Genomic DNA, 110,053 nt, shown 5'->3' with positions numbered 1-110,053 from the left:
AACTCATAGGGCCTAGCTGTGTAACATTTTTTGTATTTGTTTTTATTAAAAACCAGCACATTTATTATCAAATAGTACAACTTGGGGAGGAATTATCTTCCTAATAATCTACAGATTAAAAGGCAGTTGTCTGTACATTAAAAGAACATTCTTGTTGCACATGAGACTGTGTCAGTGTCTTGATTCTGAAGTTCCAGCCTCCAGAATCGTGAGAAAGAAAAGTTCCATGTAAGAAAAGTGTTGTCTACTGGCTGCCGTCATTATAAAGATGTATTTTCACATGCATTGCTGAGAAGGTACTAGTAGACATACTTTTTGGGTCGAGGTGAATATTATGTTCCCCAACAAGTTTTACTGAATGGTGTTAGCATCCTTAAGAATTTCTAAGGCATTCTTAGTTCAGTTAATATTTGTTGACTCATTGTGTTATCTTTCTGGTTAGAAGCACAGTACAAAGTCTCTGCTATCAAGCTAAATTTCTAAGAAAGAGATAAGTGTAAGTAAATTCTTGGACAAACTGATTCTAAGTATGTATCAATATTTACTGTTCATTTTGGAATAGTGTAGATTCTGTGTAAGTTTGACATAGCATGACTTAAATGGCTTGCATATTTCCAAACAGCCAGGATACTGATGTGTTCCAGGATCCAATACCTTATCCAACCACAAACCTGTTGCTATTTCTTTACTTATGACCTTAAATTAACTTTTAGTAAAGATACATCAAGACAGTTCTCAGGAAAACACACTAAAAACATAGGGATTGGAGAGATAGTTCAGCAGTTAAGAGCTCTTTTTCTTCTTGGAGAGGACCTGCTTTCAGTTCTCAGCACCCACGTAGTTGTTCACAACCATTGTAACTCGTGTTCCAGGGGATCCAATGCCCTCTTCTGACTTCGGCAGGCACCAGGAACATATGTGGTACACATACACACATCACACAAAAACATAAAGAATTAAATAAATAGATCTATAAAAAATAATATGTGGGGCCAGATGGTGGTGGCACATGCCTTTAATCCCATCACACAGGAGAGGCAGAGGCAGGTGGATCTCTGTGAATTTGAGTCCAGTCTGGTCTACAGGAGCTAGTTCCAGGACAGGTTCCAAAGATACAGAGAAACCCTGTCTCGAAAAAAAATATGAGGGACGAAAATGCAAAGCAATTGATTGAAGACGAGTACCTATTAGAAAATGTATGATCTGAAATTGTTTCAAGTAAGAAAAATGAGACCTTTCCTGTACTTGGTTTGCTCAAATGCAGAGAGTCAGACAAAACTGCAGATGTGTTTCTGAACCATAATGTGTCACACTCACAAAGAATCCCAGGCTTTGCTCAGTTCTGTTTCCTGTCAAGTGTTTCTTTCTTGTTTTTTTTGTGTCAATTCCTTGTTCTTCCCATTCTGGAAGGTGAGTGTGTTTGGAGAACACACAATTCTGAGCTTCTCTCTTAAAAGGACAAAAGAGTGGCCCATAGTTATGTGATCTACAGGACTGTTTTCTGTCTTGTCTGACACAGAAAGATGACAGGAGACAGAGAACAGAGCTCCCATCTCATGTTGGAACCCTACTGTCTCCTTACTGGTGCGACAGCAGTTCTACAGCGACCAAATCTGAAGAGATGCTGAATTATAAAGGATAAACAGTGAACTGGTTTAACTTGGAAGTTACACACACAAGCCCAGAGAGGAGACAGCTCGGAAATGTTTCTGAATAGTTCCAAAATCCACTCCCATTTTCTTGTTTTGGGTCAGTCTCACATATACTCCTTCTGGAAAGACATTGAGGAATAAGTTAGCATTATTGTATGTCTACAACCATGAACAAAAGGAAAATGAGAAAGTAGCCTGGAAATTTAATCAACCTTAATCAGGCAATACTTGGCTCATAGTTCTTTTTATAATTGTCAACAGCTATAGTTGGGCATTATATACATCCACCAAATCCACCTCTCTGTATATACATATTTTAACATGATATATAATTTTCTATGTGGGACTATTTTGCATCCTAATGATAATGGTTTTTCAAAGATTAAAAAAAGATACATATTGTTTGATTCATCAATACATTCACTAACACAGTTATTGTTCAATGATGCTCACCAATTGGTGAGTAGTAGGTATTAGGTCATGCAGTCTAGTGAAATGCATAGGTAAAATCAAGGGCACGATGAGTGCATGTAGTTCAGTGAGACATGTGTGATGAATGAATAATAAACTGATGGTGAATGAACTGATAAAGATGAGTAGAAAGGTGGCCAATGGAAATGACAAGAAACGATCATGTATAACACATGTAGATAAATGTCTACCATAAATTTGCTAAAATAGCAATCCTAAATGAATGCAAACTATGAAGAGGCATTTCCCGTTGGACTGGGCAGAGGGGCAGAGCATTTGCGAAGGTGCTTAGAGAGAACAGGAGATTGTGAACAGAGGGTCCTAGGTGACAAGACAGAGTGTGTTATTGTTAATAGTCTCTTGTCTCCAGGTACAGGCACTGACTCAAACTCTGAAACAACTGAGGGTGATAGGGCAGGATGGAACTATGCTGAGACAAGGGAGAGCAGCCTTTTGCTTGGAGTGTAGAAGTCCCCTCTCCAAACAAAGCACACAAACCCAAGGTTGGGGAGAAGACAAGGTTGATGGTGGGAACAGATGGATGGGGAAGATATGGGGTAGTGCGACAAAAATACCACTCTTAGGTCACTATGGGGGCCTTGGTGATGGTGATCTTACAGGCATTATGTCAAGTACTCTATTAATGTCTTTAAGTACATTTAAAATTGTGAGAGTGTGCAGATGAAAAACAGACTGGAGAGGGAATCTGGGGTAGACAGATTTAACTTGCTTATTAGCACATTTTCCTGGAGTCAAAATGGGTGTGGTTGCCTTCAAGAGGCCACACTTCTGCTTTGTCAAAGCTCAGAATAGCTGCGATTCACTAATTCACTGGGTCCTGGGACAGTGATGAGCCCACAGGACATGATGGGAAGGACAGTGATGAGCCCACAGGACATGATGGGAAGGACAGTGATGAGCCCACAGGACATGATGGGAAGGACAGTGATGAGTCCAGAGGACATGATGGGAAGGACAGTGATGAATCCACAGGACATGATGGGAAGGACAGTGATGAGTCCACAGGACATGATGGGAAGGATAGTGATGAGTCCAAAGGACATGATGGGAAGGACAGTGATGAGTCCACAGGACATGATGGGAAGGACAGTGATGAGTCCAGAGGACAAGATGGGAAGGACAGTGATGAGCCCACAGGACGTGATGTGAAAAGGAGAGTGACAATAGGCATCCCGGGAAAGGAGAACCAACTCAAGATCAGGAAAGACCCTTTCTTGGATTTCTTCGAATCTTGAATTGAAGCAGGACTCTACTAATTTCTCCTTCTAACCTACATCTAGACCTTTCAAGCAAAGGAAGAAGGAAGTTTCCAGAGTGTGGCTGGCAGTTGCTGCATCTGGTTCTGGTTCCCCTGTGCTATTAATGATCATCAAAGTCAGCTTCTGAACTGTGCTTGAAAGCCACAAGGACATCTGACTTCATGACAGCATCCTGAGTGAGCAACTGTCAAAGTCATTCATGGTGTGTTGAAACTTCTCCACTTCTTCCTCTGCTGTAGGTTACTTTCCGAGTAGTGTCCAGGCATTCTCAGGGCACCTCTGTTGTTGAGAAGCACAGGGGTCTGGACGTAGGTTAGAAGGAGAACATTAAGAAGAGTTCTAAAGTTGTAGCAATGAATCAGTGGGTATGAACGGCTGCTTACAGCCGTTTCAGAGGCTCCTAAATTAGTTTTTAAAAAGTATAAATAAAAAAATACCATAAGTATTATAATATGTTCAATTATTACAATTGATCAAATATTATTAAATAGTCCCTCAAAACCTAAGGTTAAGATTACTACTATCATTATACTTTTTAAATATGGTGAAATGTTATAGCATCAATATTTCTATGACTGGGAATATTATTAGCAATCAAGACAGTTCATTAAATACTACTTAAAAACAAGACAGGCCTTGCAAAGTCACTTTCTCTCATCTTCATGGCTTCCCCAGCTTGTTGCTGTTCTCTGTCTAACACTTCGACATGTAAGGATCCAGAACATGGACTTGGACATTACTTGGAGCTGGTGGGTGTTGGTGATCACACCCCACAGGCTCCCAGCACTGGTTCTAGTCATGATTTTTCTGAGTTTCTCAAAGTTACTGAAATAGAAAGTACGGCTGCATTGACATGGTCACAGTGTGTATGCATTCCATCCTGCGTGGTGGAGGACACTGAAAGAGGAAGAAGGGCTGGGGACAGTCAGAACTTCACCAACAGGAACCAAGATTCAGACCGAGAGAACCCAGCATTAAAAGCTCTTCGGATCCTGAGGGCCCAACTTGGGAGGACTGGGAGACACACGCACAGGTAGGCAATCCTGAAGAGACTCGGCCTGTGCAGTACTCTCTTTCTGGGACTTTGATAAGGGGAACTGCTAATGCTCAAAAAAGCACTGGAGACACTGGGGCACTGCGAACTAAATGGGAGAAGGGAAGGGGCATCTGGCTTACCTCTGTCCCTGTTCTTTCTAGCTGCATGATCTTGGTGGTCACCAACCTATGGCCATGTGACTATTGGGAGCAGAACTCTTGCACCTGCAAAGGCTCTCAGGCCATTCACTAACTGGGCAGCCTAAGGGCTGAGAACAGCATAGGGAAAAGAGAGCCAAGCTGATGTTTTCCTCTTGGCTTAGCTGCTACTCATTAATCTATTGATATTTAAATTATCATCTGCCACCCCACAGGCCCTCAGTCAGCACCCTGCTGGACACTCAGGCCATGACCTGGCAGGGCTTCTGGTTCCACAGACAGGCTCTGCCACTTCCACATAGAATTGAATTAAGTATCTCTATCATTCTGTTAACCAATGAGACTCAGAAGTCAGAGACTGGGGTGAAAACCAGCTAGCACACAGAGACTGAGTAGCAGCTAGCTGACCTTTCTTTTTGGTTAGAAATATTGCAAGAGACCACTCTCTTCCCTACTGGCAGAACCAAGTTCACACCATTTCCTTCCTGTGTGTCTTCTCTATCCAAGTTGCTGGCTTCTCTATGGCCAATTCCAGCCGACTAGTCATTGACTGCTCACAGATTCAAGGCATAACTTTATTGGGCAGAATTGGGAGTGTCAGAGTGTGATCAAAGTATTGTACAACGTCAACCTGAGCTCAAAAAAACAATTCCACAGACAACTTGGTCCTTCCAACTGACAAGGACGTGGGTCTGAACTTGAACCTCAGGGCACGTCTTCAGGACTTCTCATACTGCTACATTCAGCTGCTTCTCCATGCTGAAGAGACTCAGACACAGGCTACCACTGGCAGAGGGAGAAACAGGGAGAGCCAGAGAGAGCTAGGGTACAGCACCCAACTTTGTATAGGCAACTGATTAACAATAAGTACTTTAAATATTATTTAACATTGATTTTATGCCACTGAACAAAGCGTGGATTACTTCCACATGTACATCTAACTTTGGACTCTGGATTTTCTTTCTGATTATGATTTTATTAATTAGCAGAAAGGATTATTTTCAAGGATTAAAAACACTACACGATCACTTCTACTAAAATATGACAAAATATAAAAGGCTAATTCTAAACGTGGTACTATTAGACTCACAAAACCAACAAATGGGATTAAGTATTTTGAGTGGTATGTAGCAAGAATTGGAAAACTTTATGAAGGCTGAATTTTAATATCTCATGACCAGAGAGAAACCTGAGGATGAAAGTCAGCAGATAAAGAAAATTCACTTAAACTAGGCAGAACTGAGGGAAGAGCTGGAGCTCCATTTTACAAATGTTGTGTGAATTTTAGGTGTGGACCCAGGAACTCCTGAGGATTCATGCTGTCTCTCCGTATGATGTGTTTATTATCAAAATCTTGTGGGTGGGCCTAACATCATGGGGAAAGACCTTAGGAATTGATGTGTTTTGTCTTTTATTTCTTGGAACCACCAGTTTTGTCTGGCAGAAGACAGGCCAAGAATACAGGAAGGTTCACAGTCTCGAGGTGGCAGCAGACCCTGGGAGCATAGATTGTTTTGTTTGTTTGTTTGTTTGGATTTTATTGTATTCACAGTAAAGTATTTAGTTTTTAATTGAAAATGTATAAAATATAGTCTAATCCTCCCCTCCCATTTAACTTTATACCTTCTCTCCCTCTCTCTATCTATGTATCTATCTATCTATCTATCTATCTATCTCTATCTCTCAAGCAAATAGACAAATACAAACAAACAACTAAAACAAAACCAATCAAACAAACAAACAAATCAACAATGACAACAAAATAGTACAATGAACAAAATTCTTTTTAAGAGCAAAGTGCATTTTCTCTTCCAGCCCTGGAAGCTCCATCATGATCCCACAAGTAGTGACCAATGAGACTGTCACAGTGATTTCACCAAATGGAGTTAACTTTCCCCAAACAGACAAACCCCAGCCAACCCACCAGATGCAAGACAACCTGAAGAAATATCTAAAGGCAGAGATCAAAGTGATTGTGGTAAATCCAACTCAGAACACTTGGAGTGGGTGGAGGGCAGAGCAGGAAACACCGTGTCTGAGGACTAGAAATAGATTCGGGGAATGGAAAGCCTTCATTTTGACAAAGTGATCACAGAGTAGTCTGTAGACCAGTAGAAAACCCTTGGCAAGATGTATATATCTCTAAGACTTTCCACAAATGAACAAGTATTTCCCCTTATTGCAAATATGAGTTATTGAGATTTTGTTGTTTAATTTATTTTTTTATTTTTAGAGAGTACTTGGTAGTATTTTATTTATTAAAATATTATAGATACATCCTTGGATAATCACTGAGTATGAAATACTTTTCTCCCCTTTAGGGAGAGGAGGCAGCATAAAAAGACCTCTGGATTTCCTCTATGTGCTCATCCCAGATTTACTAAAGGCACTCTTCAAGGGTAAAGGGAGAGTATGAGAAAGAACATATATTTGTGCTGTGAGGAAAGATAAGGCTGTTTCTCAGTGTTGTCTGTTTTAACACTATCTGCATGGGCCTCTGAGTTACCCAGTTTTAGAACTTAAAGAAACCGTTGTCCTTGCCTTGGGCATACCATCATCTGGATTCCTTTGAAGTACATACAACAAAAGTTTTAAGATTGCTTGACCAAATTTAAAAGAACCGTGAGTCTGTGAGGTGAAGGAGATCAGGAAGACAAAAGTGTCCTTCTCCTACAGAGGCTAGGGATCCCTAGAAGGGACACCTGGGCGGAAGCGGCTGTGGAGCTGGGCAGAGAGGCTAGCTCAGTGTGGTGTTCTGTGGGTTCTGGGAGATGTGGCACCCAGAGGTTTCCCTTAGAATGTGCTCAGAGTGGAAGGAATTTCAGATTACTCTTCTTCCCACAAGAAGGAGCAGGAGACTTGTTAACTAAGGGCTTACAACTTAGCACCAGCCAGGAGATGCTGGGAAATTTCTTGAACATGAAAGGGGTTCATGAACAAAAGTAGTTGAAGATGGCCTGAGGCTGTGGCAGGGCCACATCTCCTCCAGAAGGAACTTTCCTCACCTCTCAGCTATTACAGTGTCTGTGTGCTTACAGTGACAGTACAGAAGGTGACAATTCATGAGCACCATGGGAGGAGTGGAGAGGTCCCACTTGTCATTGCTGGTTTTAATCTTCCATCTCTTTTCTTTCAACAGGCGATCCAGATCATGTGTGGTGTGATGGTGCTGAGTCTGGGCATCATCTTGGCATCTGCTCCACACACCGCACACTTTACCGCAGTGATTTCTGTCCTGTTAAATTCTGCCTACCCATTTGTAGGAGCTGCGTGTGTAAGTAGAGTTCTGTGGGCACAAGAACAGAGGATGCAGGCAGCAAGGCTTCCACTCTTAGGCTCTGGCTTGTTGAAGGCACTAAGGGTGATAGACTGGAAATTTCTCAGAAGCTGCTCCATGTCTGGGGTCAGGAGGACATGAAGGTCCTTCTCTCAGAGCACAGCTCCACTCTAGATAGGTAGAGGAGTCTGTGCACAGGTGAGGTTTCCTGTCACTGTGACTTCCTGTCTGCCTACTACAGCTCAGTAACAATCCTTCCTTTCCTCATTTTATTTTCTGATGCCTCCACAGCTCCACCTTTTCCTCATTTTGTTCCAATGATTTCTGCTTTAGCCATCTCACGCCAAGACACTGTCTGATTTCACCAGTTTTTCACGAGTGTCCTTTGTCCCTGGTTTCATTCAAAGACCCTGCATTCCGCCAGCTGTTTTGCCTCCAGAGCCTCCACCTGACTTCCTCATTTGGATTGTCCCAGACCTTTCTTGTCCTTGGTAACTTTGATGGTTTCTCAATAAGGCTTGTCAGGATTTTTTTTATGAAAAATCCTAAGTTTCAATTTGTCAAATATTTTCTTAATCTTTCACTGAGCACCAAATGGTTCATGTGACAGCAGTGTCTTGCCAGACTCTCAGGGTCCTTGAAGGTCCGTACTATTTACATCACTTCATGGCTGACTTAACCCCTTACCAGGGGCTGATGTGGTGATTTCTAGGCCAGGGCTGTGTCTTTATTTTTCTCTTCTTTCCATAATGTGTTCTTTACATATCACTAAGCATCCCTTGCATTAGAAGAGACTCTTAGTGCTTTTCTCGGCAGTCAACTGCATGCATGGGATGCACAGGCCCTAGGAGCACAGAGATGAAGACTCGGCATTTATTTATGTGAATAGGCTACTTAACTTTCGAGAACAGAAATTACAAAATCTCTACCTTTCTTAAATTTCTAAAACATGTTTGCTTCTTGAATTTCTTTGATTTATTGGATGAGAGAAAGTAATTTTGATTTTATGAACCATGGTAAGCGCTTCTCACCATCCAACTTTATGCTTTCTTTGTTCTCATCTACCTTAGTCTGTAGGACCAGCCACTGAGAGTGCTATATCTTGTCTTCTGTGTTTGTTAATATTATCCCTTATTTAAAGAACTAAAAGTAGTGCAATTTTCTCTCAAAGTATTACAAAAATCTGAGAGAGCCGGGCAGTGGTGGCACACGCCTTTAATCCCAGCACTTGGGAGGCAGAGGCAGGCAGATCTCAGTGAGTTTGAGACCAGCCTGGTCTACATGAGCTAGTTCCAGGACAGGCTCCAAAACTACAGAGAAACCCTGTCTCGAAAAACAAAACAAAAAAAAATCTGAGAAAAAGAAATTCATTTAGTACACCAGCATCACCTAGACACCAGGATGATGGTATGATGTCAGGCATGAGCATGACAAGAAATGGAAAGTATGGGCCAACATCCTAACAGAAGGTAGCTGAAAACTCCTCCCCGAGATTCTGGCAGACTGAAAATTGCACGTTAAAAAGCTACTTTAATATGTTCAAGTGAGAGTCGCTGAGAGAAGATTGCATGGTTTAAATAAGAAAACCAGAGTGGCACAGCAAACGCAAGAGGGGACAAACCCCATGGCTATTGTCCAGTCTCTCCCTGGAGACCAATGCTTCAGGATCTAAAAATCATCGAATTCCAAAATGTCCCTTTCCAATCAACGAAATATGTTTTTACCCCCTCTTAAGTCTTTATTTAGTTTATGGAATGCAATTCTATTCTTATCTACCTTTCTTGTGTTTTCTAAATAGTATGTGAGCAAAGAGACTGCTCTGAGATCATAAGTGTAACCTTGGTCATTTGGTCCTTGAGGCTTTTCCCATGGAGGTTTGTCATGAACCCCAGAGAGTGACACTGTCATCACTTCGTACATAGAAATTGACCTGACAGCATTTTTCTCTTGTCTGAGCAGTTTATCATCTCTGGAATTCTGTCAGTCATCGGGGAGACAAAGTCAACGAAGTTTTTGGTGAGTACAAGAGCCTTAACCCTGACCTGATGAGGACGAACCTGGGGAGCACCCTTCAGGGCCCTGCTTTTCACACTGAAGTTACAAATAAAATCTTGCTCTATTTGTGGGCTGATTCTGGGTTCTCCATATCCCTGTATAGAGCACATTCTTTCTATCACTGTGACCAAAATTACAGTGTGTCTTATGTCTGAGACCACCGCCAACGAAGGTATGTAAAACTATGTTCTTATGATCCCATTGAGTAGGCAACAGGCTACAATGATTAATCTTGATCATCAACTTGACCTGACAGGAAGCAGCTTGGAGATTAAAATGCATATCTGAGGTTGTTCTTTTCCAAAATGTGATAGGGTCATCACTTAGGATAAAGACTCAGGTGGAATAGACGGGAGAAGGTAAAATGTGCTTAGCACAGATGTCATCTCATTCTGGTTCCATGACCTCCAGGACCACCGTGCTGTGAGCTGCTCTGTTCTGCCATGCCAGCCCACTCTCTGGGGCCGAGGCACTGAATCCGTGAAATACATTTTGTTGCTTAAGTGGTTTATGTGGAGTATTTTGTCATAACAATGAAAAGTCTAACAAAAAAACTTTTAATTTTTTTTCTTCGGTAGTTAAGTTATAATCCTTATTTTTAAAAGTTGTATTTGTTGTGGGTATACTATATAATCTCACCACTTCAAATGCATGAACAACCTCAGACAAAATGTTCACATGAGAATCATCTTTTATCTAGATCTCCATAAAGGCAATGCTTTTGCTGGGCTTGAGTAAACATTTTTGAACCGAGAAGCAGAATAGTTGAATCATGAAATTTCAATAGTTATTTGTTTTGGCTAAGAATTCAGCTTTACCTACTTTTATCTTATTCCTGAGGAATACTGAAGTCACTGGGAGAAGAAAGATGGACTATAGGAAGAAACTTTTGAGATATGTGAAGATTCACTTAGCCATCAGTCAACTCACGTTCGTCAAGGAGTTGACTTGGGAAGTCATGGGACAGAATGCATGTGATGCAATCAACAGCTTAGGGACTTATTTGTCAAGATCTGACTAAACCAATCTCTCCAATACACAGAGTATTGATTACTTTTCTGTTGCCATGGACAAATTTCAGGGGTAGAAGCAACCGAGGACATAGGTAGTCTCTAGACAAAATAAGAATGAAAGATACTTACCTATGCTCAAGAATGATCTTGTCATCCTATGTTTGGAGCCCAAAGAAGATGGCCAACTAGAATAAACCTAGTCTGTTCTAGAACACACGACCAGCATTCTGATTGCAGCTGTTGTTAGAGGATTCCAAGAATTAGACTTTAGTCACTGCTTGTGTGAAGTAGCACCCAAAATGCCAAATTCTGAATGGTTTATATTATTGGCCTAAAATATGTGTGCTGATATTAAGTCACACTCCAGTGTAAGACATCCAGGTACACCCTGGAAATTCTTATCTATAATTATACCCTTTAGATAGATCTTAGCTCAATTTTCACTTTCTCTATGTTGAGGAAGAAAAGAAGTCATTATTCAGAAAAGTTTATTTATTTTGCTGACACTATAAATGTAGAGATGAATCCAAAGTGAGCTTTGGAACTGAGTACTCAAGAACAATGAAAGTAAAGGAACTCTGGCACCATGGCCTCAGTTTACCAACATCTAGTTTCATCCTGCTTCTCTCTGCCCCACTGTTTCTACAAGTGACAACATCCTTTGTCACATGTCTAGATTTCTGCCTACAGCCATCCCAACGTGGCCCCAGTTACAGCCAATCCTAAGCCTTTTCAGACTGCAAAGTCTACCTGACACTGAGAAAGGGCCCCGACAATCACCTTTCCTAGAGGTTCTGAGATCTCACAGCATCATCTGCCTGGGGATCAGGTCTTTAATATGTGGGTCTCAGGCCACATCAAATCCAAACTATAGTGCTGACAATGTTGAGGGACAGGGAACACACCTGGTATCCGCACCTCCTTCTTTGCTCCCACTGTCTTGAGAATTTTCCAGTTCTGCATTATGGGGTTCCATTAAAAGTCATGGGTGATGGGTGATTTTGCCAGGGAAATATTTTATTTCTTTTCATTGTAATCCTATTCATCCACACAATTACCACTTACATTTTGTGTTTTATGTATTGGCGGGGGCACTACACATGATAGAGGCTGGTTAAAGTGGTTTGATCAAATATCAGCTAAGAAATGGAGCCTAGGAAAACTAAGGAAGGAAAACTAGGGCCTCTCCTCTTTCTAGTGAAAACAACTATGAGTTAGGGAGATGGAAAACAAATTATTAATCCTTCAGGGCTAAGGAAGACAAATTAAGAGAACAGGTGCAACTTTGTGGGAAAGAGGTATAAACGAATCCTGTTGCTCATTTCAGGTAGAGGGCAGCCTGATTACGAACATCCTGAGTATTTTATTTGCTTTCATGGGCATCGTTATCATCTCTGTCAGCCTGGCTGGTTTGCATCCTGCCTCAGAGCAGTGTGAGCAGAGCAAACTTCTTAGACCAACCAAGCAGTATCACTACCACCATCCCCTTGACAGCAATGACTGCTCTAGCATCAAGAATGTTCTGACTGTGAGTATTCCTCAAGGCTCATTTAGCTTTTGGAAAAGAGTGGTCTTCCCCTAGTTTTTGAAATCCTCTCACCCTATCTGGTTTGAGACCTTAGGGGAAAGGTCAGGGCTGAATAAAATAAATGTATAAATAAACAAAGAGATGGTTGAATATATTTTCTGGGACAGAGTCAAGATAGTGGAGGCATGCTCTAACACATCTTGACCTGTGTATGAACAATGAAAAAGTTTACAGCATGGCATTTTTTCCTATCAAGCAGCCTTCATGAACCTTAGGACAAAAGTCATGGGCTGTGTGTTATTAACCTAGGCCATTCTTCGAATTGGTTTGTGATGTTACAGACTGTAGAAACTGGACTGTTTCTCTGCCTTTTATCATCACGCAAAAGGCCAAGGAAACACACCCCGAGGAAGAAGGTTCTATCGATGCTGACTTTTACAAAGGTGTTGCACTGTCAGAACCTCACTAACCCTCACAAGTCTCTGTGGACGAATTATGACACACGTGTAAGAAGTGAGCAGACAGAAGGCAGAGAAGCAGAGACTTACCCAACCTAGGAGAGCCAAGAGCAGGAGCCCCTGACTCTGTCCTGGCTCTCACTACTCCCCTCTACCCCCTCGCTGAGTGAACAGTGTAATAGGGATCCTGCCCAAGACAGACAAGAAGCAGTGGCATGAAACAGCTTTGGTTTAGTTTGGCTTCCATCCACCTCCCCTCAGGGAATGAAGGGTTCAGGCCTTGATCTAAGCCTGGGTTTGGAGGGATCCCTTTCCCTTCTTCATGGTGTCCTCTCTTCACTCTCTGACGATGGAGATGGTTTCCTCTCTATAGTCACTTCCCACCAAGGCTTCTGCTGGTCCAGTCACCCCAACTTCTCCTCTCCTGAATTTAGGGAGTCCTTTCACTGATGCTGATCTTCAGTGTGTTGGAGCTTGGCCTGGCTATGCTGGCTGCCATGCTGTGGTGGAAAGAGGGCCACTCCAACTTCTCTCGGGTGAGTATGCTAGAGGCCTCTGGGAATCTTGTCTTTGTTCCTCTAGGATGTGCTGCCCTATGCTGCCGTGAATGACACAGGAAAACCAGTCACCATGACGTTAACGTCAGGGCGTTTGGACAGTAAGATAGGGCAGTAAATGAAGGGGTAGAAGGTGATTGAGTAGCTGACGAGGATTATCTGGTCATGAAAACAGGTGACCCTAACACATCATCTGCTTCTTTCCTTCCCGTTTGCAAACAAAGGAACTGAGGCTCTGAGAAGTTAAATGTATTTCCTGAAATTATGCTGAGTTTGCCTGTGTTCAGGATGCTGGAGCCTGGCTACCTCCCTTCTAAGTAGGGCTACTTTCTCCTACAAAGACAAGTCTCATTACAAGCCTTGACTTGGTAAAGACCAATGACACACTTGAATGGATTCAGTCAGCATCTTAGGCTCTACTTCCTTCCTTCTGATCTTAAATTTTTTCTTGCATCAAAGATGTTAAGCCAATGATGTTTAATAATTGCATATACCTCTTCTCAGCCAGCTCTGAATGCATGTCTTTAGTAATGGAGCCAATAGCTGTGCTCTGACCAAATCCTTAGTTAGAACGTTAAAATGAAGATTAGATAATATACATCAAATATGTGCATAACTTAATAATGTGCTATTCTCATCTTGGAACAGCTATAAGTTCTATGTATCTATAAAATTGTTTTATATGTAAATGTATCTATGTATCTAACTTCCTATGTGCATATGTATATAAATCTTGTGTGTGTATATCATATATATTCATTTGTAGTCTGAAACTGAATGTTTTCTTTATTCTAGAATGTGATTTTCCTGTCTCGTAATGCAAATAATGAATCCAGTATGGAATCAAAGAAAAGATTAGTTTCTTAAGAATAAAAACAACGTTGGAAACACACAGCAGAGAGTTGATCTTCAAGATAATGCAGAAAATCAAACCATCACAGGGCAGCAATGCTTAAGCTTCCTATATATAGTTGCTTAAAAATTGATTATCAATAATGTGTTGAATAGGTGTGTTCAGTGACACGCTTGATTTTCATGGCTTTGGCTTCAGCCAAAGCTCAGACCTACAAAAAGTGGCGAAAGAGCCCCAGATATTTCTTGGAAAATTAACAGAATGTTTCAGGAGATCTGGCGTAGCAAAGGGGCAACATTTTCTTGTTCCCTTCAATTAACTACAATAGCTACCATATGATCTTTGCGTTGAAAATTCCTGTGCTGGCATGGGTCTTTCATCATAAAAATTTTATTCATTAGTACGTAGAATCAAGTGACCTGCAATGAAGTCTCAAGAACTGTACATGTTATTTCTTTCTAAATAAAACATTTTTCTGATTTTGTGATCTATTTGTAAGGGTTTTTTTTCTTTTAGCACAGATTAAGACCCCTGTGATACATAAACACATTATTTTGATATTCCTTTGTTACCTTTCAATAAAAAAAAAAGGCATGGGAAAGGCAACTAGAAATAAACCTCTGGTGTGTGTGTGTGTGTGTGTGTGTGTGTGTGTGTATGTGTGTGTGTGTGAGTGTGTGTGTGAGTGTGTGTGTGTGTGTGTATTTAACTGAATGTGAATGAATATTCAAGTTCAGCAATTTATTTTGGGGTGACAGATAAATACTTATTTCTAGGATTACCGAGGCAAGTAAGAGACATTTCTTCACTTCTTATAGGAGACTTGACAGATGCCTGAGAGGTTAAGTGTATTGATTTGTCATGTAGAAGACCTGAGTTCCACTCCCAACACCCACGTGTCAGCTCAGAAGCATATGTAGCTTAAGGTTCAGGAGATTTGACACCCTCTTCTGATATTTGTGGGCACTAGACATGCATATGGTACACAAACATACATCCATGTAAAATATGCATGCAATATAAAAACTTATTAAAAAAGAAGTTTGTAGTAAAATACAAAAAGTGAAGAATGAGAATAAAATGAGGATCATATTGTATAAGCCATTAAGGTCTATTTGAGTCCACACTAAAGATTACTTAATCTTACTTTCTCCCTAAAAGCATTTGTAGAAGAAGACTGCCTTTCTTTGAGACATGTCCCCCAGCCCTGGCCTCTCGCAGTCATGTGACTCATCTTGCTTCAAGAAAGGAAGGAAGGATGACCACCTAGAAATCAAAGTTGGTGTTTTCCGCATTGCATCATTACATAGCTCAGTTGTCACTGTTAGCATCAAAATTTCCAAACCTCTTCTGAACAAGGAAAAATCATTACCAACTCTGCAGAAACTAAGAGGACATAAGGTCACATAGTGAACACAGTTGTGCAAACAGTTTATACAAATAAATGAAATGAGAACAAATGGTAGTAAGATAAAAATAATGAAAGCAACCTAAGAAAAATTACCATCAAAGAAATTAAAATATGAATGCTCATTTAAGAAGTGAAGGATTAGGTAAGAGTTACCAGAGAAGCTCAGGCCCAGAGTGCTTCACAGGTGAATTAATTTCGATATTTAAGGAGAAATAAACCAATCATTTGCAAATGAATTTTTAAAAGAGAGTATAGGGTATTTCCATATTATTCTGTGGCTTTAGTATTCGGATACCAAAGGCAGAAACATTAGATGAAATGATAGATATGGAAGAATTCACTTCTAGTGCTTACATCCATTCTGTGGTCCCACTCTTGTCACAGTGTCAATCACAACCTGGGCACAGATCACACCATGTGGGACCTCCTCTCTGCCTTCTCACAGCCAGCTCACACTGGCATTGACCACATTCCTGTGGCATCAGTAAGCTTTGAGCATCACAGTCTATGTTTTGAAATTACTACTTCTTTTATAGCACTGTCAATAATTTATTAAGTTAGTGTTGGTTTAACTAACTTTTCTTGTTCATAGTCTCATGTTTAAGCCAAGCTGTAAAGATTTAATTTATACAAATTAAAATTTAAACATTTTCCTTCAAGTATTGTGCTTTGCCTTTTCTGTAAAATTAAATTTTATTCTGCTGTCATATTGTCTATACTTGTGTCTAATTTATGTATTTAAAAAGTTTACACATTAGTAAATATCTGTATATATATATATATAATACATCTATAAAATATCTGTAAAATATATACTCATTTCCTGGGGGTTTCTTTTAAAACTATGAGACTTCAACTCAGGTACACAAATGAATGCAATACTAGGAATCTGAGAAATCATATAAAAATCCCTCCAGTACAAGGAAAAAAACAGTAGCTTCTTTTTTCTTTCTTTCTTTCTTTCTTTTTAAAATTCTTCTTAGAAATGTGCCAAAAAAATTATTTTTTGAGCAGAGAACATATATAACTAAAGTGTTTGACTATATTTTGTGTGTGTGTGTGTGTGTGTGTGTAGATGTGTGTGTAGGTGTGTGTACGTGCACACACACACATGGAGCCCATTTGGAATTTTACCAAGGTCCCTAAAAATGACTGAACAAGTCAAGCTTGACAAGCACTTGAATGTATGAGGTGTGCATTCACTAGAAGTCTGCAACACCTCACTTACTAAGCTAAGCTGTTATTTCAGATGACGCTAAGAATGCAGTAAAATCAATGCAAACCTTTTTTTTTGTTTTTTTTGTTTTTTTGTTTTTCGAGACAGGGTTTCTCTGTGGTTTTGGAGCCTCTCCTGGAACTAGCTCTTGTAGACCAGGCTGGTCTCGAACTCACAGAGATCCGCCTGCCTCTGCCTCCCGAGTGCTGGGATTAAAGGCGTGCGCCACCACCGCCCGGCTTAATGCAAACCTTAATATAGACTGACGCCTAGTGTCAAAAGGGCAGAAGTGTCCATATCTAAGAAAACACAAAGTGCAAAGAGAAATAGGCTTGGGGACAACTACCATGCTTTACAGACTGGGCAGTGAAGTCATACTGCTGGGTTTGCCATCTGAAAACAAATTGGTTCTGATGGACCTCACAGACAGATACGGAGAAAAACACACTTACCTTATCAGTTGCTACATGCAGTACCAGGAGATAAATAATCTGGAAGAAAATACAAAAGAAATCACACTGTACAAAAGAAGCCGCAATTTAACCCACCCACCACGGAATGAGACCTAACTGTCATGCTCTAAGGTCTGTCTGTCCTCTGCACAAGTCAAACAGGAAAGACAAAGAGGTGTGGTTGAAACAATCACCCCACATCTTTCACATTATTAGTATGCTCTTTCCGTAACTATTCCAAGGATATGATTACTGACATCAGCTCACGAGTTTCCCAAGGAAACACACATATAATAGCTTCTACTGGCCCTCTAACCACGATATACCTCACTCCACAAGTCGGGGAACAAATGTAGAGATCCTACCAACTCCTTAGACTATATATTCCAATTATGCATAGCAGCTGAGGAAATAACCACCGGGTTCATTTACAGACACACTCACGACTCTAGAAACAAAGCCAGGTTGTGGATGATCAGCATTGTCTTGCTTAGATCTCCTTCAGGAACATTTACTGTTACTTCTGCAAACAATGGTTGTCTAATTCTTTAACTGGTGTGGGAGGTCCTTCTGTCTATGTTTTGCTTTTATTGGTTAATTAATAAAGAACTGCTTTGAGCCTATGGCAGGGAAGAACAGAACTAGGCAGAGAAAGCTAGGCTGTATGCTGGGAGAAAGAAGGGTGGAGTCAGAGAAATGCCATGGAGCCTCCGCCAGAGTCAGACATACTGAAACTTTGCCAGTAAACCACTGTCAATTGGCAATACACAGATTAATGGAGATGGGTTAAATTAATATGTAAGAGTTAGCTAATAAGAAGCTTGAGCTAATGAACCAAGCAGTGATTTATTAATACAGTTTCTGTGTGATTATTTCCGGGCTAAGCTAGCTGGGCAAGTGGGAACCAACAAGCAGGCTCCCTTCTCCAATATTAAAACAGGGGTAGAGGGCACAGTAGAACTCCAGTCAGGCTGGGAATGTATCTGCCACTAATGGTGAAAAGGCAGATCCTCAGGCAGAATAGATGCATCAGAATCTGAGAGTTCAATGTCCTAAGTGAGTCACATCATTTCATCAGGACCCTCTCAAGTATTTTTGCACCAATTTATGGGATATCACCCTTTTTCAATCAGTTTCTTCACTATGACTGCAGACACCTTTCAAGGCTGAGACACAGCCAACCATATGATAAGGGCTTATTAGGTCAGTATAGGACAAATCAGTGATGTAGAGAACCAAAATTACCTGCAACCATAGTTCGGTCAGGAAGTGCTGTGGGATAATGCTTTTGTACACTATAAAAGTGTGTTACTCTTATTGGTTTAATAAAGCATTGATTGGCCAGTAGCCAGGCAGGAAGTATAGGCAGGGCGACCAGACCAGGAGAATTTTGGGAAGAGGAAAGGCAGAAAGAGTCAGACACAGAAGAAACAAGATGAGAAGGCCTCACTGAAAAAGGTTGACAAACCACGTGACTAGCATAGACAAGAATTATGGGTTAATTTAAGTTGTAAGAGCTAGTTAATGAGGCTAAAGAGTTTATTGGTGTTATAAGCCTCTTTGTGGTTCTTTGGGACTGAATGACTGTGGGACCAGATAGTATAGAAACAAGAAAGCAGTCTTTCCCCAGTCTCATGCTCACTTCCCTCCCACCCCCAGGACCTGGGTTTACCCCTTCAGAAAGATCGGCAGCTTCTTCTGCTGCTTCGAGGTCAAGACCCAATCACTGGTTGGGCTAGTTGGAAATCCTTCTCACACCTTGGGAAGTTCACAGTCAGTAGTATTTGTCTGTGTAGTCCTTGCATGTCCAGCTTCTACTTTTGTTACCAGAATAAAGCATTTGTGCATGCAAACTACTTTCAAATCTCTTTTACCATCAATGCTAATATCAAGTCACAAGGAAATCAAGGTTTCTGAGATTAGGTAAAATCATATCTAATTTCTGCCTGTGTTAACTAAGGTGTGCTGTAGTACTCCTTAGTGTCTAATTCCCTTGCTCTTCCAATAAATCAGCTCAAATTAATCATGAGTGATTATATGTGTGACCTTGGCAATATGAACAGTGTAATGATGCTAAAGCAATGATCCTCAACCTAATAAAACTGCGTGATTTCCTCTCAGATTAAAAAGAAAAATGCTAATTGCCAACTCACAGCAAGACTCTAGGTCTGGTGTTTCCCACTCTTTCCTTTCCTTGCGTTTTATGTACACCGACCTTCCCATAGCCCAGGCACACTCAGTCTTCCCAACTGGGCTCCTTCTCAGAAACAAAAGAAGAAGCTAAGATGCGGTATGGTTTCTTCTTACCTTTGCATGATTTTAGAAAGCAATGGGTACTGTCCTTTCTGCTACAGACTCAAAAAGTCTGAGTTACAGTCTGAGGAGAAAGACTGTGGACATATCCAGACACTGTATGTTGTCTAGGACTGCCCTGTTGTTGTTAACTCGAGCTAGAGTTATCTGGTAAGAGAAACCTCAACTGAGAAAATGTCCCTATTAGTTTGGACCGTGGGCAAGCCTGTGGAGCATGCTCTTGATCAACAGGTGATGTAGAAGGGCCTATCTCACCGTGGGCAGTGCCACCCTTGGACAGGTAGGCCTGGATAGAATAAGAAAGCAGGTTGAGCAAGTCATGGGGAACAAGCCTGCAAGCTGCCTTCCTCCATGGCCTCTGCTTCAGTTTCTGTTTTATTTTCCCACCTTGACTTAACTTGAGGATGGACCGCAATTGCACGTTAAAATAAACGCTTTGCTCCTCGAGATGCTTCCGGTAATGATAGCACAGCAACAGAAACATAAGCAGGACACTATCGATCCACCCTTCTGTCCTCATTTCTCTTTCCCCAAGCCTCCCCATTCCCAGTCTCTAATTGTTTCACCCCATTTCATATCTTTGGGTCCTTTTTGAAACATAATTATTTTACTTATTCTTTGGGAATTTCACATCATGCACCCTAATCCCACAAATTTCCCAGCACTCAGGAGGCAGAGGCAGGCGGATCTCTGTGAGTTCGAGACCAGCCTGGTCTACAAGAGCCAGTTCAAGGACAGGCTCCAAAACCACAGAGAAACCCTGTCTCGAAAAACCAAAAACCAAAACCAAAACCAAAAAAAAAAAAAAAACAAAAAACAAAAACAGACCCTGGGCAGAAATAGGGCCTTTGATGGTAACAGGAGCCATGGACCTCAACACAGTCCCTGGCTGTGATCCATCCACAGACTCAGGCATGGCCCTTGGCGGCAGCCCAGTACTAAAAGTTACCATGGCCCTGTGTGGCAAGCAGGCATGCTCCATCAATCCATTCCGCTATTGCATGAATTCTAATTGTTCTCAATAAGAATCTGGAGTCAGATATTGGTGGGTGGCAATTGGGAGATCAGAGAAGCAGTGTAGCCAGCCACTAGAGAGACTTTTTACCTCTACTGAGTCCTCAGACCAAAAGGACGATCCTGTCCACAGTCTTTCTCTTCAGACTGCATCTCCAGACTGCACTTAGCTCCTGTCTCCTCTCACCTTATATTCCTCTATCTGCCTAGTCATGCCTCTTCCTGTCTCCACCTACTTACTGCTGGGATTAAAGGCATGTGACTCCCATGTACTGGGAATACAGGTGTGAACCAACACCAATTGGCTTTGTTTCTCTTTGAGACTGGATCAGTCTTGTGTAGCCCAGGGTGGCCTTGAACTCACAGAGATCCCTCTGCCTCTATCTCCTGAGTCCCGGATTAAAGATGTGTGTCACTACTACTACCTCTAGTGGTTTAGCTCAACACTCTGATCTTCAGGAAAGCTTTATTTGTTAAAGCACAAACAAATATCAGTACAGTCCTCACTGCCTTTGCCTCTTCAGATCTGCCTCTCCCCGCAGGACAAGAACCATTCTGTTTCTCTTTCTCTCCAATACAGTACCAAGTATGTGCTCACCATGATGGCTCTCCACCACCCAGTCTTAATGGTGCCAAGCAGACCCATGGTTTCTTCTCCCCACCTAGGGCAAAGGCCCTGGGCAGGCATGTGTGTGTCCCTCTCCAACTATCTGGTCCTAATGGTGCTGAGCTGGCCCGTGGTTTCTTTTTCTCATTGGGTCTCTTAGTATTTTTGTTTTTTTTTTCTGCATATGAGAAAACACACAATACTGTGTTCTTGTGTCTTTCTTATTTTATTGACTTGATGCTTCCATATTCCATACATTTTATTTCTGCAAATGAAAGTATTCCACTGTTTATCCTGACCAAATATTACTTGATTATATATATATATCTTTAATTCCTTAACTATTCACTAGTTGATGAGCTTTTGGGCTGAGTTAAGGTTATTAGCATTGAAGAAACTAGGCAGAAATTAGTGTGTTACAAATAGAGAACTATGATTGCAACCTCACAGACACACACACACACACACACACACACACACACACACACACACATCTCAGCACATCACATCTGTCCGAATACATAAATTAGAACACAAGAATAGACAATATGATAGCAGAATAAAATTTAATTTTACAGAAAAGGCAAAACACAATACTTGAAGGAAAATGTTTAAATTTTAATTTGTATAAAAATTTTTACAGCTTGTCTTAAACATGAGACTATTTATAAACAAGAAAAGTTAGTTAAACCAACACTAACTTAATAAATTATTGACAGTGCTATAAAAGAAGTAGTAATTTCAAAACATAGACTGTGATGCTCAAAGCTTACTGATGCCACAGGAATGTGGTCAATGCCAGTGTGAGCTGGCTGTGAGAAGGCAGAGAGGAGGTCCCACATGGTGTGATCTGTGCCCAGGTTGTGATTGACACTGTGACAAGAGTGGGACCACAGAATGGATGTAAGCACTAGAAGTGAATTCTTCCATATCTATCATTTCATCTAATGTTTCTGCCTTTGGTATCCGAATACTAAAGCCACAGAATAATATGGAAATACCCTATACTCTCTTTTAAAAATTCATTTGCAAATGATTGGTTTATTTCTCCTTAAATATCGAAATTAATTCACCTGTGAAGCACTCTGGGCCTGAGCTTCTCTGGTGACTCTTACCCAATCCTTCACTTCTTAAATGAGCATTCATATTTTAATTTCTTTGATGGTAATTTTTCTTAGGTTGCTTTCATTATTTTTATCTTACTACCATTTGTTCTCATTTCATTTATTTGTATAAACTGTTTGCACAACTGTGTTCACTATGTGACCTTAAGTCCTCTTAGTTTCTGCAGAGTTGGTAATGATTTTTCCTTATTCAGAAGAGGTTTGGAAATTTTGATGCTAACAGTGACAATCGAGCTATGTAATGATGCAATTCGGAAAACACCAACTTTGATTTCTAGGTGGTCATCCTTCCTTCCTTTCCCGAAGCAAGATGAGTCACATGACTGGCAGGAGGCAAGGGCAGGGGAACATGTCTCAAAGAAAGGCAGTCTTCTTCTACAAACGCTTTTAGGCAGAAAATAAGATTAAGTAATCTGTAGTGTGGACTCGAATAGACCTTGAAGGCTTAGACAATATGATCCTCATTTTATTCTCATTCTCCTTTTCCATATTTTATCACAAATTTCCTTTTAATTAGTTTTTATATTGCATGCATATTTTATGTTGATGTGTGTTTGTGTACCACATGCGTGTCTAGTGCCCACAAATGTCAGAAGAGGATGTCAAATCACCTGAACCTTAAGCTACATATGTTTCTGAGCTGACATGTGGGTGTTGGGAGTGGAACTCAGATCTTCTACATGACTAATCAATACACTTAACTTCTCAGACATCGGTCGAGCCTCCTATAAGAAGTGAAGAAATGTCTCTTACTTGCCTTGGTAATCCTAGAAATAAGTATGTTATCTGTCACGTCAAAATAAATCACTTAACTTTGAATGTTCTTTCACATTCAGTTAAATACACACACACATGCACACACACGCCCATACACACACAAAACACACACACAACACACACACACTAGAGATTTATTTCTAGTTGCCTATCCCATGTCGGTTTTTGATTGACAGACAGCAAAGGAATATAAAAATAATGTGTTTTTGTCACAGGGGTCTTGATCTGTGCTTAAAGACAAAACAACAAAAGGCCTTAAAAAATAGTCATAAAAGCAGAAAAATACTTTATTTAGAAAGAAATAACATGTACAGTTCTTGAGACTTCATTGCAGGTCACTTGACTCTACGTACTAATGAATAAAATGTTTATGATGAAAGACCCATGCCAGCACAGGAATTCTGAACACAAGGATCAAATGGTACCTATTTTTGTTAATTAAAGGGGCAAGAAAATGTTGCCCCTTTGCTCCACCAGATCTCCTAAAACATTCTGTTAATTTTCCAAGAAATATCTGAAGCTCTTAGGCCACTATTTGTAGGTCTGTGCTTTGGCTGAAGGCAAAGCCATGAAAATCAAGCATGTCACTGAACACACCTATTCAACACATTACTAATATCCAGTTTTTAAGCAAATATATTTTAGGAAGCATAAGCATTGCTGGCCTCTGATAGTTTGATTTTCTGCATTATCTTGCTGCTGTATATTTGCAAATTTGTTTTTATTCTCAAGAAACTAATTATTTCTCATATACAGGGTTACAAAGTGACTTTGATTCCATGCTGGATTCATTATTTGCATTACGAGACAGGAAAATCACATTCTAGAATAGAGAAAATATTCAGTTTCAGAACACAAATGATTATATATACACACACACATATATATATACACACACACAAGCATTTATATATACATATACAAATTTATATATACATATACACAAGCATATATACATATGCACATAGGAAGGTAGATACATAGACACACACACACACACACACACATATTTATATGACAGAATTTCATTCATACAAAGAACTTATAGATGTTCCAGGATGAGAATAGCACATTATTAAGTTATGCACATATTTGATGTATATTATCTAATCTTCATTTTAACATTCTAACTAAGGATTTGGTCAGAGCACAGCTATTGGCTCCATTACTGAAGACATGCATTCAGAGCTGGCTGAGAAGGGGTATATGCAATTATTAAACATCATTGACTTAACATCTTTGATGCAAGAAAAAATTTAAGATCAGAAGGAAGGAAGTAGAGCCTAAGATGCTGACTGAATTCATTCAAGTGTGTCATTGGTCTTTACCAAGTCAAGGCTTGTAATGAGACTTGTCTTTGTAGGAGAAAGTAGCCCTACTTAGAAGGGAGGTAGCCAGGCTCCAGCATCCTGAACACAGGCAAACTCAGCATAATTTCAGGAAATACATTTAACTTCTCAGAGCCTCAGTTCCTTTGTTTGCAAACGGGAAGGAAAGAAGCAGATGATGTGTTAGGGTCACCTGTTTTCATGACCAGATAATCCTCGTCAGCTACTCAATCACCTTCTACCCCTTCATTTACTGCCCTATCCTACTGTCCAAACACCCTGACGTTAACGTCATGGTGACTGGTTTTCCTGTGTCATTCACGGCAGCATAGGGCAGCACATCCTAGAGGAACAAAGACAAGATTCCCAGAGGCCTCTAGCATACTCACCCGAGAGAAGTCGGAGTGGCCCTCTTTCCACCACAGCATGGCAGCCAGCATAGCCAGGCCAAGCTCCAACACACTGAAGATCAGCATCAGTGAAAGGACTCCCTAAATTCAGGAGAGGAGAAGTTGGGGTGACTGGACCAGCAGAAGCCTTGGTGGGAAGTGACTATAGAGAGGAAACCATCTCCACCGTCAGAGAGTGAAGAGAGGACACCATGAAGAAGGGAAAGGGATCCCTCCAAACCCAGGCTTAGATCAAGGCCTGAGCCCTTCATTCCCTGAGGGGAAGTGGATGGAAGCCAAACTAAACCAAAGCTGTTTCAAGCTTCTTGCCTGTCTTGGGCAGGGTCCCTACTACACTGTTCACTCAGCGAGGGGGCAGAGGGGAGTAGTGAGAGCCAGGACAGAGTCAGGAGCTCCTGCTCTTGGCTCTCCTAGGTTGGGTAAGTCTCTGCTTCTCTGCCTTCTGTCTGCTCACTTCTTACACATGTGTCATAATTCCCCCACAGAGACTTGTGAGGGTTAGTGAGGTTCTGACAGTGCAACACCTTTGTAAAAGTCAGCATCGATAGAACCTTCTTCCTCGGGGTGTGTTTCCTTGGCCTTTTGCGTGATGGTAAAAGGCAGAGAAACAGTCCAGTTTCTACAGTCTGTAATGTCACAAACCAATTCAAAGAAGGGCCTAGGTTAATAACACATAGCCCATGACTTCTGTCTGAGGTGTTCTTAATGAAGACTGCTTGACTGTAAGGAAGATGAATGCCATTCTGTAAACTTTTCCTTTGTCCACACACAGGTATGTGTTGGGAGCATGCCTCCGTTATCTAGACACTGTTCCAGCAAATATATTCAACCCATTCTCTGTATTACAATGTAAAACTGTCCCATCATGCCCTCGTACTTTGTGGTCCATGCAGATTCCTCTTCAATGCTTCAGGTTTCTAAGTCAGGCTTAGTTGTTCCAGATATTAATTTACTCCCATTGTTCTGCATCTTATTTGCATATACCTTTTCTTCTCATGGTTTCTTAATTAGGGAAGATACACTGAACCCAGCTCAATAAGGGTCAGAGACTCTCTGGTCATTTTCCAGTTTTTTCTATCTTATTTTTATTGTCATAAGGAAATGAAGATTTTTCAGTATCTTCATTGTTATCTTACTCTATTTTCTCTCTATGCGATGAGGGTCAAATGTATGTCCTTGGATGTTCGAACTACAGGCATGTTATTCCTGTTATTATACTGCGTTACTTTCTTCCAGCGAAATGGAGTTCCCTCACATCTCTGTCGTCACTCTTCTCCTTTTCTCTGAATTTCTTATATTCTAGAAATCTAGTAATCTCGTCTCTTTAAACTGTACTGAAAGCAGCAGGCGTGACCCTGGTTACTGTGATCATAGGTTGGAGTAGAGGCCCTGGCATATAACCCTGCACTTCCCACACTCCATCTCTCAGTTCTTGGCTGAAGTTTGCTCAGCCCTCTTCACCCCTGTATCACACACACGTACCAGGTTTCCTCGTTTGTGTCTCCATACCACCTGAGCCTTGCAGGTATATTTTGCTATCTAAATTCACCAATCTGCGGGTCAAGGCTCTTGGTCTCTCATAATTTATGCTTTTAAATTTGAAACTTTTTTTCAATTCTTAAGAAACTCTAATAACAATATTTACAGTTTCATCACCTATATTATTTGGTAATTTTCCTTTGATTCCTTGCTTTTACCATGTAACTCTTATTCTAGATTTTGAATTCCATGCTTATTACTTTGGTTATTTATAGGTTTATTTTATTCCCTAAGATGTCAAACCAGACAGGTTGAAAGGATTTCAAAAACTAGGGGAAGACCACTCTTTTCCAAGAGCTACGTGAGCCTTGAGGAATACTCACAGTCAGAACATTCTTGGTGCTAGAGCAGTCGTTGTTGTTGAGGGGACGGCGGTAGAAATAATGCTCGGTTGGTCTAAGAAGTTTGCTCTGCTCACACTGCTCTGAGGCAGGGTGCAAACCAGCCAGGCTGACAGAGATGATAACGATGCCCATGAAAGCAAATAAAATACTCAGGATGTTCGTAATCAGGCTGCCCTCTACCTGAAATGAGCAACAGGCTTCATTCATACCTCTTTCCCACAAAGTTGAGCCAATTCTCTTTATTAGTCTTTCTTAGCAGCTGAAAGATTAATGATTTGTTTCTCCATCTCCCTAACTTATAGTTGTGATCACTAGAAAGAGGAGAGGCCGTAGTTTTTTTTTTTCCTTATTTATCTTAGGCTCCATTTCCTAGATGATATTTGATCAGATCACTTTAAACAACCTCTATCATTTGTATTGGCACTACAGAATGTCTAGAAAATTACAAACCAAAATGTAACTGGTAATTGTCTGGATGAATAGGATTACAATGAAAAGAAATAAAATAATCCCCCTGGCAAAATCACCCATCACCCATGACTTTTGATGGAACACCATAATGCAAAACTGGAAAATTCTCAAGACATTGGGAGCAAAGGAGGAGGTGCAGATACCAGGTGTGTTCCCTGTCCCTCAACATTGTCAGCACTGTAGTTTGGATTTGATATGGCCTGAGACCCACATATTAAAGACCTGATCCCCAGGCAGATGATGCTGTGAGATCTCAGAACCTCTAGGAAAGGTGATTGTCGGGGCCCTTTCTCAGTGTCAGGTAGACTTTGCAGTCTGAAAAGGCTTAGGATTGGCTGCAACTGGGGCCACGTTGGGATGGCTGTAGGCAGAAATCTAGACATGTGACAAAGGATGTTGTCACTTGTAGAAACAGTGGGGCAGAGAGAAGCAGGATGAAACTAGATGTTGGTAAACTGAGGCCATGGTGCCAGAGTTCCTTTACTTTCATTGTTCTTGAGTACTCAGTTCCAAAGCTCACTTTGGATTCATCTCTACATTTATAGTGTCAGCAAAATAAATAAACTTTTTTGAATAATGACTTCTTTTCTTCCTCAACATAGAGAAAGTGAAAATTGAGCTAAGATCTGTCTAAAGGGTATAATTATAGGTAAGAATTTCCAGGGTGTACCCGGATGTCTTACACTGGAGTGTGACCTAATATCAGCACACTTATATTTTATATCAATTGTATAAGCCATCAAAATTTGGCATTTTGGGTGCTACTTCACACAAGCAGTGACTAAAGTCAAACTCTTGGACTCCTCTAACAACAGCTGCAATCAGAATGCTGGTCGTGTGTTCTAGAACAGACTAGGTTTATTCTAGTTGGCCATCTTCTTTAGGCTCCAAACACAGGATGAAAAGATCATTCTTGAGCATAGGTAAGTATCTTTCATTCTTATTTTGTCTAGAGACTACCTATGTCCTTGGTTGCTTCTACCCCTGGAATTTGCCCATGGCAACAGAAAAGTAATCAATACTCTGTGTATTGGAGAGATTGGTTTAGTCAGATCTTGACAAATAAGTCCCTAAGCTGTTGATTGCATCACATGCATTCTGTCCCATGACTTCCTGAGTCAACTCCTTGAGGAACGTGAGTTGACTGATGGCTAGGTGAATCTTTACATATCTCAAAAGCTTCTTCCTATAATCCATCTTTCTTCTCCCAGTGACTTCAGTATTCCTCAGGAATAAGTTAAAAGTAGATAAAGCTGAATTCTTGGTCAAAACAAATAACTATTGAGACTTTCATGATTCAACTATTCTGCTTCTTGGTTCAAAAATGTTTACTCAAGCCCAGCAAAAGCATTACCCTTATGGAAATATAAATGAAAGATGATTCTCATGTGAACATTTTGTCTGAGGTTGTTCACGCATTTGAAGTGGTGAGATTATATAGTATATCCACAACAAATACAACTTTTTAAAATAAGGACCATAACTTAACTACTGAAGAGTAAAATTCAAAATTTTTTGTGTTAGACTTTTCATTGTTATGACAAAATACTGCACATAAACAATTTAAGCAACAAAATGATACATATTCAGTATCTCGGTCCTTCTGAGTCTTTATCCTAAGGGATGACCCTATCACATTTTGGAAATAGAACAACCTCAGAGGTATGCTTTTTAATCTCCAAGGTGCTTCCTGTCAGGTCAAGTTGATGATCAACATTAATCATCGTAGCCTGTTGTCTGCACAATGGGATCATAAGAACATAGTTTTACATGACATTCCTTGGCAGTGATCTCAGGCATAAGGTACACTGTTATTTTGGTCACTGTGATAAGAAAAATGTGCTCTATATAAGAATATGGAGAACCCAGAATCAGCTCACAAATAGAGCAAGATTTTATTTGTAACTTCTGTGTGAAAAGCATGGCCCTGAAGGGTGCTCCCTGGCTTTCATCCTCATCGGGTCAGGGTTAAGGCTCTTGTACTCACCAAAAACTTCGTTGACTTTGTCTCCCCGATGACTGACAGAATTCCAGAGATGATAAACTGCTCAGACAGGAGGAAAATGCTGTCAGGTCAATTTCTTTATACAAAGTGACGACAGTGTCAATCTCTAGGGTTCATGACAAACCTCCATGGGAAAAGCCTCAAGGACCAAATGACCAAGGTTACACTTATGATCTCAGAGCAGTCTCTTTGCTCACATACTATTTAGAAAACACAAGAAAGGTAGATAAGAATAGAATTGCAAGCCGGGCGGTGGTGGCGCACGCCTTTAATCCCAGCACTCGGGAGGCAGAGGCAGGCGGATCTCTGTGAGTTCGAGGCCAGCCTGGTCTACAAGAGCTAGTTCCAGGACAGGAACCAAAAGCTACGGAGAAACCCTGTCTCGAAAAATTAAAAAAAAAAAAAGAATAGAATTGCATTCCATAAACTAAATAAAGACTTAAGAGGGGGTAAAAACAGATTTTGTTGATTGGAAAGGGACCTTTTGGAATTAGATGATTTTTAGAATCTGAAGCATTGGTCTCCAGGGAGCGAGAATGGAAAATAGCCATGGGGTATGTCCCCTCTTCATTAAAAGAGCTATGCCACTCTGATTTTCATAAAAAAAAAAAAAAACAGGCAAACTTCTCTCAGTGATTCTCACTTGAACTTGTTGAAGTATCTTTTTAACTTGCAATTTTCAGTCTGCCAGAATCTCGGGGAGGAGTTTTCAGCTACCTTCTGTTAGGATGTTGGTCCATACTTTCCATTTCTTGTCATGCTCAAGGCTGATATCATACTGTCATCCTGGTGTCTAGGTGATGCTGGTGTACTAAATGAATTTCTTTCACTCAGATTTTTATAATACTTTGTGAGAAAATTGCACTTGTTTTAGTTCTTTAAATAAGAAATGATATTAATAAACACAGAAGTCAAGAAACAGCACTCTCAGTGGCTGGTTCTACAAACTAAAGTAATGAGAACAAAGGAAGCATAAAGTTGGATGGTGAGAAATTTTTAACAAGGTTCATTAAATAAAAATTACTTTCTCTTATCCAATAAATCAAAGAAAATCAAGAAGCAAATATTCTTGATAAACTTAAAAAAGGTAAAGAAATTTTGTAATTTCTATTCCATAGTTAAGTAGCCTATCCACATACATAAATGCTGAGTCTTTATCTCTGTGATGCTAGGGACCTGTGCACCCCATCTGTGCATCTGGCTCTGGAGACAGAACAGCTGGTGGAATGCAGGGTCTTTGAATGAAACCAGGGACAAAGGACACTCGTGAAAAACTGGTGAAATCAGACGGTGTCTTGGTATGAGATGACTAAGGCAGAAGTCATTGGAACAAAATGAGGAAAAGGTGGAGCTGTGGAGGCATCAGAAAATAAAATGAGGAAAGGAAGGATTGTTACTGAGCTGTAGTAGGCAGACAGGAAGTCACAGTGACAGGAAACCTCACCTGTGCACGAGACTCCTCTACCTATCTAGAGTGGAGCTGTGCTCTGAGAGAAGGACCTTCATGTCCTCCTGACCCCAGACATGGAGCAGCTTCTGAGAAATTTCCAGTCTATCACCCTTAGTGCCTTCAACAAGCCAGAGCCTAAGAGTGGAAGCCTTGCTGCCTGCATCCTCTGTTCTTGTGCCCACAGAACTCTACTTACACACGCAGCTCCTACAAATGGGTAGGCAGAATTTAACAGGACAGAAATCACTGCGGTAAAGTGTGCGGTGTGTGGAGCAGATGCCAAGATGATGCCCAGACTCAGCACCATCACACCACACATGATCTGGATCGCCTGTTGAAAGAAAAGAGATGGAAGATTAAAACCAGCAATGACAAGTGGGACCTCTCCACTCCTCCCATGGTGCTCATGAATTGTCACCTTCTGTACTGTCACTGTAAGCACACAGACACTGTAATAGCTGAGAGGTGAGGAAAGTTCCTTCTGGAGAGATGTGGCCCTGCCACAGCCTCAGGCCATCTTCAAGTACTTTTGTTCATGAACCCTTTTCATGTTCAAGAAATTTCCCAGCAGGCCCGGCGGTGGTGGCGCATGCCTTTAATCCCAGCACTTGGGAGGTAGAGGCAGGCGGATCTCTGTGAGTTCGAGACCAGCCTGGTCTACAAGAGCTAGTTCCAGGACAGGCTCCAAAACCACAGAGAAACCCTGTCTCGAAAAACCAAAAAAAAAAAAAAAAAAAAAAGAAAGAAATTTCCCAGCATCTCCTGGCTGGTGCTAAGTTGTAAGCCCTTAGTTAAAAAGTCTCCTGATCTTTCTTGTGGGAAGATGAGTAATCTGAAATTCCTTCCACTCTGAGCACATTCTAAGGGAAACCTCTGGGTGCCACATCTCCCAGAACTCACAGAACACCACACTGAGCTAGCCTCTCTGCCCAGCTCCACAGCCGCTTCCGCCCAGGTGTCCCTTCTAGGGATCCCTAGCCTCTGTAGGAGAAGGACACTTTTGTCTTCCTGATCTCCTTCACCTCACAGACTCACGGTTCTTTTAAATTTGGTCAAGCAATCTTAAAACTTTTGTTGCATGTACTTCAAAGGAATCCAGATGATGGTATGCCCAAGGCAAGGACAACGGTTTCTTTAAGTTCTAAAACTGAGTAACTCAGAGGCCCATGCAGATAGTGTTAAAACAGACAACACTGAGAAACAGCCTTATCTTTCCTCACAGCACAAATATATGTTCTTTCTCATACTCTCCCTTTACCCTTGAAGAGTGCCTTTAGTAAATCTGGGATGAGCACATAGAGGAAATCCAGTGGTCTTTTTATGCTGCCTCCTCTCCCTAAAGGGGAGAAAAGTATTTCATACTCAGTGATTATCCAAGGATGTATCTATAATATTTTAATAAATAAAATACTACCAAGTACTCTCTAAAAATAAAAAAATAAATTAAACAACAAAATCTCAATAACTCATATTTGCAATAAGGGGAAATACTTGTTAATTTGTGGAAAGTCTTAGAGATATATACATCTTGCCAAGGGTTTTCTGCTGGTCTACAGACTACTCTGTGATCACTTTGTCAAAATGAAGGCTTTCCATTCCCCGAATCTATTTCTAGTCCTCAGACATGGTGTTTCCTGCTCTGCCCTCCACCCACTCCAAGTGTTCTGAGTTGGATTTACCGCAATCACTTTGATCTCTGCCTTTAGATATTTCTTCAGGTTGTCTTGCATCTGGTGGGTTGGCTGGGGTTTGTCTGTTTGGGGAAAGTTAACTCCATTTGGTGAAATCACTGTGACAGTCTCATTGGTCACTACTTGTGGGATCATGATGGAGCTTCCAGGGCTGGAAGAGAAAATGCACTTTGCTCTTAAAAAGTATTGTGCTCATTGTACTATTTTGTTGTCATTGTTGATTTGTTTGTTTGATTGGTTTTCCTTTTAGTTGTTTGTTTGTATTTGTCTATTTGCTTGAGAGATAGAGATAGATAGATAGATAGATAGATAGATAGATAGATAGATAGATAGAGAAAGAGAGAGTGAGAGAAAGTATAAAGTTAAATGGGAGTTGAGGATTAGACTATATTTTATACATTTTCAATTAAAAACTAAATACCTTACTGTGAATACAATAAAATCCAAACAAACAAACAAACAAAACAATCTATGCTCCCAGGGTCTGCTGCCACCTCGAGACTGTGAACCTTCCTGTATTCTTGGCCTGTCTTCTGCCAGACAAAACTGGTGGTTCCAAGAAATAAAAGACAAAACACATCAATTCCTAAGGTCTTTCCCCATGATGTTAGGCCCACCCACAAGATTTTGATAATAAACACATCATACGGAGAGACAGCATGAATCCTCAGGAGTTCCTGGGTCCACACCTAAAATTCACACAACATTTGTAAAATGGAGCTCCAGCTCTTCCCTCAGTTCTGCCTAATTTAAGTGAATTTTCTTTATCTGCTGACTTTCATCCTCAGGTTTCTCTCTGGTCATGAGATATTAAAATTCAGCCTTCATAAAGTTTTCCAATTCTTGCTACATACCACTCAAAATACTTAATCCCATTTGTTGGTTTTGTGAGTCTAATAGTACCACGTTTAGAATTAGCCTTTTATATTTTGTCATATTTTAGTAGAAGTGATCGTGTAGTGTTTTTAATCCTTGAAAAAAATCCTTTCTGCTAATTAATAAAATCATAATCAGAAAGAAAATCCAGAGTCCAAAGTTAGATGTACATGTGGAAGTAATCCACGCTTTGTTCAGTGGCATAAAATCAATGTTTAATAATATTTAAAGTACTTATTGTTAATCAGTTGCCTATACACAGTTGGGTACTGCACCCAGCTCTCTCTGACATCCCTGTTTCCCCCTCTGCCAATGGCAGCCTGTGTCTGAGTCTCTTCAGCATGGAGAAGCAGCTGAATGTAGCAGTATGAGAAGTCCTGAAGACGTGCCCTGAGGTTCAAGGTCAGATCCACGTCCTTGTCAGTTGGAAGGACCAAGTTGTCTGTGGAATTGTTTTTTGAGCTCAGGTTGACGTTGTACAATACTTTGATCACACTCTGACACTCCCAATTCTGCCCAATAAAGTTATGCCTTGAAACTGTGAGCATTCATTGACTAGTCGGCTGGAATTGACCATAGAGAAGCCAGCAACTTGGATAGAGAAGACACACAGGAAGGAAAAGGTGTGGACTGGAGTTTGAGCTTCCTCTTGGTTCTGCCAGGAGGGAAGGGACTGTTCTCTTGCAGTGTTTCTGGCCAAAAAGCAAGGTCAGCTAGTTGCTACTCAGTCTCTGTTTGCTCTCAGGTTTTCACCCCAGTCTCTGACTTCTGAGTCTCATTGGTTAACAGAACGACAGAGATACTTAATTCAAATCTATGTGTAAGTGGCAGAGCCTGTCTGTGGAACCAGAAGCTCTGCCAGGTCATGGCCTGAGTGTCCAGCAGGGTGCTGACTGAGGGCTTGTGGGGTGGCAGATGATAATTTAAATATCAATAGATTAATGAGTAGCAGCTAAGCCAAGAGGAAAACATCAGCTTGGCTCTCTTTTCCCTATGCTGTTCTCAGCCCTTAGGCTGCCCAGTTAGTGAATGGCCTGAGAGCCTTTGCAGGTGCAAGAGTTCTGCTCCCAATAGTCACATGGCCATAGGTTGGTGACCACCAAGATCATGCAGCTAGAAAGAACAGGGACAGAGGTAAGCCAGATGCCTCTTCCCTTCTCCCATTTAGTTCTGAAGTGCCCCAGTGTCTCCAGTGCTTTTTTGAGCATTAGCAGTTCCCCTTATCAAAGTCCCAGAAAGAAAGTACTGCACAGGCCGAGTCTCTTCAGGATTGCCTACCTGTGCGTGTGTCTCCCAGTCCTCCCAAGCTGGGCCCTCAGGATCCGAAGAGCTTTTGATGTTGGGTTCTCTCGGTCTGATCCTTGTTTTTGTTGGCGAAGTTCTGACTGTCCCCAGCCCTTCTTCCTCTTTCAGTTTTCACTACCACGCAGGATGGAATGTGTACACGCTCTCACCATGTCAGTGCAGTCGTACTTCCTATTTCAGTAACTTCCAGAAACTCAGAAAAATCATGACTAGAACCAGTGCTGGGAGCCTGTGGGGTGTGATCACCAACACCCACCAGCTCCAAGTAATGTCCAAGTCCATGTTCTGGATCCTTACATGTCGAAGTGTTAGACAGAGAACAGCAACAAGCTGGGGAAGCCCATGAAGATGAGAGAAAGTGACTTTGCAAGGCCTGTCTTGTTTTTAAGTAGTATTTAATGAACTGTCTTGATTGCTAATAATATTCCCAGTCATAGAAATATTGATGCTATAACATTTCACCATATTTAAAAAGTATAATGATAGTAGTAATCTTAACCTTAGGTTTTGAGGGACTATTTAATAATATTTGATCAATTGTAATAATTGAACATATTATAATACTTATGGTATTTTTTTATTTATACTTTTTGAAAACTAATTTAGGAGCCTCTGAAACGGCTGTAAGCAGCCGTTCATACCCACTGATTCATTGCTACAACTTTAGAACTCTACTAGTGTTCTCCTTCTAACCTATGTCCAGACTCCTGGGGTTCTCAACAACAGAGGTGCCCTGAGAATGCCTGGACACTACTAGGAAAGTAACCTACAGCAGAGGAAGAAGTGGAGAAGTTTCAACACACCATGAATGACTTTGACAGTCGCTCACTCAGGATGCTTTCATGAAGACAGATGTCCTTGTGGCTTTCAGTTCACAGTTCAGAAGTTTATTTTGATGATAATTTATAGCACAGGGGAACCAGAACCAGTTACAGCAACTGCACAGCCACACTCTGGAAACTTCTTTCTTCCTTTGCTTGAAAGGTCTAGATGTAGGTTAGAAGGAAAAATTAGTAGAGTCCTGCTTCAATTCTAGATTCTAGGAAATCTATAAAAAGGGTCTTTCCTGATCTGGAGTTGGTTCTCCTTTCCTGGGATGCCTATTGTCACTCTCCTTTTCACATCATGTCCCGTGGACTCATCACTGTCCTAGAAAACAGTGAATTAGTGACGTGCTGTTGTATGAAGGCCGCTAGATTTTTGCCAGCCTCTTAGCCCTGACATGATCACACAGAAATCATATTATTTAAAGCACTGCTTGGCCCATTATTCCAGCTTCTTATTGGCTAACTCTTACATCTTAATTTAACCCATCTCTAATTAATCTGTGCATCACCACAAGGTGGTGGGCTACCAGCAAACTTTCAGCACATCTGTGTCCCTTGGTGGCTCCAGGGCTTCTCTTCGACTTCACCTTCCTTCCTCCTAGAATTCAGCTTAGTTGTTCCTCACCAACCTATACTCTGCCCTGCACAGGCCCACAGAATCCTTTACTAAAAATGGTATTCACAGCACACAGAAGGGAATCCCACATCAAGGTACAGCTATTCTTCTGAGTTTTGACAAAGCAGAAGTGTGGCCTCTTGAAGGCAACCACACCCACTTTTGTCTCCAGGAGAATGGCCTAATAAGCAAGTTAAATCTGTCTACCCCAGATTCCCTCTCCAGTCTGTTTTTCATCTGCACACTCTCACAATTTTAAATGTACTTAAAGACATTAATAGAGTACTTGACATAATGCCTGTAAGATCACCATCACCAAGGCCCCCATAGTGACCTAAGAGTGGTATTTTTGTCGCACTACCCCATATCTTCCCCATCCATCTATCCCCACCATCAACCTTGTCTTCTCCCCAACCTTGGGTTTGTGTGCTTTGTTTGGAGAGGGGACTTCTACACTCCAAGCAAAAGGCTGCTCTCCCTTGTCTCAGCGTAGTTCCATCCTGCCCTATCACCCTCAGTTGTTTCAGAGTTTGAGTCAGTGCCTGTACCTGGAGACAAGAGACTATTAACAATAACACACTCTGTTTTTCACCTAGGACCCTCTGTTCACAATCTCCTGTTCTCTCTAAGCACCTTCGCAAATGCTCTGCCCCTCTGCCCAGTCCAATGGGAAATGCCTCTTCATAGTTTGCATTCATTTAGGATTGCCGTTTCCCCCCCTTTTCCCCCCAAGTCAAATGTACCTTCTTTGTTTTGGTGATTAATTAGTTTCTCTTTGCTTAGTTTTCTCTGCTGTATGCTACTTGTTGTATGATCTTTTGTAATGTGCTTTTTTTGACTAATTGTTATGCTTTCTGGATTTGATCCTTACTTTCCCCTTCTAAATATAGGCATATGGAGTTTAACCTGCCTTAATTCTACTTCAAAATTATTTTCCTAGCATCTTGATCTTCTTCATTTAATAATGACCACTCTTATAACTTTCTCAGAATGTAAAGCTTATATGTAGTCTCTGCTACTCTTCCACCACTCAGATTTCTATATCATTTTCCCTCTCCCACAACCTTATTAATGTCCAGTTTTCTTAAAGACTCAAACACTTAATATATCAGCCAACTGTTGTATGTTTAATATTTTTAAAGGTGTTAACAGCTTGAAATTATTTCTTCTTTGCTTCTTTGATGTAAGATCTTGTGTAAACTCAGGTTGGCTTTTAATCCACTGTGTAATGGAGGCTGGCCTTGTGCCGGGATTCTACGCCTGCATGCCTAGATTTAGCAAATTTATGGTAGACATTTATCTACATGTGTTATACATGATCGTTTCTTGTCATTTCCATTGGCCACCTTTCTACTCATCTTTATCAGTTCATTCACCATCAGTTTATTATTCGTTCATCACACATGTCTCACTGAACTACATGCACTCATCGTGCCCCTGATTTATTATCGTTCATCACACATGTCTCACTGAACTACATGCACTCATTGCGCCCCTGATTTATTATTCGTTCATCACACATGTCTTACTGAACTACATGCACTCATTGCGCCCCTGATTTATTATCGTTCATCACACATGTCTCACTGAACTACATGCACTCATTGCGCCCCTGATTTATTATCGTTCATCACACATGTCTCACTGAACTACATGCACTCATTGCGCCCCTGATTTATTATCGTTCATCACACATGTCTTACTGAACTACATGCACTCATCGTGCCCCTGATTTTACCTATGCATTTCACTATACTGCATGACCTAATACCTACTACTCACCAATTGGTGAGCATCATTGAACAATAACTGTGTTAGTGAATGTATTGATGAATCAAACAATATGCATCTTTTTATAAAACTTTGCCTTTGAAAAAACATTACCATTAGGATGCAAAATATTCCCACATAGAAAATTATATATCACGTTAAAATGTGTGTATAGAGAGAGGTGGATTTGGTGGATGTATATAATGCCCAACTATAGCTGTTGACAATTATAAAAAGAACTATGAGCCAAGTATTTCCTGATTAAGGTTGGCTAAATTCCCAGGCTACTTCCTCATTTTCCTTTTGTTCATGGTTGTAGACATACCATAATGCTAACTTATTCCTCGATAACTTTCCAGAAGGAATGTGCGTGAGACTGACCTACAACAAGAAAATGGGAGTGGATTCTGGAACTATTCAGAAACATTTTTGAGATGCCTCTTCTTTGGGCTTGTGTGTGTAACTTCCCAGTTAAACCAGTTCACTGTTTATCCCTTAAAACTCGGCGTCTCTTTCTTCCCTGGTCACAGAGATCCACCTGCCTCTGTTCCTGAGTGATGGGTTTAAAGGTATGTGCCACCACTACCTGGTCCCAAGTATTATTTTTTCATAGATCTATTTATTTAATATTTTGTGTTTTGTGTGGTGTGTGAATGTGATCCACTTGTGTGCCTGGTGCCCTCAGAAGTCAGAAGAGGGCATTGGATCCCCTGGAACCTGAGTTACAGCGGTTGTGAACCACCACTTGGGTGCTGGGAACTGAAACCAGGTCCTCCCCAAGAAGAAAAAGAGCTCTTAACTGCTGAACTATCTCTCCAGTCCCATTTGTTACGTTTTTAGTGTTTTTTTCCCTTGAGAACTATCGGGATATACCTATACTAAAAGTTAGTTTAAGGTTATAAGTAAAGAAATAGAAGTAGGTTTGTGGCTGGATAAGGTTTTGGATCCCGGAACACATCAGTACCTGAGGTTTATATCCTGGCAAACAATTTAAATCAGGCTATGCCAAACTAACACAGTGTCACCCCACCTTCTGCGGAGTCTGTGGTCTTTCAAGTAAGATGTGACACAAGCTTCCAAAAAAAAAAAAAAATGCCCGCAAAGGGGTGTGTGTGTGTGTGTGTGTGTGTGTGTGTGTGTGTGCTGTGCTTCCTTCATCAAAACCCTTGCACTTTTGACAGTACCTCCTTATGTTCTAAGGAATAGAGTCTGGTTTCTTCTGAAAAGGAAGATAGTATGTTTAAGTTTCCAGAGTCTACTGATGAGCTATTGGCATATACAGGAGTATATGATGCTAATGGAGGAAGATGGGTTTACATTCAAGGGACAAAGTTTCCAGGTTTAATCTGATGCTTAATAAATAAAGAACAAAAGACAAAGTTCTATAAGCAATTAAGACAGATTCAACAAAAATGGAATAAGAATTAAAAAAGATAAATGCCTTTAACTTCTTGAGAATGGTTTTGGAAAAGATTTAAAAAGGAGTTAAAATATTTTTTAAAAAGTTCTTCTGCATAGATTGAAGAAATATAAAAAGACTGTAGGCTTTATGACTATTAACCATAACCGCTTGCACTTAGCTCAAAATGCCATGAACTCATAGCCTAGATAAAGATTTATATCAAAACTAATACAAAGCCATATCTAACATGTTCAAACACAGACTCACACTGGGGACATTTGTCTGATGAAATTCCATTCTCATATATCTAATATAATAATTCTAAAAGTATTCTGTATCACATGGAAAAACAATACATGCTGTTAAACAATCTTTTCTATATAAAGGATGAGCCTCGTGCCTAGTAAAGACACATTCAAATCCAATTCCTTTGAGTCTTATGCCTGTTTGTCATTCGCCGATTCCTTACCTACCTATTCCTGAGACCTTGTCAAATCGGTCCCAGTGCCCTGGCTGAGCTGGTCTGTAACAACACAGGATCTAGACTTATTCCAAAATGAACAGTAAATATTGACACATACTTAAAATCAATTTATCCAAGAATTTATTTACACTTATTTTTTTCTTGGAAATTTAGATTGATAGCAGAGACTTTGTACTGTGCTTCTAACCAGAAAGGTAACACAAACATTCAACAAATATTAAATGAACTAAGAATGCCTTGGAAATTTTTAAGGATGCTAACACCATTCAGTAAAACTTGTTGGGGAACATAATATTCACCTCGACCCAAAGAGTATGTCTACTGATACCTTTTCAGCAATGCATGTGAAAATACATCTTTATAATGACGGCAGCCAGTAGGCAACATTTTTCTTACATGGAACTTTTGTTTCTCATGATTCTGGAGGCTGGGGCTTCAGAATCAAGACACTGACACATGTCCAATGAGAATGCTTTTTTAGTCTACAGATAACTGCCTTTTACTGTGTCTGCATGGAAGAAGGGCATGTGGGAACTCTCTGGGGTCTGCATCATTCCTGAGTGACCGGCTCTCCTACCACAAACACTGGAAGTTAGGATTTCAACATCTGAATTTGGGGGGTAAGTTTCAAGGACATGCAATATTTTATAAAACAATCAATCCAGACTAAGCCCCTAAATTACAAAACAATATAAGAACATCACAGAATGAAACCAGAGTGGGATACAACCTAATCATCTAGATGATGGCACTCTTAAAAGACCAGAGAGGCAGCTATAGTTATAAGCCAACCATATTTATTTTAATATATGAGTAAACGTAAGACATTATTATATGCATAATTTGTTTACATATAAATATATACAATTTGTGGACAGTGGTAGAAAATTTAGTCGGAATTTTATACTAGATTATGTTCATAAACTTTGGAATGTACTACTAATAATGAGGGTATATAAGTATATTAAATACTTTTTTCTCATTACTCCAAGCAATGTACAAATGAAAGGCATATAAAAACAGTAGAAGTTTACTTTAACTAATGGTTTCTGCAGGTAGGGCCAGCCATTGTGAGGAAGGGATGGTGGGGCAGGGCTGTGGTAGCAGTCACATGTAGTAGTGCCCATCAGTGAGTTCAGAAGCAGCAAACGTATGAAGTAACTGGAAGGCAGTGTACGCCAAGGGCCGAGTCAGAAGAGTAGCAGGTGGCAATGGAAGTTTAAGGTGTCAGACTACCAGGAGGAAACTCTCTGATGAGTCGATCTTGGAAGGCAAGGCCCCAAGACCACAGAACTCGGAACGTCTTGTTTCTACTATGCCTTTGAATGTTTGCTGCTGCCGTCTTTCTCTGGTATCTGGCAAGGTGGGAATGGGTGTGAGGAGATCCCCACTGCCTGTAACGGAGTGTGTTTATCTCATGGAATCATCCTGTTCTATTGAGCTTTTTTATCTGTAGGTTATTGTGAAAGGAATTCCTCCCCAAGCTGTACCCTCTATTTGATAATAAATGTGTTAGCTTATACAGAGTTTTGATGAATAAAAACATATACAAGGAAATGTTACACAGCTAGGCCCTATGAATTTCACTTAAAGACTGCATAGATGTAGTTCAAGTTAATGATTAAGAAAAACAATTGAGTCCCAGGAGCCAGGCTGGCTCAAATTCATTTATCTTAATCCTGAAAGTTACAGTCAGAGGTTTCACTGTGCATCCATAGCTGAAATGTTGGGGGCTGCAGACCCCTGGCCCCTTTGTTTTCTCTGACTGCCTCAGACCCTTTGCTTGCTGGAGTGAAAACAACTTGTTTTCCTGCCCCTTCAGCTGCTCTGAGCAGGAGACTCTCATGAGTTCCTGATAGCAGGAGAGGGAATTCTGGTGGGTTTTACAGCTGGAAATCCCAAGAGCTGGGGAGTGGCTATCAGTTAAGGATCCCTATTTAAGCTTCCCTGGAGCACAATGAAGTTAGCATTCTTGTTTCAAGAATGACCTGTGGCCTGTGTCTGTGTCTGTATGTGTATGTTTTTAAATCTACAGCCTAGTTCCTGGCTCACATACAGTCCCGTAGTACAGGCACTACCCTGAAACAAAACTTTAAATAATTTCAAGTTAAATCAGATATTTTGATAACACTTTTGAGATGAAAATCCCAGGAAACAATCTAAAGTTCGCAGGGACACATAGCCGAGTTATAAATTCATTAGTTTAGGGTCAAAAACGCAATTCAACCCAACTGTTGCTAAGTGATCATACTTTCCTGGGTAGGTTTGGTTGGTGATCAGAGGTGATGATTAATTCCTTGTGCTCATTCCTGCCCACAATCTCCTGATATAAGAAACTATCAATGGTGGGTGTGCACCCTAAAGACTTAAAGTACAGCTGAATGATTGGTTTTCATGTGTAAAAGATTAGGTTTGTGATTCCTTTAAGGGGCGGTGGTGGCACACGCCTTTAATCCCAGCACTTGGGATGCAGAGGCAGGCGAATCTTTGTGAGTTCAAGACCAGCCTGGTCTACAAGACCTAGTTCCAGGACAGGCTCCAAAACCACAGAGAAACCCTGTCTCGAAAAACCAAAAAAAAAAAAATTCCTTATAAGATTAATAGTCAAGATGAATACTAAAATGATTAATTCTTTCTTTGTAACCACAATATGCAGCCTGCCAACAAAAGAGGTGTCTGTGAAAAAATACTTTTCTGCTTGCTTTATTTCAATCATATAAAGGAGATATGATAAAACCTGTTTATATGTCTTTATATGCTTGTATAAAGAAAACCTGTTTTGCCTGTTTTCATTATAATCATTCATCTGCAAAATATGATGTAAATACACTGATTCCTACATAGCCTGAAAAACTTCGTTGGAATATATAAGCTGTAGAAAAAAGTACACAAGTACATTGAGGAATAAAAGAAGAAGGATACCATTAAGAAAGAGTGTAGCCGGGCGGTGGTGGTACACGCCTTTAATTCCAGCACTCGGGAGGCAGAGGCAGGCGGATCTCTGTGAGTTCGAGGCCAGCCTGGTCTACAAGAGCTAGTTCCAGGACAGGCACCAAAGCTACAGAGAAACCCAGTCTCGAAAAACCAAAAAAAAAAGAAAAAAAAAAGAAAGAGTGTAAATCAGGTAGAAAACTCTAGTATACGTTGATACTGTGGATTTCTTTCGAGCCCTGTGCTGTTGGGAGGCCGCCACCCTCAGGAAGTGATAAGTGTTACCTTTAGAGTTAACCTTCAGTGACTTACTTTCACAAGTTTGACCTCATATTGGGAAGATTCAGCAATCACTCTAAAAGAGTGGCATCGCTTGAATACCAAGTGTTCAAACATGTGAGCCAGTAGAGGACACTGTAGATTCAATCCACAACAATAAGAAACTGCTTTTTATGTTATATATAATACATACATATATGTGTGTGTTCTCTCTGTATCTACACTATACGTATACTATGTATACTCATATATATATATACATAATACATATATAGTGAGAGACGCACTATGTGTGTGTGTGTGTGTGTGTGTGTGTGTGTGTGTGTGTATGTGTGTGTGTGTGTATTTAGGGATCAGGTATTCTGATTTCAGTTACTTGTCTTCACTATAATTTTTCACTATACACTCTGGTATTATGTGATGCACATGCACACAGAGATTAAAATTGATTGCTGATTGCTATAATTAGTGATTTAATGCACATGTTGTCTTGCATACTTCATGTGTCTTTACATGATCATGAGTAGTCAAATCTACTTATTTAGCAAAAACACCAAATAAAATGTGGACTGTATTCTTCACTTCTTGGAGATTTCATTTCACTAACAATTTTTTTTCAGTCCACATTGAAAACTTCTTTGCCAATTCAATACCCTTGTACCTACAATGAATGAAAGATATCCAGGTATTGTTAGCCAAGAAAATGCTTAGGTTTATTTATTTATAACAGGTCTGATACTCCAACATCCAGTGCAATGAATTGTTAAATTCATAGGGAAACAAACAATGAGAACTTGATTTTGAAATCACATACACGCAGGAGCATGTGCGTTTTGTCTGTCTATCTGTCTCTCATTCTCTCTCCCCCTTTCTCTCTCTCTCTCTCTCTCTCTCTCTCTCTCTCTCTCTCTCTCTTTCAGACACACACACACATAGTCAAAACTAGACTCTTTCTCAAGTGTAGTTTTTATATATATTTTCTGGAACATTTCTTTCTTGGTATACTGGTGGTGCCAATGGTTGAAGTAACATGGGAGTTGCCGCTGCAGACACAGCAGGATTTGGTGGTAGAATTACAACAACCTGTGAAATGAATCAAAATGTCACTGAGTCATCCAGTATACCCAGAGCTTCCTATTCCTTACCCCATTATGTCCCCCTTACCAGCATCTACATTATCACTATTGAATTGAATCACACCTCCCCCTGCTTGGTGTCTTAGGTACCATTTGGATCAAGTGTTGTACACATAGGGCACTCATTCTATTGCAGAGGTTGACCAGAGAACTTAATATTTGCAGCTGCATCTTGGAGAATCGATTTTCCATTCCATCTTAAATGGATTAACGAAACAGGTGTTATGGAAAATGACAATGGCGTTCTTCCAAAGTGGTTTACTCCTGCTGACAGCATCACATCCAGACTTTGGTGTGTCAGCCGTGAACAAAGATCTGCACACATGGCAGTGGCCCAGAATGGCAGAAGCATCATGAGACTTGGGAAAATTCTGTCCTTCACAAGCTCAAGTGATGTGGGGCAGTAGCAGCATGAAGAAGATGTGCTACTTAAGCATCACATGCCCTAGGCCACTGCTGGGGTGGATTAACAGGAAATCATCAGGAACAGCATTACTCGGCTCTAGGGAGCAATTGCTGGGTTTCACTGGCTACTTTCTCTACTTGAAAATTTGAATCTTTGAAGACATTCCTGGCATATCATCCTCATGGTCTATTTCTGGTCTTTTTTTCCTCCTAAGTCTGTCTCTTTCTTATCCCTATGTGACCTTCTTCCTGCCCAGTCCTCAAGAACATCTGCAGCAGTCCTTGGGGAAAGACAATGGCCAGATGTGCACAAGCTGGAAGTTTCTGATAAACAACAACCCGGTCAACTCCCTGAGCACACATTATGCAGGACAATGGGGCCTTGAAAGGAGGAATCAGGGTGGAGAAAATGGGGCTGGATTTGATCAAAGCATACAAGATGCAGTTATGGTATTTTCAAACAATAAAAAACATTAGCATGTGAAAGAAGTCTGAACACAGAAGAAGACTAGAAACCCTTCTTCAGCTGGGTTTCATCTTAGGAACAGAGCACGCTAGGTGGGACTGATTGGCAATAGATCAATGCGATACAAACAAAAAGGCAGGGTCTAAACAGTCCTGTAAAGGATGCTACATTCTGTGGCTGGATACCTTTCAGGTTCTTTCTACAGCTCACAAATGCACTTCCATCCTTAGAAATGCTTTTCTTAGTAAATGGACTTTGTTTTAGTTTCTAAGCATGAGTCCCTGGAACAGTCCTTTGCTTTGTAAAACGAGGATCTGGAATTGGGTAACCTCTGAACTCAGATCTGTGGCTTGGCAATCCTTAACATATTTTCCCAGACTGAAAAGTATTTCTCTCCATCTCCCTCTCTCTGAAGGCTGTAGGAATTTCCACCTTGTCTGTCCCTCAAACTATCATGAAAGTGCTCTTAAGCTTCCTTCCTAGTCTGGGTTTAAACTCTTTTATTAATGAAACTAAGAACCCCAAAGGCTGCCTCAGTTCCCTGATAACAGAGACTTTTAAGTCTGAGCTATGACCTAGCTGACTTTTGGATGGTCTGGACTTGCGGGAGCTAAGAGCAATGAAGATGTCTTTGTAAGCTATTAGATTTGTGAGACTGCTTACTAGAGCGATAGAGACCTACTAAACACCATCCAACAAGGACTGCTACTCACCTCACTGGTGTTACAACAGATTGCTTTACATCCAAAGGCAGAGGTGGACACAGCGATGCAGAATTCTAGCACATTTAAAATGAGTATCAAAGCATCTATACCCTAAAAACAGATTTATATGAAGTAATATAAATAGTGAGTAGAGATTATATATTTGAAATATGCCCCCCGCTACCATGCCAAAACGGAAAGACCCTAGTAAGGGGTTTGGAAATCTAGCTTTTGATATGGCCCAAGCCTTAGACAATTATCCGGCCTCATGAATACCATTTCTTCTCTCACTTTTTTACTAACAAAAATCATCAGAAACCCCAAAGCCTGCCTAACTCCGGTGCTAGAAATTTCACACGGAGAAAACAATAATATTATTTTACTTTTGAAGAGAAGAGGCTTGCAGGTTGGCTTTCTAACAAAATTCTGAATGGGGAGATCCTAGTTTGCAGTGGGAACAGAGGTTATTTATTAGATAATATAGGCTGACTATCCTGGCCTCTGCAGGGTATCCAAGTTACCATAGCAACTTCACAAGTAGAAGCAAAATGCTGAATAATCAAAGTCTAAGAGACTGTGGTACTTGCCTTGAAAACAGAGGACAGAATGATGAGCCAAGGGATGCAGACAGAAAGTGGAAACATAAAAGCCAAGAAAATTATCTTTCCCTATGTCTCCCAGGAAGGACAACAGCCCTGCCAACATTTTGATTGTATGCAATTGAGATTCATTTTGAACCTCTGTCATCCTGTAATACATCTGGATTATGTGCTAATTTGGTAGCAATTGTTGCAAGTATGGTAAATGATTGGAGTGTTAAATACCACATTCGTTAGTATTCAGTGCACTTGGCTTTGTCTGATTCTTCACCAAGCCACAGGATCAAAATGGAGGAAAAAGGAAGCAGCACATTTGTTATGAATTCTCTTGCCTTGAACTGGTTTTGAATTTCTCTTGCCTGCAATTGTTGGCTTTGAATATTCTGTCTCTTTCTCTCACTGATGAGAAATGCTCCCTCTACTATAGATTGGTCAACAGATCAGAACCTTGGCATGTGAGAGATACTGATTCAGCAGGCTCTGAGAAGATTTGCATGTTTTGTAATGAGATATTCCTTACTCCTGCCTCAACAGATCCAGTAGCCTCTGTGTCTCAGGCACTGTGACAGGCACAGTGGAGAATAACAAGTAGAAGAGATGGTAGCCTTGTCCTCAGAAATGTGACCATCTAGATAAGAGTTTCTTTGAGCATCAGAGAGTACCGAAGTCCTGTCTATATGCCTCATGTCCTTCCTTACAATTTAATCACTTTCATATAATTTATAAACAGTCTCACATAACAAAATTTAATTTACATAAACAAGTAGAGCCTGGACCTGGTAGCTCACAACTAGAATCCCAACACTGAGAAGAGATGGTGTTTTTTAATCTGTGGGAATCCCAGGCTATATAGCAAGATTCACATCTCCAGAAATATCAAACAAACACACAGACTGAAAACAGCAACATAAACAAAAGGAAGACTTTCAACAGAAGTAGAACATGTATACAAGTTGATAATATACAACTTTAAGCTGCAGGAATTTTTTTTAGATCACATTGAATGGTCACTGATAAATCCATATAGCTTTTTCTTTTGTACAAAGAACTCACTCTTTTAAACCTGTTTTGTAAAATCATAAGCTAAACAATATATCTTTTCTCCTTAGAGGTTTGGAACCTTCCACTCTTAGGAACTTGGTTTAATTTTTGGCCTCTCTGGGATGCCAACTCAAGATGACAGGACATATGGGCCCTAGGTCTCTGCACTAGCTACATTAGTGTTTTTTTTTTTTATTTACTTGGTTATAGACAGAAGGGAAGTAATCCACTGTCACCTGACCCCTAAGTAGATAACCGTTCTACTTCCCAGTCATTCACGGCTCCCTAAAGAAGATTTGACAGTTACATTTTACAGCGTTGATTGTTACCTTTGCAAGAGTAAAAAAGCCCTTGTCTCCACAGTGGAAGCCCACTATCAAAGGAAATACTCACCACAATAATTGTATGTTTAAATTCGACTGCACTTATAATCACACTCAATATACTTATTATACTTGTTGCTGCAGCCACCACAGAGCTAATGGTGTTAAAACTTAGGCTGGTGGTAACCTAGAAAGAAATGGGAACCAGTTAATTCAATAGCATCTTTGGTGTAGCGCCATCAATATTTGAAATGCAGCATGATTTTATTAATACAATTCATCCTATTTCTGCCAAAAGTACAATCTGTGTCTTTCCTTAAGGTATCTATACTTCCAATCCTTTGACAATGTAAAAGCATTATGCCGTTTTCCTAAGATGAAATCCCTTGTCCTCCTGAGATGACACTCAAGGGCACAACATGCTCTTCGAATTTTGTAGTGAAAACATAGTGATCTTGACACATTATCTGGAAGGTCCTGCCTGTCATTACCCACCACATTCTTCAAACGTCTGACTGTTTTCCTTGTATAAATGTTGATAATCACTCACGGCATGGCCCTCTGGCTTATTTCCCCCTATGCTGTAGATTTGGTTTCACACTTCTTTTCTCAAGGTTCAATAAAACAAACTTTATTATGAGAAGTAAAACTACTCAGGAAACTGAAAGTGTGCTGTGTCTCTAACACGAGAATCGAAAGAGAACAGAGTCCTGATCTGCAGGCTTTCTCGCCGGGTTTAGGTAGGATGTCTCAGTATAGCGAGAGGGACTTAGACAATTGTTAGTCTGAGAGGTAAGGGAATGAACTCACACACGTGGTGTCTGAGTTCCTCTGCCATCACAAAATCCAAACCATATATAAATTCATTCATTAACAACTTGTTAGTAATAAAAATACTGCAAGGAATATTCTCAGGGACAGAGGCATTCTTTGAAGATATGCAGCAAAACGTATCTAGTTTGTAGCTGACCACAGCTGCAGCTATGAGGACGTTCCAGCCTTCTCGTATTAAGACTGCTACAGCTTACAAAATGCAGAAAACTAAACCATTGAGAGATCTAAGGAAAAGGCAAAGAATACATGCATTATTTTACATTTCTCAAGTGTGATTAATAATATTTGTTCATTCTTAGTCAATAACCAGCATTTTTATTTACCTAAATCTTAAGACATAAACAGAAACAGTTATTCTATTGCATCGAAAGCTAGTACAAAGTGTTAATTGCTGTTTTGAGTGACAGCAGAGAGATGCTGGTCAAGAGAACTTCGGACCACATAGGTCCTATTGCTCTCTCAAAGGACTATGATATAACAAGGTCAGACACCTGCAATACCAACCTAATTTGTCATCAATCCTTAAAGGACTATGCTCTATCAAGACCAGACACCTGCAAATCTGTTCTGTAAAAGTTCCTCTTGTGATTACCCCACAAGGACTTCCATCTGGCCAAATCATACTGTCAGGCAGTTAATTACAATGAATTTCTATTTTGTTTTAAATAGCAGTGTGGGACAAAAGGTTTGATTCTTTTTTAAAATGTAATTTTAGATACATTTGTAGAAACCATTTTAACCTGTCAGTTAATGATGTTATTGCCACTGCAAATATTTGGTGTCATCGTCATGGGCACAATCTGAAGCTTCAAGGCTCACGTGTCTAACTTCATTTCTCCGGTTTCACCAGGACCAAGATTCTCTCCACAACTGCCTGGACACACCATCCACTCAGATATGATGAGACCTTTTATGAACAAGTAGCTCAGCTACACCTTTGAAAGTCAGATCTTTTTAAAATGCAGAGCCTTGGCCTTAGGAAAATAGAACCAACCTCTTTTACATATTAGCCGAATGCATACTTGACGAAATCATTCTCATGTAATGGCAAAATAAGAGAAAATAGTTACCAGGACCTCTGTAGTTATCATTCCTGCTGCAATTGACAAGGATCCTGAGATTATGAACTGATAATAAGAGGAAAATTTCAAGTTAACATTTTTAAATAGCTTTTATAAATCATAGCATACTAAAACTCACTTCTATGTCAGCTGGGTCTACTAAAGTGGCCAATGATCTTAAAGGCAGTGCAGCTGTCACAATACCTCCCCTACCAGAAGAACAGGGGGTAAAGGGAGTCAGTGGAAGAATCATCAAGGTTTTTTAAAATTATGAAACTGTCATCCCAACAAAATTGTTTAAGATCAATGAAGGATAAAACTCCCCAATCCTTATAATTAGATTTTTGCACACATGGCCTGAAACTGAAGAAGATAGCCACACAAAATCAGACCAGAAATTATTCTTGTTGAAGATATATCAAAAGCTGTAAATAAAATAATGACAAAAATTATACTAGAATGCTGTAGCTCATTTGAGTCCTGCAATTTGGCAATTATTTTCAATTTCTTCTAAATGACTGCTGTCAACCTGACTCAAGTGACTTTAAACTATTATACGGATGTCTGCATTTGCTTTCCATACTTGGCTTAGAAGATTTAAAAGTTATAGCAGCATCAGCACTATCACAACATTAAAATGAAAATCAACATATACATATAAGTTTGGGGAGATAGCTCTCAGCCAATTGCTTCCCATGCAGGGCTGAGCCCTTAGGTTCAATTCTCCATCAAGAACTATAGGAGTTGGTTTCCAGGATAGTACTTAATAGAAAATAAAGATGGAAGAAGAAAGCAGGGGTGGGGAGATATGAGAGACTCTGAGTCCTCGTTCATGGGCTGCGTGCATCTTGGGTATAGTAACCTTTCCTAGTCTTGTTTTCTTCACTTATACAATGACAATGAAAACAAATTTCTCAAAAGTTGTGGTGATTGATTGAAGTGGAGGAACATTACATACAAAACAGCAATATTCTTAGATTACAGTGCAATGAAAACTATTACTGGTGTTATGGGTGCTATTACTACTATTATAATCATTGATACTATTATTGATATGTCAAATGTCATGTAACTTTGAAAAGTATTGGAGCCTGTGGCATTTCTCAAATCTTAAACATCTTTTGTAAATAGGAAGGGAAAATTAAGGTACCAGGTCTACAACATCACTAAATTTTCTCATTGTCAAGTTTATCAATAAATGGAGTCCTCATTTTTTAATGGAATTCTCACTTGTAAAATAACCAAGTTTTTGCATTTTACTTTCCATTTGTCAGCTCATAATATATAGGTAAGAAAATGTTTGATATTTTATACTTAATTGACACTCTTTTCTCTACAAAACTTTCTTAAATTTTATTATAGAGGAATTTTTTTTAATTTTTAAAATTTCATTTTCAATTTTTTTATTAGTTACTTTCTTTAAAATTTGGAACAGAATTTACCTAGGTTTTCTATTCTCTTAAGCATTGACTGAGAGTTGATTAGCCAGGCACTGCTAACCACCTGCTCAGCTTTGCCTCCTCTGCATTGCTAACAAGTCCCTCATTTCCTTCATTCTTTCATGAGCTTCAGAGTTCAGTGATCCCTTCCCAGCTAGAGAAGTGAATCTCAATTTCCTCAAGTTAGATGCAAGCTCATTTTCCTTGGCTTAAGAATAGACTTGTAAACTCTTTGTGAACAGTGAAAGAGCTCCATCAATATATCAGATTACTCTGTCATCAAGATGTGATGATATTTTGTACCACCGAATAACCACCACTAGGAATGACTAGCCTCTGGACTCCTGAGGAAATTAGTTGTGACAATGCTTAAGTAACCCTTGTGGGAGTACATGAGTACATTCTGACACATTATCCTAAATGCCATATTAAATAAACAACCCACCTAGTTTATGTGAAGGGTATATTGGTATTGCAACATGAACAAGGAAAAAACTGAAAAAAAAAACTGATATACTGTTCTCAAACTTATGGACTACTTGAAAGAGTAAAGAGAGGATTCCCCCTAAGGTTAGTGGAGTCACAACAGAGTGTTATTATCTCCAGTTACATAAGATGGTATGCTACTCACCATGATTGAACCCCAAATTGGGGCATATAAGAATGCTGAAAGTACTGGGTGGAAGAATTGGTCTCCATTCATCATTATTATACCCAAAATGAGGTTTATGAGAGCAATCAGAACTTGGACAACCTAGACACAGAAAAGTGACACATTATCACCACAAAAATGATGTCTGTACTAAGTGCTATCAAACCACTAAGTTGCCTTCATCCACACATTTAATATACACAGATGAATTTTGAAATATTCTCCTGACAATAGTTTTCATATACAGATGGGATGTACATATATATATATATATATATATATATATTTCCCTTGTAATCTCTCTCTCTCTCTCTCACACACACACACACACACATTTATTTGTATCAGTAACTTCAAATTTAGAGGGAATTTATGGAGGTAGGTACTCGGCTTGTAATCAGTTAGACTAAGGGGATATTTGAGTTAAGGGCAGGGAATCATTGGGAAGGTGCATAGGAGTGCAAGACAATAATCTACAATCCTGTATCATCAAACTGCTCACATTAAAGCATGATTTGTTCCCAGAGCCAAAGCTGGGGACCTAAGGCTGTGGTTCTCAACCTGTGGGTCTTAATTACTTTGGGGGTTCAATGACCCTTTCACAGGGATCACCTAAGACCATTGGAAATATAAGACATTCACATTATAATTTATAATAGTAGCAAAGTCACAGGTATGAAGTAGCAACCAGATACTTTTATGGTTGGGATCACCACAACATGAGGAAGTGAATTAAAGGGCCACAGCATTAGGAAGGTTGAGAAGCACTGAGCTCTGGGCTAAGCTCTCAGAGGAGGTAGGATTATGGAGGTGTTGTGGAAGATAGGGACAATGTGATCACTGGAAATTCGAAAAGCCCCAAACAGAATAAAACTCAACGCTTTTTAAATTTAATTTTGTGTCTTAAGCATTGGTATACTAGTCTCATTCAAAACTTGGACTCTCTTAAAGTGATACATTTTTGAATATACCATAATTAAATATTTGGAGAGCATGTGAAAGAAAAGCATTATTATTTGCCAAAATTGTGTGGTATTCTGAAATGTAATTAAAAATTAGAAATGCCAGCTTCTGACTAATCTGTGTTGCTTTAGTTTGATCCCATTTCTTTGGATTCTTGGACTTCTTCAGCTAGTCGTGATTTGGAGCCTAGTTAGCAAGCAGAGCACTCACAATAAACAGTACTTCAGCAGCAAAAAGAATCTTGACATATTTAAGATATACAAATTCCACATGAACATAAAAGATATGTCATGAAAAAAATGATCATTTTTCAATATTTATAAGAACTAGAACAGTGAAGTAGAAAAGAAACTGGAAGGTTGTGCCAGTGAATACCTTCTGCATTTAGTGACCTTTAACCTGCGTAGCATGTAATTCCTTGAAATTCCCTAATTTTTTTTTTCTGGCACAGTCTTCTGCAGACAGAAGAATGCAGAAAATAGGGGATTTCTCATCATCTGACCAGCAGAGGAAGGAAAAGCACTAGAAACGTGTAAGAATAATATGGGTTTCCCTGCTGCTGGGCAGGCCTGGGACTGGAGCACAGCAGCAGTTTGCCTAGGTTTCTGTCTGCACTGAAATGGATGGGGTCATCTTGGATAACACCCATCCTAGAATGTACCTGAAATTTCTCTATTTGAAACATAATTAAATTGAAAATCTGATGTGGCAGAATAACATATCCGTTTTCAAATGATAGATTTGAAAATCAAATGCTAGTGACCATGGGAAGTGTTGAGAGACCATGAGGTTAGTGGGACAGAGTACTTGCGTTAGATTTTTTATTTGTTAATCATTTAGATATTTACAAAACCATTCTCCCCTCAGATCCAGAAATGTCTTACCCCGAGGTCTTTGGGTTTCCCCTTCAAGAATTTCTCTGCGTTCTCTTTCCACAGTTGTGACTTTACAACAGACCTCTCTGAAGGCAGAGCACCTCCAGGGGCCACATCTATGGTGGTCTGTTCTAGTCCTTGCATGGTTGCCATGGTAACAGAAACAGTGCTGAAATAAAATTGAAATTCTGGATGAACTCCTGGAAATGACTCAATGCCAGGTTCCTGCTTATGGGTAAATTCTGAACTAAATCCTCCCATGTTAACACAAAAAGTTTAGCATAGATAAACTACAAAAATAGTTTTAATCTCTTGGTAAGAGAAGCTCTCCTGTTTCTATTTTCTTAGCCTTATTTTTGAGTGCTCTTAACTTTTTTTAGATAGCCATGGCTGTTTTGGACATCATTTTCAAATAGATTATTGGAGCCTTTGTACAAGCTGAATTTATTTCCATTGACATCATTTTCTCCAACTCACTATCTGCTCCACCTCAGCAAAGAAACCCATCACTCTTCTCACATGGTCTCTGGCTTTCATCAGATACAACTCCCCACTTCTGTATACTACTCACTCTGCAATGCAAGAGAGGATTCAACCTGCCTTTGGTACTTCCTTTTTGTGCTCCAAAGGCAAAGGTGTTCTTAAGGAAACCTAAGCTGTAGAATAGTCCTCTCCAATGCAGTTTAGTCTCTGTTTACAAAGGGCTTCTGCCGTGCCTCTCAGAAATACCTTCAGACCTCTGCAGTGTGCTGAGTTCTTGGATGTCTATTAATATTCTCCTCATGAGCCAATTACTAACGAGGAAGAATAGAGGAACCTAAAGGTTGAGCTTCTCTTTTGTCAAATAGAAAACACACACAGACACAGCCTAAATTTCAAGTTTGTTGGTATTTGATGGTTGTCGAGAAATGAAATATGAGCAGGGAAAAGCCTGGCCTAAGACCCGATAATCTGGAGTCTACTTCTAGCTCTTTCATTAAGATGTGAATTTCTGGCTACCGTCTCTGGGTTACCATGACTGCGCCTGTAAAGAGTGCATTGGGCACAATTGGTCCAAGCTTCTTTCTGATCTTTATACTGCTAAAAGTTTGCCCTGTGTCTTCCACTGATAAACATCTGCATCAGCAACTTCAGCTCATGGCCTATGTGTCCCCTAAATGAAGCCAGAGATGCTTGGAAACCTAGTCCAGGTCACAGTCCATCTTGGGAGCAGACTAAGCATATCTGGTTGGTAGCTCAGGCTCCATCATTTTCTGCATCTCCACTAAGTCTGCATGGAATAGATATTGTCTTAACTGATGGATTATCAAGATAATATTTAGGAGACAGAGATGAATATAATGGTAGAAGATTATTAAACGTGTGCAAAATTCGCAGCCAACAATTTAAGGTGTGGCCTTTGTTTTTCTTTTATATTCCTTTTTAAATGTTATTATTTTATTTTTGAGAATGTCATAACTGAGTATTGTATTTACATCATTTACACCCCATCCTCTCTACCATTCAACTTTTTCCCATGTTCCCCACAGTCTTAAATATTGATGACCTCGCAGGGAGGTGGTGTTGCACACCTTTAATCCCAGCACTTGTAGGCAGAGGCAGGTGGATCTTTGTGAATTCGAGGCCAGCCTGGTCTACAAGAACTAATTCCAGGACAGGCTCCAAAGCTACAGAGAAATCATGTCTCAAAAAACCAAATAGAAACATTTATGATCTCTTCTTCTTTATTATTGTTATATATGCATGTGATTATATAGAATATATCAACATACAATATGAATATATATTCGTATATTATATATAAACATACAACCTGTGAGGTCCATTTAGTGTTTCTCATATGTATATTGTTTAGGGATAAACTCCTGGGATCGGATAACCCATCTGGGAGTTCACTGTTCGAGAAGACAGATTCTGCCTCTCTTAACAGTCAGTATTTGTCTATAGTTCTTCATCTAGGGGTGAATATGGCAAGCTATCCTCAAGGGTACAAAAGTGGCACTTACATCTTGGGGGTAGCCAAGCATTGTGTAAATGGCCTTACAGAATATTCAATAGGAGGAAATTAATGTCTGCTACTATTAAACCTAGCCACATGCCTGGTGAGGTCATAGACCCTGGAGGAGAAAATATTGCTGCCAATTTACCAAGCATTTGTCTTTTCATTGTCCTTATTCTTTGCATCAAAAACTGCCTCCCAAGGTGCGTTTAGATGTGCACTCAACTCAACTTCAAAATACTAGTGTGTGTGTAGTGATCTCATCTTTCCATCTAGATGTCCTGTATTCATCCAGTACATTAAAAGCCATCATGCCAAAAACCTGAGAAGACAAATGTCTGCACCTACCTTCTTCCAGCCTGCAATGCCTGCTGTCTGTGTCTGATGAAGGCCAGGCTCTGGGAGAGCACCTCAGTCTGTCCAGACCCAGGGCCCACCACACACCCAGCCTCAGTCTGTCCAGACCCGGTACCCACCTCACCCCCACTTCACTCTCAGTTGAAATTTGCATGCTTCTTCTTTCACCTCTCTAGATAATAAAGGGTGTGGTATAAATTTCTGAAAATATCAGCTTCCTCTTTTTCTATAAAAACTGTTAACTGAGTTTTGATTTCTCAGCTAGAGTGTGTATATTTATTACAAAATATACTCAAAAAGAATGACTTACAGGGTTTTTCCACAAGAAAATAATAATGTTTATTGTGGTGATAAGTAAAGATTTATGGTTTGTAAAACTTCGCCAAAGGAATATATGCAAAATGCTATGATATATGAAAATTTTGTATCACCCATGATTTTGTGTATTAAGATTAATAAAGAGCAAAATATGAAAATGAAATATGGAAATATGAAATCCAATCCAGTGATAAAAGAACATATGCTGGTAGTAGTGACATAATATCGTTAAAGAAAAATGGAGCTCTAAGGATAGTGGGTGATGTGATGGCATCTGGTTGACTGTACCAGGTTGTGGTAATCATTCCTTCAAGCTCTCCCTTGACAGGAATAGCATCTCCAGCTGTGCAAGGAGGCTTGATGCCATCAGCACACAAGAGAAAAATGTTCCAGAAAATCTGCACTGATTGTAGTGCCAGACGCCAAGAGAAAACATCAGAATGTCTGGTGTGTGTGTGTGTGTGTGTGTGTGTGTGTGTGTGTGTGTGAATTCAGTTTAATTTTTCAGGGAATGGTTCTCTATCTCTATCACAGTATCAGATGTTGAACAAACAAATCATGTTTTGTCAACAACACTTGTGTTTTGTAGCCACACTCAAGACTGTACATAAAGGCAGTAAAAAGCACAGAAGCTTTGACAGTATGTAAGCAGAAAAAGTTGTTGCTTAGATAAGTAAAATTACTTCTTCATGTGTGTTCTACTTCGCTGACCAGTGTTTTCTGTGATTTGACAGCTTTTCATCCATCGTCAGGCATACAGTGGCTTTTTATTTTCTTCAAGAAGTTTAGGTGTCTTGTTTTTCCTTCTTTTCCCTCTCCCTTTGTCCTTGTATTATTAAGTAACAGTACCTGTAATGGTCTGCTCTGTCCCTTTAAGAGACAAGCCATGCCCACCTCCTCCCCTGTCCACAGAGGCAAGCTGATCTTCAGCTTCCAGCCTGAGTCTATTCCTTTTCTGTCTCTCTCTTGCAGAGGCAGCTCCTATCTCTCCCTTCTCCCTACTTCTCCCCTCCCCCATCCCTCTTTGCTCTTCTCCCTTCTCCCCTTCCTTTCCATAACCCACTAAATATCCAACCTCACTCTGCATGGATTCAGATGCCGGTGGGAACAAGAAGGATGGTAGTGTAGAGAGAGAATACTGGGAGAGATGGCTGGAATTGGAAGACATTGCTGGGGGGGTGGGCAATGTGGAACTACAAGGGTAATCCTAGCAAAGACCTCTAGTAATGGTGGATACCGAGCTGAACCAGCCATCTTCTGTAACCAGCCAAGGCTTCCAGCGGTGGAGCTAGAACACCAACCCAGCTACAAAACCTTTGCTCTACAATCTACCCTGCCTGCAAGATGTACTGGGGTAATGGTGGCACAGAAATTGTGAGAGGGGCCAACCAATGACTGGTCCATGAGGGCCCCATGCTGAAATGAATCCAACACCTGACACTGCCTGAATGGCCAGGAACCAGCGGCTAGATGACTCAGAGACCTAGAAGAGAACAAAATATGAATGGCAAAGTAAAAAAAAAAAGTCAATAAATTGACTTGCCCAGTCATCATCAGAGAAGCTTCATCCAGCAACTGATGGTAACAGATGTAGAGACCCATAGCCAAACATTAGTTAGAGCTCAGGGGATCTCATGGAAGAGGAGGAAGGATCATAGGAGCCAGAATGTTGGGGGAACCACCAGAACACTGCCCACAGAATCGACTAAGTAGGGCTCATAGGGGCTCACAGAAAATGAAGCAGTATTCAGGGAGCCTGTATAAGTCTGAGCTAGATCCCCTGTAGATATGTCATGGTTGTGTAGCTTGGTGTTCTTCTGGGAATCCTAACAGTGGGAGTGGAGGTGTCTATGACTCTTTTGTCTGCTTTTGGGACCCTTTTCCTCCTACTGCATTGCCTCATCAAGCCTTGATATGAGAATTTGCGCTTAGCTTTGCTGTAACTTGTTAGGTCATGTTCAGCTCATATCTTGGGAAGGCTGCTCTTTTCTGAAGGGAAATTGAGAAGGAATGGATCCGGGAGAGAGGGAGGTGTAGAGTGGAACTGGGAAGAGTAAAGGGAGGGGAACTGGTCAGGATATGGTATCTGAGAGAAGAATAAATCTTAAAAAAGAAAAGAAAGAAATTACTGACCGATCCTCATATCACCTGGACCCAGTGGTATATGCTCATAATACCAGCTATTTGGAAGGCTTAAGCCTCACAAGTTCAAGGCTTGCTTGGACTAGAAAGTAAATATAAGGTCAGCCTGGACAACTCAGTGAGATCCTGATTCAAAATAAAAGCTAAATCAGGATCTTACTGAGTTGTCCAGGCTGGAAAAGCTAAAGGGCTGGAGAGATGATTCAGTGGTTAAGAGCATTGCCTGATCTTCCAAAGGTCCTGAGTTCAATTCCCAGCAACTACATGGTGGCTCACAACCATCTGTAATGAGATCTGATGCCCTCTTCTGGCCTTCAGGCATACATGCAGACTGAATATTGTATACATAATAAATACATACATACATACATATATAAATAAATAAATATTTTTTAAAAAAGCTAAAATAAAGGCTGAGGCTACAACTTAGGGGTAAAGTGCTTGCCTTTCCTGTCTGAGGCCCTAGGTTCAATCTCCAATACAAAATCAGCATATAAAAATTAATAAATCACTGCAGAAAGTACTATATATGACATGACTGTTTATATGTTCCTTATTAAGAAAGAATGTTTAGCAACCCAAAATATATCACTAGTGTATATTGCAGATATAAGAATCGATTTTGATTCTGGAGGTTGAACAGTTAGCAATGTGTTGTTCCTGTTGGTTGTTGAATCTGAAAGTGTCTAATGGTAACACAGTATCTTTCAGCAGTTCTGTAACAGGAACAGTGTGCTAAGTTTCTCAGTAGAGGGAGCAAGAGAGTCTCTGCGGCAGCAGGAGGCGTCCTGCCATCCCTAGCGTGGGCACAGACCCCCAGCATGCACATTCCAGGCCTACATCTCTGAATTTACAACATAGACACCCTCTGGCCAAGAAAAGTAGATGCTCACCCACATGACATGCTTTTCCCATTGGCCAACCTCAGGGCACCTGGGCACAGGCAGCCTCCTGTGGCTGTGTGCCTTTTCTTCCTGTAAACTTCATGCATCCTGAAGAACATTGCCCCAGCTAGGACCTGAACTTCAAAGCACATTAGCTGTAGGACCATTGCTGATTTCCCACTCTCTGTCTACACTTAGGAAACTGTTGAGTTATTTGTTGGTTAACTGCAAACTCATTCCAGTCTGGACAAAGCAACAAATTTCTATCAGGTGATTAAATCATACTTTCCCAGGAAATGATCCCATTCCAAATTTGTCCTTCCCTGAGGATGAACTCAAATCTAAAATGCCATCTAAAATTTCTGTTACTCTTTTATTATTTATAGCTCAAGATATTAAATGTACCCTAATACATCTATTGTGGGTTTTCTGATTGGACCCAGGCCACCACAAAGCTCTTCCTCCTCCTCTTCTTCCTCCTCTTCTTCCTCCTCCTCTTCTTCCTCCTCCTCCTCCTCTTCCTCCTTCTCCTCTTTCTTTTTCTCTTCCTGTGTGTTTACATGTGTGGGTGGGAGTGAACATGTGTGGGTGGATACAACTGTGTGTGAAATTGGAGGCCAGAGGCCAATGCTGGGCAATTTCATCAGTTGTTGTCCACCTTCTAGTTTCGGGCAGGCTAGCTCAACAGACCTGGAACTCACCTATTTGGCCACACTGGTTGGAAGAAAAGCTCCAGAGAACCCCTGTGTCTGCCTTTCCAGTCCTGTGGTGTAGGCACATGCCACTGGGCATGGCTATTTTATATGGGCTCTGGAAAGTTGAACCTAAGTCCTCTTGCTTGTGAAGCGGGCACTTAGATGGTTGAGGCCCCTTGCCAGCCCCTGATGAAACACTGTCCACTGATCCCACGGAGAGAAATTCCCCTGAGTTGGAAGAACCCCGCAGAAAAGATGCTTATTTCATCATAACGTGATAGTGCTTAAATATTAAATATTTTAGAACACGAGGTGACATATATATGTTCTAGGCTATAAAAAGCAAAAAAAAGGAAGAAGCAAAAGATCATATAAAAACATGATATTATATTATCTGGCCAAATAAATCATGACTAAGAAAGGAAGAGAAGCAAGAGAGATAACGCTGTTTTTCAAAGTGGTTCCTCTTCTGGAGTAATCTACAAGGACATCTTCTTCACATCGGAAGTGAAATTATCTTCAGCATCATTATAATTAATATACAGGACCAGCCCAAGATGTAAAAGTTGGACAGACATTGTGCAACTCCAGAAATATATAGGCCGTTTCTACAGAGACGTGGAGAAAAGCAATTGCTCATCATCTCCTTCTCGTCACACCTCCCTAACACTGCTCAGAGATCATTCCCCCCAAGGAACAGACATCTACTTCCTGCCTGAGGTCCCATGAATTTCCCTCTCTTATGCAGTGAGGGGTGGCAGAAGAGTGAATATATAGATCAGCAACAAGAAGTTAGAAAAGGGATCCCCTCAAGAGCCAAGTCTCTTGTTAACCCTAAAATGGCTCCCTTAACGTAGATATCTTCTTCCCTGCTCTTATATCTACCCTTCCTCCATCTCCACCCTCCCGCTCCCCCAAGCTCTCTCCAGTTTTTCCTTTCTCCCTTCCCTCTCCCCCTCTCTCCTTCCCCCACCTTCACCTCTACCCCCACCCCCATGCTCCCAACTTTTGCCCGGCCATCTTGTTTCCTTCCAACTTCCAGGAGGATCTATATATGTTTTTCTTTGGGTTCACCTTGTTATTTGGCTTCTCTAGGCTTGTGAACAATAGGCTTAATGTCCTTTGTTTATGGCTAGAGTCCACTAATGAGTGAGTACATACCAGGTGTCCACGGGGATGTCCCCAGCTAGGTCCTTGGGCAGCAGTGCAGAGGGTGCCTGAACTGGCCTTGACCCACTATCACACTGATGTTTATTTCGAATATCGCCATAGAATTTTCATTCAGTCTATGAATGGAGATAGAGACAGAGACCCTCATCAGAGCAACGTACTGAGCTCCCAAGGTCCAGTTGAAGAGCAGAAGGAGGGAGAAGATGAGCAAGGAAGTCAGGACCGCAAGGGGCTGGTCCACCAACTGAGACAGTGTGCCTGTTCTAATGGGAGTTCACCAAAGCCAGCTGAACCGGGACTGCATGAGCATGTGATCAAACAGGACTCTCTGAATGTGGCTGACAATGGGGGCTGACTGAGAAGCCAGTGATAAAGGCACTGGGACTTGTTTCTACTGCATGTACTGGCTTTGGGGGACCCTAGTCTATTTGGATGCAAAGCTTCCTAGTCCTGGATGTAGGGGGGAGGGCCTTGGACTTCCCACAGGGAGAGGTTCCCTGCCTTCTCTTAAGGAGGGAGGAGGGAGGAGGAGGGTGAGTGGGGGAGCAGGAGGAGAATGGGAGGAGGGGAGGAAGTGTAAATTTTTGAATGGAAAAAAAGAAAAGAAAAAGAAAAAAAGAAAAACAAGAAGAAAAGAATTGTCTAAAATTCTCATCTCAGTCTTTTCTTGAAGGCAGATGGAATTTTCTTAGTCCATATTCTACCACACACTGAAGAGGCTGCATGAGTGGGTTGGTATTTCCCGTAATAGTTTGTCAACATTCTAGTTGCAGTTTATAGTGTATAATTATATGATCCAGAAGAGATTGGTCATAAAAAAAAAATAGGAAAAAGTGCAATGAAAATCCACTTGTCCTTGAGCAGAAGGGGGACAAGCTTTGCCGTAGGCGTGAATTGTTTCTGCCACTGCGGCTGTGGGCACCCAGTTGCCTCGATGTTTCTCAAACAAATGTGGTCACTTTTAGTGGTTGCTGCAATTTCCTCACACAGGTAGGAGCAACTGCTTATTAATTTCCTGTACTTTTATTATCTTGAGCTGATCTAAACGTTACCAACTTTTCCTTATATTGTCTTCCTTTGGTGCATGGTATTTAGATAAACAAGGAGTTTGCATTCCTATTTTGGTTATTTGACATTCCTAGGAATTTCTTAATTAATGTCTTGATGTCCTTCACCATCCTGAGCCTTATCTCGTCAGGTATTATCTCCATGACATTCTGTTCTCTCATTGTGCAAATCACATTCTTTTAAAAACATGACTAATCTCCCTCCAGAGCTTCGACAGCTCATGCGCTCTTTAGTTATCCTCTCCTTATTCCCTTCTTATTTTGATTTTCTGTCATTAACACACTGCTTCTGACCTGTCTTTCAGCTCAATTGCTCAATCCTGACATGGTTCATGGATTCTTTAGAGAATGAAGTCTGCAGGAAACACACCATTAACCTTAAAACTAGAGAGAGAGGGCCCATCAGGACCATCCACACAGGACTGAAAATACAAGCCTGGAAGAAGACTGGACTTGAGGAGTGTAGTGGACACTGAGAGACCCAGAGAAAAGGAATTCACAGTTCCTTATGGGCTTTTCCTTCAGAATAGTATAAGACACAGTGTAATGGAGACTCAGGGATCCAGTATGAAAGTGTGCACAGTTCTTCGTAGGCTCTTCCTACTGGAATACTATGAGGCCAACAGGCAGATCCTTTCTCTTTACCTTTAAGAAAATAAAATAAATCTTAATCTGAAAAAACAAAACAAGTAACCTGAAGGCGTGGTTGCAAATCTACTTTATCTGGGAAAGAAAATCAAAAACAAAAAGCTGCATCTGGTAAGGAATGGAGTGACTTTTGAGGCCATCATTACAGCCAAAGGAGGGGCAGCGTTCTTGAGAAGGCCCCGGGCCTATGTTCCTTAATTGCACCTGCTTAAGACAAGCTCAGTCCTTTACCTCCGTGTACCTTAGTGGAGATGAAAAACACCTTGGGATAAAACAGATGAAGAAGCAAGCGTGTCTTTCTAGCCATCAGCAGAAAGAAAAGCAAAGCCAGAGAAGCAGCAGACCCAGAGATGACCGTCTGTGAAGCAGCTTACCCGCAAACTCCAGGCCTCACTAGAGGAAAGTGAAGAGTCTGTCACCCGAGGAACCACAGTGCAGGCGTTCATACCCAGCCCTTGCCATCTCCTCTCATAAAAAGTTTCTATCTGAGTAGTTTTGGTCCCCAATGATCTGTCCAAATTTCAACAAAATATCAGGGGGCACACAAAAAAGTAGCATTTTTTTTAAAAAAATGTAAAAATAGACTAATATCTTACTAATAGACTAAATCCCAGGCTCAGATGTGATGTGGATGTTGGAACTTCAGGATGCCAAGTTTAAATAACTATTAGAAAATTGCATAGAATTTCAAAATACACAGTATTGGAGGGTAATTTTTAAAAAGCTAGGGGAAAAATCTAACAAATAATGAACAATGAGAAACAGTATCAGAGATAAATAAGGTAGTCATCAAGGGCTCATTGGTGGGCTCCGTACAACTGAAGAAGGAAGAGAGCAATCATGCAGACATAAAAGAAACAGAGCAAATAAACAGGGCAGTGAGAAGGGATCTTGATACCCACTCCCATATTAGGAGGCTCACAACTGCCCGTAACTTCAACTCCAGGGGATCTGACACCCTTTTCTGGTCTCTGCAGACACTGTATTCACATGCACAAACCCACACGCACTCTCTCATACACACACACACACACACACACACACACACACACACACAATTTTATTTTTTTATTTGAATGGACATTTTGTCTGGATGTCTTTCTATGAACCACATGTATGCCCGGTGCCTGCTGAGGCCAGATGAGGACACAGATGCCCTGGAACTGGAGTGGTTTGGAGCTGTCATGGGTGCTAGAAATGTAACCCAGGTCCTCTGGAGGTGCAGCCAATGCTCTTAACCACTGAGGCAACTCTCAAGACATCTCAATTTTCAAAAAACTAACTTTAAAGAGAGTTGAATGGCTTTCTTAGAAAGAAGATACTGTTTTATATGTGCCATGTTTGGCATCTAGCCAAAGCCTGGCATATATAAACAAGCAATGATTTATCTAAGAGATTAATGGGATATATACCAAATTTTAGAAGGCTCTCAGAATAAAGAGCAAAATGAAAAAAAAATTCTCCTTTTGAAAATAGTGTAATACCGCCTACTACCCCTTAGTCTGTCAAAGCTGCTCCTGTCTGTGGCCCCAGATGAGCAATGGAGACACGTGGAGCCAGAGAGATGGCAGCTAACCCAGGTAAGCATAATTACCAGCTCAGCGGAAGACCCTGTCTCAAGGCAACAAGGTGGACAGAGATAGAGGAAGACACCAGATGTCCCTCTCTACTTCCACATGCTATCTGCTGATCTCTGGGGAAAATGAAAATAATTGCTGGAGTTTCCTACGTATAATTACACGGAAGCCTGGGGAATGTGAGAACAGATGTTTAAATGTGTACAGGAAAGCCGCTAAGGGACTGTTGAGTCTGGCTCTAGGTACATTTTTTAACATGAACTCTCTAAGCAGATAGTTTGAATGTAATGTTTAAGGGTGAAGATTAAGAAGGACTTAAGGCTCTGCCCAGCACCACCGTGACTAAGTGTGACGACGAGACTACACACATGCCCCGGGATGGCCCGCCCAAGGTGCCAAGGAGAAAGCATGACCGTTGCAGTGTCGGGCAGTCGGGCGCTGTTATGCTGAGCAAATGTATGGTGTGGTATGGGAGAGAGAGGAAGACAGAATGGTTCATGTGCTGTGGACAGAGGCATATCTGAAGAGCTGAAAGCAGCGAGGAATGGACAGAAGTGATATCTGGGATATGGTGATATCCGGGCCTAGATCCTGTTTTGGCCACAGTCTGTGCTGATGTCCCTGGCTCCTGATACCACTGAAGGCTAAGAGGACAGAGTTGGACACCTCTCACTGGCTGCAGCACTTGGAAGAGTAGGTCCTACCCCTCACCTGGGCAGCACAGTAGAGCTCACCCTGTTCTTGGGGGCATGGGCAAACAGGTCCTGAGGGGTGAAAGTGGGATAGCCGGTACTCTCCCCTTGTCTGCTGTGTGGTGGTGAGGGCAAGGGAAAGATGCCCTCTCTCCTCCCGCGCTGCCACCTGCAGCTGTGCAAGGAGCTGACCCTTCTCCCTCACATTCCGCAGCACTCTGAAAAGTGGGCCCTGCACCTTGCCTGGGCAGCACAGGAGACCTAACCCTATTGATGCGGTGCAGTTTAGCAGCCAAAAAGTGTAAGCACGGGAGAGCCAGCCCTACTGCTCGTCAGGTGGCAGTGTGAGCGAGGGAGAGACCTCTCCTCCTTGCCTTTCGCCCCTTGCCACCTGTAGCGGATGAGGGCGTTGATTCTCCATCTTACCAGCTGTAACTCCCAGGAAAATGGTCCCCGTACCTTACCTGAGCAGCACAGTAGAGCAGAGCCTGTTGGCGGAACAAGCCCTCGATCTGGCTGCCCCTGCCCCTCATCTGTCATATGGTGGCATGAGCAAGGGAGAGACGTCTCCCTCCACCCCTTGCCACCTGTGGAAGTTGGGAGGGCTGGTCCTGAGGTCATGAGAGCAGGAGAGCTGACCGCGCTCCACTCCAGGTGCAGCGCTTGGGAGAGGGTCCCCTGCACCTCGCCTGGGCAACACTGTAGAGCTGGCGTTGGTGGTGCAGGCGTAGGTGAGCTGATGCTGAGGGCATAAAAGCAGAAGAGCCTCCCCTCCCGTTGCTCCTTGCTGCATAGAGCGAACTAGCTGGAGCAATGCTGGAGAGCTCACCCTAAGAGTGAAGATGATGGAGAGCTGGTGGGCGGACCAACCCTGCAACTACCCAGGCTCAGAACCAGGGTTGTGTGCTGGCTCGTCCCATCTACGATCTGCTGGACCAGGTGAAGGGGTGCATCCTGCAGACCCAAAGCTGCAGGACCGCAATGACACAGGGCAACAACAGGATAGCCAAGAGGAGCCCCAGTGAGGGCCCAGTATCTAAGGTATGGCAGATACCAGAGCCCACAAGCCAGACCAATGACTCTTTGCAATGAACACTTGCAAGTAAAGATACATGGACAAAAGTCACTGTGTGGCTCACTGTGTCAGCTGCAGCTTTCATGATGAGATTTTTCTTTTCATTTTCTCTTAAATTTTATTTTATTTTGGGGAGAGGTTGCAAGGGCAGAGGGCGGATATGAAGGGACGGAGAGATAAATGGGATCGAGATGCATGATGTGAAAGACAAAGTAGATAAAAAAGGAAATTTTTAAGAAAGGACGTTAACTGCGCATTTGGTGGGTTGCCTGGGAAACAGCTGAAAAGATAGTGACCTGTTGTAAGCAAGTTGTGGGATTGCCTAACATGTCCTGAGCTACGGTGGGGGGAGGAATTTGAAGGCTGTACACTCCTGGGCTTGGTATGAGTCTCCAAGGGCAAAGGCCTTTGGCATCAGACAATCTACACCACAAGCTTCCTTGGCTCTGGAGACTTGGAATTTGGGCTCAAGCATACCACTGGTGTTCCAGGCTCTCCAGCTTGTAGATACCCTGCAATGCAATGCTCAGCCTCTGAAATCCTTTGAGTCAGTCTCCCTAATCGATCCTCTCCTGTATATCTCTCTATTGTGAGAAATAAGATCCTCCCCTACCCAACTCTCTAATAACAAATTCAAGACACTTCAGTAGCAAAAGCCTGGCAGTTCTGTTTTTATTTCTGCTGAACAAGTCATCAACCCAAAGAAATGTCAATAAAGCTGACACATAGATTTAGCATGAAATAGTAGTTTAATAGCCCTGGACAGAATTCTTCTCTCTCTCTCTCTCTCTCTCTCTCTCTCTCTCTCTCTCTCTCTATCATTGACTGCTTGCTTCGGGGTAGGGAGCAATCTTCCTAATGTCTGATACAGTCATCACTCCAAATTTTTTTTAGGTTCTTTTTTCTAGTTGAAGTTCTATACTCTGAGAACTCAAAATCTTATCTAATGTACATCCTGGAAGTCAAGAGTCCCTCTTCCTTCCTGATACATGGGCTCAGTCATGTAGCAGACTGTAATGTTTTAGCCCTAAGATAAACAAAAATACACACATAAGCAGACTCCAGCTGCTAGAAGAGACAGGGCCTCAGGAAGAGGAAATAGTTACGATCTCCTGAGTAAATGTGGGAGGGGGAGGCGAGAAGGGAGGGGAGGGGTATGGGAACATGAGGTATTGAGATGGCCAAGTGCGGGGAGAGATGGAGAGGGAAAGCAATGAAAGAGTGTCTTGAAAGAGGAAGCCATTATGGTGTTAGGGAAAAACCTGATGCTAAGAAAAGTCCCAGGAATCCACAACTATGACCCCAGCTAAGACTCCTAGTAATAGTAGAGAGGGTATCTGAACTGGTCCTCCCCTGTAATCAGTTTGGTGAATACTGAAACTGTCATCCTAGAACCTTCATCCATCAACTGATGGAAGCAGATACAGAGATCCACAGACAAGCACCAGGTTGAGCTCTGGGATTCCAGTGGAAAAGAGGGAGGAGGGATTATATGAGCGGGGGGGGGGGGGTGTCAAGATCATGATGGAGAAAACCACAGAGACAACTGACCCGAGTCAATGGGAGTTCACGGACTTTGGACTGTCAGCTGGGGAACCTGCATGGTACCAAACTAGATCCTCTACAGTTGTATAACTTGGTCTGTTTGAGGGGTCCCTGGCGGTGGGACCAGGATCTATCCCTGGTGCATGAGCTGGCTTTTTGGAGCCCATTCCCTATGGTGGGATGCCTTGCTTGGCCTTGATTAAGGAGGAAGGTCTTGGTCCTGCCCCAACTTTATGGGCCAGGCTTTATTCACTCCCCATGAGAGGCCTTCCACTTCCTGTGGAATGGGTTGGGGATGGGTTGTGGAGGAGTGGGGGAAGGGGTGGGAGGAAATCTGTGGTTGGTATGTAAAATGAGTAAAACGGAAGCAAAATAAAATGAAACTAAAAATATTAGTTAATGGAAAGAAAAATCATTATCACTGAGGTGCAAAATATTTCCATATAGAAATTATATATCATGTTAAAAATACACATATAGATAGATGGATATGGGTCAATGTATATCATGCCCATCGATAGTTGTTGAGAATTCCAAAAAGAACAAAGAGCAAATATTACCTGATTATCTAAGTTTAGTTAAATTCTCAGCCTACTTCCTCCTTTTTTCCTTTTGTTCATCATTGTAGATGTACAGCAAAGCTAACTTATTCCTTAATGACTTTCCAGGAAGAATGTGTGTGAGACTGTAACACAAAACAAGAAAGCTGGAGTGGATAATATTCACAAAGAGAGGGGCAGTCAGAAGATCAGAAACAGCATAACTAAAACACTGGCATAGGAGAATAATCTAATTGTAAAACTGGCAGAATGTGAAACAAACTAATTTTGCTATAATTTTGTAAAAGTCATTTAAAGATTGGCTTTCAGAATTCTACTGAGTCAGAGTGTTCTAGTCCCCGTTTCCTATGAACTGACAGGGGACGGCGTGTTCTCTGTGTCTTCCAACTCAGCGTAGATCGGTGAATAAATATTTAGTTCTTCATAAAGACGATCATCTGTGACCTGATAAAGAGAAAAACCACTCCGTATCAGTTACCCAGAACTTTCCATTCCTAAGAGGTTTATTACACACAGATCTCTTCTTTTGTCTTTTTGAATTTCAACCTGCCTCTCATGACACTCAAATTATTCCCTTACCATCTAGACACCAAATCAGATGGACTGACCAATGGGGGCTAAAAGAAACCATGTCAGTGACAAGTTGCTAAGGTGACCCTGTATCTGAAATGGTTTGCCTTCTGATTCGGGACAGGGGTCATAAGAGTGTGTCTAACAGCGGACATAGAGGATGAGCAGTGGGTTCCATTTGTCAGAGCTGAGTTGGTATAGCAGCTGGGAATTGAGAATCTCCATCATGGGTATAATGAATGTGCGCAGCTGGTGAAAATGCAGTTGTCACCATAAATCGAGGGGAAAGAAAACTCAAGGCCTATTTAGAGCAATAGAGAGGGAAAAGAAAAAATAGTACATTGGGGGTAGAAAAGGCAGAAACAAATATATCAAGCTCTTTGGGAACAAAAATGAAAAGTAAAACCTAACACCTGCATATTTCCATCACATGCTGACATTAACTCACTGCTCACACGGCATCCCTTCAAAGCACCCACAATTTCTATAATTATAAAGATTATATTTGCCTAGCCCTTAGGGGGATTGTGGCTGTGACCATGTTCCACTTCAGTGTCTAAAATAAGATTTCCAATATGAGATACGAAAGCCAGCTTTTGAGAAATAGTTTTTCAGGAAAAAAAAAAGTAATAATTCCGGAATTTCAGGCCCCATGTTTTAAAAGACTAAAGCGCCAACTCTTTAACATGCCATTCAGGACTTCCCACTGACCTTTTTACTTTTGAATTTTTCTCCAATCCTATGGATAATGAACAGCACAGCGCTGCAGAAGGCCAGTATAGTGAGGAGCAGCATCATAAACACCGTTTCCTGTCAAACAACCAACCAACAAGGGGCAAAGTCACAGACATACGTACCCAGATCCCTCCCCTTGCAGAAGCGCTCTCTCTCTCTCTCTCTCTCTCTCTCTCTCTCTCTCTCTCTTTCTCATCTCTCTTGGGAGCACACCTCATAAACAGACATAGATAGGCAGCCAGGAGGTGGCTACGTGAAGATACCTCTAAGCTTAGGGGATGTGGGAGTAAGGCCATCAACCCCTGAAAGTTCCTAACTTTACATGATGAGACAGAAACTCCAAGTGAGGGATTGTATCTCTGGAAGAGAAATGGGGTTTCACACTTAGTGTGTTTCCAGAAGAGACACGTACCGTGACCAAAGACGCCCCAAAGCAGCCGTCGTCCTCGTTTAGATCCTTACAGTAGTTCATGTACGTGAAGTCCTGGCTCAGATTGAGGGTCAGTAGGAGGACCCCTACTGCTGCAGTGATGCTGCTGAGGATGTTTGCTCCCAGGCTTCCTCTCACCTGCTGGCAGAAGAACAATCAGCCCTGGGGTTGCCTGTGGCAGCAGCCAATCAACTGATCTATCTCTCAGAGCTGGCCTTGCTTGGTAACTCAAAGCCTTCTACAACTCCAGTCAACTAGGGAACTTCTGCAAATGGAAGAATGGATGAAGAAAGTGTGGAATATATACACATTAGAGTACTACTCAGCGGTAAAAAACAATGACTTCTCGAATTTTGCATGCAAATGGATGGAAATAGAAAACACTAGCCTGAGTGAGGAGTCCCAGACCCAAAAAGATGAACATGGGATGCACTCACTCATAATTGGTTTCTAGCCATAAATAAATGACATTGAGTCTATAATTTGTGATCCTAAAGAAGCTAAATAAGAAGGTGAACTCAAAGAAAAACATATAGTTATCCTCCTGGATATGGAAAGTAGACAAGATTGCCGAGCAAAAATTGGGATCTTGGGGGTGGGGTGGGATAGGGGTAAGGGGAGATGGGGAGAGAAATGTGAGAAGGGGAGGATGGGGGGATCTTGGGGAATTGGGATGGTTGGGATAAAGGAAGGATGAATATGGGAGTAGGGAAGCATATATCTTAATTAAGGGATCCAGCTTAGGGTGGGCAAGAGACCTGAACCTAGAGGGGCTCCCAGGTGCCCAGGGGGATGTCCCCAGTTAGTGCCTTGGGCAGCTGAGGATAAGGAACCTGAAATGGCCCTACCCTATAACTACACTGATGAATATCTTGCATATCACCATAGAACCTTCATCGGGCGATGGATGGAGATAGGACAGAGACCCATATTGGAGCACTGGAATAAGCTCCCAAGGTCCCAATGAGGAGCAGAAGGAGGGAGAACATGAGCATGGAAGTCAGGACCACGAGAGGTGCACCCACCCACTGAGACAGTGGGGCTGATCTATTGGGAGCTCACCAAGGCCAGCTGGACTGGAACTGAAAAAGCATGGGATAAAACCGGACTCTCTGAACAATGAGGACTGATGAGAAGCCAAAGACAATGGCACTAGGGTTTGATCCTACTTCATGTTCTGGCTTTGTGGGAGCCTAGCCAGTTTGGATGCTCACCTTCCTAGACCTAGATGGAGGGGGGAGGACGTTGGACTTTCCACCTGACTGCTCTTCGGTCTGGAGAGGGAGGGGGAAAGGAGTGGGGGGAGGGGGAGTGGAGTGGGAGGAAGGGGAGGGAAATGGGAGGATGGGAGGAGGCAGAAATTTTTGTTTTTCCAAGAAAAAAAAATGTCCTCATCATTTGGTAGGCATCCATTTCCTTCTGAGAGGCCTTCAAGAATAGCATGAGGGCTGGGGAAAAATTCAGCAGTGGGCCACAGGGTTAGGCTTTGCAGAAGGTCAGAGACTTGATACAAAGCAAAGAAAAAAAAACCCACACATATGCATAGTCTATCCTCAAGTCATAAGTGGCACAATTTATGTTTCTAATGATCTTAATCAACTTTTGCTGCCAAAAGCCTTCAAGGACAAAGGGATTGAGGTAAATCACATAGCCACACCCTCTGCAACACCGCTGGTACTAACGGGTCTCCCTTAACACCCCTGAAATTCCACTTGTTTTACCTTGGAATAATGAATAAAAATATAACCGTGACTCACCAGATACAGTGTGTTCTTCCTTTCGGACCTAACTGTCAAAAATCCAGACAAAACAAACTGTCCAAAAAGAAAGAGAAGAGAAAGGAAAGTGAGTCTCTGCTCTCTGGGATGTTCCTTCCCCTACCCTGGACATGCAAAAAACCGGCTTAAGGTGCTTCCTGAAGCTCTCTACTGAAACCTCCCAGGAGACCACTGTTTACTATTATTTCCTATAAAGTGATTCTCAAAGACGATTCTTATCCAAACCCTGTGACGGTCCTGATAAAATGCAGGTTCTGAACTGAGTGTGGTGGCACACGCCCGTGATCCTGGCACTCCAGAGGCTGAAGAAGAGAGGAAATAAGTCCGAGGAAAGCCTGAGTTACACGGTGAGAAAAAGAAGCAGCATGCAGGCTCTTACTGGGACCTGTGGCTCTCCCTTTGCCACATGGCTCCCCTGTGAGGCTAACTTGGATACCTCCTGGGTAGGCAGCAGGGGCTAGTGGTATCTGGTGGACAACTACAATAGCAGTCTCATTTATTATAACTCTGAATTCATATGTCCTGCCTTACACTGTCACTCCTCCAGACCAGAAACCTGTATCTAGTGCTGTGCATACCTAGGGAGGCTGCTCAGCAGCACATGGTCATATAGTTAACTACGAAAATGTAAATATGGGAATATTTAGTAAAAGTAAAAATTGAGACTTCAAATTCAGAACACCTTCTAAAAAACTGAGATTTGCATTTCCAGGGACACTTAAAGAGCTACATATTTGAGTCTATGAAAAAGTCCAACAGCTAAAAGAACTTGTAACACAACACAGGCGCAATGACCTGAGTTCAATTTCTGGATCCCACAAGGGAGCAAGAGCGAATTCTCTAACCTCCACATGAGCACCATGGTCTCTCTCTGTCTCTCTCTGTCTCTCATATCTCTCTCTCTCTAATACACACACACTCACAGAGAGAGAGAGAGAGAGAGAGAGAGAGAGAGAGAGAGAGAGAGAGAATAGATTTTAAAGCTAAATGTTTGGAAAGAAAATAGAATGTTGATGTAAAATATGGTAGATGGTCTAGAGAACCAAGAGACCTGCAAACTCCATACTTAGCAGTGTATCCAACCAATGTAATGTTTTCCTTAGATTTAAATATTTCTTTATAATTTAATTATCTATAAAAGTAAAACATGATAGTGATGTGGACTGAAGGAAGATAGGCATAAGAGACATTGTAGCATGCAATGCTATTCTACAAAGCTCTAAGAATTAAAAAGTAGCTCTTAGTTTTAGTGATTGCTTCAAGATGAGAAAGGAAGCCATGTAACTTTCAAAATCACAGATAGGCTTGCTATGCTGAAGGGGACATATATGCTAATATTGAATGTGTGTGTATGAGTCAAATGTATCAAATTCTACACCTTCTATACACAGAATTCTTCTATACATAGAATGTGCTCTCATTCAGCCCTCTGCTTTCCAGATAATATATTGTTTAAAAAGGAACCCAGGACATTAGAGGTCAAAAGCATGTCAAGGGCCCAAGAGATACCCACCCAGTATAGTTGCCCTTGTTCTCACCTGAGCAATTTTTCACCTTCCCCCCTCTTAAAGAAAACCTTTTATGCTATTTTGGTGTGGGTTTGTGGGGGGGGGGTTATGTTTTTAAATTTTTATCTGCAAGTGTGTATGTATGTCTGTGCATGTATATGTCTGTGTATGTGTATGTCTGTGCATGTATATGTCTGTGCATGTGTATGTCTGTGCATGTATATGTCTCTGTATGTATATGTCTGTGCATGTGTATGTCTGTGCATGTGTATGTCTGTGTATGTATATGCCTGTGCATGTGTATGTCTCTGTATGTATATGTCTGTGCATGTGTATGTCTGTGCATGTGTATGTCTGTGCATGTGTATGTCTGTGCATGTGTATGTCTGTGCATGTATATGCCTGTGCATGTATATGTCTGTGCATGTATATGTCTGTGCATGCGTATGTCTGTGCATGTGTATGTCTGTGCATGTGTATGTCTGTGCATGCGTATGTCTGTGCATGTGTATGTCTGTGCATGTATATGTCTGTGCATGTGTATGTCTGTGCATGTGTATGTCTGTGCATGTGTATGTCTGTGCATGTATATGCCACATGTGTACAAATGCCCAAGAAGCCCAGAAGAAGGATCTTATCTTCTTGAGCTGGAGTTACAGGTAATTGTGAGCACCTGACACAGTGCTGGGACTGAACTCAGGTCCTGTGAAAGAACAGCAAGCACCCTTAACTACTAAGTCCTCTCTCAGCCTTAACTAGCTTTTATTAATGAATAAAATGCATGTACTTAGCATGTAATTATATTAATAGTGCTAGTGGAATTATCTTAGAATACAAGTTTTAGGCAAATTATTTAACTTCTTAAATATTAGTGTATTTATTCTTTTACAATGTTGTAAGTCTCAAGTATCCAGTCACTAAGAAGGTGAACTATTTAGACCACATCTAAAGGTGATAATGTGCATGTCAATGAATTAATGTGGAAAAAACTTTGGAATTGCAATTACGGATCCTATATGCATATAAGTGAAAAGGTGTCGATTTTATCAAAATGCTAGAGCTATGTAGCTAGATTTGTTTAGAAGAAAACTCCGATTAGCACTATTTCAGAAACAATTCCAGAAATGCTCTCACCAGCCCTGATCCCCAGAATGGATAGCCTGCTCTGTAAGACAGAAGGACTTCATCGTCAAAGTCGGAAATGGGGAATGATGAGCAGACAATTGTCCCGAGACAAAGGCATATCACACCAACCAGAATTTGTGTTACCTGTGGAAAACATGAAGTTTGTAAAGTTCGGAGATATTTTCTCAAGATTGTACCAATTTCCCTATAAGCAATACCGAAAATGAGAAATCTCTTGAGTGTCATATGCCTTCCTGTGATTGAGCCAGATGATAGATTTTTCTACTGCCTTCTTTTCACTATAAAAATCGGAACTGTTACTAAAGCACACACAGTTAATATGTGTCACATACATCTTTATCTACATAGTTATGATTGACAGGAGTAACTGTCCTATCTATTAGCCACGGGCATTATGTATCCATCCTTAGTCCCTATTCTCCATTCATGTTTCAGTAACTTAAAGTCTTCTTGAGAAAATGCTTCTCTCTTCCCAGAATGTGCAGTGAGCACCACCGGTTCCTCTCCTATCAAGAATGTTACAGGACCTGTCACTCCTCATCAACCCATGAGAGGAAATGTAAATATATCCTAATACTCTTTCCTAGAGCCAGCATTAATTCAAGTTGAAAATGGAGGCTAGACACTCACCCCCAGGAACTCCAAATCTTTCTTCAAAAGTGCCTGCCATGTCTGTGGTGGTGGGGGTGGTGCTGGCTTCTCTGGCAGAGCTTTAGCAGAAGGTGATGCTTCCAAAAGCTCAATGTCAGGCACACTGAAATTTACAAAATTTCGATCATACGAAAATCCTCTAACTTCCTGTGTGAAGTTGTTAACTGTCAGAGACTAGAGTGTTACTTGTTAATTGCTTTTTGAAAGAATTCAGCAGTTGAACTCTTCAGGGTAGTGCCTGAGAAGGCTCAGAGAGCCAAAGCAACCAACCATTTGAATATTATCCAAGTGTTTACATAGAACAGAATAGAACAAAAGCCATGCCTCATGTTCTTGTTCATCCCAGGTTGTCATAAATTCCTTCGATGAGTCACTATTATGATTAAAACAAAACAACCAAACACGCTGGTCTGTCAACTTCAAAATCATTGTATCATAGAAATGTATCTGCATGCATTTTGTCGCTACACACAACTTCATATGCAGAGAACTGCTTTGAGGGACTACTTCAATCTCCTTTAATATTTTAATCTTGGGTGCAGGATCCCATGCCTTAAGTTTCACAAAGGCCAACAGGAATGTGGTCATCTTCGAATGCCTTTGACTCCCATAACACACTTTCAAACACTGAGGCAAGAGATCTGTATGTTCGAACGCCCTGTCTCACACCCCAAACCACGCGTCTCTAGTGTTAGAAAATATGGTATTGCCAATTTTCAAGTCAAGTAAAAACCTGCTGCCAACTGCTAAAGAGAAAGACACTAAGAACGTGTGAGCATGGTTCAGTAACTTACTTGAGTCCATGCATAAATCTAAGAATTAGCATCTGACTGCCCAGCACTGTGAATTTCTCTGTCTTGATGAATAACTTCAATGGAAAAGCAATAATCTTTACTTACCTGGGGGATTCTTGTGGGTTTGGGAGTGCAAGATCTGCTCTGCTCTTATTTTCTGTGTCCATTTTTTCATAAACTGAACTACCCGGGAATGAAGGATCCTGTTACATGGAGAAGTGTTGTACTCTGGGTGGGCAGTTAGATGTGCTGACTTTGAATACAGTGGTTATCTCCATGCAGATAAGTCTCCCAGCTGATTAGTATCAGTGGTTCCTTTCTCTTGCTATAATGGGGAGTCATAAGACTGAGACATCTGCCGAATAGAGAGCAGGGTGAACAGAGAAACTTGAGCATTTTAGAGCATACTTCTGCCTGAGACGTGGGATTAATAGAACCTAATATTGAAGCATCTAGGCACTGAGAAGATCAAAGGAAGTAGAATTAAAAGCAGGTGTGGTCCTTAGAAGCTTCATCTACTATCCCCATGTCATAAGTTCTTCAGTTTGGTTTCATGTGCGGCCTCAAGGCTGAAATGTGTATATTAGCATGAGTACTAATTTCTAAATGTATCTCCAACTTCGCATCCTCTCTCTTTCCACTCCCTTCTCTCTTCCCTCCCCTCCTCCTCCTTCCCTTCTTCTTATTCTCTCTTCCTGTCTACTGAATAGTATTTGCTGTCTGCAGGAGATGATCTTTAAAATGGGACCCACAGAGTGAACCTGCCACTGAAACTAGCCAAAGTACTATTTGAATTAAGAAATACGCCTTATCTGAATGTGTCCATGGCAACTGATGTATAATGGTACATCATATATGTACCATAATGTAATGGTACATTATAAATGTAAGAACAAGACAAGGAAAACATGGAAGGATGTGAACTCAGAAATGATATGGGCAAATCTGAATGGTGAGATCTACCCAGACAAAGTATTCACTCAACTATATCACAGTTAACCACCACAGAACACAACAAACAAGAGGGAATTCACAGGTCTGCCTTGCTTATATTTCAGTTTAATTCTATGAATGGTTTTTCATGACTACAAGATACTCTGTATGGTACCCTAATCACCTGAGTTATTTTTCTGGGATATAAAATGTCTCAGGAGAGATTAAGATGTGCATATTCATAAAGGATTCTAGTGTACATATTGCCAAATCTTTCCTAAAAATACTTCACTGCCCCAGCTACTTCCGTTCCTCTGTATCTTTGGAAATCAGTGCATCTAACAAAAACACTATTTGAATTAAGAACTAAGCCCCATATTCTTATTCATTCATACAGAAAGGATTTAGTGCTTCTTGCTATTGACTGCTCACATTATGGAGCAGGCAGTGTTGAGGATCATGATCCCAGACTCATCTAGCCCACAATATTGCAGATGAGAACAAAGAAAAAATATTATCTAGGAGGTCAGAGGCCAGAGACTTCTAGAACGTCAAAGAGGTTACAACAGTGTTGCCTGATGGAACATGAGTAAAGTTCAAAGAAGGAGCTACCAGAGAAGGTGATGTTTGAGCCTAGCCTTAAAATGGTTGGCTTAGTAATCTCACTCCCTTACTCAACCTTTGCAAAACCACACAAGTCTGCAGGGTAAAGTTCTGAAGCAATGTGATAGTCTTTAACAGTGTCTCCTAGTAGTATATAAAGGTTTGTGTTCAGCAACAACAACAACAACATCAAAATCAGGAACCTATTTGAGATTTGGACACTTACCAGACTAAGAAGAACCTTCCATGTTTGGAGATAATGTTTTTCTGTGAGAATTGTCAACAGCAAATCATGAAATGTAAACGCAGTACTGAAAGGTGACCTATGACATCCCAATTATTTCATGCTCCAGTGTTTATCAACAGCTTCATTCTTCCCCTTCCTGAGATGTTTAGCACATTCTGTACTCATAGTCCAGTTCCCCACGGCCATATTGTTCTACCTTCCATAACAGCAAGTATCAGAACATATGATCAAATGACTTCCTTTGGGGCTGGGCACTATTATCAAGTTGAGTTTTAACCATATGTCTGTCTGGAAGGAAGAGATAACAGAGCTACAATTCTTCACCTCTACATAGCATTTCTCTGGCACACACAGACTCTTCACATGCCTTTTTCTCTGGCTTTCTTTTTGACTATCAAGTTTCTTTATTTAGTAAGTTAGTTTAGGGTGAAAAGGGCCAAGGAAAAAAACACTGTACCCCAACTAGACCCAAGACTAGGGCAAAGGAAAAACACACTGACCCTGACATAACTCCAGGATCAGGGCTTGAAATCTCACCAACCCCTGAGGTTCCTGAGCATGAAACCCTACCAACCCCTGAGCTTGCTCCAGAATCAGGCTTCAAAAAAATCACCAATCCCAAGCCACCCTGGAAATCTCTGCTCGCCCCCTCCCCCCCCAAGAAACCCTATATAGGATCTGTGCCCTGTTCAGTTTGCTGTTGCTTTTCACCCTTAGGCAGGCACCCTCCTGGATTCTTCCTTTCCCATAAGTCTCTTGAGTGAGGTTTGTTGTGTGGTATGACATATGGTGTGACAGAGCAGAGCCCAGTCAGAACAACTTTTGCCAGAGCAGAGCTGAGTGGAACAGAGCTGTAACACTTTCCCTGGGAAACGCCTCCTGGTGGAGCAGAGCTGTAACACTTTCCCTGGGAAACGCCCCCTGGTGGAGCAGAGCTGTAACACTTTCCCTAGGAAACTCCCCCTGGTGGAGCAGAGCTGTAACATTTTCCCTGGGAAACGCCCCCTGGTGGAGCAGAGTTGTTGTACTTGTATAAACCTTTCCCTGGAGCAGAGCTATACATTGCTATGGTTACAGTGACTTTGTCGCATTTCTGGGCTCCTGACTACCAGGATACCTTTCCATCTGAGCTGCAATGCTTACAGTGAGAGCATAGATTTTTTCATTATATTTTTTCTTAATTTGCATAGAATGTATTTTCATCATATTGTTTTTCCTCCCCCAACTTCTCACAGATCCTCCCTACCTCCTGACCAACCCAATTTCATGTTCCTTCTCTCTCAAAGTGAAAAACAAAAACAAAACACCAAAAATAAAAAAACAAATAAAACACACACACATACACACACACACACAAAGAAGAACATGGAGCCCTTTTGTGTTGGTCAACTAATCCTAAGCATGGGGCTTTCCCTGGAGAGTTGTTGATACCTAGTGTTACTCCACTGGAGAAAACTGATTTTCCTTCTCCCAGCAGGTATCAATTACAAGTAGCTTTTTGGTTAGGGGTTTGTCCCCAATCTCAAAAGACATTTACTCTTAAACTTATCATGAGCAAATGTTTTCTAAAAGTAAATGCTAACTCTATTTAAAATAAATACTCACAAATTTCCATATGAAATGTTTTAAATTATGTTATCTTTAGAGGGTATTTTCTGGTACCTTCCACCAAGGAATTACAGCCTCAATCTCTCTCATCTTCCTTTTTTTACAAACTTCTTTCATTTATTCCTTCCTATCTTATATTTTCATTCCCACATCTTAGATCTATGTCTGGGTTCAAAATAAGTGATAAAGACGCTTGATGAGGTGGTTCTGTGGGTAAGGCTGTTTTCTGTCAGTCCTGGGGGCCTGGTCTGGAACTCACATGGTGGAAGTGGAGAACTGACTCCACATAGCTGTCCTCTGACCTCCATGTTCACACCATGGGTATATAAACACATGCACAAAGCTGTCCTCTGACCTCCATGTTCACACCATGGGTATATAAACACATGCACAAAGCTGTCCTCTGACCTCCATGTTCACACCATGGGTATATAAACACATGCACAAAGCTGTCCTCTGACCTCCATGTTCACACCATGGGTATATAAACACATGCACAAAGCTGTCCTCTGACTTCCATGTTCATACCATGGGTATATAAACACATGCACAAAGCTGTCCTCTGACCTCCATGTTCACACCATGGGTATATAGACACAGGCACACATGCAAACAGGAAAAAAAGAAATTTTTATACAAGCACATATATAATATGATTTAGAGTAAGACAGTTTGGAGTGACATCAAGTTCCAGTGTTTCATGGAAAATTGATTACAGAAATGGCCGTGGGACAAATGGCTCTAAAGGTTAGAGTGTCAAATGAGAACATTAAGTGAAAAAAAAATCTTCATTTCTTTATCCAAATGACTTCAGAAATGTTCAGAACTGGATTCATGCAGTTCATTCTGGCTCTAATGTTTGCTTGAATCCTCCCGGTAGACAGCTTTTGTCTGGTGTCACCGTCTATGGGCCAGATACTAAGGTGGTTGTTTAACTCACACTAATTCTTATCTGTCTGTCCATATACCTCAAAAACTCACTTTTCATTAGGGAAATAAGCATTATATGTGGTTGAACTTTAAGATCTAAGAATATCTCCTGACAGGGAATATCATGAGCTGCAGACTCACAGGCAAGGTTTAGATATCAGCTGTCATATTGTGCTCTGAATAGTTACCATGACAGCTTTCTTTTTTAAGATAGTCATCAATCTGACTACAGGGCAAGGCCAGTTCAGGCACCCTCTCCACTACTGCTTAGGGTCTTAGCTGGGGTCATCCTTGTGGAATCCTGGGAGTTTCTCTAGTGCCAGGTTTCTTGCTAGTCCCATAGTGGCTCCCTCAATCAAAATATCTTTTTCCTTGCTCTCTGTCTCTGTTCTTCCCCCATCTCGACTATGCCATTCCCTCAAGTTCTCCTCCTCTTCTCCTCTCTTCCTCCCCTTCTACCCTTCCTTCTCCTCCTACCCCCATGTTCCCAATTTTGTCAGGAGATCTTCTATTTCCCCTTCCCAGGGGGATCTACATATGTTTCTCTTAGGGTTTACCTTGTTACTTAGCTTTTCTAGTGTCATGGACTGTAGGCCCATTATCCTTTGCTTTACAGCTAGTATCCACTTGTGACTAAGTACATACCATGTTCATCTTTCTGAGTCTGGGTTACCTCACTAAGGAGCATTTTTTTTTTCTAGTTTCATCCATATGCATGCAAATTTCAAGATGTCATTGTTTTTTCTTACCACTGAGTAGTACTCCATTGTGTAAATGTACTACATTTTCTTTACCCATTCTTTTGTTGAGGGGCATCTAGGTTGTTTCCAGGTTCTGACAATTACAAATAATGCTACTATGAACATAGTTTAACAAATGTCCTTGTAGTATGATTGAGCATCTTTTGGCCATTGACAGCTTTCTTAAGTCAAGCATTCTCCCTCTATAATGCTAAAATCATTACATTTGAATGTTTAACCAAGTCTATTCTTTATTTCTGCTATATTCCTGAACTTTTAAACAATTTTTCATCCTATATGGCTTGTTTTTTTAATCAAAAGTTCAGCTTACAGTATTTTGTACTCATGATCTATAGATATCTACACAAGGCCTGCAAAAGGTCAAGCCAGCACACTCATAGGTGGCACTAGACGGACCTGGCGGGTTACAAAATGAAAGAGAGAAATAGAGTGAACATGAAGGTGGGAAGGAGATAAGTTAGGGATTGTACAGGAGTGGAAAGGGGGAACTGGGAGTGGATTACATCAAGATACTTTGCATATATAGACAAACAAATCTTCAAAGCATAAATAAAAATGTTTTAAAATTATTTTAAGTTAAAATTTTCATATATTACCAAAATGCTAACAAGTTACTTTTAAAAACTATATAGGGATGTAAATAAGCAAGGCTAAACAAACAAATTATGAAACAATTGCATACAGAAGAAATCAGTCCTAGATAGTAGGAACCATTCATTATAAGGGATGGTATTAACCTACAACAGTATGTTCTAACAAGATGGGAAATTGTCACTGAACCAGGAAGTGTGTGTACAATTCTGTATCTGAATATGGCAACATTTTAGTGGAAGTTCTAGAATTTTTTGCTTTTTACAAGGATGTTATGATAACAACCGCACAATAATATTCTCTTCAGGCAAAAGTAAAATTTATAATTTAACACACATAAAAATACAGCAATAAAAAGTAAAACATTATTCTGAGACCTTGAGAAAAGGAAGTTTTTTCTTACAAGATGAAAAATGCATAAATAATACTTAAAAGTTAAATTAACAACAGCAAGAGCTGGAGAAACTTGAAAAGTTAAAGGAAACAAAAACAAAACCAGAAATTGTTCACTACAAAAATGCAGGTCTAGTGAGACAGCCCAACTGATTATGCGCTTGCTATGTAAGCATGAAAACATGGGTTTGATCCTGATTTAAGCAAATTTTAAAAAATGAAATAAAAGGCAGGTATGGTTACATACCCTGGGAATTCCATCAGTGACAAAGGCGTAGGCAGGCAGATCCTTGGATCTCCTTAACCAGCCAACTGTCCCTAACTGATGAGCCCTCCTACCAGTGAGAGGGGTTGTCTGCTGGCCTCCTACACTTACATCACAAACTCAAGAGACAGATGCTAGACGCACATTCCAGGAGTGGTTAAGCTAAAGTCAACTTCTGTTTTCTGAATTTCTCTTGTGGGGCCTTCAGCTTAATTACTCAGCAACCTTTAGTCATTATCTCCTAAGGGCTTCTACTTCCAGTTATATTTGAGTTACATATTTTATGAGAAAGCTATAAAGCCTCTTTCTTAGTGGAGATGTCTCCACACTAGAGTCAAGTTCAATGTCTGTGGAGATGTCATGCGTCAACACAATCATCAAAGTAAGATCATTCGGGGCGTGTCCCTGGACCTCAGAGTGAGGTCAATTCTACCCAAGACTGAAAGTTACTGTCAATTCAGGTTGTAGGGAATGCTGGTGAGGCAACCACAGTGTCCTTGTACATTGTTAATATGTTCTGATAAGGGATGCTTGAAGATACATTCAAATAAAAGGAAGTAGATTATCTATAACATATTAGAAGCAGAATTGATGAAAAATGGCCAAACAGCTGTTAGGGACACATCTGAATTTGAACCCCAGATCTGCCAATTTGTCCTTTCTTTTCATGTCTCTACTTTATAGTTTCCCAAGGTCCTTTGAAGAACAAAAGTCACTAATTCAAGTCTCCATTGTGTTGGGACATGTGTAACTTCTAGAAACTGATGGAAATAGAGTCTGAAGATTTAAGCTTCAAGTACAGTAAAGCATAAATTAATCACAATGTTTCTTTTTTTGTTTTGTTTTTACTTGCTAGACTGTAATACTGACGTCAGCCAAAATCAAGGACACTTTTTTCTGTGCTAAAACCGATCTGGCTCATCCCCCTTCCCATGAGGTGGCTGCAGTTGAGATTTTACGGAAAATACCCACAATAGGGATTGAAACTGTAATCTCGGCAGTTTTGAGGAGGACTGTGAGTATAAAATATCAAATTGAGTATGCTTGCACATGCCTCTAATTCTGAAAGTTGGGAGGTGAAAATAGGAAAATCAATTCAAAGCCAGATTTGGCTTTATAGGTTAGAAGCCAGCCTACAGGACATGAGACGCTGTGAAGAAAGAGCGAGACGGAGGGGGGGAAGGGATGGAGGAAGAGAGGAAGAAAGGAAAAAAGAAAATTAAGTATTAAATAATCTTCCATCCTTAAATCTCACAAAGCAGTAGAGTAGGAGAAAAGGAAAAAGGATTGAGTTTCTGGTATCAGCTTTGGAAGAAAGACCATAGGAGCAGCAAATCAAAGAATGCCTAAGGAAATCCATTTATTCATAAAGATCTAGAACATGCCATGGTGAATTTACAGAGATGGCAGACAGGATTGGGACAGGTGCCCAGCTTTCTCATGGATCGTGCTGTGACAGAAAGATTGAATTTCGTCTTCTCATTCTCTCCTGGGTTCTCAAGTGAAGCTCTCAGCCTTTGGTGAGTTAAGGCTGAGTGCTTAGGTTCTCCGAATCACTTCCATCAGGAGCTATTCCCGATTCCGCCGAATGAGGAGGTGAAGAAACTGCCTAGAAAATGAGACATCGGTTCTCAAGAAGAGGGTCCTCATCTCCCCTCTCCACTCCATCCCTTCTTAAAGTCAGCATGATCACTATCACAGATCCAAAGATACTCCTTCACTGGTGATTATCCTATTAAACACTGAAGAATGATTATATCCGTATAAATCAGGAGACAATCAAAACATTTCCAGCTTCATTTATATAGGTTGCTGCTACATATATGTGGTTCCAGAACTGAATATGGAGATTGTGTGGGGAAAGTCAATAAAAATCAAATGTATAACCTTCCCAAGGTGTTTCTGGCCTTGCTTGCCCGTTTTGAGTTGCATTGCCTTCACTGAAGGCTTGTTTCTGACTTGGTGTGGCTGCTGCCACACCACAAAATGCCAGTGGGTGCTGCTCAGATTGAATACTCTTTGTACGTTATGAATGGCAGCAATCTCTCTTATAAAAGCATAGTAGTGTAATTACAGAAACCAAATACCTGTAATATTTTTCTACTATTCTTCCTTAGCACGTAAGCAACAAATTAGCACATATTTGGGTTGTTTCATGATAAACTGTTCGGTTTTAAAATTTACTGTTTGAATTGTTGACATGTTTCATGAAACACTGTTGAATGAACTTTGACTCAGGATTAGGCTAGAATTTCCAGCAGTTTTTCGGATTGGCCATAAACAGTAAACACATGTCTGTCACTTTGTACTATATATACTCTTCTCAGCCTTGAGAATAATAAAATCAGAGCATTAATCAACTCTCAGAAACAAGATAATCTCCATCCTGCAGTATCCAATATATAGCCAAGGTTTAATTATTATGGAAAAATAATCATGCACATTTATTTCATTAATATGCAAGTTTGTGTTGGTCTTTAATATGTGGTAAAATTACATACCAACTAATTGTTTTAAATAAATTTCTTTATTATTCATATCCGTAAATGTTTTGTCTAAATACCTATTTTATATTCCTATATATGTAAGGCTGCGTAAAACTTTCTTGGGCAAAAAATATTGAAAGTGGAAAATTTTAAGAAACTAAATTAGATGATCTAAATATACAGCAAGAATATGTGGTCATCCTGAGTTATACAACTCAAAAGTAAAAATTTACAAGAAAATAATTTAAATTAGTTTAACTGCATTAAAACGTATATTAATATATTGCTTACATTTTCAAATCTGAATCATTTCCAACCTTACTCCATCTCACGCTTTGATCTAGTAAGTAATTCCCAGAAGCCCACAAGTCATTACCATATAAAAGTTTCTCATTCTGAAAATCAGAACTAGCTTCGTACATTGTGGGATTTGCAGATGATAGAACTTGCTCCTCACTTCCACAAACTCACCTCTCTTAAACCACAGACATTTCCTAGGCACCACATGACTGAGATGGAAATGGTCACGGCCAGCTCCAGCAGGGTAAGGATCAGCATCAGAGACACCAGGCCCTAGGCAAAGGATGCCTCAGATCAAAGCAGTGGAAACATTCAGTGGGAAAAATTGTCAGTGGGAAAACAGACTGCACAACCCTCAGCAGGGAATAAGGTGAGACACAAATTAGACAGAAGGTGCAGACACACAAATTGTGAAGAAGGGATCCACTATCGATCCAAAATCATGAAAACACCCTCCTGGGAGAAAGATATATGTTATTTCTAGATCAGCCTATGTGAATCAGTCAAGGGGAGAAGGAATCAAAGGAGAAAAATTCTGACACTATCACTAACACTTATCAATATAATAAGTTACAGAAATTAATACACAGTTTAGCAAAATGAACAAAAAATGATCCCTTCATGATTCCACCAACAGGATTTCAGAGGGGATGGGTAGGCATTTATATTAGAGTCACAGACCAAAATACAATGCTGGAGAACCATAACACATTATTGCAGAAGTTACCTTTCCATCATTGCTGAGCACCTATAGAGAGATAGCTCAGCAGACAAGAGCATCTGCCACTCTTGCAATGGACCTGGGTTCAGTTCCCAGTACCAATATGGTTTGTCACAACTATCTGTAACCTTAGTTCCAGGAGATCTAATACCCTCTTCTGACTTCCTCAAGAACCAGGTATGCACAGAGTGTACATAGATACATAATATGAGGAACACAGGCAACAGAGTCACGAAGTCAAACACAATCTAGTCCATATATATATATATGTGTGTGTGTGTGTGTGTGTGTGAGTGTGTGTGTGTGTGTATCCATACATATTGAAAGACCCCCGTCCAGCTTGCTAAGTAGCTTAGCACCAGATAAAAGACCCCCCCGCCCAGCTTGTTAAATGACTTAGCACTGGTAACACCATTTTACAAGGCTTGTACTGAATATTCAGGGTTTGAACAAAGGGCAGTTTAAAAGCTGCCAAAACGAGCTAGAGACACCTGTGGCTGGGCCGGGGGAGGAACGGGAATACCGAGAATATGGCAAGGCACCGTCTGTCCCAGGCGGGGAGGAACGGTGAAGTCTGCCCTAGATAAGAGCCAAGGCAGCCCATATCTGAATTCTCGGGAACTAGAGACCTTGTCCCGACCTGAACTCGGCCACATTCATTCTGACCAATGAAAACCCTGTAACTACGCTTCTCGCTTCTATACCGCGCTTTTTGCTCCCCAAAACATATATAAACCCATTACCCCGATCTAAAGGCGCACAAGTCCTCTGAGAGACTTTGTCGCCCCAGGTACCTGTGTATCTGAATAAACCTCTTGCTGTTTGCATCCGTACAAGTGGTCTCGCTGTTCCTTGGGAAGGGTCTCCCCAGAGGAAAGACACTCTTGGAGGGTCTTTCAATATATGTGTATATATATATATATATATATATATATATATATAGCCCGGATGATTGAGTGTGTACCTTATATGCACAAACATTCACTTCAAAGATAAGAAAGTTAAAATATAGACAGATTGTCTAATGTGCCCTTCACTACAAAACTAGTAAAGAGCAAAATCAACATTCTATACAACATACTGCTTTTCTGTATATTTTGAATGGCTTGAAATATGTTATTAGCAGCTTTAAAACATACATCTGATGAGTAACCCAGGTAAATGCATAAGTCAGGTGACTGTGAAGACTGGCAGCCCTTGAGTGCCTGGGAATTGAGTGCCAGATGTACAGAGAGGAAAGAAGTTCCAACAAATGCAATGGTTGCACTGGCAATGTTCATCCCAAAACTGTTTTGCATCTAAAACAAACAAAAAAGTCCATTAATGCATGTAGAACATGATTTAACACCTTAGCAACATTCCATTTAAAGAGGTATTTATTTACACACCTAACAGCATTCTAGATGCAGTGCAAGCACCCATAAACAAAAATTCCTACATGGTGCAATCCAACAAAAAAAGACAAAGAAGAGGCTGATGTACACAGCTCAGTTGGTAAAATGTTTGCCTAATGTATAAAAGCCCTGGTATCAAACTTTAGTATTGTATAAACTGGGTGTCTTTGAGGATGCTTGTAATTCCAGAGATTAAGAGATTAAAATTCAAAGCTATCTTGTAATATATGAGACCCTATCTCAATTTAGATAAGACTCCTAGAATAGCAGAGAGGGTGCCTGAACTGGCCTTCCTCTGTAATCAGATTGGTGACTACCCTGTCATCATAGAGCTTCCATCCAGTAATTGATGGAACCAAATGCAGAGATCCACAACCAAAGACCAGGCCAAGTTGTGGGAATCCAGTTGAAGAGAGGGAGGAAGGAATATATGACCAAGGTGGGTTGGGGGAGTCAAGATCATGAAGGGGAAACCTAGAGACAGTTGAACCAAGTTTGACGGAACTCATGAACTCTTGACTGACAGCTGTAGAACCTCCAAGGAACTGAACTAGGCCCTCTGCATGTGGGAAACAGTAGTGTAGCTTGGTCCATCTGAGGAGCCCCTAGCAGTAGGACCAGGATCTATCCCTGGTGCATGAATTAGCTTGTTGGAGCCCATTTCAGATAGTGGAAAGCCCTGCTCTGCCTTAATGTAGCGGGAGGGACTTTGTCCTGCCTCAACTTAATGTACCAGACTTTGTTGACTACCCATGGGAGGCCTTACCCTTCAAGGAGAGTGGATGGAGAGTGGCCTGAGGGGAAGGCATGGTGGGAGAAAGGAGGAGTGGAAGGGATAACTGTAGTTGGGATGTACTGTGAAATTTTTAAAAAATTAAAAAAATAAATACAAAGCAATTTATGTTTCAAAGAAACTGAAAGATTAGTAAGTTAAAACTAAGAAATATGTTGACTAAAATACTGGGAAAATGGCCCAGAAAGAGAGCAAAATTTTCTCTAGAAGAAACAAAAAGAGGAATACATAAGCCAATTTGTTGAGCTAAGAAATACTTTAGTTGGCAAAAAGTGGTGGGGGGCGACTTTCACTGAAAATGACCCTTGAGTATTTCTTGGAGAAGTGAGGTTTTCACAGGACAAAAACTTAGAATGGAAAAAAAGTGTAGCTAAGGTTCATATTCTATTTTTTTTTTAAAGCATGGTGGTGATTCCAGGAATTCTAAGCACTTTGACCCATCATTGAGACAGAATGCAGAAACAAAGGAAGCAGAGCAAGGAAACGAGTTTCCGGAGCATCAGACGGCCATGTTTAGATATTCTATTCTCTGAAAACACAAACGGAAGGGCAGAACTAGATCATCACCACGCAACTACAATTCCCTCACAGCCATAGATAGACCCGAGATTCCACACCATAAATGAGGAAAACAGCCCATGTATGTAAATGTTTTTAACATCAATGAAAACTCAGTATAAAGAGGTGTCATTATGAGCTGAGATGATTGTAATCCATTTTCCAATCAATTTCTAAGAGCATCACAGGCAAATTTAAGAATATCGAAATGAAAGGCAGTTTAGTACGTTTCACTGTGAAGAGATGTCATGTTCTTGTTTATCTCCAATATGCTTACAAAATAAAGAAGAAAATAACACTAAAAAAAGGAAAACAATAAATACACTGCCATGTAAATTATGCCATATATTTTTAAGCAACTAAGTATTGAAGCTAATAGAATGCCATAGCAATAATGGAATTCTAGAAAAAGGGGTGGAGTTTGTGACATTCAGTAGTAATAACTTGTAGAGACAGGAATAAATAACTGAGCATTTCCCCAGATGGTCCAGGGGAAGTCCAGGTAAAGAAGACAGTTCAAAGTCCCTGAGGCCACAGTGTCCCCAGGAAGCAAGGATGCCAAGGTGAATAAGATTAGGAAAATAAATCAGAATTTACAGAGAGATATATTATATAAAGCCCTGCAACTTATGGGGGAAAGTCTTTAGTTCTAATTCTGAGAAAAATGCAAAATTGTTGGAGGGTTTTGAGCAAAGAGGCAACAGATCAATAGCCTAAAAAGTGTCACTTTGTCTTAATTAAGAACAGGAAAATGAGGTTCACAAATGGAAGCAGAGAGCCCACTTAGGAGGCTACATAGAATGCCATGAGAAGAAAGATGAGTAAAGGCCAAACACAAGCTTGAATATGAAAACCATTTGATTCGCTGAAATACTGGCTTCAGGAATATGAAAAGAGAAAATGGCATATATTCATATTCTTAGCCTAAGAATCTGAAAGGATGGAGTTTCCATCAGCTTACATGAAGATGCAATCTCACAGGACAGGTTTGAGGGATAGTAGAAGTTGGGTTTGGGACCTTTCAGACTTATAACTAGAAGCAAAACTGATGATTCAGTTTGATGCTTGGGAGAAAAATCTTGTCAGGAATATACATTTCAGGAGTGTGACCTAGTCTACAGAGTGAGTTCCAGGACAGCTGAGGATACATTGTTGTTAGAGGCTGTTTGTTTGTTTCCTGGCTACCCAGGCTCCCAAAATAATCACACAGAAACTATACTATTAAAATCACTGCTTGACCAATCACTTAAGAGGCATATTGTTAGCTAGTTCCTATATCTTTGGTTAACCCATTTCCATTAATCTGTGTATCACCATGTGACTGCGGCTTACCAGGTAAAGTTCCATCCAGAGTCTGTCTCTGGTGGGGCTACATGGCTTCTCACGACTCAGGCTTCTTTCCCCCAGCATTCAGTTTAGTTCCCCCCCTCTGCCCAGCTCTGCTCTGCCCTATTATAGCTAGCTTCTTTATTCATTAACCAATAAAAGCAACACATATACAGAAGGACTTTCTAAACCATTTCCCCTTTTCTGTTTACATAAAAAGGAAGGCTTTAACTTTAACATGGTAAAATTACATATAACAAAACAGCTATCAAGCAATAATTACAGTTACAATATTTATATCTTCCTTATCTTTTATCATAACTAACAAAAACTATATCTATTCTTCAACTCCATCAAAGACTCCAGAAGGATATAATATTACCTAAGTAAACAGAAAGTGCATTGAAGGCAACTTCTAAAACTCTAGAATTGACAGAGACATCTCCTGCATGGACAGCCACACAAAGTTCTTGTCTTAAAAAAAAAAGAAGAAAGAAAGAAAGGAAGGAAGGAAGGAAGGAAGAAAGAGAAAAATAGAAATTTTTGCTTCTAGTTTTGAAGGTAATAGTGAAAGAACATTCACTAAAAATAATTTGTTAAGCCTGACAACACACAAAAATTAAGAAGCCAGCTTCTAAGCTTCAGATTCACTCAGTATTCATAATAACAATCCCAGACATGAGTATTCATGGTTTATCTGATTTCCTTTATTATCTACCACTGAATGCTTAAAGAAAATTGATTTTCTTGTGCATTAAATGAGACTTGGTTCCTCAGCTGGATTCACCAACCTCTGCCTTCTTACTCTTGGTGGGTAATTTATTTCTGCTCCTTTGACCATAGAGAAAAAGGGGAAGAGTTGACTCTTACCAGCATCCTTGTAGGCTTTCTCCCTGCTGCAACTGTCAAGGATCCTGAGCAGATAAACTGTTTAAAACAGAAAGTAAGACAGATAAAGGGACTGTGTAATCTTGACCACTTTCTCCTCAGCATTCCCTCCACAGGAGTTACTAAATCTTGGAGAACAAAGGTTTGCTGAATAAAATTCAACTACTGAATTCTGAAAGTCAACAAAATGATTTCTAATGATATTCTGCTATACTCATAGATTAGTGCCTAATACAACTGTCATCAAAGAGGTGTCGCCCAGCAACTGATGGGAGCAGATGCAAAGACCCAGAGCCAAACATGGGCAGGCCCTAGGAAACCCCACGTAAAAGGGAAAAGGATTGTAGGAGCCAGAGGGGTCAGAGACACTAGGAAAACATGTCCCTCAGAATCAACTATGCAGGGCTTATAGGGGCTCAGAGAGACTGAAGCAGCAATCACAGAGCCTGTATGGGTCTGAGCTGGATCCTCTGCATATCTATTCTGGTTGTGTAGCTTGGTATTCCTGTGGGCCTCCTAACCGTGGGAATGAGGGTTGTCTCTGACTCTTTAGTCTGAGCCTGGGATCCTTTTTCTCCTATCAGAATGCCTCATCAGCCCTGATATGATGGTTTGTACCTAGTCTTATTGTAACTTGTTATGGCATGCTCAGTTGGATTTCCCTGGGAGGTCTGCTCTCTTTTAAAGGGAAATGAAGGCAAAGTGAATCTGAGGGGTGGGATGGGGATGACTGGGAGAAATGGAGGAAGGAGAAACTGTGGTTGATATACAGTGTAAGAGAGAATGAAAAAGAAAATGCAAGAGGAGGCTTTGAGTTTCCTGCCTCAGATAATAAAGAGATTATCACAGGCCTCCCCTCTGTTGTGCTTTGTGAAAGAGAACCTTCATTTTCAATGCCAGCTGCATCTCCTGGGTAGACTGCTAAGCTTTTCTTCCCCTCAGCTTCCTTTCCCATCTGATACCATATCCCCATGTTAACATCACCTGCTAACAGCTGTGGTACTAAAATGAACGATACAAAAACAGGAGTATGTGTTTGTCCAGGATAGGGAAAGCATCCAAATTAACAATACATAGCTATTGTTTAGTTCCAGAGATCCCAAAAGAAGATTCTTTTGCTATTTCTGATAGCCTACTAAGGAAACTGAGGGCAAAAGTTCACATTTAATCTCTAAAACCACATCCTTGATAGGATTATGAAAACTGAAGCAATAGAAAGGACTGTATAAGGGACACACAGTAGGCATGTTCACCGTGGGGAGAGCTTGGAAGGAATTGATGACTATAGGCAAGGGCAGAAAGGGAGAATGGGTCATACACCTTGGACTTGCCCTGAAATGCTTTAGAGCCAGAAAGAAGCTTCTAGAATTGGAATCAATGATCCAGTCTTCTGGCGATGCTGAGGTGAATGGGACACTGGCTCCATGATCCCTTCCTTTTTCACATTTTATTGTATGTGTGTGCGTGTTTTGCCTGCACGTATGTCTATGCACATATGTGTAGTGCCTGTGAAGGTCAGAATAGGACAACAAATCTAGAATTGGAGTTACAGATGTGAGTGCTGGGAACCAAAGCTGGGTCTTCTGGGGGGAAATCCAATGCTTTTAACTGCTAAGCCAGTCTCTTGCTCCCCTTCCATTTTAAAACAAACTAATCTCACTTTCTGAGAAAATAAAACTTCATGCTTGTGGAACGTCTGAAATTCTTTTGTTCTATCAGGCTGAGAACTGACAGCAGCCCGCAATCTACTTTCACGATACATGTATTCTGTTGCCCCTCCTCATGCCCTTAAAACCTTTTTTCTTCTTTCTTGGTCTCCATTCTAGTTTCACAATTTATGGAGGGAGGAAGAGAGAGAGAGAGAGAGAGAGAGAGAGAGAGAGAGAGAGAGAGAGCGCCCACGTACATTTAGGTACATATAAAAAAATCTAAAATCTAGGCACTGCACAGAAGTGAAGACATACAGTTTTTGTGTTCCTGAGTCTATAAAGCTTCAAAGCTGTAGGGCTGTGGATTGTGTGTGTTGTGCGTACGTGCGTGTGTGCACGCATGCATGCATATCCAAGAACTCTAAGTCCCACCCAGGATATGGAACTGGCCATGTCTATCATGCCCATCAATAAATGAGTGGATAAATAAAATGTGTCAATATGCACATAGGAAAATGGATGGAACTGGAAATTATTACATGAAGTGAAGTGGTTCCTATAATTAGAAAGAAAGGGGATTTTGCCTACTTTTGTCAGAAATTGCAAACAAAACCACAGCTGGTGATCTTCAAAGAGCACTTTGATAGTGCAGCACCCTAGCAGTGCTGGGTGAGAGATGTCTGTGGCCGAGGGGATGAATACTCACAAACACAGCACCCCAGAGTGGATAGCCTGTGTAGAAGATGAAGAAGAAGAAATGCCTGAAGTGGTGAGACAAATGCTGTAAACAACTCAATAAAACACCCAGAGCCAGAATCAGTATTGCATTCAGGATCTGGATGGCCTGAAAAAAGAAGAAAAAAAAAGATAAACACATAATACTATCTTTATTTTCCTCAGAATGGAGGAAATATCATGACTTTAAATGGTTAAAATGCTAAGGCTGAATTAACTGAGCAAAATCTCATTCTAAAAAGGTTTTGTTTAGGATTATAATAGGACAAGGGGAAACAGCTGTTAAATTTTAATTTTAATTTTTTATTTAAAATATAGAATATGACCATTCACTGGTATCATAGGCCTGCAAACCCAGCCACTTGGGAGAATAAAGCAGAAACATCTACCTAAGCTACAGAATAAGTTCAAGTCCAACCTGTGTGATTTAGTAAGACCCCACCTTTAAAAAGCACAAAGGGATGGATCTCGGGCTCAATAATATTTTCCTGACAGGCATGAGGACCTGGGTCCCATCCACAGGACCACAGGGAAGGAAAAGAGGGAAGGGGAAGGGAAGGGGAGGGAAGGAAAGGGAAGGGAATGAGAGGAAAGGAAAGGGAAGGAGAAGGGAGGAGGAGAGAGGGGAGATAGGGGATGGGAGGAAAGCAAGGGGAACTTCACAGAACTCAACCTCCTGACAGGAGCCATCAGAAAACACCAAGAAACAAGGAAGAGCCTTAGAACAAACTCTCCAGAGTTTGCTGGGATATACCCTAGGAGAGACTGATTCTCCATTTCTACTCCTCGGGTCTCCATGGACCCACCTTGTCTTTAATGCTTAGTGAAAAATAAGTGAGAAATTTTGGACGGAATCCATATAGCCTTTTGCTCCGTCTTATATAAACCTACTTTGTGGCCAAGGCTGACTTACCCCGAGGGCTTGCAGTACTCCTCTCTGAACATCCTGTGATCCATCCAGGAGATGATAACCAGAACCATCAGTCTCCTCTCTGTGACTGCCTGGCGAGGTACCACGTGCTGAGGTCCCCAGTCCTGTATCATCGAATTCCTGGGAGGCCATTGGGGGCTGCTTGTCACTGGCAAGGAAAAGAACCCAAAAGCTTGATGCTTCCTTCTTTTGCTTCCTAACAACATTTTTTAGGGTAGCAGAAGAGTTCAGTTTTGTTTGTTCAACAAGACTACTCTCCTGAATGACAGGACTGACACCCTGCTCCATCCCTTTCTACCCTAGAACTGCTTCCTCTTAAAGCAAAGCCTTCCTCCCTGCTACACCTTGGCCTGAACAGCACCTCTCTTTTACCAAATCAAATTCCAGCCCATGAGTCAAACTTTCAAGATAATCCTTTTAGTCCTGGCCCAGTCTGAATGATGAACCCTTTCTGCCTGCTTCGGGATCCCCTGAGCACCCCTTTAACCTTTCTGCCTGCTCTGGGATCCCCTGAGCACCCCTTTAACAATCCCTCAGTCTGAGCTTCCATTTTCAAGGTGCTCGTTTGTATCTCTGTGGTGTGTACTCATCATCTTTGTTCTGCTGCCCCACTTTCTCACAGTTGGTACCCAGCTAACACATTTCAGAAGAAGCCATGTCTAAGGATAACAATCAAAAATTCAACAGCAGGCACTGGGTCTTTTCATGCTGCAATCACCACAGAAAGGAGGGAAGGAAACACATTCTGATACATCACTGATTTTTTTTTTTTAGAAAGAATCAAAGATGAGCTTCCACCTTCAGATAAATTACCATGTTGTATAAAATATGGTCAGCAAGGTTTTAAAAAAAAAAAACAAGGAAATGTAGGCTTGCTAACATCATATTAAGTAGCTCACCTCCCAGCCCTGAGTAGCAGAATTTCTGGGGATTTTATTCATGTCAGTTCCCAAGACTTCCACTGGAGTGGGTATTGGCCTTATGACCCCTTCCATCTTATAGATTAGATGAGGAATCTAAGAAACAGAGCCTGAAATAACATCCCTAAGTCCACCAGGCAGGGATCAAAAATGGCCTCTAGTTATCACAATACTCTTTCTCTGAGCCTATACAGGAGCTGTCTCACTAAACCTCATTCATAGTTCAGGAATGTCCTCTCATAACCAGAACTGGCCACCAAACTCAGAGGCAGCCTCTTAATATAGCAAAGTGTGTGCGCGCGTGTGTGTGTGCCCATCTGTCTGTCCATGCCTACATTTCCCAAATAAATAGCTATATTATGCCAAAAATAATGGCACTATGGTAATATCTACATTCTAAGGGCAGCCATACATACAGCTAAAATTTCCAAACCTCTACTGAACAACCAAATAGGAAACTTTTAGGCATTCCAAGAGGGCCTCAGGGAGGCACCTTTAGTAGAAAAATGGAAAGGGGGATTCCTACGGAGAAGAAACCTGTAGGGTTTACCTTGGAGACTTCAGGCTTTGATAGACTCCGTTCTCTGCAAGTCCATCTGCTGACAGAAGAGAAGAGTCTGTCCCCCAGAACCAGCAGTTTCTTCTTCCTGGCATCTAACGAATCTCTTCCTTGTGCAATACCTCAGCAGATCCAGTGGAAGGGTTTTTGCTGGCTGCCTGGAAGGTGTGCTAATCATACCCATGTCCGAGGGCACTGGCAACCCATCCACTTCCCCCAAGGCTTACCCATAAAGAAGGAAGCTGGTAACGGGAGCCACCACCTTCTGGCTCTAAGATGTTGCTTCACGCCTTATTGGAGCAAGAAACAGAAGCAGAAAATACGGGTGAGTTAGTAAGAAGGTATTGTGGAATGGGGGAAGAATAGGTCTAGCTATGCAATGAAAGGTGAAGCCAGAAGAACAAATAGTGTTGGAAGAAGTAAAACACCAGGGCCATAGGGGGCTATGCTCACATATGCACCAGTGCTTGCTGTGACTACAATTGTTTTACCCGCATGATAATGTTTAATCCTCTCAGGCCAAGCAAGCTTAGTTCATTTGTCATAAATCAAAACAATGGTTATTTAAATATATTCTGGTTACTATATATCAACTGCTGCTTGCTGTGCAACTTGCTTCACGTACATCTCTTTCTTCCATCCTCAGGATAACCCAGGGCCTAGATAACATTACTAAGTCATTGTGATGAAAGATAAAACTGGCGTAAAAACATAGCCAGATTCCCTCCCATTTAACTGGCTCTGTCAGTCCATTGCCTGATGATATAAGAGAATGCTCCAGAAAGGGTGAGTTATAAAGTTTATTTACCTCATGATCATAGAATTGGACATTTGGCACCTGCTGAGGGGGCCTTCATGCCATGTCATGGCATAGTAACAAGGCACACTATGTGAAAAGAAACAGAGAGTGGATGATCAAAATCAGTCATCTAAGGTCACCTGAGAAATGAAATATAACTGAGTATTTCTGTGAGTTTCCATAGAAGCTTAACTTGGGAGATGAATCCCAAATATGGGACTCAACATCCTTGGGTCTGAGACCATGGGCTGGATGAAAAGAAGAAAGCTAACATTCATCTCTCACTGCTTCCTGACTGCAGAGAGTGACCAGTCTGCTGTCACAGCGAGGGCAGCCCTCTTCACCACACCTCCTGTGGCATTTGACCTTCAAATTGTGAGTAGAATGTAACTTTACTTCCCTAAGTTGTTTTTGTCTGGTGTTTTGTCACGACAATAAGAAAACATAACAGAGAGTCCAAACCCCATCCTCTAGGATGAGCCTACTTCTGCCTATACCTCACTCCCATGATACTGATGATAATCCATGCCTCACGTTCTGGAAGGGCTAGGGTGAATGATGGCCCTCCGATGCTTTGCCTTGACCCATTGTATCCCTTTGGGGGATCATCTGAGGCTTTGGGCTGGGGATATGAGGCCAGCAGATGCTCGGCGGAAGCTCTGCAGCCAAGGCTGACACCGGAGCCCAGAGCCAAGTGCAGGGACAGCTGGAAGAGTAAACCTAGACAGAGGTCACAGGAACTGGTAGGAAGGATAGTGGCAAGTATCATAACCCATCCCCACCCCTACTTCTGTTATATCGCCCACAACTACCCACACACTGTTTTAGCAAAAACCATTGCAGATGGAATATCACAAAAGAAAGAAATGGAAAGAAAATGATTTAAGGGAAAAAGAAAGAAACCTATGGAAGTGCAATAAAATAGAGTTTTCTTTGAATTTAAAGCTGAAAAGTCATAAAAGGAACTTGAGGTTCCTCATTTGTGCCTCATTTGTAACCTGAAAATTAGAGCACCCACTCCAGCAAATGGTAAAAAGTTCAAAGGATAGAATGCATGTAAAGCTTTTAAGTCACATGAAGTGACATTTTTTTTTAAATTGGTTTTTATTGAGCTCTACATTTTTCTCTGCTCTCCTGCCTGCCTCTCCCCTCCCCTTTAACCATCCCCCAAGGTCCCCATGCTCCCAATTTACTCAGGAGATCTTGTCTTTTTCTACTTCCCATGTAGATTAGATCTATGTATGTCTCTCTTAGTGTCCTCATTGTTATCTAAGTTCTCTGGGATTGGGATTTATAGGCTGGTTTTTCTTTGCTTTATGTTTAAAAACCACTTATGAGTGAGTACATATGATAATTGTCTTTCTGTGTCTGGGTTACCTCACTCAAAATGATGGTTTCTAGTTCCATCCATTTGCCTGCAAAATTCAAGATATCATTAATTTTTTTCTACTGTGTAGTACTCCATTGTGTAAATGCACCACATTTTTATCCATTCTTCGTTCGAGGAGCATTTAGGTTGTTTCCAGGTTCTGGCTATGACAAACAAAGCTGCTATGAACATAGTTGAGCACATGTCCTTGTGGCACGATTGGGCATCCTTTGGATATATACCCAAAAGTGGTATTACTGGGTCTTGAGGAAGGTTGTTTTCCTAATTTTTGGAGAAATCGCCACACTGACATCCAAAGGGGCTGTACCAGCTTGCATTCCTGCCTGCAATACAGAAGTGTTCCCTTCTCCCCAGAACCTCTCCAGCATAAGTTGTCAGTGTTTTTGATCTTGGCCATTATGAAGTGACATTCTATATGTCAAAATAGGCATCTTTGAATGCTTTAAACCGGCACATTTTTTTAAATAGGAAAACCACGGCTGTGATAACTAAAGAAGGTTAAATAGGTGGTGAGATGAAGAAGGAAACTGGATGTGTTCCTGGCTTATCCCCAGATGTCAATGTACATTTACGACACAATTCTTCCCAGCCTCAGTCTAACCGGCTGGACTGTGAGCCTGAGTATCAGGAGAAGACAGTTTAGAATCATATTCCTGAAGGCCAGCTGTTCCAGCACTGTTCATCTTATACCCTAAGAATGCTGATGGGGAAAAAAGCCTGCACTGCCTTGTCTATTGGTCAGCTTTCCTACTGCCTTATTAAACAACAAGAAACATACCTGAAGGAAAGAAGACATATTTTGTCTCATGGTTTCAGAGACATCACCGTATAATCACCTGCTTCTGTGCTTATGGTCTCCTGCACTGAGGGCAGGCTCTCTGTCCATGCCTGCCAACTTCGGGCAACTGTTCCAAATGTTGATGAGATATGACAGAAGGCAAAATCATCAAATTTCAGCATTGAGGCAGTTTGCTTAAGTTAAAAACCATGAGTTGAGTTTTTTCTAGATTAGTCATCTGAGTATGTTGTCATATTAAATTAGTTCTAGAACACAGCTTGATAAATTAGGACACTATGCAAATTAAAGTGTCTGCAAACAAGAGGATATTTCTCTTTCCTGAGAGTTAGCAGGTTAAAACTTAAACTAGGCCCAAAGTTCCTTTAAGGTTTATTTATTTACTATATATACAGTGTTCTGTCTGCATGTATGCCTGCAGGCCAGAAGAGCCCATCAGATCCCATAATAAATAGTTGTGAGCCACCATTCGGTTGATGGAAATTGAACTCAGGATCTCTAGGAAGAGTGGTCAATGCTCTTAACCTCTGAGCCATCTCTCCAGCCCAAGGCCCAAAGTTTCTATTCTGAGATATTAATACACCTATCTCTGTACACAATTCTTACTAAAAACATTTAGAACATAATTCTATTAGGTCTAAACATGTGGGCCGGCAGGATGGATAGGCAGATAAAGGTTACCACCACCAATCCTGACAACTGGGTTCCATTCTTGGGACTCACATGGTTGCAAAGGGAACTATGTCTCACAGGTTGTCCTCTGCCCTGTCCACATGTACTGTGACATGCATATGCACTCATATGCCACAATCTAAAAAATAGACTTTAAATGTTCAAAAGTGCCACGATGGACATATTCTTGAATCTGGGTACAAAACAGAAAACAAAATTTAAATGGATAATATAAAATGTCTACTAGGTAACATCAAATTAATAAGTCATACCCATGGATAAAGTTATTGAAGAAACATCTTCATAAGCAGAGCATTTATTTAATTGGTGTACAGAAATGAGATATCTAAGAAGTTTATGCCAGTATTGTTCTTATTGAAAAGGGGTTTGTTGTACAGTGAAGTTCACAATGCCAGCACTATTCCCATCTCCTATTCAGGAGGAAGCAGTTTAGGGAACGTTTAATAACCCCAGGTCTTCAGGTGTGATTTAAAGATTAGTCATAAAGACACTTTCAGGCACCTTTGGGTCCTCATCTGTAGACACTGCTGTAAGCCACATTGACTTCCTAAAGAAAAAGGGAACAGAGAGAATCAAGGTTGGAGTCTTTGATGCCACGTCCTGCTCTGTCTAGACTTGGGGGTCAAATCATTCCTACCTTTAATAAACACCACCATTTTCAATATGCTGATTTAGGAGGTAGGGACAAGAGAATCATTGCAAGTTTAAGGCCAGCCTGATCTACATAGTGAGTTCCTGGCCAGTGAGCAATTTGGATTTTTGAATGTGAATGAATATATGTGTATTTGTGTACAAACTTAAAATCTATGCACAGAAACTCTGATCATGTATGTCTGTTTGACTAGACAACACTTTAAAATGTTTTAGATTTATTATGTGTATGAATGTTTTGTCTGCAAGTATGTATGTGCACCATCTGCATGCCGTGGTGCCTATGGAAATCAGAAGAGGACTTCGCTTCCCCCGGAATTGGAGATGACATGGATGGTTGTGAACCACCACATAGGTGCTAGGAATCGAACCCAGGTCATTGGCGAAAGCAGTAAGTGCTCTTAATTGCTGAGCCATCTCTCCAGCCCACAGTCATCATTTTGTCTAAGGAAGGTAAACAGAAAACAAGGTAGCAATTACTGTTGACAGAGGAATGCCCTTTCATCTCCTGTTAATCTAGAAGACTCTGCAGAAGCCTGAGGCCTGAGGCAACGGGTCAGAATTCTACATTACAACCAACAATGTATATGGAAAAGATTATATATTTATTCATGTATGTGCATGTGTGTATATATAACTTAATCAAGTCTGGCTTTTATTTGGGGTTCTGATACACCCCAGAATGTCACTAAATTCCTCAGCTTAGTTTGCCTTAGGAAAATAGTTCAAAAGAGAGTCAGAAATATTAGCAAGGCAAACATATTTTCTGCAACTGAAATCCACACTTAAAGGTGGTAAAGACGGTAAATTTTATTTTGTATTTTTACCATAGTGAAACAAACAAAAAACTGGAAGTACGATTTGCCATATTAAAAGATATTTGACATTTCTCTTAGCTCTAAATTATTTTTTATATTAAGTATTTTTATATATTAGACAAGATTGCAAGTTGTTCTGTGGTTTCTACACTTGTCCCTAAGTGTTTATAACATTCAACGTAAACATTTCTATGATATGGCAATGAGAATCCTATTGCATTTCATCTCAGAGTTCCTACTAGGCATATGGTGGTTTGGAAGAAAATGGCCCCCAAAGGAAGTAGCACTGTTATGAAGCATGACCTTGTTGGAGAAAGTGTGTCACTAGGGAACAGGCTCAAACAGTTGACTCCCTGTTGCCTACAAGATGTAGCATTCTCAACTTTAGCATCACTTCTACCTGCATGCCGCCATACTCCCTGCCATGATGATAGTGGACTGAGCCTCTGACACTGTAAGCGAGCCACTCCAGTTAAATGTTTGCTTTATAAGAGTTGCTAAGGGCCAGGCGGTGGTGGCGCACGCCTTTAATCCCAGCACTCAGAAGGCAGAGGCAGGCGGATCTCTGGGAGTTCGAGGCCAGCCTGGTCTACAAGAGCTAGTTCCAGGACAGGAACCAAAAGCTACAGAGAAACCCTGTCTCGAAAAATCCAAAAAAAAAAAAAAAAAAAAAAAAAAAAAAAAAAAAAAAAAAAAAAAAAAAAAAGTTGCTATGGTCATGGAGTCTCTTCACAGCAATAAAAACCCAAACTAAGAACACTTTCAGGATCCATAAAATGGCAAGCAAGTGCATTAATCATACAGGTGGACACATTCTTCTTCATTCTCTGTGAGTTCATATTAAAATGGCAGACTGGTTTTCCATACATATTTTAGCCATGCAGTCTCCTAACACGAAAGAAAGTTTATCAGGAGAAGTGTCCTATAAAAGAGACAACAGCAAAATACATTGATGCCATGGAGCAGTCAGATGGCTCAACAGGTAAAGGTGTATGCCAGCAAGTCTTACGACCTGAGTTCAATGCCCAGACCCCACAGACTGGAAGAAGAGCAACAATTCCCACAAACTGTCCACTGACCTCCACACAAACACTATGGCACATACATACATACACACAAAATAAATAAGTGAACAAGTAAATGTAAGAAAACTAAATTTGACTCCAAAATTAGCGTACATATATATATATATATGTATATAATTTTACTTAATATATGCCTCATTTAATTCTTTTATTTATTACAGATGATAGTTTTTGATTATCTTGATTTGCAAACTACACAACTATAAAATAATCTAAGTCCACTAGATTGTACATTAGAAACTTTCAACCCTGTAATAGTTTGATTCTAAAATTAGGCAATATATTTAACTTTTAAAAATGACAGGTAATCGAGTGTCTACTGAACTAGTTTATAAATAATAATCTGGGGTTTGTCTGAATTCTTCTCACCGGGAAGTCAGGATATAGCCTGTAAAATCTCAGCGTCTCGATAGCAATTCAAAGGAGATGGCTGCAGGACTCACCGAGATGCAGAACACTCCAAAGGGATCGTCTGGTTTTCAAATCGACTATTCCTTGGAACAAAGTACATCTCAGTTTCAAAATGGATAGTGTTCTTTGAGATAACCTAGGAAATCACATACTTTAGGAGGAAGGTAGTTTAGCAACAGAAGAGGTATGTGCAGATGGGAACACAAAAAAACATAGAACACCAATTATCTCAAAAGAGGTTTCTGTCATTCTCAGATGCATGTGGAGGTCCAGTCACTTAACAAAGGGACAGAAAGGAGGACTGGAAGAGTGGGCTGAAAGTGCCCTGAGATGGGGCACCCTAAGACGTAGAAGCAAACAAACTGCCACGTAGAGATTTTTGTAATAAATTATTAATGAAAAGCTTTCAACGGTTATCTGTCTGCCTCTGTCTCTGTGTGTGTCTCTGTTTCGCTGTCATCTCTGTGTCTTTCTGTGTGTTTCTGAGTGGGTTTCTCTGTTTCTCTCTCTCTCTCTCTGTCCCTCTGTTTCTCTCCATGTACTGATACATGTAAGAACGTATGTACCCACCCATTTGTGCACATACAGAGGCCAAAGCATGTTAGTGTTTCCCTCTACCATGCTGCTCATTGCCATGAGGCAGGGCCTCTCACTAAACCAGAGGCTCACCATTTGGACTCAGCTTGCTGGCCAGCAATACTTAGCATCCACCCATCTCTGCTCAGTTCGAGGATTGCAGGCCTGAACAGCCATGTTTGGCTTTTTACATGGTTTGGTGGGCTTCCAAGTTCAGGTTCTCATTTCTGCAGAGAAAACACTCCTACTCATACAACCATCTCCCTAGCCCTCAGCAGTTTTTGTTTTGTTTTTGGAGTAACACTATTTAAAGTCAAATAACAAAAGTGGCTTAAAATGTGTGTTTTGAGAAAAGTATGTGTATTGGCAGGAAAATGATCTTATTTGATATCACAATTTCCAACAAATCACCCATCAGGCAATTGTGCAAACACCATCTGAAACTGCCGGTGCTTCATTTACCAAAGGTAGTGTCTTATCATAGGTGACTAAACTCATCAGTGAATGGCTCAAAATATTACTATAGGATAAATATAAATTGAAATCTATAGGAAAACAATGTCTCAGAGTGAAAGTACAGTTTTAGATTCATCCCTAGTTGAATAGCCAACAGATATTAAATCCTATAGGAGCATGGATAGATTTCAGATGACTGAATATTGAATAACAAGCACATTGCAAGGATTGATGGTCTGGCACCTTAGGAGCAAGCATAAAAAAATAAAAATTAAAAAAAAATTAAAAAAACCTCTTTGCCAGGGCCTGGGAAGATGCTGGGTGAGCAAAGGTATTTGAGGCTCTTCCAGAGAACCCAAGTTTGGTTCCCAGCACCCTTGTCAGGTGGCTCACAATTGTCTGTAACTCCAACTTCAGGGGATCAAAAGTCCTCTTTTGGCCTTCACAGATACCTGGATCCAATGCACACATTCATACACAAATACAGATAAATAGAAGTAAAATTGTGCTTCAATGTTGTTTGCTAAGATTTTGTGAAATGGACTAGAGTCTATTCAGATCTGTGCTCCGAGGTTCCTAGCAAGCAATTGATCAAACAGTCAGGGAGGGATAAGTGGGAGAGCCTGAAGGTTAGATCAATATCAGGAGGATGAGGGATACGGTTTGAGTAAAGGACCGTAGTGTCGGCAGGGAGCACATAGCACGGCAGAACACGTGGTAGTGTTCCAGACAGCAGCGTTCTCACCTTCGTCCTGATGCCACAATCACTAACAAGGTATACAAAATCATATCGATGTGTGTGTATTTTAGTCGCAGGGCAGCCTTGTCCCAGAATTAATTCATCAGAGAAAATATATGAATTGTTTCCGTCCTGGGCATCCGGGCTAACATAGACCATCAACCAGTCCTGAGAACAATTTATCTCCACTGCAGAAAGATACATAGGAGAAAGTGTCAGGTGCACATTAACTTCAAGAAAGAGCTACTTTTCTGTCAACGGTAAACATGGCTTAAATAGTCAACTATGGACGACTTTGAGATTACCATCATCTTGCTTAATAACTCTCAGATACATAGGTGTCTGATATTTCACAGGTGAAAAACATAAATATACGAAGAAAGCAAAACAATCACCTATGATTTTTTTTTCCTTCTGAAGAACTGAGATTCCACAAAGGGTGCTCTATTTAGGAGTGTGTGAAAGAGGAGACTGTATTCCCACAACCTTTGGGAGGGGACAAAGAGAAGATAAGGTCCAGAGGAACTCCAGACAGCCTCGGCCGGGACAGGAAGGAGTGTGAAGAGAGAAAACTCCCCCTACCTCCCTGTTTGGAAGTCTGAAAGAGCTTTGATCTGAAGCCCACTCTTAGGGAAAAGCCAGGCCTAGGAAAAACCTTCCCTTAGCCCCTACACTGAAATCTTCAGGAAGTCAACCACTAATGCGGCTTCTAGTGGCTGCATCAGGAGGAGCTTCCCATAATGAATTTTCCCCGAGGGGAAAACACAGGTGTTCAATGAGTGCATGGCCACGCAGGTCTTCAAAATCAATTTGTGAGTACTTGTTCTTTAGAGATAATCCATCATCACGAAGAAAGGCACATTTGGGGAAATTCGGGTTTGGAAAAGGCAGGTGTTCTACATCTATGCATCTTTGTGTGTTTAAAATGCTATTCTAATACCCCCTAAATAGGAGAATCAGGAAGATCTTCCTTAAAAGAAAAAAAATATATCTCGACACCTGGGATTAAAACTGGGCTTAAAATGTAGGTGGACTTGGGCTTCCTGGGGGACATACTGTAACTTCACTGTTGCTACACATCACACATTCCAGTCAGTTTGATGCTGTGAAGTGGTCCCTCCAGCCTCTGAGAAATGACTGACAGCCATAAACAGATAGCTGTTATATATATTAGCTGAAACAAATTCCTCCGTGCCCCCCAAACACTAGCAAGGACCAGGACACAGATTCCTTACTCATTCCATCCTGGAGACTCGGAATATGCTGGTTACCTCTTGGTCTCTGCATCCGTTGTATATTGTGTCAGTGATTGACTGCTGCACCGATCCAGCTACACTAGCCTAAAAGGTTCATCTTAAAGTGAAACGATATCAGACTATACACGGTCCTTACTCCTACAAGGTTTCCAGGCCAAATAGATAAATAAGAAACCTATACATCAGTCCTGAAAGAAACCCCACTTCCAACAGAGGGCAACAGGAAGTCAGCTTCGTAAATAATAACACAAGAATTCTACCTTAGAAAAGCTAGCAGTTAGCCAGGTCTTAAAGCTAAGAAACGTCTTGATTCCAGATGAAAGGGGAGATAGATATCAAAATAAACTTGTAAACAGGACAAAATTGATTTGTCTTTATCTTCTGGCTTCCTAGGACCATCAGAGCAGTAGTTTTGTGTCTACGTTTCTGCAGCCCAGGCTAGCCTTGAAATCGCTAGGCAGCCAAAGATGGCCTTGAACTCCTGATCCTCCAGCTTCCCCTTCCCACTTGCTAGGCTTGTAGACTTCTATCACCCCAACCAGCCAGTGCAGTACTTTTAAAAGAATAAAAAGCAATGTCATCATCAAGTGAAAATAGGAAGATTCCGAAAGTAGGGAGGTCAGTTTCAGAGATACAATATGATTAATTTCAATCCTATAATACTGTCAAGCACAGATAGCCGCCAGTAAGTTTGAAAAGACTGTCTGAGACTCAGAGCCATGGAGTATTTGTGTAAATGAGAAGCATGACAGAGAAAACCCCAAAGCATAGGAAAGGGGGATGTCTGAGAACTAAAACGTTCAGCAGAAAGAGGAAAATGTGGATTCACAAGTCTACTTGGCCTAAAAGCGTTTGTATTCCAGAGCATCCCGGCTCTGTAGGGAGGAGAGGAAGCAGAAAGCCACCGTTTCACCCCAGTCTCTCAAGAAAGCATCCTCCTAACGAAGTATCCAAATGCTCATTTACCATTGATGTCAATGTTCCAAGCACAAGGCCAGACCAAGACAGCAGAGAGAACTAAGAACTCCAAAGTCACCGAGACTTTCATTTGGATAGACCTCCAGCTCAGCACCACTCAAGAAACAAAGGGCAAGTCGTGGCTGCTTTAAGTGATTTTGCCTGGCAGCCCAAGCTCAGCTGCCTTGATTTTTCTACTTGTTTAGGTAGCCTTCAGGCGTGAGGGGCTGTCATCAAATGTGTTAAGTACTTAAAAGGTCAGGTTCTCCTGATTATTTACACCTGAAAGTTCAAAGAGGCCTGCCTGGTTGATCATGGGCAGTGGACAGTCCCATCCCTGTACAGAACAAATTAAACTCAGTGGGGTATAACAAAAAGAGGTCAGAAAGTTGGAGAGGGGCACCGAGAGAGGGGTAGGCCTGAGAAAAATTAGGGGGAAGAGTCAGGAGTAAATTTTTAAGCACTTTTCAGGAGTTTGGAAACAGGACCTCATGTATCCCAAGCTAGCCTTGAGCTTCTGACCCTCCCGCCTCCACCTCCCTGGTGCTGAGGTTGCAGGTGTTGACCACCATGCCTGGCTTGATTTAAGCAATTAAAATCGATATGTGGTCCTTGGAAGTCTGGGGCTTCACAGACTCGAATTGAATACTATGATCTCTCCTCTACTGAAGCAAGTACAGATGTGTGCATACACTGCTGCCTACTGAGTACCTCTGGCAGCATTCCACACCGTTTGAGGCCATCCTTGTAGTCTTTATGCCTGTAATCCTCTTGTAAAGACAGAAAGCTGGCTTAAGACCTGAAGTAGTAAAAAGTATTTTAAAAAAATTCAAGATGTCATTGTTCTTGAATTTTGCATGCAAATGGATGGAATTAGAAAATACTATCCTGAGTGAGGTAACCCAGACCCAAAAAGATGAATATGGTATGTACTCACTCATAAGTTAATACTAGCTATAAACAAAGGACATTGAGCCTATAGTTCATGATCCTAGAGAAGCTACGTAATAAGATGAACCCAAAGAAAATCATATATAGACCCACCTGGAAATTGGAAACAGAAAAGATCGCCTGGCAAAATTGGAAGCATGGGGGTGGGGGGAAAGGAAGAATAGAAGGAGAAGAGGAGGGGAGAAGGGGAGGGTTGAGGAGAACTTGAGGGAATGGAATAGTCGAGATGGAGGAAGGACAGAGATAAGAGCAAGAAAAGAGATATCTTGATTGAGGGAGACATTATTGGGTTAGCAGAATCCTGGCTCTAGAGAAATTACCAGGAATCCACAAGGGTGACCCTGTCTAAGACCCTAAGCAATAGAGAGGGAGTCTGATCTTGACTTGCCCTGTAGTCAGACTGGTGATTATCTTAAATATCACCATAGAACCTTTGTCCAACAACAGGTGGAAACAGGCAGACCCACATTGCAGCACTGGACTGAGCTCCCAAGGTCCAGTTGAAGAGTGGAAGGGATGAGAATATGAGCAAAGAGGTCAAGACCATGAAGGGTTCATCCACTGAAACAGTCTACCTGAGCTAATGGGAGCTCACCAACTCCAGCTGGACTGGGAAGGAACAAGCATAGGACCAAACTAGTCCCTCTGAAAGTAGTTGACAGTTGCATGGCTGGGGCAGACTGAGGGGCCACTGGCAGTGGCACCAGGATTTATCTCTACTGCATGTACTGACTTTTTGGGATCCTATTCTCTTTGGATGTATACCTTGCTCAGCCTAGATATAGTAGGGAGGGCCTTGGACCTTCCACAAAGCAATGTGCCTTACCCTCTCTTAGGATTAAATGGGGGTGGGGTAGGGTGGGAGGGTATGTGGAGGGAATGGAAGAAGGGGAAAGAATAAGAATTTGGATTGGTATTTTAAAAAACTAATAAGTTTTTAAAAAAAAAATGGCAAAAAAAAGTATTTAAGCATCAGCCCTTAAGTACAATCTTGGAAATGCATGCAGAAGGCATTGCAGAAGCACATCAACAAATAACATTCTCTCAGTGGCAAGCTGTGTGCAATGGCTTGTAGCATGTACTTGACCAACCTTCTATTCAATAATCTAATGGATTTGTACAGGAAAATGTGCATTTAAATGAGTATTTTAAGACAGGGCCTAGTAGGTAGAGCCCAAGATAAAATACAACTTAAGTTTATCAGCATAGAGATGCCAATCTGAGTAGCTAGTATGGATGAGCTCACCAAAAGGGGTGCTCACTATAGAGACATAGGATTAGCCACCTAGGGGCTAACCCTTAACCCCAGAAGATAAAGTCTCAATCAGGATGGATCTCCTGAAGATAGAAGCCACTAAGGAAGGGTAGTGTGTTATGGGAGTGGGGGGTTCTTATATTTTTCCAATAGAAAATAATTGTGTCTGGCACTACTGCGAAGACTGGGACTCAGTTTATGGATTTGCCAGTATGGAACTCATAAATTGTGTTAGTTAAGGCTTGACTGAAGTGAGGTCAGTGTGTGGTCTCCCATGTAAGAAAGCGGTGAGCTACCGATGGTGCAGAGTAGAGAACACTCTTCCCACACGGTAGCCTTCCAGAAAGAATTGCACAAACTCTGAGAAGTGAGTGTGCATGAAAGCTAGTGAGTGCACGCCTTTATTCCCAACATTCAAGATGCAGAGGTAGGAGGATCCTGAGGTCAGGGCTAGCCTGGTCTACATGGTGAATTCCAAGACAGCCAGAATTACATGGTAAGACACAGTCTCACAGGAAAACAAATGAGCATTCATATTTACTGACTTGGATTTGCCGAGTGTGGTGGTCTGAATAAAAACGACTGTCCAATGTGCTCAACTATGTTCATGGCAGCTTTGTTTGTCATAGCCAGAACCTGGAAACAACCTAAATGCCCCTCTACTGAAGAATGGATAAAAATGTGGTACATTTACACAATGGAGTACTACACAGCAGAAAAAAATAACAGCATCTTGAATTTTGCAGGAAAATAGAGCTAGAAAACATTTTAAGTGAGGTAACCCAGACACAGACAAGTATTACATGTACTCACTCATAAGTGGTTTTTAAACATAAAGCAAAGAAAACCGGCCCACAAATCACAATTCCAGAGAACCTAGACAATAAGGGCACTAAGAGAGACATACATAGATCTAGTCTACATGAGAAGTAGAAAAAGACAAGATCTCCTGAGTAAATTGGGAGCATGGTGACCTTGGAGGAGGGTTAAAGGGGAGGAGAGAGGCAGGGAGGAGAGCAGAGAAAAATGGAGAGCTCAATAAAAATCAATAAAAAAAATGACTGTCCATAGCCTCATGTTTGAATCCTTGATCTAGTTGGTGGAACTTCTAGGGAAGGGTAAGGTGATATAGCCTTGTTGGTAAAGGTATGTCACCAGGAAGTGGGCTTTTAGGTTTCAGAAGTCCAAACCATTTCAATTGTCCCTCTGTGTCATGCTTGTGGATTAGATGTGAGCTCTCAGCTACTGCTCGGTGCCTTGCCTACCTGCCTGCTGTCCTGCTCCCCACCATGATGGCCATGGACCCAACTATGCTCTACAAGCATGATACGGTACCCCACAAATTAAATGTTTTCATTCATTAGTTGCTCTGGTCTCTACACAAAAATAGGAAATAACTCAAAGAATAACTTTAAAAAATTCTGTTTTCAATTGTCCAGAATCTGCGTGAAACTTGTAGAGGCATCCCACTGGCAGTTACATGGACCCATTTGTTGTGCTGTAGGAATCTGGAGAGATCTCGGGTCTGAGCTTTGAAGCAACAGTTGGTGTGCTTTCTTTCACGTTGTTAGTTCTTCTCATTTTCATGTGATTTGGGCCAATTAGAATGAGTTTGGCCCAGCACCCTTAATAATGTGTACTCAAAAGCATAGACTTCCATATTACTATGAAACTATCTTTACAATATACCAGATGATTTAAGTTCACAGACGAATTAGAACACCCCTTCAAGCCCAAATTCAAGCTGAGACACACTCGTGAGTGTTTCAGATTTTTATGTGGGAGAAGAAGCCCCCATGCAGCCTGATTT

At 41.0% G+C, this 110,053-nt stretch overlaps 6 protein-coding genes across 9 annotated transcripts; 1 reads left to right on the top strand and 5 right to left on the bottom strand.

Annotated features, from left to right (window-relative positions):
• Positions 1-4,281: 4,281 nt before the first annotated feature.
• Positions 4,282-14,860, top strand: LOC121454449 (membrane-spanning 4-domains subfamily A member 6B-like). The gene is made up of 7 exons (XM_041661783.1): positions 4,282-4,436; positions 6,413-6,575; positions 7,737-7,871; positions 9,834-9,890; positions 12,270-12,470; positions 13,363-13,464; positions 14,281-14,860. Exons 2-7 carry the CDS (start codon positions 6,429-6,431, stop codon positions 14,350-14,352), a joined length of 714 nt encoding a protein of 237 aa, XP_041517717.1. The 5' UTR covers positions 4,282-4,436; positions 6,413-6,428; the 3' UTR covers positions 14,353-14,860.
• An 8,661-nt stretch (positions 14,861-23,521) lies between these two features.
• LOC121454469 (membrane-spanning 4-domains subfamily A member 6B-like) lies at positions 23,522-34,782 on the bottom strand. The gene is made up of 7 exons (XM_041661838.1): positions 34,645-34,782; positions 32,479-32,641; positions 30,996-31,130; positions 29,332-29,388; positions 26,853-27,053; positions 24,970-25,071; positions 23,522-24,075 (listed from the first exon to the last, which is right to left on the bottom strand). Exons 2-7 carry the CDS (start codon positions 32,623-32,625, stop codon positions 23,992-23,994), a joined length of 726 nt encoding a protein of 241 aa, XP_041517772.1. The 5' UTR covers positions 32,626-32,641; positions 34,645-34,782; the 3' UTR covers positions 23,522-23,991.
• A 9,097-nt stretch (positions 34,783-43,879) lies between these two features.
• On the bottom strand, positions 43,880-53,622 carry LOC121454704 (membrane-spanning 4-domains subfamily A member 4D-like). 2 transcript variants are annotated; one of them, XM_041662145.1, is made up of 7 exons: positions 53,488-53,622; positions 51,620-51,742; positions 49,559-49,615; positions 47,728-47,841; positions 45,895-45,915; positions 45,701-45,802; positions 43,880-44,063 (listed from the first exon to the last, which is right to left on the bottom strand). In XM_041662145.1, exons 1-7 carry the CDS (start codon positions 53,620-53,622, stop codon positions 43,935-43,937), a joined length of 681 nt encoding a protein of 226 aa, XP_041518079.1. In that variant the 3' UTR covers positions 43,880-43,934. The 2 variants fall into 2 exon arrangements, with proteins under 2 accessions (XP_041518079.1, XP_041518078.1); XM_041662144.1 differs by lacking the exon at positions 45,895-45,915 and having other exon boundaries at positions 47,725-47,841.
• A 14,930-nt stretch (positions 53,623-68,552) lies between these two features.
• On the bottom strand, positions 68,553-76,019 carry Ms4a2 (membrane spanning 4-domains A2). Of its 3 annotated transcripts, none has more exons than XM_041662095.1 (7): positions 75,925-76,019; positions 75,005-75,128; positions 74,363-74,497; positions 71,700-71,756; positions 69,925-70,080; positions 69,489-69,587; positions 68,553-68,651 (listed from the first exon to the last, which is right to left on the bottom strand). In XM_041662095.1, the coding sequence occupies exons 1-7, from the start codon at positions 75,984-75,986 to the stop codon at positions 68,553-68,555; spliced, it is 732 nt and encodes a 243-aa protein (XP_041518029.1). In that variant the 5' UTR covers positions 75,987-76,019. The 3 variants fall into 3 exon arrangements, with proteins under 3 accessions (XP_041518029.1, XP_041518030.1, XP_041518031.1); XM_041662096.1 differs by having other exon boundaries at positions 69,925-69,969; XM_041662097.1 differs by lacking the exon at positions 69,489-69,587 and having other exon boundaries at positions 69,925-69,969; positions 74,483-74,497.
• A 7,656-nt stretch (positions 76,020-83,675) lies between these two features.
• Ms4a3 (membrane spanning 4-domains A3) lies at positions 83,676-94,063 on the bottom strand. The gene is made up of 6 exons (XM_041660714.1): positions 93,914-94,063; positions 92,972-93,109; positions 90,599-90,655; positions 86,797-86,955; positions 85,108-85,209; positions 83,676-83,759 (listed from the first exon to the last, which is right to left on the bottom strand). The coding sequence occupies exons 1-6, from the start codon at positions 94,061-94,063 to the stop codon at positions 83,676-83,678; spliced, it is 690 nt and encodes a 229-aa protein (XP_041516648.1).
• Positions 94,064-99,556: 5,493 nt separating this feature from the next.
• On the bottom strand, positions 99,557-106,128 carry Oosp2 (oocyte secreted protein 2). Its single transcript, XM_041660781.1, has 4 exons — positions 106,047-106,128; positions 103,831-104,012; positions 102,086-102,189; positions 99,557-99,635 (listed from the first exon to the last, which is right to left on the bottom strand). Exons 1-4 carry the CDS (start codon positions 106,126-106,128, stop codon positions 99,557-99,559), a joined length of 447 nt encoding a protein of 148 aa, XP_041516715.1.
• Between the last annotated feature and the right edge of the window lie 3,925 nt (positions 106,129-110,053).

The sequence above is a fragment of the Microtus oregoni genome, unplaced genomic scaffold (genome assembly GCF_018167655.1).
Source record: "Microtus oregoni isolate MIOR12 unplaced genomic scaffold, Mior012 000012F_ref0000307, whole genome shotgun sequence".
Classification (NCBI taxonomy): domain Eukaryota; kingdom Metazoa; phylum Chordata; class Mammalia; order Rodentia; family Cricetidae; genus Microtus; species Microtus oregoni.
Note: the sequence above shows the minus strand (reverse complement) of the source record. Positions and strands in the feature narration are given on the sequence as shown.

What these genes read in the sequence shown, in the direction of transcription:
- LOC121454449 (XM_041661783.1), top strand. Translation starts at nt 6,429, where the DNA reads ATGATCCCACAAGTAGTGACCAATGAGACTGTCACAGTGATTTCACCA. An exon ending in GCATCAAGAATGTTCTGACT is followed by an intron (nt 12,471 to 13,362) that starts GTGAGTATTCCT and finishes TCCTGAATTTAG; the next exon opens with GGAGTCCTTTCACTGATGCT. An exon ending in GCCACTCCAACTTCTCTCGG is followed by an intron (nt 13,465 to 14,280) that starts GTGAGTATGCTA and finishes TCTTTATTCTAG; the next exon opens with AATGTGATTTTCCTGTCTCG.
- LOC121454469 (XM_041661838.1), bottom strand. Translation starts at nt 32,625, where the DNA reads ATGATCCCACAAGTAGTGACCAATGAGACTGTCACAGTGATTTCACCA. An exon ending in CAGAGATCAAAGTGATTGCG is followed by an intron (nt 31,131 to 32,478) that starts GTAAATCCAACT and finishes TTCTTTCAACAG; the next exon opens with GCGATCCAGATCATGTGTGG. An exon ending in CATTTGTAGGAGCTGCGTGT is followed by an intron (nt 29,389 to 30,995) that starts GTAAGTAGAGTT and finishes CTGTCTGAGCAG; the next exon opens with TTTATCATCTCTGGAATTCT.
- LOC121454704 (XM_041662145.1), bottom strand. Translation starts at nt 53,622, where the DNA reads ATGCAAGGACTAGAACAGACCACCATAGATGTGGCCCCTGGAGGTGCT. An exon ending in CAATTTGGGGTTCAATCATG is followed by an intron (nt 49,616 to 51,619) that starts GTGAGTAGCATA and finishes TCTTATTATCAG; the next exon opens with TTCATAATCTCAGGATCCTT. An exon ending in TTTCCAAACCCCTTACTAGG is followed by an intron (nt 45,803 to 45,894) that starts GTCTTTCCGTTT and finishes ATCTGTTTTTAG; the next exon opens with GGTATAGATGCTTTGATACT.
- Ms4a2 (XM_041662095.1), bottom strand. Translation starts at nt 75,986, where the DNA reads ATGGACACAGAAAATAAGAGCAGAGCAGATCTTGCACTCCCAAACCCA. An exon ending in AACCCACAAGAATCCCCCAG is followed by an intron (nt 75,129 to 75,924) that starts GTAAGTAAAGAT and finishes TGTAAATTTCAG; the next exon opens with TGTGCCTGACATTGAGCTTT. An exon ending in GGAAGAACACACTGTATCTG is followed by an intron (nt 70,081 to 71,699) that starts GTGAGTCACGGT and finishes TTCTGCCAGCAG; the next exon opens with GTGAGAGGAAGCCTGGGAGC.
- Ms4a3 (XM_041660714.1), bottom strand. Translation starts at nt 94,063, where the DNA reads ATGGCCTCCCAGGAATTCGATGATACAGGACTGGGGACCTCAGCACGT. An exon ending in GAGTACTGCAAGCCCTCGGG is followed by an intron (nt 93,110 to 93,913) that starts GTAAGTCAGCCT and finishes TTCTTTTTTCAG; the next exon opens with GCCATCCAGATCCTGAATGC. An exon ending in CACTCTGGGGTGCTGTGTTT is followed by an intron (nt 90,656 to 92,971) that starts GTGAGTATTCAT and finishes TGTTTTAAACAG; the next exon opens with TTTATCTGCTCAGGATCCTT.
- Oosp2 (XM_041660781.1), bottom strand. Translation starts at nt 106,128, where the DNA reads ATGAAAGTCTCGGTGACTTTGGAGTTCTTAGTTCTCTCTGCTGTCTTG. An exon ending in TTGGAACATTGACATCAATG is followed by an intron (nt 104,013 to 106,046) that starts GTAAATGAGCAT and finishes ATCTTTCTGCAG; the next exon opens with TGGAGATAAATTGTTCTCAG. An exon ending in TTGGAGTGTTCTGCATCTCG is followed by an intron (nt 99,636 to 102,085) that starts GTGAGTCCTGCA and finishes CTTTTTCTTTAG; the next exon opens with GAAGTCAATGTGGCTTACAG.